The sequence below is a fragment of the Bacillus rossius genome, chromosome 10 (assembly GCF_032445375.1).
Source record: "Bacillus rossius redtenbacheri isolate Brsri chromosome 10, Brsri_v3, whole genome shotgun sequence".
NCBI lineage: Eukaryota > Metazoa > Arthropoda > Insecta > Phasmatodea > Bacillidae > Bacillus > Bacillus rossius.
The window spans coordinates 57,815,686-57,959,864 of NC_086337.1; the positions used below are offsets into that span (position 1 = coordinate 57,815,686).

General features: G+C 41.8%; 1 protein-coding gene across 1 annotated transcript; it reads left to right on the forward strand.

Moving 5' to 3' along the window:
• The first annotated feature begins 21,057 nt into the window (after positions 1-21,057).
• LOC134536261 (zinc finger protein AEBP2) lies at positions 21,058-91,938 on the forward strand. The gene is made up of 8 exons (XM_063375974.1): positions 21,058-21,139; positions 40,919-41,061; positions 64,329-64,433; positions 65,822-66,058; positions 80,831-81,085; positions 84,168-84,335; positions 89,076-89,255; positions 89,774-91,938. Exons 2-8 carry the CDS (start codon positions 40,948-40,950, stop codon positions 89,837-89,839), a joined length of 1,125 nt encoding a protein of 374 aa, XP_063232044.1. The 5' UTR covers positions 21,058-21,139; positions 40,919-40,947; the 3' UTR covers positions 89,840-91,938.
• Positions 91,939-144,179: the final 52,241 nt, after the last annotated feature.

The window sequence follows — 144,179 nt, forward strand, 5'->3', positions numbered from 1 at the left end:
CTGCCGGGGAACCTCCAGGGCACGTGCTAGTGGTCCTGTCAGCGTCGTCCGGCATCTGCGGACACTTGTCGTTCCGTAGCATTGTCCGTGGATGGAGGCGCACACATTTGGACACCATCTAGAATTCAAAATCTTCATAATCTCGCACTGTGTCAATGACTGGACAGCAATTATCTGTACCCGCCCTTCCGCAACCATGAACCAAATATACCCAGCTGGGAGAGAGTAAGCATATCGTAAGTGACGATTAAAGAGATCAAACATCGGAAAGTAAACTATGGTGAAAAATAACATAAAACTTTAAATTTTAGCTCGACGACAAACGTATTTGTATCCCTAACCCATGTATTATAATTAGAGTTCGAAAAATTTTGATATTTTACTAGCGAATATTGTCCAGTGAAATCCCTGAACCGAAGAAGTCTCGAATCACAGAAAAACCAGTTGCGATGACTCACAAGTCCACAGCCAATGAAATGGCGTTATTTGCCTGAGTAAGCACCGGACTGTGTAGTCTATCCTGCAGGTCATCAAACAGTGTTTAAACTTTCCAAACAGGTATCTTATAAATATTATTTGAAAGCAGTGAAAATTCACGTTAATGATCATATATTAAATGAATTGCTTATTCGTTTACATATTTAAAATAACGTTCGATAAGTGTAGGTTTAAATATTTGTGACATTACAACAAATCCAAAGAAAGTTATCAAAATAAATTCCTTGATGGTGATGAAGATGTAGCTCCTCACTCACTGCTTGGTGTCGCGAGCACAGGCAAAGCCACGATGAAGACAGGAACAACGTCCCTGGTCTTACCCAGGTATGATGATCCCGCAATGGTTCGCCCTTGCCTTCGCGGCGTAGAGGTGAAAGGTACATCGCAAACCCCTAGGGGAGGAAGTTTGGAAGATAACCTCCCCGGCCGGGAGTCGAACCTGGCACACGAAGCTCCCCGAGTGTCTCCCAGCCGCCTGAGCCGGGGAGAGCTGCAGCAACCAGCCGCCTGAGCCGGGGAGAGCTGCAGCCACCAGCCGCCTGAGCCGGGGAGAGCTGCAGCAACCAGCCGCCTGAGCCGGGGAGAGCTGCAGCAACCAGCCGCCTGAGCCGGGGAGAGCTGCAGCAACCAGCCGCCTGAGCCGGGGAGAGCTGCAGCAACCAGCCGCCTGAGCCGGGGAGAGCTGCAGCCACCAGCCGCCTGAGCCGGGGAGAGCTGCAGCCACCAGCCGCCTGAGCCGGGGAGAGCGGCAGCCACCAGCCGCCTGAGCCGGGGAGAGCTGCAGCCACCAGCCGCCTGAGCCGGGGAGAGCTGCAGCAACCAGCCGCCTGAGCCGGGGAGAGCTGCAGCAACCAGCCGCCTGAGCCGGGGAGAGCTGCAGCAACCAGCCGCCTGAGCCGGGGAGAGCTGCAGCCACCAGCCGCCTGAGCCGGGGAGAGCTGCAGCAACCAGCCGCCTGAGCCGGGGAGAGCTGCAGCAACCAGCCGCCTGAGCCGGGGAGAGCTGCAGCAACCAGCCGCCTGAGCCGGGGAGAGCTGCAGCAACCAGCCGCCTGAGCCGGGGAGAGCTGCAGCAACCAGCCGCCTGAGCCGGGGAGAGCTGCAGCAACCAGCCGCCTGAGCCGGGGAGAGCTGCAGCAACCAGCCGCCTGAGCCGGGGAGAGCTGCAGCAACCAGCCGCCTGAGCCGGGGAGAGCTGCAGCAACCAGCCGCCTGAGCCGGGGAGAGCTGCAGCAACCAGCCGCCTGAGCCGGGGAGAGCTGCAGCAACCAGCCGCCTGAGCCGGGGAGAGCTGCAGCAACCAGCCGCCTGAGCCGGGGAGAGCTGCAGCAACCAGCCGCCTGAGCCGGGGAGAGCTGCAGCAACCAGCCGCCTGAGCCGGGGAGAGCTGCAGCAACCAGCCGCCTGAGCCGGGGAGAGCTACAGCAACCAGCCGCCTGAGCCGGGGAGAGCTGCAGCAACCAGCCGCCTAAGCCGGGGAGAGCTGCAGCAACCAGCCGCCTGAGCCGGGGAGAGCTGCAGCCACCAGCCGCCTGAGCCGGGGAGAGCTGCAGCCACCAGCCGCCTGAGCCGGGGAGAGCTGCAGCAACCAGCCGCCTAAGCCGGGGAGAGCTGCAGCAACCAGCCGCCTGAGCCGGGGAGAGCTGCAGCCACCAGCCGCCTGAGCCGGGGAGAGCTGCAGCAACCAGCCGCCTAAGCCGGGGAGAGCTGCAGCAACCAGCCGCCTGAGCCGGGGAGAGCTGCAGCAACCAGCCGCCTGAGCCGGGGAGAGCTGCAGCAACCAGCCGCCTGAGCCGGGGAGAGCTGCAGCAACCAGCCGCCTGAGCCGGGGAGAGCTGCAGCAACCAGCCGCCTGAGCCGGGGAGAGCTGCAGCAACCAGCCGCCTGAGCCGGGGAGAGCTGCAGCAACCAGCCGCCAGGGGTGAGGATCGCTGATCCCTCTTGCAGGGCACGTGGCAGTGACGTCACGCCGTGTCAGCGCGTCATGCTTGCTCCGCGGCGGGGGGGGGGGGGGGGGGGGGGGGCCTTCCAAACCAAAAATCCGAACAATCTCTGTGATATTGTTTTATAAGATAGAAGTACACTGACTGTCTCAATGGATCAGGTTCTGGGGCTCATTACTTCAAATATATCAGCCGTCAGTATTTGCTACCACTAATAAATACATTCAACAAAATTATTTGTCACACCTTGTGTGTACATAACGTATCTTGCTAAGTTTGTGAAACTAGTCGTAGGAAATATGACAGTGACTTTATTATATATTAATATTTTTTGACGTGACGACGTCTAATAAATCGATGAACGCCGGCTGCACGCACGAAAATATATGACTCATTGTCCCGTTACGCTCATTCTCCCGTTACGCTCATTGTATGCTTGCGCCGCATCTATCTCTCTTCCACTTGATTGGCCAATGAATATACTATTATATTAAATAGTTTAAGGTGGGCTTTTTCAAAAGTAGCTTTTAAATTTAGTACTTTAACTAAACTATTTTTTTATTAATTAATTTTTTTGGTTATTTCTTTTTTCCATTTTTCCAAAATAAGGAGCAATAAACAAAAAAAAATAAAAGAGAAATTAAATAATATTTAGAAATATCATATCAAATTGAACCGCCTAACCGACGTGCAAAGGAATATACAATTTTATGGAGCCTATTGAACATTCCAATCAAAAAAAAACTCTTTCATTTAAAAGTTATGGTTAAAATAATCTGTTCATTAAAGTAATAAACATATTTGAATTAATGAGTGCAAATAAAAGTAAATTTATCAATTACATTGTAGATTTCATTTCACTCAATCTTTGTATCCATACAATATAGTGATAATTCAATAAAAATTATTCAATTTTATTCATTTAAGTATGCAATCATTTCATCAATGTTTTGTTATGAGGTTGTCACTTTACACTATCGTCTATAAACCGACATTACAGACAACCAATTTTTTTAAAAAAAATATTATTGAAGTTCCTCTGATACATAAAGAGAAAATGTTAAACATGAAGACTTGGAAAACAACAAACATGGCAAGTTATTCATATCAAACAGTAGGGCTGCCATAAGTACAAGGCATTAGGATCAAAATACCATTTAGATGTGTTATAAAAGTATATAACTGAGGGACTGGTAATGAATCTTTGATGAAGAATGAGGAAAGGTGGAACGAAGTGTTTCTACGCTCTTAAGGGGCCCGCCTCGTCAGGGGTGTATGTGTGTTAGTGAGGCGGGATGATAAGCGCGACGCTCGCTGGTGCTTCTAGCGCGGTATAGCCTCTAAGCGCAAGTCTCTAACTGGCGCGCATTCGTCTCGTCGTTACACGATAACTGTGAAATTTGAGCGGTGACCGTAACATTATATGGCGAAGAAATGAAGATAAAGGTGTTATGCAAGCCCCTTAAGTGCTTTCAAGAATCTGTACTGATTGTTTTATGCCTAAAAATTACTCTGAAAACAAGCGTTTTAGGCATTTTAACGCTTCTAAAAATACAGTTTAAAAACTTAATCTGAAATTAAAAGTACTTTTCGGCCCTCAGCGAACTCTTAAATGCTATTCGTATGCAGACCCCACTCGGATATCTTGAGTAGTTTTGAAATCGCGTTGTTTTTCCTGAAACGCTGCACACCGTATGTGTGCCCAGGTAGGCGGGCCCCTTAAAAGTTAAATAAGAAACAAGAGCTCTGTAACTTATTAACTTTTAATGTATGTATTTATACATGCTTGCCTTATTTTATCCCTCTGTACAAAATAATGCAAATAAATGAAATTTGTATTAAATAAATTTTTTTAGAATCTTGAAATAAAAATAAATGCCTCAAAATGCAAATTATTTGAACACTGAATGCCATGTTACAAGTAACCTGAACGTTTATATACATTCTTAAAAATATTACTATGTAGAATTTCCTGAGACATTATTTCATAGTTACTTCTTTAACTCCTTGGCACTAGTGATAAGCGTTTGCACTGAGGAAAGAAGGCGACGTAGATAATGGTTTACTGATTGCTTTTAGCACATTTCCATGTTCGGTTTATCTACAAATATATTATTTCTGTTTTCCACGCTGCATTTTAGGTGGTGGAACTAAAGAAAACGCTTAAATTTCTTAGATAACTGAAAGCATTTGAAAAAATAAATTGTTTTTAGAATTTATCTTTGTTCCACTTACGTAACACTCAAGGACGTAACCGTTGATAGCAAAATCATATATAAGGACAATTTTGACTCACTTCACCAAAAACTCAGGCAAGTTTGAATCTACGTTCTCTCAAGGTAAGGACAACTGAATAATACCTTCTAAATTGTTTATCACAAGAAACGTACTTGCATGGGCATATTATATTCGATACTTTCTGAAACGGTCGTATTGTTTTATACAAATTTCTTGCCGTACAATTCAATTTTAAGAATTTCAGAAATAATTTTCACAAATAAGACCAGGTTTCTGTTATTGCTGACTAATACATAAACTGTCAAACAGCTTTATTGTGGCCTGAATGCATCCTTCACGTACTTCTCTTGCTTGTTACATTTTTAGATCATGGCAATGATATTAGGTAATGCTCGAGTTCCTAAATTAACTTTCCAGTAATTTTACTTAAAGTTTAAAGTTTCAGTATATTTTTTCCCTTTTTAAGGTTGGCAGCCATGAACAATTATCATTATAAAATATTAAAAAATATGCAAACTTTTTTAAAATAAATAAATGATCCAGAGTTAACGTGATATAAAATTGACACAAGTTAAGATTTTTTGACCATATTTTCATTCATTTTGCAAACTTAATAAAACTTAAAAAAATAGAAATAAATCATAGTGAAAAAAATAAAGTTAATTATTTTTTCGACTACTCAGAATTAACATTTCTATCAATATTTAATATCTCTGTTCACGTGTTCGAAATTTAAAGTTAAAAAGTCATCTTTTATTGAAATTGAACCGTCCTATCCAACTGCAAGAACATTTTAATAATAGTTTATCGAGTTATTGAAATATATGCATAAAAATATTACACTATTTTTTTCCTGAAGCATTGAATGTAATTTTCATTTCTGATTGTACAGCCCAGAGAAAAAAGTTTCGTGCAGTCGCAAACATTTTATGAACATTTCAAATGGAAGTTTAGTATATGTGGTTTTAACTTTTAAAAATTTATGACTTTTTTATTGTATGCAAAACTTTCATTACATAATTTTTTTACTGATCATGTAGTTGCTAAAGGAATTATTTAAAAGTTTATGTATGCATTGTTGTTTAAGCTGCAAATATTTAAAGAATGTAGTTATCGACTATATTTCAAAGAAGTAGGCTATCCATTAAAAGCCATTTGTTATCTAGTCAAAGAAAATAATAAATGAATATGGTTTAATTAAGACTCTAAATGCATGGTTTGTCTCGGGCAGGTATATACGTCCCAGGTTTGCTCACAGAGACACTAGGCGATGGGACCTCTGAGGTTACAGTTGGTACCGACTGTATAACCATTAAAAATAATCGCAGCGAGGTACTGGATTCCAACCCAGTACCTCGTTTTAGGAGCGTGAACACGTCCACAGGCAACCCCTTAGTGGAAAAAAAAAAATATGAAGGGCTCAGAAAAATTTTCATTTCAAAATTATAATATTAACTTTCAATCAACTGTCACTGTTTTTGTCCCACATATTTCATGACAGAGCGATGCATTAACTAAACTTAGGAAAAAATGGATATAATACATTATTTGTGATACCGGTTTTAACTTTACTTCTTACCATTTTCTCATCGATTTGTTTATAGACTAAACAATTATTACTTTTTGTGCAAAATATCTTCAAAATTTTATCGCTATAGGTATACAGAGGATAAATCGTTTAATTGGCACGGTTCAACTCGTAATCATTCTGATTACCGCTGATTAAAAGGTGCATACGGATTTTCACAAAAAAAAATTTGTTAAACATTTTGACTTATTGAAATACTGTGGCGAGGATAATTAAGTGAGAGGCAGGATGCGTGCTGTGTGAGCTTCTCTCTCACCTGAAGCACGTCTCGCTAGATGCTCCCATTGCCCATGGACAGCTCCATCTCTCCCAGTGTCCATGCCTTTTGGCACATTACGTCAGATAGCGCCTGCTTGGCATTCTTGGTGATACGAAAACCTTGTTTTGAATTTCTAAATATATTCGAACCTTTCTCGCAATAAAATTATTTCTAACTAGTCATAAACCATCACAATATCATCTTAAACTTGTTTATGTTACGTTGTAGTGCAAAAAAAAACACCTGTATTGGCCTAATACAAAAATATTCGTTCTAGGCTATTCAATGCTAGATTTTTTTAAGTTAAATAACATTTCAAACATTTTTTCTGCATATAAATGAGAAAATGTTTAGTTGATCATTTTGGAATATTGGAGAATACATATGATGTAGTTAACATTATGTACAAAAAAAATTCCTAAAGTTTATAGAAGTTTTTAGAACATTTCAAGGACAAATAGAATCTTCTATGTATACCTACGCCCGTAGACTGTGCCGAAAAGGTTTTATTTTTGACCAGTCTTCTAGCCGCATGTGTGAAGAGCGCGCTGATCCCTATTGCTGGTCACGTGGCAGTGACGTCACGCCGTGTCATGCTGACTCCGGGGCCTTGGAGGTGGTTGGGAAGGGGGGGGGGGGGGGATTTCCAATCCAAAATTCCTTTAAATATCTGTGAAATTTTTTTATAAAACAGAAGATTAGGTAAATTTATATTATTTCTATGGCCTGTAGGATAATTATGCGTTAGAAAAATGTATCTAATTTTCCTTTTGATACAGACTCGTTACAGCAGATCTATTTTTTAAAATCAAATACTCCTAAAAGTTTTTAAAAAAGTGGTCGATGACTGTGTCAACATTGTGGTCCACCAGTAACTACTGTCGCTGGCACTGGTACATGCTCGGCCAGCGCTGCAGCTGACTGTGGTCCGGCGAGACACACTTGGACGTAGCTGCGTTCTCGCTCACGGACTCCTTCAGCCACTCCCCCCCCCCTTTCTTAGACAGTCACTACGGTACCACGATCCTTTTTCGAAAAACTTCAAAACAGCCGTGTGTAGCATTGCAGCTGGCTATACATTTTTATTTTTTATTTCAGGCGCATATCTCTTGTAAGCACACCAATCACAGCCATCAAGTGCGGAAACAATCGCATCCTCAATGGTCCGGCCGAACAGGACCATGGTTTCCCTTGCAGACGGCAGCAAATCGCAACGGAACAATCACAAGCACGAGAATACTTTGTTGCAGTCTAACGAGCGAGCAGATTATTTACTGAAAAATGCAACTCCCCTACTAATGAACCACAACCAGTGGTACGGAAATTTCTTACGGAATCATGTGTACTCAAGCTAGAATGCATATCTTCCCAAACTCACACCGTGTTCCTGATTGGCCCGCAGCTATTGGTTCACACCCCCTCTACGACCGTCAGCCAACGATGCCCCGCTAGGAGAGAAATAAGCGAATCATAAAGTGCCTATTAAAGAGAACCAAATTTTCCTGTCGTATAAATCATCCGAAGGGAAAGAAACCATTTGAAAAGTATAACAAAAAGGCTTTAAATTTTAGTCTGCTGCCCAACGCATAGGAGTAAGTTTCCGTGTCTCAAACCAGCATAGCTAGAGACCTGCAAAATTCGTGGTTTCGATGGCCTTCAGGACAGCCTGCACATACCCCTGTACACTCGGACAAATAACGCAAGTTAATTGGCTGCCGCCTTGTAATCGTCTCAGCTGGTTTGTCTGTGATTCGATCCTTCTTTGGTTGAGAGTGTATAACTGGTTGAGATTCGTCCAGATGAACAGTGAGCCAATAGCAAAATTAGCTAAGAGGTATATGTGTTTGAATTCTAGCCTATCACCGAATGAATCCGCGAATATTTCAGGTCTCTAAGCATAGCGAATAATCTCGCTATAATAACCACTCACAGGTAGTGACTGGAAGAATTTACGTACGCTGTGGCTTCTAGGTTAAACTCCTCGGTTCTCAAACACGCTCTTGCAAATATCTCCTCGATCCCCGGCTGCTCACGAGCAGGTGTTGACACGAAGCCGTCTTTGTATTGGTTGTTACAAGATGTCACCCAAACTACAACTTTAAATTCTTAAACTGTAGAAAAAAAATTTTTTCGTATTCCTTTATTGATAAATCATATGAATCCTAGAAGAGTACGTCTTTCTTAATAATTTCCTTTAAAAGTATTATTTAGTTTGACTGTACAAAAATTTTATGAGAGAAATAATTAAGCATTGCAATTAAAAATATAATTTAGGTTTCTTTACAATATAAGTCCACGTATTTAAAAAATTTCAGAATAATTCCTAACTTTAAAAATACTTGAAGAAGAAACGCAAGACGGAACGCAAGACGTTACAGCTGGTCGTATATGTAAATCTTGTTTCTGAAATGTAGTTCATATTTGCATTGTGTCATAGGCAAGCAATAATGTATATTATAATATAAATGAGTGATAAAAATAGCTAAATAATATAATCACGATCAAAGTAGTAGACTTACATTAAAAGTTTACCTAATCTCATTTATAATACTCCCCTTGGCTGGCGACGAGCACTTATTCCAGTGTTAGTTCCATGATTGAAAGACGTTTTGGAAGGACATTTACCTTCTCTATCGTGGCCCTCTTAGTGTCGGGAATGACGTCAAAACATTTCTTTTTTTGCACGACGACAGTGTTAAGCGATTGTACTGAGGAAAGAAGGCAAAGTAGATAATGATTTACTGATTGCCTTTAGCTCATTTCCATGTTCCGTATATCTACAAATAACATGTTTCTGTTTATCACACTGAATTTTAGGCGGTGGAACAAAGAAAAACGCTAAAATTTCTTAGATAACTAAAAGCATTTGAAAAAAGATCTTTTTAGAATTAATCTTTGTCCCAGTTACGACCCACTCAGGAACGTAACCGTTGATAGCATAATCATATATAAGGACGAGTTTTGGCTCACTTCACCAAAAACTCAGGCAAGTTTGAATCCACGTTCTCTCAAGGTAAGGACAACACAATAACTACATTCTTAATTGTTATTCACAAGAAACTTACTTTCATGGGCATATTATATTCGATACTTTCTAAACAGGTTAAAATGATTTAGACATATTTATTGCCCTGCAATTAAATTTTAAGATACTCAGAAATAATGCGCACAAATATGACAATGTTCCTGTTATTGCTGACTAATATGTAAACTGTCAAACATCTTTAATGTGACCTGAATGCATCCTTCACGTAATGCTCATGCTTGTTTGTATTTTTGGACCATGGCAATACTATTAGATGATGCTCGAGTTCTTAATTAATTTTCCAATAAATTTACTTAGCGTTTAAATTTAAATAATGTTTCCCCTTTAAACGTTGGCATCAATGGACACTTAAAATTATAGAATATTAAAAGTATTCAAACAATTTAAAAAAAATAATGCAGATTTAATGTGAAATAAAATTGACACAAGTTAATATTTTTTGACCATATTTTCATTTATTTTGCAAACTCGATAAAACTTAAAACAATAGAAATAAATGTTAGTAAAAATAATTAAACTTAATTGTTTTTTCGACTACTCTGAATAAAAATTTCTGTCAATATTTAATATCTACGTTCACGTGTTCGAAATTTAAAGTTAAAAAGTAAACTTTTATTGTAATTGAACCATCCTATCCAAAAGCAAGAACAATTTAATAATTGTTTTTCGAGTTATTAAAATATAAAATACATATTTTACACTAATTATTATTATTCTGAAATTTTTGATTGTAATTTTCATTTCTGATTGTCAAGCCTAGAGAAATAAGTTTCGTGCGTTCGTAAACATTTTATGAACATTTCGAATGGAAGTTTACTATATGTGGTTTTAACTGATATAAATGTATGAGGTTTTTTCCTTGTATACAAAACTTTAATTAAATATTTTTTTTTACTGATCATGTAGTTGCTAAAGGAGTTATTTAAAAGTTTATGTACTTATTGTTGTTTTAGCTGCAAATATTTAAAGAAGGTTGTTATCGATTTTACTTTCAAAGGAGTATCCATTAAAAGCCCGCCGTTATCACGTCAACGAAAAAATTAAATGTGTGTCTTAATTAAGACTCGAAATATATGGTTTCTCTCGAGCAGGATACAGATGCACTAAACGATGGGACCTCTGAGGTATCAGAACCAGTTGGTACCTACTGTATAACCATAAATAATAATCGTGGCGAGGTACTGGATTCGAACCAAAAACCTTGTTATAGGAGCGTGAACACGTCCACAGGCAACCATTTAATGGAAAAAAAAAATATGAAGAGCTCAGAATTTTTTTGTTTTTAAAAATTATAATTTTATGGATTTAAACTTGTGCCATAATAGTGAGAGTGCATATCGTGTATGTTCAATGGTTTTGTGATGGCTACAAAACAGTTATAATATAAAGAGACTCGATGAAAATAAGTTGGTGCCAAGTTCTTATTGTTTAGCATCAATTATCTTTGCCTGTGTGTGTCAAACGTACTCGTAACTGGCTGTGAGGGGAAATAATTTTTCTGCGGCAATGATAGGGGCCAATGATATTGCACCTGTTTTATTACACAATTTTGTTACTCACTGAATATAACTACCCCAATCAAAAATTATTTTCCATTAACCCAAAATATAAGAACATGTTTGGTGGTGTCTTTTCCAAACAATGTTCACAAAAAGGTATTGTTGTGATTGAATAAACGTATAAATAGAAGGAAATAACCAAACAAAATATGAAGAAAAGCAATCATCGTTGTGGTATTGTATTCGTACTTGACTATAGTTATTTTGGCTAATTGGCTGCTAGGTACTATGTTCATTTCCTGGTTCTGTGACTTTTTATGTTTAGTTACACGAGTTTTATTAATGTGTTGTTAAAATTTATTGTGTTTAATATGTACTCGTGTTATGCAGTATCGAACATGCACTTGTTTTCATACCTGATCAACTGTTTTTGTTCTCCATTGTGCCGTGCAGATGCAGATGGCAGTGTTTGTTCGATGCCTCCTGGTGGCGGCGCTGATGATGATGATGCTGCTGGGGGCGGCGGAGGCGCAGGGGGCTGATAACTACATCCCAGAAGAATGTTTTCGGCGTTGTCTCGCGACGTTTAGGGTCGCACTTTGCAGCACTGGACCTCCCACCTCGCAGCGACCTATCAGCACTTCCCTGCCCCCCTTGTCAACACTCTACCCCATCGAGACACCTGCGCCGAAAGTCGACACCGACTCACAGCTTTTTGAGATGATAACTGAGGTGTATCAATGAAGGTTGAATAAAACTTAAAGAAAAATCATTTCGATATTAACTATTTTTTCTTAAAACATATTAGTTTTAAGTGTTAATTGAAAACATAATTGCTTATATACCAGGATTTTTTTTCGTTCCAAGAAATCTCGCAAAAAACTAAATTTATATTTTAAAAATCCTTCTTTACCACAAGTATCGATAATTTTTAAATACTTAGTGTTTTGTTAAATATTTATGCTCATCAATTGAGATCAAGGACTTAAATTAACAATTATTATTTTAATTGAGTGTCAGAGAGTTAATGTTTTTGGTTTAGGGACCGGAAAAATTCGCGGATTCAAAGACCTCTAGGAGAGCCTCCATTATCCTCTGCACTTCTCAAGTAAACACGCGTGTTCATTGGTTACTAAATTATGAGTCGTCTCCACTGGGTAGCTTGTGATTCGACGCTTCTTTGGTCGATAGTCTCTCATTGGCCCAGAGATCTACAGTTAAACTGCGATCCAAAGCAGAACTAGCAGAATTATACACATGTTTTAATTTCAGCCTATCACGAAATGAATCCATGAATTTTTTCCGGTCTCTAGTTTGGTTTCTATAGAGCATAAAGGTGAATCAGAGAACCCATTTTTAAATTCCAGAAAACAAAGGATAATTCAGTTAAAGTTGAATAATTATTCTGTAATTACCATAATCGGAGTATATAAATACGACACAGAAGTAAAATAAGAAATAAAGACAAAATAAAGATGTTATGGAGGACGATTGCAAATTATTAATAAATATTCAATGTATATCTTGAAAAGGTTGTGTGCAAAAACAATACTGGTATATTAAAGAATTGAAAGTTTATTTTCAAACTTAGTTATTATGTATTTTATGCTATAAGATTTGCTATATAGAAACAAGAACAAGGAATGGCATGTTAAAGATTGCAATCAATGACGGTAACCATGAAAATGCGAGGAATTATTAATTTACTGTTCGACGAACCTACAATCAACACAAAACGGTTGCAAAAGATTTATAAAAGCAAAAAAAAATAAAACACGCAGAAAATTTCACCAAAAATTTAATTTTTGGAGAAAGCAAAAAATAATAATAAAATACCAAATAAGTTTCGCGATCTCTAAAGTCATTTAATAAAACATATTCAGGCCTTTTTTTATAGGAGAACAATAACTTAATTCATATTAACTTCCAATCAACTGGCACTGTTTTTGTCCCACAACTTTCATGACAGCGTGATGCATTAACTAAATGTAGGAAAATTTGGATATAAAACATTATTTGTGATACTGGTTTTAACTTTACCTCTTACCATTTTCTCACCGATTTGTTTTTAGACTAAACAATTACTTTTTGTGTAAAAAGTCTTAAAAATTATATCGCTATAGGTATATAGAGGATATATCGTTAAATTGCCCCGGCTCAACACATTATCATTCTGATTACCACTCATTAAAATTGCATTCGGGTTTTCACAACAAAAATTTATTAAACACATGATTTATTGAAACACTGTGGCGAGGATGGTTAAGCGAGAGGCAGGCTGCGTGCTATGGGATGCTTCTCTCTCACCTGAAGCACGTCTCGCTAGATGCTCCCATTGCCCATGGACAGCTCCATCTCTCCCAGTGTCCATGCCACTCGGCTCGTGACGTCACATAGCGCCTCCTTGCGGTCTCCAATCAGCGTGAACCTCTCGGCGGTCACGGATGCTGCAGGGGGAAGGGGGTGTTTGAGAGACAGCCTTTCTCCCGTCAGCGCCGTCGGCCGCTCCAAGAGGAACATCTCGACTCCAGCTCTTCGGTTCCGAGAAGGAGAAAAACCAGTGGCAGCACAAAAAAACCGATTTGATTACGTAACCAGTATTCCAGGATACGGCACGTTTCAGTGCAGTACAGAGACACTGGCGTTTCCCCCCCCCCCCCCCCCCCCATTTTCACGGTCTGTAGTAGAGACAGCCGAAGATACCTTGGTCCGTTGACTGGAGAGACTAAATGAGTCGGCATTTGTCAGTTGTTAGTTTTGAGGCAACATGGGAGACCGACCGGGACTTAAACCCGAGTCCTCTTGAATACGAGCACAACAGTTTATCCTTAAGCTACTTTGCTCGGTCAGAACTGACAAATTAATTATTTTTTTTACTAGGAAGACCTGAAACTAATAGACATTATCTTAGTTTCACTATTTTTGTATCATGGCTAATTTTGAAGTTAAACGTCTTTGGAAGTACTTTTATTAATTTTCATTACAAATTAAATAATTTTAGAATTTTTTTTAAATTAAATATTTCATTTTATTTCACTTTATATATTACCATTGTATACTGAGTATTTATTTAAGTTTTTAGATATAATTGGATTCATACATTACAAATTGCATTCATAATATTATTCCAGTCCATTTCATGTTGCATTTATATTATTTATTTGCATACAAAAAAGTTAGTTTTTTATTTCGTACAGTAAGTATAGTTTACTAACGCGCGCACATAAGTACACACACGTATTAATATCTAGTGTATTATTGGCTATTCGGCCTCGTTAAGAACAGATAGTGCATATAATGTTGGAGAGCGTGAATCCAAAAGTAAATGGCTGCTTGTAATTGTTTTCACTGTAAAGTCATTTGCGTTTTCGTATGATATTTATTTTTCTAGAATAACTGGAACTGAAATAAAACTGTCCCTTGCATGGCCTTTGGAAACCTGTTGATGTATGACATATGCCTTAAAGGAGGCCAATTTTAACTTTTTTATCGATAAACTAATGGATTTTATATAAAAGGTACTAAGTGATAATTTTGGAATTTTTGAGTTAACTACACCAAGGGCTATACAAACCTATGAAGTAGAATTATAAAGTACAACCACGCTATTTTTACCCTGTGCTATCATCTGCAATGCACTGAACCAACCACCATGTTTCTAGAATTTATTAGTTAAAAACTCTAACTTCACAACTTGTTTTCTAAGTGCTAGGCGTAGGTTTCGTGGTTTTTAACAAATGTTCAGCAAAGGTAGTAGGCCTGAAAGTCTTTGTGAACCTCGATGGCTTCTTTCTGTTCCTTGAAGCTTGGTTTTTTCTGCGTATCGTGCGTCCGACCGACGCTCTCGATATCCCCCATTAGGGGGGGGGGGGGGACTTTGACTGCTGCGACGGCATCGAAGGTCAACAGTTTTGTTATTGCCGCACGCTTGAGGCACGCCTTTCTCCCGGTGCGCTCGTCCCCTCCCCTCCATCATCCTCACTCCCCCCCCCCCCTAGCAGGCGTCGACACTTCTTTCGCCCGGACCACGCGCCCTCCCTTTCTTTCGTACGTCACTTCTGCACTCTCTCCCGGCCTCGGGTGCAACAAGGGCCCATGGCGCGGCGGTGCAGCTGAACAACTGGACACCTGCGTCCGAGAGCCGAGCTCATTTCACTGCCGAGTGTGTGTGCGCTCATGAATATGAGCGGGTCCATTACGTACCTCCCACCCCGCCCCCTCCTTTACGATGTATATTACTATAATAATAAAATTACTAACTTTAAATTTGCTTGCAAATAATTTAATAGAAATATAATTAATAAAAGAACTGTAGTGATATTATGAATACTGTTGGCAAAGTATAAAATGAATGAAAATATTTTTTTTTAAATAAATACCCAGTATTCAATGTTAGTATAAACACGTGTGTAAAATTAATTTTTTTAATTTAGTAAAATATTTGAGATGAATTTAAATTAATAATGAAAATCAATATATATATATTGGAATTTATAATTTTCTTAAATAATAATGTAATAATTTATAATGAAAATAAAATATATGTACGGGACCATAACCTCACTTATATCAATACACTTGAAAAAAAGTTTAAAACACAATTTATATCACTATTATTCACAATAAATATTTATTTTTAATTATATGGATCAGTATTCAACATCAATCACTAAAGTCTACGATTTAAAAACACATATATAATTTTAAATTATTTTAGCCTTTTTTTTTAATCCTTTCAATTTTCATTGCATTATGCGCGGCCATCGTTAAAATTCACCTTCATCGTAATTTTCATAATGCGCCTTGTTTTACGCAGTGTTAATTGCAGTCAGAAAAAAAAAGGAGGCGAGCCTTCCCGTAATCCTTCTCTTGTATGTGCCTTTGCAGTTTTTATCAGCAGTTGCGTTTTGCCTTTCGTTTGGACTGGAGGCTGCTTCCCAGATTACATTTAGAGGATGGCCGTGATAAGCAGGAGAGAAGCTGAGAAGTAGTTGAGATGTGTTACTCGGACACGGAACAGCCGGGTGAGGAAGAAGTGTAACTGCTGAGGTACCACGATCTCTGGCCAGAGGCAGCACTGCCCATCAACGGGGCGCCCAGATGCAGAGGAGAGGTCATTGAACTTGCCAATTCAATCGATCCCTAAAGACCGGAAAAATTCGCGGATTCATTTCGTGATAGGCTGAAATTCAAACATGTGTACAATAATTGCTGGTTCTGCTATTGGCTCGCGGTTTAACTGGAGCTCTCTGGGCCAATGAGAGACTATCGACCAATGAAGCTTCGAATCACAAGCTACCCAGTGGAGACGCCTCACAATTTAGTACCCAATGAACACGCGTGTTTACTTGAGAAATGAAGAGGATAATGGAGGATATCCTAGAGGTCATTTAATCGGCGAATTTTTCCGGTCCCTTTCAATCCCTGATGAATGCCTCTGAAAATTAAAAAAAAAAAAAATTGAAACCAAATAGACAAGTAGGCCCTATTTTAATTTTTCCTGAGAGAAGTTTGAAACACATGTAACTTACGTTAGAGAAAAGGTGGTTTTGTCGAATTTATGTAAACAGTAGAGCACAGTGATGCCTTGCTGTTAGTCGAAATAAACGCGAAGTGTATGACGTTATCACGAGGACCAGGCCTTTCTTTCGCCGAAAAATTTGAACGCCGATTAGACTGCAATATGTTATGCCCGCGCCTGTGGCTTCTTCCTAGGGACGGAAAAATTCGCGTGTTCAATGACCTGTAGGATTTACTCCATAGTTCTACGTACACTCGGTCAAATGCCACCCACTCATTGGCTGCTGTCTTGTGAGACGTCCCAACGTAGCAGCCTGTGATTTGATAAAGCTTTGTCGGGCGTTTCTCATTGGCCCAGAGTCAACCAGGTGAGTTGTGAGCCAATAGGAGAGGCAGCACTGAGGTATAACTATTTGTATTTTAGCCTATCGCGAAATGAATTCGCGAATTTTTCCTGTCTCTAGTCATGAACATACTAGAGCTATTAAACTAGTTTCAACGTTTATTGAGTGTAAATAAATTTGTGGGGTCAATTATGTCTGGAAAGTGTCATTTTTTCTCTCTTATATATTTATATGTGTGAGTTGGTGTGTATGGGTGGTAATAGATATTAACTGAAAAAAAAATCGCAATTTCAGTTACCTCTAGGATGGACTCCACAATCTTGTATGTACTCGAGCAAATGCCACCTGCTCATTGGCTACTGACTTGTAAGGCCTGTCAACTGGGATGCATGCCATTCGATACTTATTTTGTTGCCGGTTATTCATTGTCTCGTAGTGCGTCAGGTAAACATTTGCCCTATCACTGAGGCAGCGAAAAGCTGAACGTATTTGGATTTTAGCCTATCGCAAAATGAATCCACGAATTTTTTCCGGTCACCATTAATAGTGAGTGGATATTAAATCTCCTTAACAAGAGGAGCTTCAGTGGCTCAGTGGTTAGATTGTTCGTCTCCAACAATATTATCCGAATGTCCTTCCTGATGTGGAATTCCGATCCTTTCCGGGTGGGAAATGTGTAAAGAGAGCGTAACAACACATCATTCGATTTTTCCCAGAGGTAGGTACTTTATTTTCCTCTTCGGAAAGAGTTCCGTCTCTGTTCCACCCGCTCTGTGCATCCCACCAGTTCTGCTGAGTGCCGGGTCAGATAGTCGGCCGACTCTAGTGAGAGCCGACAGCATCCCATCCATGATGATGATGCCTCTTGTACGAGAGGATGCGAGACTTTACTAACTCCAGCGACACTGCATTGCGTCGTTTATCAACTGTAGGCATTACAAGGCCAATAACTAGAGACCGGAAAAATTTGCGATTTCATTTCGCGATAGGCTAAAATACAAATAGTTATACCTCAGTGCTGCCTCTGATATTGGCTCACAACTCACCTGGACGACTCTGGGCCAATGAGAAACACCCAACCGAAGCTTTATCGAATCACAGGCTACTAAGTTGGGACGTTTCACAAGACATCAGCCAATGAGAGGGTGACATTTTACCGAGTGTACGTATAACTATAAAGTTCATCCTAGAGGTCATTGAACCCACGAATTTTTCCGGTCCCTACCAATAACGCCTCATATTTTACACTACATAGAAGAATGAGCAAAACGTAAGTACTAACTAAAAAAACTCAAACAGAGTGACGCTTTAAAAGTTCTTCACCAAGGAAATCTCTCTCACACATCGACTTGAAAGTGCTTTTTAATTAATGATTTCTTAGTTGAGCGGACCCTATTTTGCCGCATTTATTGATCAACACTTACCTGAATAAAATATAAATTTTCTTAAAACACTTCATTTTAAGGTATATTTAATGAAGTATTTTTCAACTGACTGGTTCCAAATACACGTTCTTTTTAATTTTATTTTACATTACGTTTTGTGCTTTGTAGCAGAAGTCCTTGGCGGCATGGCTGTGTCCTTGAATGCGAGCCACGACTTGATGTAAGCTTTTGGACATACGCCATTGCTAAGCACATGTATGTCTGTAGAAGAAAACTACAAAAAACCCAAAAGACAAAAACACAAATCAAGCAACAAATTGCTGTTGTCAACAGGATATAAACACCACATAATATTCCATAACAGGAATATGGTCAACAAACAAAGAAAAACAAAGAAAAATGGAACAACATAACAAAAAAAAACCACAAATGATGACAGAAAAAAAATATTGAACCCAAAAAATTCAGCACAACAGTTGAAACGAGACAAAAACACGCCAAAACGAAAAGACGAAACAAACACAATAGTTTTCCGAAACAGAAACAAGCGACGTTTCGGCCACGTCACGACTCATCTGTGGCTTGGAGCCCTCAGCCACCAGGTGACGTCACCAGCCTTCCACTGCCCAACCCAGACGAGAGAAGTCAAGTCCTGGAAAAAAACAAAACACTCGAAAATAAAGCCGAAAATAATTGGCCGCGGCGGAAATACTACTCACGGTGTGTTAGCCTGAACATAGTCTTAAAGAGACAAGTTAACATAAGCTTACACTAACTAACATAACTATCTGTTGTGTCTGCCTTTTAAGGGTTTCCAGCCGTACTTACAAATGTACCAGATGATACATAATTTTAAAAATTATAAATACTTGATACTCCACAGTTAAAACACAAATAAAATTTCGCTGAAATGAAGTTGGTCGTCTGTCCTGTGGTCCCGCACTGCTTGGTTGTGAAGAACCTCGATGTCTAAGCTTGCCACAATCAGCGTGTTACTGTGTCACCTCGAGGTGCCGTGACGGAGGCCTCAGATTGTGAAGCCCTGGCGGTTAGCACTGCCAAGCGGTGGGCGAAGGAACTGAACTGACCAGGAATGCACACGCCCGTATGGATCACAGGTTAGAGTAGATAAATTCTTCGCCGCTCTCAAAAGACGCCAAGATGTGTTTTTCATCTTGCCGTTGGATTTCCTCAGCGCTCGAAGAAAATCCACGTCCTAGAAGCGATGCAGTCGTGTCTTCATGTCCATAGAGTACTAGATATGAAGAGGTAACCCGTTTATAATCTTTACAGGCTTAGTCCGTTGAAATCATCCCTAAAAACAAATTTCGGTACCAGTTATTGATTGGTGGCAACGAAAGTTGTTCTTAGTGACCGCAAGGTAGTGTCATCATCGATAACAGTCAATATGGCTATGTGTCTTTGCTTCACTCCAGAGTATTTGTTGCAAAGGTAGCAATTATGACTCACTTTCAGGAGAGAGTAGGTCCGAGATCAGCCACTCGTTGTGAAGGATGTTTTCTCCCAAAGAGTTTCCATCTCCACTCCAGGTGAATTTAGGGCATCTCCTTACGACCCATCATCACCCTTCTCAACACACTTCAGTTCTCTATAGTGATTGGCGTCTACCTGCTGTCCAAAAAATTACTTTCTAAAAAAATCATTTTAAGCGTAAATTTATCTTAATAAATAAAATATGATTGGCATGGTGAGGTTTCCATGTTGAGTTTAATTATTCTAATTTATTTATTTAGGGGTAAAGATAGGGAATATTCTCATATATTTTTCTTGTTTTATCGAAAATAATTAATTTTATTAGGTCTTTGTACCCTTTTTCTATTGGCTTACAGTTTATGGGGTAAACTCTCGTCTAATTATAATACGTCAACCAAAGCAGTGTCGAATATCATATTGTAAGTAGAGAATTCTTTGTCAGAACTAGAAGCCAAAAACAGATTACATTTCCCTGAGTGGGATTAGAATAAATAGATGATATTACGTTCATAATTTTATTACTGGCAACCCATACTGGCTGTTAATGTTGGTTTAGTTTTCTGATGGGTTGTTGGTACAACAAAATGGTTTTAACAGCATGTGGAATTGTTACAAGCAATGTAAAACTACTGTATTTATGACAATAAATATCCAATATAAGATTCTCTTTATGTTAAAAATCAATTATTATATATATTTCATGTATAATAGTAATATAGAACATAAGGTAGTTATTAAAACATTTGATCAAAGGAAATATTGCTGTAAAATTTATATTACAGTTTGTATGTTTGGCTAGCTTGGACATCAAGATTTTTTCAGTTAGAACAATTTGGGTTCCAATATATTTTTTTCTTTGTTGGATTAGTAGCTAATTTCGTCATGCAAAATGTTTGCAAAGTCGAAATATCCATCGGTGTAAATACACATGTCAAACAAACATTTTGATTGCAAGACGGAATATTATCAGTATTATTTGGTGTGGAATAGAGATTTTTTTTGGACGTGCTGCATTGAGACGCTGCAAACACAGGAGTGTCCAGGCTGGAGATCAGCTGGGGGGGTCCACCGAGGACCGGTCTCTTGCGCCGCTGTTGCGCGCGGACGGCACAGCCTCCCGCTCAGGGGAGTGGGGGGAGTGACGCCAGGCGCCCGCCCGATGTTTTCAGGACGGCCGCTGCGGCGGGACGTCCCCCCCACCCCCCCTCCCGGTTAAAAACCCGGCGCATGGCGGGAGGCAGCGCTCACTGTTGGTGTGTCCGCGCTACCGCCAGGTCAGGAGTCCGCCGCTCCTCGCACGAACACTCGCAGCGTCAGCAGGACCAGGTGAGTGCCTGGCGCCGCTTCCGCTTCCGGCGCCGCTTCCGCCGGCTTCCGGCAGCCGCCACTGCTGTTCGCGTCGCCGCGTCGCCTGTGGTCTGCTACATACTTGCAAACCGATCTGTGGTCACTGAAATTTTGATTTTCTTGAAAACCTGATAACAAAAATATCTTCGGCTACTACAAAAAAAAATGTTTGTTTTTTTGTACGTGATAACGTCTTATAAGTCGATGAACGCCGGCTGCACGCATTAAAAAAAATCATGACTCATTGTCACGTTCCGCCTGAGCCGAGCGCGGAACAATCGATTGAGAGGCACGATCGGCCTAAGCGTTCGGCTTGTGACGCATCTATCTCTCTTCCACTCACGTTATCACGTAAAGTAATCTTCCCTAAAACCGACTTTACAGACGACCCCCTTTTTTTATAGGTGTTAATAATTTGTAAGCAATTACAGACTAATCAAAAAACAAGAAAATGTATCCAACAGGCGTGGTTGTGTATTACTAGAGACCATTAATGAATTATGATCGCTAGTTATATTGGTTTTTATAGTTGATATATTTTTGGAGAGGTGGGACTGAAAATCGAAATGTCGGAAGTCAATGACTTATAACAAGTATGGACTCTACAGACATCTGCATGCTCGTGCAAAAATCATCTGTGATTTGGTTTCACGAGATTGCGTGTTTCATTTGTCTCAAAAAAAAAACTTTTTTTTTTCCTAAAATGGTCTATACCAGCGTGTGTCAGAGAACCTCTAAATACAGATCTCAAATTTCCTTAAAAAAATTACAATTGTTTATATTGTTGACTCTTATTAAATAAAGTAGATTGCATATTGCCGTTTGAAGTGGTGCACTTTCCCAACGTTACGCTCTGTATTCCAGCAGGCATCTTCAGTACTCGCCAGTGGAATGTAAACATTTAAGCTCGGTAAAGAGCAAACACATGTGTTATTATGTTGTTCATATTGAAAATAAACTTTTTATACGAAACTCGGATACAAATTTATAGTGGAATTATTTTAATTAATGCCGAGCGTGATAAATAAACCCATAAATTAAACAGTAGATTTTCAAACACCAAAATTTTTTGGATGCAAATCACACACACACTCTTTCTGCGCCCACCGCTAGATTTCGCTGCCTAAATCTTAAAAATTGCTTGACGCAGGTAGCAATTAGCAGCATGAAACAACCCGAAATTTTTAACTGTTAGAACCGACGTCGATAAAACCCCGATATTGTACCTGATTTTGGACAAGAAATTTTATTTAAATACGGAATAACTTGTTAAAATTCACTAAATGTGAATATTATAAACTTTCCGTACACGTTTAAAGTTATTCTTACTTACTAAAATATTAACCTGAAACATTAAACAAAGATATATCATAACACTAAGTATATGTTTGAGATGTTTTTCTGCCTAAACCACTGAAATCAGTCTGTTAATACTTACTAAGAACAAACCGTAACCTTATTGAGGTTATTAAACATTATTATAATATAATTTTATTAAAGAGTTAAAAAAAATTGTAGTGACAAAGATTTGAACCTCTCCTCTTGAGGTAAACAAGCGCGCGCTCTATCGTTGAGTTAGTATTATTATAATCACATTTTTCTTAGTTATTTTACTACTTGTGATCCCTTATTACTGTGACTATTTTAGTTTACCAAATATATTCCAGAGTAATGTTTATATCATAAAGTTTCATTGTGAACACGAATACGTTTGGTATGTCCCCTAGTGTTCACGAAAGTGGTTGTGTACGGGTGTTGTTGCTACACGTGGGTCCGCCATGTTTGTGCCACATTTCCGTTTATCAGCTTCCGTTCCATGTTAACAAAATTACTCCTACCATATGCCTTATACAGAGTGCTAAGATGTTTGCACATAAATAAACCCGATCATCTCAACCCTGAAGATGCCTACTGGCAATTCAAGAACGATATACCGATTCGAAGTGGCTCAACCTTAAAAAATTAAGATGGGTTAATTGCTTTAATATTATTTCTCAAATTTTTTGATGACTAGATACCGGAAAAATTTCGTGATAGGCTAACATTCAAATGCATAACCATTAATGATGCTTCTGCTATTGGGTCTGGACGAATGTGGGCCAGTGAGGAACCCTCAGCCAATAGAATATCGAATCACAGGCAAACCATCTCAGACGATAAAAAAGCCAGTAGCCAATGAACTGGTGTTTTTCTTTTTTTGCCCGAGTAAACATAGGACTGTGAAATCTGCCCTGAATGTCATCGAAGCCGAGAAATTTCCCAGTCCTTAGTGATGACATAGATTTAATTACTTTTAACTATTTTCAATCCCTTGGCTGGAATAAATACACATTTAACTATACTAACTTGGTTAATTTTAGTCAAATCACATACTAACACTTACGCTTTAATTACGTTACTATTGGCTCAATAAATTGTGATTAAAGCGAGATTCTTCGTTGGACACAGAGCGTAACAAAAGTAAATCAAAAATCATGAGCGACGTGTAGGGTCTTTAAAAATTCGCAGGTCCAATGACTTCTAGGATAGACTCCACAGTCTAATGGATACTCGAGGAAATATCACCTGTTCATTGGCTGCTGACTTGCATGATAGTTTCAAGCGTGTAGCTTGTGATTAAATACGTCTTTGGTAGAAAATCTCTCATTGGTCTAGAGTCCTCCAGATAAACTGTGGGCCAATAGCAGAAGGATCACTAAGGTTAAAGTATTAAGTTCTCTAACAATGCGTATTAAAGGCCCTTAAACTTTCTCCCTCGATGGATCAGTGTGCCTTTAATTTCGGTTTTGCGAGCAGTGGCACCTTGGAGAAAGGTTATGATGGGAATGGGAAAACTGTTGGTTCAACGGACCTTCAGGATAGACTGCCGAGTACCTTCAAACACTTGGGCAAAGGTCATTGACTGAGACCGGAAAAATTCGCGGGTTCGATGACCTTCCGGATGGACTACAATATCCTATACACACTCGGGCAACTGCCACCTGTACATTGGCTGCTGACTTGTGAGTCGTCTCGACTGGGCAACCTGTGATTCGGCACTTCTATGCGTGAGGGTCTCTAATTAGCCCCCAGTCCTCCAGATTAACAGCGAATCAATGGCAGAAGCAGCACTAAGGTATAATTATTTGAATTTTAGCATAACACGAAATGAATACGCGAATTTTTCAGGTCTCTACTTATGATACGACTCAGGGAGATCACCATGGATTCGTTACTTCTTTCACTGGCTTTTTTGCATTGTCTCAGAGTCCTCCAGGGACACCGTAGGCCAACTGCAGATCTAGCATACAGGTATAGCTGTTTTAATTCTAAGCTATCGCAGAAATTAATCCTTAAAATGTTCTAGTCGCTACTAATGTGTAGGGCGATGTACTTATCGCAAAAAGGTTTCCATACCTGCTACGTGTTAAGACACTGCAGCACCGACTGTGGTTGGCTGGGTGTATTTCAGGTGCATTACTGTAGGCACACCAATCAAAGCAATACAGGGCGGAAAACGCGTCCTGAATGACCCTGCCAAACAGGGCAATCTCTTGCAGACCAATCACAAGGGAAGAATCGATATCGCGGGCATGCCTTGTTGCAGTCTAATAAGCGATCAGATTATTCCGCGAAAAATTCATTTCCCTACTAATTAATCTAGCTGCATTTAAAAAAAATAATCATTTGTTTTACAATATAAGGAATACAGATTTTTCTTCATAAGCAGAGGCTGAAAAACACACGCTCTTCCAGTTAATCGCTGAAGTCAAGTATGACTTGTCGTCGGGATTTGTGTTAAAAAAAATAGTAGTAAATAAATCCGCACAGAGTGCCTACATAATTTTTTTGTTAGCCAAAGGCATAACTTTAACTTATGTGTTCCTCAGGTTTGAATGAACTTGTAAATTGCTTTTTTAATCACTATGTGTTTATTAGAATAGAATACAAATTTATTATATATAGCCTACCTTAACAAATTCATTGATATATTTGTATTTACGAAGCAGCATAATCCATTTTCTAAATTTTTCATCTCGAGTTTTAATTTTCATCTTAAAATGCAATATAAAATGAGAATAATGTGTGTTTTAGATTTGATTCGGAAGAGCTAACATAACCCGACTATGCAATAGATAGAAAGGGATAGATGGGTTTCTATATTTTCTTCAAAATGTAAAAATCCTCTACTTCAACGTTTTCAGAGCAAACATTCATTAAAATGAACTTTAATTATTTAAAGAGTCTTTTAAACTGAACAGAAATAATTGCAATAAACGTGTAATTTAATGCTACGTATTGTGTGATTTTTTCTGCAATTTTTATTTTATTTTAATGTTACTTATTGACAGGCAACAAATATTTGGCGCTAAATATGATATGAAATCTATAAGTGACATCTTATTTTATTCACGTGCTTTTTGTTATAATGACAATATCACACAATTCATCGTGTGTGCATGTGACTTTCTCCAGGCTTCACAAAATTGGATCGTCGTTTTGAAACAATACAAATGGCCTATCCTGGGCATCCGTTCTTCAGGCCATCAAGTTGTGTAACAGCGTGTTAGCAACCTGTAGCTCCAAGTCATTAGAGAGTGGGGAAAGTTTCAGTTCTGCAGTTCCTGGTCTAGAAGTTCAGAGGTAATGCATTCCCGGAAGAGATTATTTTTTCTGCTCTCTCAAACCTCTTGTCAAATATTTAGTTTAGTTAAAAAAAAATTAATATGGTAGCTACACTAGATGGTTACTGTTTTTTACGATATCTTTATATGTGAGGTACGTTATGTTAAATATATCTATATTAAGAGGTGTGATAAAAAAACAGTGAATAATTTTATTACGATCTGTGTAATAAGTTTACATGATATTTGAACAGATCTCCAAAATACTCCCCTTAGGTAGCAATGATTCCATGACTGAAATCTTTTCTGAAAGGCCTTCAGTTGCTTCGTGGTGGTCCTTTAAATGTGAGGAATGTGACAAAAAGGTTTCCTTTCTATTCGCACGGTTTTCACTTTTTCTAAGTCGCATGGCGCTATAACCGGAGGAAATAGCGGATGAGGACAGACAGGGATTTTTATGTTTCCACTCGTCGCCGAAGTCTCTGCACGAGTGACGTATTGTTGTTTCCTCGACCCTGCGAGATGTTGAGTGAACCCTGCGCTGAGTGAATCACTCAACAGGGACGCGACATGGGTCTCTCTGCAGGCCAGCTGGGGTTACGGTGTCGTTGGGGCGAGGGGAGGAGGGGAAAGAGGTAAACGATGCCTGCAACCTTCGCTTGAGGGACAGAGAGGATAGTAATTCACTTAACGGCAGCGTGATGCATTTCGCACCAAGCTCTGTCTCGCGTTGTCGTTGGTCACGATTTCGTGATTTGCCAAAACGTTTATGTGACCCAGTAGGCTATAAAAAATTTTCTATTTTTTATTTATGGTGTGGTTTTCCTTCAAGTCTACCTATTCTGCTATTTGACTGGGCTAAAAAAAATTGTGCGTAGAGCTTCGGGAATAAAAGAAGGTAGTCCTACCGGTTAAAATATTTACTGGTTTCTTTTTAAGTACAATAAATAATTTTCCACGTCCATCTGCAAGTTCATAATATGCGTTTTGAATAGTAATAAAATAAATTTTAGGTACAAAATATCTGTCAGCTCTTAGTCCATTTGAGGTGCATCACCGAATAACTCTCGCAATGTGTAAACTGTTAAAGCGAATGAAAATAAAATAAAATTCACTGGGAAAACTGTTGAAACTGCTCCATTTTGAATCTGTTTGTAGCAGCTTTGTTTTAACATGCAATTCCTCTGATGTGAATTATTTTTTCGACAGTGTGACATTTAGAGCAGAGTGACTTGCAGCCAGTCCAGAGGCGATGAGGTGCTGCGCGTGCCTCCACCTCGGAGGGTTTGAGGCACATCTGCCGGCGGGGTGGCGACCTCAGAAACTTCCCTAACATGTTTGGGAATCCAGTCCATTTTTCTTTTGGTTTTGTAAAGTACACATTAAAACCATCAAAAGTATTTCACAAAACTGTTTTCAAAAGTAGATTTTCGTAAGAATATAAGTTAAGAAAATAAAAGGAGGGGGGTTGTCTGTAAGGTCGGTTTGAGGACGATGATTTTAACGTGATAAGGTCATAAGAAAAATTGCATACTTTTTTAATTTTCAAATATTATTTACAGTTTTTGCAAAATTTAATTTAAATTATTTTGTTTAAATATAAATCACGAACAATTAGTTAAAAAGCCCGCCTTAAACTGTTTGATATTATGGAAGATTTTCCTCGCACGGTGGTTGGCCGGTTCTTTGCACGCTCGGCTCAGGCGCGGAACGTGACAATGAGCCGTGCTTTTTTCGTGCGTGCAGCCGGCGTTCATCGATTTATAAGACGTTATCGCGTCAAAAAAAATGTTCTCGGAAGTGGAAAGGAATACCACGTGAGCAAGGCTCTCCACTACACCGTCCTGCCTGCGGGGCGGGACCTCCCTGGCTCCCTGAACAAGCAGGCAGTTGAAAGCGCGAGGTGTCCGACGAGGAAGGCCACGGATCCCGCCGTGTGACAAGGACTTAAGGCTGGAAGGCTGAGTCGAGACGACAGACCGACAAGTTATTCCCGGGCAAAGCCCGGCCTGGCCTCTACTCCTCCACCTCTTGGGACTTAAACCCGTTCGGGCGAACCAAGAGCACTGCTTTTCTTCTTGTTTCTCCAACCGGGGACCCTCAATGAGGGCACCTGGGTGGTTTGGCCTCAGATGTTACATGTTTTCCCATGAATGGTGTAACATACCATTCATCTTTACCAGAAAATAACCTGTCCATTCTGTTTCACCGCCGTTCCAGCAGCCAGAATAAAGCCTTGTCAGTTGTTAAATGATTCCTTGTCCTTTTTTTTTTTGTGTCCACACATAAAAACACGGCGGGGGATGTTAAAAACATTTCTTCCATTCCTTGGTGAGATCACTCACATGTCACTGTGAGAGGTCGATTGACCAGAACCTGACACAGTACCATGTGAGAGACCGACAGCCAGCCGTTTCATCGACTGAGAAAAGCTAACATAAAAAAAAAGAATCATTTTGCGAAAGGCCAGGCTAAAAGTGCTGTGCATTCGTTCCACTGCCTCGAAGTAACTACACTCTAAAAAAATTTTTGTACTTTTACAAGGGAAATTCTTGGAAACCCCGTTGCCAAGGATATTTCTTGCAAAACTACAAGGCAGAGCCTTGCAAAATCGCACATGGTACAAAGCTCTGCCTTGTAGTTTTACAAGTAATATCCTTGGCAACAGGGTTTCCAAGGATTTTCCTTGTAAAATATACAAAAATTTCTTTCAGTGTACCGTTTAGTTGAAATGCCATGGTGCAGAGACTCTACAATAAGAGAGAAGCAGATTAACGAAAAAACGTCTTGGTAGCTGTTCATTAAACCCGACTGATTAGTATATATAAAATACTATTTTTTCCTACGTTTCACTTAACAGCATATATTTGATTAAATAAATTGTAAGAGTCCTCTATAGAGTGAAATTTCGGCTGAAATGAAAACGTTATTTTTCACCAACCTTAAATACGCACTGTTACGTGCCTAGGAAGGCATTTTAGACCATAAATAGTGTAAATAATTTCAACTTATTTATTCTTGATGAACCGGCAGCCGAAAATTGTTCATCGAATTCTGACCCACACTGTAGAATAGTTAAAAATCCTTATTAATTTCACTAAAACAAAAATAAAAACTTTTAGCAGTGTACCAACACACTCCGTATTGGCAGCGTAAATTCCTCAGTTTGTTTACCAGGAGAGTGATTTGTTTTTTCCATTGGCATGAAATTAATGTCATATCGTATACTCCTGACAATCTGTCTCCTAGATGGCTTCATATTTAAAGAAAAAATTCTGTTGTAAAATAATTGTTTTCAGTTTTGAATAAGCCGTTATGAATAAACGAAAACAGTTATAATTTAGTATTACGTAAATATTTTTAAACTCTAAAAATCTGCAATGTTGATTAACACCGTTTGCTTTAACGAAAGTGAATTTTTTTTAACAAATATTTTGAGTAACCTAAAACAGTTATTCGGAACAATGGTAACTGTTTACCCAGGAATCTTCTTAAATTTACACACATCCTCGTTAAAATGTACGGCGTTGAGTTAATTTACTTTTCACACGAGGAAGACGAAGTCCCGCCTAGTTTCAACACAAGGATCATGCTGGTTCTAGCTTAGAACAACTCCTAGTTCATTTGACGTGCATTTCTCGCTGAAAAGTCAATCAACTAACTTTTTTTTCTTTCCTAACAGTGAAATGCATCTTTCGTTGTCTCTCCCCTACCCTTCTCGAAGTAAATGTTAATTAAATGCATTCCATCTCGCTTCACCCAGTTCCCTCGCTTTGGGCGGTGAGCGGCGATGAAGAACTACTAGTTTTTTTTGCTGCACAGGTTTCCCCCGGGTTTTTATCTCTCTCTTTCCCGCTTGGAGCGAGTTTCACTTTCCTGCTACACCCCTCTCTCCCCGCCCCTGCCGGGACTGGCTGTCTTTTCTCTCCTCGGGAGTCATGCAGGCTCGCCTGTGATTCGGCAAGCCCTTCCCCACCCAGCCATTCCTTTCAAGCAGCAAGCAGTAAAATCACGTAGTGTGTTTATAGAATGACTTCACGTTATTTCAACGGTCTGAGAAAATTGTGTTCAAATGCTCTGTTAGAAAGTTATTGGAGATCCTATAAATGTTTCACGTTGGATTGCCTAGACACTCAAATCAATGGCCCTCTTGGTTTTCGAGCAAACGCCAAATTTATTTATTTTTAATTTGCTGAGAGAGTACCGCAGGATGGTTCTGAAATTACGTCCATGTAGAAAAAAAAAAAGATACTTAAACAATGTGCTTAGACACATGCAAATTTCGCAATTTGAAAAGTTTAGAAAATTATTTAACAATGAAATATTGTAAACATACACGCGAAATTTTTCCTGGAATGATTTTGCAGGCAGTGAAGAACTTAAATCTGAACACGGATAAAAAGTCTAAAAACTATTTTAGTTTTTATAACAGGCTTGGAAACGTACGTATCACTAATCGACTCGAAACAAAGTTCGCAACATTTCATTTGACTATAACTTTGCAATGCGAATGTTTTGCATCTCGCTTAAAAAGTACAGCATTCTGTCTGTGTGAGACCTACACCGCAGCTAAACCCGCGGAATGATTGAGGGTCGTACCAGGGTGCGGGGTGAGGGAGGTATGCACCTTCTCCCTGATGTACTAAAAATTTCGATCATTACCGCCTACAAAATAAAAGAATTTGTAAGAAAAGGCGGGAAAAATATTTGTGTCACCAACCACATTTTCCGATTTAAAAATTCCGCGTCCGCTTACGTGTACGGTTTGCAAAATCTGTAGATACATAAAATATTGTGACGTGGATTCCCCCTGAACAGCCGGTTCGTAACTGACCACGCCTCTGGCCCGCAGAGCGCCGTAGTGCAAGAACCAGGTGCGCTGACCTCAGCACCGCCCGAGAAACCCAAAGCGCGATCCGGAAAGGAATGCCCAGTTAACTCCTGGTTTGCCTTTTTGGGGCCAGCACTCCTTGGACCTGATGATAGCCTGAGTGAACCAGACCTTTGCACGTTGAGAACTGTGGCTGTCAGTGCCGAATCGACCAAGACCCTAAAAAAAAATCTCAGTCTGACATATTTTTATCACTTTTCTATAATTTGGAGCGATGAAAAGGATTAGTTTAGACTTTAAATTTCTTCTGTAGCAGCAGTAAGGTAGATTTAGGGTAAAATAGCCCTAATAAGTTATATTTAAAAAAAAACATTAAATTGATAGATTTTTTCCTGTTTTTCCGTAGTTTGTTTTTCCAGATATTATCTACATATTCCATCTATCAGCCTAAAGCTCGACGTGCAAGCCACTGCCCCGCGGTGTCCGGTGCAAGAGCGCGCTAACCACTGACCTCCGCGCTGGCAGACGCCTGGTCGCGGCGGCGATAAGCCACGAAACGAAAGCGCGCGCTCCGACGGATGTTCGCCGACGCACGCAGAGTTTCACTCTCATGGCCGCCTGACCCGCCGAGGCCACGCGGGGCGCAGAGCTCGCAGACACAGAGGCGCAGAGCTCTTCACCCCTTCGACGCAGACGTGACACACGGCGAGGGGAAATATTTGAATATTTATTACTTATCATTTAAACTCGTTTCTATTGAAGTGCTATACTTATTTCGTTATAAATGCGTTTTTGATGGGTTTTTTTAATTTCATTTTATTTATTAGTTACATTTTGGTACAAATCATTTTATTTCTAATGTATCAAGTGATTTTTTTTTGATGTATTAGGTTTCCGACACATTTCGGTATATGTGGATTTATTTCATTTCCATTTGTATCGTTTAAGATTATTGCGGTTTTTTCGCATAAAATGTAAATTTAGGAAACATAACCACACATTTAAGTCATTTCCTTTGATTTGGTTTCAAAGGTAGAATAATGTGGCTCTCGCCAGAGATGAATAACACCTATTCCATATGTTCTCACATGTGTAAATACACATGAAATACGAAACTCGTACACTAAATATAATTTAGTATTCTTTTAAAATAATACCAAGTGTGATAAATACACGCGAATTGTTTTTTTTTTTTTCAATTAAATTTTTGCGTGCGAATTATTGACGCATCCACCGCTAGAATTCGTTTTCGAAGCAGCTACGTTGATAATTTAGTCATTTCATTAGCAGACTGAAATTTTAAACTGTATAATATAACCGCTCTGAAAAGAGCAAAAAAATATTTAAAAAATTACTTAACCCTGGCTTCGTACCTAATTTTAGACAAGGAATTTGATTAATATATTGCATATCTTGATAACATTTACTGAACAGTGAATACTAAAAAGTTTCCCTTTGGCTTTGTGAATTTTGGTTACCACCATCCGCCACAGATAGCAGCACCGTGGTTACATATTTCCGTTCCATGCGACTTCCGTTACATTCACGAAATTACTCCTACAAAATGCCGTAAACCTATAGATAAGATGTTACACATAAAAAAAGCAAGACTCAAAATATTAAGAAAGAATATCTTACTATAAAACAGTGACCAAAACGTTTTACAAAAAAAAATTGAACCGAAATACCGAATATGGTGACTTAGAAGTGGAGAGTTCAATGCTTATCAAAAAGTAACTCATTTAAAATTTAAAAAAATTGCTTTTTTATGTGATTTTTATTTTAGTAGAGTCTAAAATTCTCATCAACAGCGATGTGATAATAGATTGTTACATTCATAGAAACACTTAGAAGAATTTTGAGGTTAGGAGTGGTCCGTGGCATATAGTGAGGATGTATCTTTCCCTGGAGTGGTTTCTAAAAAAAGGAAATCAGTGACGACCAGACTTTTATTAAAATACAAGCCATCTTGTTGAAATTCCTCATACAGTCAATACTATTAAAGTTTCCCTTTGGCTTTGCGAACTTTGGTTTGCGCCATACGCCACAGATGGCAGCACCGTGTTTGTTACACATTTCCGTCCCAGGGCGACTACCGTTCCGTTCAAGAAATCACTTCTGCCAAAGTCGTACACCGGGAGCTAAGATGTTTACACATTTAGAAACACATTTTAGATATAATAACGTCAAGTATGATTCAAGGAACGTAAGAACAGGAACGCAGGTCACTGGCCGTTGCCGTAGGGAACCGAAGTCACCGAGGAAGTCTACGACTTAAAACCCCCCAGGGTTGAGAGGGGAGTGTGTTACCACCGCGACACTCGCTCTTGCTTGGACGTCGAAAAACCGAGGAGCGGGCAACGCACGCGAGCCGACTGTCCCCATTGGCTGCCGGCTGACGACGTCATACCCCTTCCGATCGCGTCCGCGACCGGCGCGAAATACTCTCCGCGACGCGGCGACACGGCAGCCTTCAGCCGGCGACAGCCGCGGGCGACGCGATAATTACATAAAGTAAAAGTGAACACACTCGGTGAGTGAGGGGGGCTGGGGGGGAAGAATTCCAGGAGGTTACGTAAAGTCGCGCCAGAGGTAGAGCTGGCATGAGGAAAAGATCGCCCCTCGCAGCTGCTCGCGGAGTTGGCGAGCGAAGACCAGTCCGGAAAGACATTATTAAATGCTCAGGAATTTGTGAAAATTACTTTCATGTTCAGTGCACGTCTCTGAAAACGGTCAAAAACTTAAGGAAACTTGGTTTTAAGAAAGACACCTGGAAATGTGAGAAGTGCAAAGCTCTTAAGGTGAGTAATATTGATCCGGTTGTTGATATAAAGCTTTTAATGGAACAAGTGGCTGAAATCCACCGCCAATTACCGGCTCTCCAAAAAGTTGTTCAAAAAATAGAATCCTTGGAAAACAGTGTCAAAATTATATCTGAACAGTTCGAGAAATTTCGTGCTACTACAAAAATAATTCAAGAAAAAAAATGATAGACTAGAGAAAGAAAAAGGGGTTTTAAAAAAATCGGTCAACGAGCTAGAAGAAAGAGTTAACGAACTTGAACAATACAGTAGAATCATGAACATTGAAATTGTTGGAATGACTGAGACGAGAGGCGAAAACTGTATTGTTGCAGTAGGCGAAATAGCTAAGGCTGTTGGCATTGACGTGGGTGATAAAGGATGTCCTAGTTGCTCACAAATTACCCAGCAGCAGAAGAGACCAGCCTAGGCCAATACTTGCTCAATTGCTCTCCCGACAAACAAGAGATCAATGGTTACAGAAATTCAAATAAAACAAGACGCTGGTGGCTTCAGAAGTGAATGCTGGGCCCATGACGGATCACGTGTCCACACGAAAGACACGGGCGCAGAGTGGAGCCGTCACTCTTCCAATATTGTTGTAGTTATACACAAATATTCTCTGGGAAATGCTTGCCAAGCTTTCTTCTTGTATCAACACAATATTTTGGACGTACACCAAATGTTTCTCGTGGAAAAAAATTAAAGAATGCAAAACAGAAAAAAATAAAAATTGAAAGCAAGAAGCCACAGAGAGCAAGCCTAGATCAGCTTCTGCCGAACACGTGGACCCAACGATGAAACTAAACAGGTTGTATGGACGACACAACGGGATGTCTCATGCTGTCTGATATTTAAAGTTTGTATGTGTTTATCGTCGTTTTGTTGTTCATAATACCTGTTCTATGTGGATTTATGTATTTTTTTTTTCTATTGTGCATTCTTGTTATTATTTTCTTGACAGACAGTGAAAATCAGCAATGGCGTATGTCGAAAAATACCTGTGATAAATCAAAATTTCCCTTTGCATGAATCATTTAAAGAATGTATTTTTGTACATGTAAAAGTATACCCATGGAGGTATTAATTAGTCTATGCAGTGGTGTCTGTTTTAAAGTTTAATTCATTCTGGTTAGTAATTGCTTAGCAAAACAAACCATTTATGTACGTAGGCTTACACTATATGTTTGCTTAACAACTAAAAAGGAGATGCATAAGAATAATTTTAACAACCCCACAGCAAGGAACTAGTTTCAGACTTAAGTGTAACTTATCGGCCTAAATTATAACATACCAGTATACTGACTAGACACTAAATAATATTATATCGGTTACTTATTTGCCAAATTTTTGTACAGTAAGCCTTAAATGTACCTAAAATTACTGTGCTGAGTATTTTGGGACGCAATTTTGTGTTTCGACAGAAAATAAACTTCTTTTGTCAGAGTTATTTCAGTCTACGAACCATTGACCTTCGTAAATTTTCAAAGTAGCGAGTTTAACATGGGATTCGGGAGCCCTGGGCGCAATCTTTTAACCATCACGTACGAATTTCTCGAGTTGTAAAACTGAAAATGAGAGTCGTGTAGTAGCCAAGCTGTATTTATTTCTTCGTGCGAGTTGTGAAGGTTAGGGGGGAGGGGGGTGTCTCATTTCCTCGCAAGGGCAAAGCAATTTCTTCGCCGGCTGGGAAGAGCTAACTAATTACCCCATGGCTGGGTCGCGCCTGTTTGATGGTCGCTGCGGGAACAATACAGGTCTGCCAACCGCACGTTTTTTTCCCCCTCAACTGTTGAGAAGCGCGACGGAGTGAGAACGAATACTTACATGCGTCCTCTCTGCACTCGCCACGTTGCAGCCTTGGTGATACGAAATACACTTACCTCTGAGGAAAACAACTTCATGTTCATGGTGAATATTCTTCGCTTTATGAATCGATATTAGATCGTTCGAACCATAATGTCCGAAATGCAATTTTATATACGAAGGTCTGCCATATCCGTTCCCAAAAATTAAAAATAAAATCACTAAAACGTTAAAAATTATCCGGAAAATGTTAATGTAAGTTTCAGAACAACTTGTTAATGTTTCATAAAGCAATTCCTACTACTAGCAAAGAAACGTGATGGTAAATAAAGTTGAAACAAATGGAAACGTGTCGCTGTTCGCCTGCGACCTGGAACAGGGACAGCGATGGCCGCGACTGGAATGGTTCCAAGCAGCTCCTGTGTCGCTGGAGCGAGGTGACGCAGTGGTAACACGCTGAACTCTCATTCCTGAAGCTCATCCCGATGATGATTCTCCAGGGTGCCCCGAAAACACTGCAGGCGAATGCTGGAGTGCTTCCTCAGTGTAAACCGTTGGTCTGTTTCTTCCAGTTCCTGTCTGCATTGGTACCGCTTTCGAAGCTATGTTAAGCCCAAATATAAAAATTACATTTATATGTGTTAAAAAAAAGTTAAAAATTTTTGAGCAATGAAAATTTCCTTTATTCAAAACATTATTTTTTTTCATATGCCATTGCTGTTTTGCACTGTATGTCATAGAGAAACCTCAAGAACGGACAGAAATATGAGTACAAAAACACACACAAAAAAAGCCTAAATCAGCCGCTGTGCATAAACAGCACAATGAATTCCATTTTTTTATTTTTTTTGCAACTGTCTCTTTGTTGCCCGCGGTGTTCGTCTGTGCTGTGATATTTCTCTAACTCATTACACGGAATCCTCTGCGAAATTATTTAACTTTTGATATCGGCTGTTTTTGACTTGTTTTCTGTGTGTTCGTATAGTCATCTATTTGTCCATTCTTGAAGTTTCTCTATCACATACAATTTTTACCAGCAATTAACATATGTCTATACTATGCTATATGTCATAAAAACGTTTTGAATCAAATTTACTAATTGTAAGAATCATTCAAAGAACGATTTTTTTTGGTAATACTGAAGTTACATTAATTCTATAGAAAAGAAGAAAAAGACGCTATTTTGTTCTCAACTGTTGTTACACCAAAACAATCCTCAGTCGTTCGATTTAACATTTCTTGCATCGACGTTTCTTGTTAATGTGATTATTTTAACCGATTAATAGTATAAAATCATGGCTTTTTACTGTAATTTAGCTTTGTATCACATAGGCAGATAAGCCTATAGGAATCTTTGAGGAAAATACCAACCAACGTGACAAACATTTATATCGCTTTTTCCTCACAACACCAAAACGTAAAAAATAAACATTTACTCGGAAGCAAAGCTGCCGGCGTTACTTCACCTGGATGTGAAATCACTTTCTAATATGCTGCGTGAAATTCGCAATGCAGTTTATAATTGCACGTTTCTCGCAATATAATTAGTAATCTACGAAGGAAAATTGCGGAATGAAGATTCATTAGATGGCCAAAGCTAGTCAAACGTAAGATGTTATGAGACCAACTCTGATGTTAAATTTGTCTGAGATGAAAGTTTTCTTTGGTGATTGAAATGCTTATCCAACAGAATCTATACATTATCCATGGATTTCCGTACTGTTACAAAATCAATTTGAGAAAAATATATTAATTATTTATTTAGTTTTACTGAGGTTAGATGTTGCATTTCTGCCGAGTACTGAAAGACCGGCTTACGTATTTTCCTTTTAGGCTAAAGTTTTGTGAACGATCTTTGATTTCCTTGCCATTAGTGTCAATTTTAACTGAACTTCAAGGAAGCTATAACAAGATGGTTATCAGTTTTTATAAGATGTCGATGTACTTGTACACACTTGCTGCTCTTCAAAATGTGATGTTTAACAGACTACACCTTAGTACCATTTAAATACACGGCTCGTTTTTAATACCGTTATAGGACGTCGAGAGACGTGAAATACGGACTGTTTATCGTTATTTGAATTCCTCATATTTCGTAATCAGTTATTTGTAATGCATTCGGCAAATCTTTATTTGCTTGCAGTATACATCAAACGCGTCTGTGACCAATACATGCATAGTCGAAATGTTTGTTATTGATGACACTACGTTGCTATTGCCATAACACTTAAATTGCTGCATACTTCCTCTAGATATATCCTTTCTAAACGGCACCCACATAATTTGGTAATAGTTTGAAGATTTTAATGAGCTGCTTGTCCCAATGAATATTTAGTCAGAGACAATCCACATGCGAACGCCTTCACGTAATCGCTTGTCTGTTAGAAGACTGTCTGTGATTCACTCTCACAAAATACGTTCGTAATTTTATAGTATATTTCAAAATGTGGGTCCATGACTTAATTTTTTTTAATATATAAATATTTATAAAAATTACATTCCCACTTTTATCGTATGCACGTACAAGATTTATGTAACTGAAGATAAAATTTAAAACGTAACATATATTACTTCTCTTTTATTTTAAAAATCAATATGTATTGCCTTTAAAAAATTTCTTGTTCAAAAAAATTACTTACAATACGTTTTTAAACAAAAATATGCATGTATGAATAATGTGTTACTTATATATAGATTCACATTGGAGCGTCCCATTCGAAATTCTTTTCGCAGCACGCAGTCTGGTGTGTCATCATGCCAGCGAAAGTGGTGACGTCTCGTCTCTGCAGCTGTTACGTAACGGGAACAAAAGACACGGTAGTGTACGATAACCACACTTTGCGCACGAGTTCATGCTCCGTGCCCCGCATGAGTGCAGTTATGTAGAGGACCCCAATAGCGTCGTTCCGTTTCTTCAAACACTGATGCTGCCGTCGGGTTGCGGAACACATGTGGATTGGATCGTTTATTTATCGCTACACAACCACGCCAGCAGCAGTTTTATCGTTATGAGCGCTGATTGGTGTAACGTTGTTCCGCATTTGGTAAGGACAATCAGAATGCAGCTGTCGTATTATAAAAGTGGCATTTATTTTATTTATTTTTTCTTCTAAACATAATTTTGTAACGAAGTTACATCGTTTGGCAAACTGTCTTAGTCTGATAATCAGCTTTAAAACACAAAAATTTTAATCAAAATAGGTCTAGTAGTTCATGAGTCAACCTCTAACAAACAAACAAACTACAGTTTTATAAAAGTGAATACCAGCGGTTCGCAATTTTTCTTCGGCAAGGGAATCCTATGATTGACTTTTTTTGGTGAAACCTCAACTCCTTCGAAGTAAATTATTCGACAACAATTGTAAAGATTCAAAACTGATTAATTTTATGTACACCTTATTGTTAGAGACCCCTGATACATAATTGTCTGAATGCTGAAATGTTCGAATCGAAAAGAAACTATAATTTTGAATAAAAGCATTTATTACACTATCTAATGTGACGAATGAAATTTTTTCATTGTATTTATAATAGCCCTAAAGTTATGTCGGCTGCCTGCTCTGTAGGACACACGTCCTGACTCACAGAAGCCCTGAGACCCTGCCACGAAGCACCTTCTAGGAACCGGAGAGCGCATTGCTACCTGCTCGAGGTGAGGGGGGGTGCAGCCGGCAGTTTTCGGGCGTCCACCGGAGATATGCCCCTCCCTCGTCTTCCAGCATTAGCTAACAGCAGCTGCCGCCACAACTGTTGCATTCAGCTTGTGTGTAGAACTTCGAGCTCGTCTTCTTTACAAGCGACGTGTGGATAGAATCAAGGTTTCATGTAAAATCATAAAATCATTAGATTACTCAATGCACTACAACGCGAAAAGAAAATGGGTACAAACAAGACTGAACAAAGATTTTTTTAAAAAATGTGTTTTCAATTTCCAGTTTTTTTTTTTACATCTCGTTCACAGAGCGTTTGTTAAATACAAATCTTATCAACAACACATTTCGGTTAAATCCATAACAGGGAATTATCCATAGTAAAAACTCAATTCTAGAATTGGCAAGAAATTGTTTCTGGTGTAATATGGGATACTCAAATCACAATCAGTACGCGGAGATTTGGACAAGGTTCTTTTTAAAGATAAAATACAGATTAAAATTTTATCACTGTAACAGCTCGCTTTGCTGGAAAGTTTTCGTGATTGGTCTGAAAATATTCCAAGCCAAGCTAAATATATTTGTTATAACTATTGTGGTTTACAGAAAATGTTAAGCTATCCTGTTACATACATCAGTTAGTTGCCTTGTAAGGAGTTAAACTTTATGATCGCTTACTGACCTACATTCCGAACCAGTCCCCCACCTCCCGCGACGGACCGCCTGCTGTGTTCACAACCTGCCAGTGAGGCAGCGCCTTCATAAACCGGAGAGGCCATGGCGTGTGTCAGATGACGAAAGCACTCGGTAACTCAGGGTCCAGTTCGGAGATTTCTCCACGGCCACCAATGAAAAAAACCTCGCCTTCATTCCGCGTAGGTACATATTACCGTCGCGAAACACGTCTCAAGGACGCTCTGCGGTTGGCCAACTGCTGTCATATCTCAACCGTCTCCCGAGAGCGCGTCTCGTAATGACAGGCGGCGGTTTTCATTGCGAGCCCAGCCACTCACCCGTGGATCCGTGAACAGTTCATTTATCTCATTTACCACTCAGAGCGAGGCTTCGTTTCTCTCATTTACCACGCAGATAAAAACTTCATTTCTTTCTTTTACCTCTCAGAGAGATTATTCACCTCTCTCATTTACCACTCAGAGAGAAGCTTCAATTCTCTCATTTACTACGCAGAGCAAGGCTTCATTTCTCTCCTTTACCTCTCAGAGCGATAATTAACTTCTCTCATTTACCACTCAGAGAGAAGATTCAATTCTCTCATGTACCACTCAGAGTAATGCTTCATTTATCTCATTTATATCACTGTAAAAATATACAAAGTTTTATGTTTAGTTCACATAAAAAAGTTTATAATTCATCAATTTAATGCTAAGAAATGTCTCATGCGCTTTTTTCCTTCAAAAATGGATGAGCTTGAAGAAGAGCCTATCAAGAGAGTCCTCGCCTGCCATTGGCTGTGTTAGGGGAGGAGGTAGAACTTCTATAAAACAAACCCTGTTTTCCAGTGTCCGAAATCGGTCTGTTTGAGTCTGATCACGGGAACAGATTCCAGCTCCCGAAACGTCACAGCTGTTTTGTCCATAGTATCTGTTTATCTTCAGCATTGTGTTCGTACATTTCCTGCGTTGTCCAGATTATTTTGTCCGTTTGCATTTACTGTTAATATTGAAACTGTTTCGTCCTTGGTATCCCACTGTGTTCGTCTGCGCTGCTATTATTATTTTTCACGTGACTAAACTCCTTCCATGGAATTCTTTGTGCGGTCTGATATTCAAGTTTTGTATGTGTTGGTCTGTGCTGTCGTCTTTGTGTCGTCCATAACACCTGTTCGGGTACACCGATGAGTTTATTTTTTTTTTTACATCAGCTGATTTATGATTGTTCTATGTGGGTTTATGTTTCCTATGACAAACAGCGCCAAACTGCAATGGCGTGTGTCAAAGAAATTTAGTTAGTGTAAAGTTCCCCATGGCATGAATAATTCAAGGAGGTTGTTGAGACAGCGGTGTGGGGCGGACCCGTGGCTCATGTCAGCTGCCGTGTGCTTCCAGACAGCGGGAAGCAAGCAGGCTCCAGGACCATGAGGTGGCTCGTCAGCGGCGTGTGTGTGGCGGCGGTGCTGTCTGCGCAGCTGTGCTGGGGCGGACCCACGTCCAGGGACGGCGCCCTACTGCAGAGGTCGCTGCCGGAGCAGGTGAGTACAGGAGGCGCTCCGCTGGGAAGGGATCCCTGGGGGGGCGTGGCTAGCTAACCTCCCCCCCCCTCCATCACTCCCTGCCGCGCGGTGACCCGCCCCGCCCCGCCCCCGGCGAGGAGGGGGTAGGGCGTGTCGCGATATCTCGGCCGCACGCGACCAATCAGCGCTTGCACGCCGGTTCGCAACCGGGCGCGTGGGCGGGCTCGCCGCTCTGTGTCCTGTCTCTTCCCATTACGCGTGGCTTGTACATACCTTCCTGTAGCACATCTTTAGCTAAGATGCTTTTCATTGCTAAAAAAAAAAAAAATCCTCAATCGTTGGTTTCTATGTATTTATTTCATTTGCTATAAATATTTTCGATGTAGTACTTTGAAAATAATGTATGAATATGTTACAAAACTGGAACAATATTAAATATCTAATTTTGGGAATTTTTTCTTCCTACATACAATATTTGTGAGAATGATGGTATTTATATGAATTTATTTTCTTCATTATCTCAATGCGTACTGTGACATCATGGTCGTGATGCGTGTTATTTCTAACAGTTACGTGGTAAATGTTTTTTTGAAATTAATTTTGTTTGTTTGAACTAACTTACATTTTCTTTCATTTAAATGATGTATTTAAGTAACGTAATTATTATTGCAAACATTAGTTACGATAAATTAAGTATATGGGTGTAATAAATACAATTAACATACCACGAGATCTCATTGGCCTTAATATGTTCGTCTTTGTCTTTACACTTATGATCACCGAAATTGGAAAAAGACACTAAGAACGGTATTGCAAAACAAGTATGATAGGTTATCTGGATTATGTTCCAAAAAACTACAAGCTGCGAACAATTGAAAAATAAGCACTGTCCCGTGGGTGCGCCGCGCGAACCTCATGAAGCTGCTCACAGCTGCTGCCTCGTTCCCCCGGCCGGGGGGGGGGGTGGAGGGGGGGGGGGAAGGCGTCGCAGGAAGCTGTCACGTGACTCACGCCCAGGATGTCCTTGTCAAGGTCACCCTCGGCAGGGACCTCCCGAGGCCAGGGGTGACCATCCTCCGGGGGCGCTGCGTGCCTCTCTTGAGGGCCGCTTGTGCAGGAGGACTGTGTGGACTAGTAGGAGGACTGTGTGGACTAGTAGGAGGACTGTGTGGACTAGTAGGAGGACTGTGTGGACTAGTAGGAGGACTGTGTGGACTAGTAGGAGGACTGTGTGGACATTCTGGACTGTGTGGACATTCTGGACTGTGCGGACAAGCAGGCTGCTGTCGTAAACAAGCAAACAGACGTTCATTATTTTCACGGCTAACGAGAACTCTTGGCTGTGTTCAGTCTTAACGGTCAGGAGCCTTGATTTTACCGGGAAAACGTTCCAGGGTCATTAAGAGCTAACGATTTTTTTTAAATTTACGGTAGCAGAAATCCTATTGGTACATTCGATTGCGGTAAATACGTTCTTCATAATAATAGCGACAGAAACTTTGCAGACATGAACATTTTGGAATTTATTTATACAAGTGAGGTTATGTTTCCGTGTGTAAAACTGTGTCAGGATGAATGAATATTCCATTGTCGCTGGCAGGGTGTGTCTGTGAAAGTTTTAGTAGTCTCCTGAGGGTTTTTTTGGGATTGTTTGTGAATTTAAGTTTCCTTATATATAGTTTATTCATTATAAAAAATATTATTACATTATCACAAATCAAAATTCGTAAAATAGAAAAAAACATTCAGCATATCCTTTGATTGTTATTATTAATTAAAAATGTAATTTTTTATTTAACAAAATTTAATAATTCTTTTCATACAAGTGTTTGTATTAAAATTAAATACTAAGCACTTTTATTATTTTTTTCCATTAATTATTGCAATGCAAAATTTAAATAAATTTGTTATTACGCTAAGTAAGTATAACTTCTAACGCACGTACATAAATACACGCACTCATTTTTCCCTCTTAAATCATTTCGTTCAGAGTATATATGGCCTTTTAGAATTAATTAAAAATACAAATGTCCTATTATTAGCCGCGGACTAAAAGGATTGCAAAGTCGTTAAGCCACCCAGGGCTGCTATGCACGAGGCACATGCGCAGACAGTCGGCGGCGCGATGGTATCTAGGAGGATTTTTTGACGTGGGTTTCAAAATGACGAGCCCGTCCGGTCATGCAACCCGCCGACCGCGCCGCAGACGCGGGTTGCGCAACTCGCAGGCGTCGCCGTCGCGGATCCCGAACAGGTTTGGTGCCGTCTGGCGAACGAGTGCAGGATCAGGTTCCCCGCTGTTACACACTCGCGCACACACGCGCGTGCGAGAGGCGGTGCCGGTGTCGCAATCGTCCGGGAAGTGTTTCATGCGCGGCATTTGCGTGGTTGTTCCTCCACGCCCCGTTTCTCACAGTGTCTACATACCAGAGGATTCCATGAAGACAAGTTATTTTCCTGTCGTAGTCTTCATACGTAGTGGCTATTGACGACTCTTTCTTTAGTCCTTTTTACGTGACAACGTCTAATAAATCGATGAACGCCGGCTGCAAGCACGAAAAAGGATGACTCATTGTCCCATTACGCACATTGTCCCGTTACGCTCAGTGTACGTCTGCGCCGCATCTATCTCTCTTCCACTCGATTGGAACAACCATCGATTTGACTTTTTCGAGGCACATTAAACTTGAAACACTCCCATTCGTTTCCTACTTTTCCTATCATCGTCCTATCCTTAACAGAATAACACAGATTGGAAGAAGTTAAAAAACAAACATGTATAAAAGTTATAGTTTATATAATCTCTTCGTTAAAGTAATAAACATATTTGAATTAAGTAAATTTATCAATTAAATTGTAGATTTGATTTCACTCCTTCTTTGTATCCATACAAAATAGTGATAATTCAATAAAAATGATTCAATTTTATTCATAAAAGTATGCAATAATTTCATCAATGTTTTGTTATGACGTTGACACGTTAAACTATCGTCCGTAAACCGACATTACAGACAACCAATTTTTTTTTCGAAATATTTTTTATTTTATTTATTAAATTATATGATCTTTATTTGCCGCAGTTCATTCGTGTACGCCTTCTGTTACACTGAACCATGAGACATAAACAACCTATAATAAGTTATATCTAAGAATTAAATTAAAATCTCACAAACTATTACATATTACAGCAGTTACTGATGTTTCATGTATAAATTTAACATTCAAGTTAATTACTAACATAAATAATTTAAAAATATTTTTTAAATATTAAAATATAATTAAATACTAACCTAAAACATATTAAATTAGTATTATGGTTTATAATTAAAAAAATATATAAAAAATAATTTAAATTATTATTATGACATTCTCTCTCTCACACACAAACACACACATATATTCTGTATTCCCTTGGTTACAAGTCTGTGAATTTAGAGAGCCAAATGTTGAACTGATTATCTACTCCTGGTTGTAATACATATTTGAAGAACCTGTTATTAGGAGCGATGCTAGCCCGCGTATCCGACGTGTTTTCGCCTCTAAGCAAGAGGGTCATGACTGACTTGCAATCGTTTCGAAGTGTAGTTCGCTACTTTATGCAATTTTTTTATATAAGTTCGTTTAAAAGTTAATTAGTACTCTAACTTTTCCCTTTTGGTTCCGTGCGAATTGTGTTCCGTTCACGAAATTACTCCAGCCGAATGTCGTCTACGGAGAGTTAAGGTATAAACATTAAAAATAACTTTTTGGGGGTAATCGCAACATAATTTTGATTTTTGAAGTGAAAACTTCTTTAGCCGCGTTGAGCGATTTTTTGGTAGGGGCAAAACTTACAGGATTCGCGTCACCGACATGCCAGTGACGTGTTGCGCCAGACTGGCGAATCGCAGCGGCCTGCGTACATGGGTAAAATCTTGTGAGTGTTCGCGTCACCGACATGCTGTAGCAGCAGTACGTGTAGTTAAATTCACCGCGTTCAGCTATTTTCTTTTTTTAGTTATTTACGCAGTGAAAGTTTATTATTTGTGGATTTAAGTTCATCTTTTTTTGAAGAATGAAACTTAATATATTTAAAAAAAATTGGTTGTCTGTAAAGTTGGTTTGCGGACGATAGTTTAACGTGACAAACTCATAACAAAACATTGATGAAATTATTGCATACTTTATGAATAAAATTGAATCATTTTTATTTTAATAATAAAAGAATAAATACTTGAAATTATACAAGTAATCAGATTTTTTAAATGCAAGAATAATGAACCTTTATTGCCGAAATTATTGTTGTAATAAGCAATGAAAACCACATTAACTTTTCACTTCACTTCATAAACAGTCGACGAAACTATTCACGTGTAGATGACTTGTAATTAATTTTAAAAACTGGCGTTTAGCTATAAAGTTTAAACATAATTATGAACAAGTTTTCATATAAATGAACAGTTAACAAATATCTATCATAAATTATATGAATCGCCATACTTTTTTAGTCAATTGTAACATAACCTATTATTACTGCACTCGCCGACAGCGTAACGGTACACAGCGTAACGGAAAAATGAGCGTAACGGGACGCCGCGTAACGGGACAATGTGTGTAACGGGACACTTTTTGGTGCGTGCAGCCGGCGTTCATCGATTTATTAGCCGTTATCACGTCAATAAAGGTTCGCTAGAGTAATGAGTGTGTGGATCCGGGCGAGGAGGGAAAGTGACGGGCGGCTCTGCATCTCGCCTGCACAGCTCTCCCCTGGCCTATCTGCACTCGCCGGAGAAAGGCGTCTGCAACTGAACACGCTCCGTCATCGCCGCTTTCCCGTCCAGCAGCGGCCTCGTCAGGACCACGTGAGCGCGCGGGGAACAACCTCACGTCCATCTAGCTCACGTCGATGGACCGCCCGCCGCAGCCACTCTCCCGTCAGGAAGAATTCACATCTTTTTTGAAAAACAACAGGAATTTACAGTTGATTAAACAAGCCTAAACACTTTTACTCCTATCTATCTTTAAAAAAAAGGGGGGGTTGTCTGTAACGTCGCGTTACGGACGATAATTTTACGTGTTAACGTCATAAGAAAACATTGATGAAAAATTGCATACTTTTTTAATTTTCAAAATATTATTTACATTTTTTTTGAAAATTTTAATTTAAATATTTTGTTTAAATATAATCACTAACAATTAGTTTAAAAGCCCGCCTTAACCTGTTTGATATCATAGAAGATTTTCTCGCACGTTGGTTGGCCGGTTCTTGAACGGTCGGCTCAGGCGGAACGTGACAATTTTTCGTTCGTGCAGCCGGCGTTCGTCGATTTATAAGATGTTATCACGTCAAAAAAGTTAATTAACATGTTTTGAAATGGTGTAACTGACTTACAAAACTAATCAAGGAAAAGGAATCTGGAATGTTTTTTAATTACCTGGATAGAAAAAACTTTTCGGAGTGGTAACATACTTTGCAGACTTAGAAGAATAATTAAATATGTCTCAATACATTAAATTTATACCAGATGAATAAGGGGAGGGGAACAGTTTTGTGGTAGGTACAAAATTAATAAAAAAATATCAAGAAAACCTTGAATGTTAAATAGATACAGAATTGATAAAAATAACCTAAACAAATACGTCCATAAAATGTAAAATAGTTTGTTGAAATACCTAGAAAGTACTTTAACACAAAAACAAAATGCAAAGTTTTAAAATACGTACAATATAAATGATACATAATATATTACAATTATTTATTGATAGTCTGTGCGCGGTATGCGTTGTTATGCCTCTTTCAATTTTCTGTAATTTGTTTTAATTAGATACACGTATACAAAGCATCTCTTTATCTCTCTATATCTCTCTATATATGTCCCTCTATAAATATCACTATAGTTATATATATAATCTCTCTAAACCCATCTTTCTCCATTTATTTCTCTATCTCTTTACATCTATCCCTATCTCTCGATATCTATCTATATCTCTATGTATTTACTTTCATATATATATATATTAATCTATCTTCCTATCTATATTTTTACATCTCTATTCATCTATATATACATTACTTTATATCTCTATCCCTCCATATATATGTATATCCCCCTCTCTCTATCTCTTAGTGCCTCTCTTGAAACATCTCTATCGCTATCTCTGTATGTATTTATCTTCCTATCTATATCTTTATCTTTACTAAACAGAAGACGATTACAAAACCATTCGTATGAATATTTATGTTTTTTTTTTACCTGTTATAGGAGTGACATGGGTACATAAAAAAACATGCGCGTATTCGAATGCAACGTTGAGTCAAAATTCTAAAGCAATCGGTGAAGTATTTTTGGAGATTTATGATTTTAAACACGGGCAACTTTTCGTTCCTATTTATATGCATATTTGAATAACAAATATTACTTAAATATTGCATAAAAGAACGACATGACTATCGCAAGATCACCTGGCGAGGCCTGGTATGTCAAGAGACGCGGAATGGGAGCCACTACTAGGGTAGGGAAGGGAAGCGAACGGGAGGATGACACGCTCACTTCCGGGCCGTGCGCACCGCGGGGGCGGCCCCGGAAGAGGCGTGGACCGGTCCGGTCGGCGAGAAAGCGGCCAGCGGGGTCGCCCTTCACTCGCGCCATAGAACAAGTGTGTCTGAAGACCGCGCACACAGTAGCGCAGTGGAACTGAGGTGGTCCCAGGATCGGGCGGGCTCTTTGCCAATCGCGGACCCCGCTGAATCGCTGTTGAGGTTAAAAAAAATCTCTTTTTAGCTGTAACGTAATAGTTTCATTAAATAAATGTTTGATATTTCTTAACCTATATTTTTTAAATATGAACCGTAGTAAAAGAATGCTCTTCATCCGAAACGTTTTTACGATAGCGAGTGGCATTGGCTGAGTTCCCGGGCGTACAATTTGAGTGTATAGTTGGAGTTTTTTTCCTACGTAGTAAATTAGGCGCTTTTAACATTGGGTACAGGTTTCTTAAGGACCCTGTTGCGATGTTTGTTGCTCTAGCGAAGTGTTTGTCCCACAGTAATGATCTGTCTAGTGTGAGTCCTAGATATTTTGCCTGTATAACATTAGGGATAGGTTGTTGAAAAATTTCTAGTTTCTTGTCTGGTCTGCCTCTACGTTTTGATATTACATTCGCGTGAATCGTAAATTAATGTTGAAGTCACGCAAAGAAAATAATAATCGATACATTTATAAACGAAAGAAATACCACTCACCAGTTCTCTGTAGCTCTAAGACCCAAAAAAAACTTTAAATTCGGCTAGTGTGTTCTTATTAAGCAGAAGGATCCACTAAGAACGCTGCTACCAAATCCCGTATACGGAGACCTGAGATTACACATCAAAAGGAAATAAAACTCCATCCGTGTGGTGCCTTCTACACCCAATTAACACAAAGAAAGATAACATTGAAAATATGCCCAAAAAAAATTTAAAAAAAAAAAAAAAAATATTTCGACAAGGTCGTTCTCAAGCTCAAGACAAGGTGCTGCTGGTTAGTTCCGTGGGAAGATGTCGACGGTGGTAATGTGAGAGCTGGTTCAAGTGGGCAGCCTTGACCTTCAGCTAACATCCGTGCGTGCGGCCACTCCAGTCGTCTGTCTCCTGCGGCGAGCCGCTGGCCGGGAATCTTCCCCCAGGTGGTCTCTGGGGCCGTCGACACCCGAGGACACCCGAGGACACCCGAGGACACCCGAGGACACATACCTCCGTCGAGACGCTGTGTTCTTGCGCGTCTCTGCCCTGCCGTTACTTTCCAACACATGTCCCAGTCTCGATGGTGTATTGTAACTAGGGACTGGAAGAATCCGCGGGTTCAATGACCTCCAGGATAGACTCCACGATCCTCTGCACACTCGGGCAAACGTCGCCTGTTCATTGGCTGCTGACTGGTGAGGCGTCTCAATTGGGAGACTAGTGATTCGATACTGCTTTGACTGAGGGTCTATGATTGGCCCGCAGTCCTCCAGGTTAACAGTGAACCAATAGCAGATGTTGCGTAAAGGTACAATTATTTTCATTTTAGCATATAGCGAAACGAATCCGCGAATTTTTCCGGTCTCTAATTATAACACCTCAGATTAGACTATTTGCAACCAATCATACTTCTAGTTTTTTTTCTTAAAATAATTGTGCATATTTAGTTGTACAGCGCAACTCCAACCTAAAGTCCAAATCTTCCCACACTTCGGTTAACTCTTCCGGAATAACGGAAGCGATAGCCTCTTCAATTCTGTGTCCCAATACCAACAAATCATTAGACACGATCTTTTATAAAGCCCCAAAAAGGGTGAAACAAGATATGAAGCCCTCACGACGCATAGTTTCATACAAGGCAAGCAACTGTATTACCCTGCATGATCTGAAAGAAAAAATCAAAATCTTTCTAAACATGCTTGTTTATTTTACCATCACGTGGTTTTTTTTATCTCTTCAGCACCTTCAATGACATTTTCACATTCACTACAGGAACTTGGTTACATATTTTTGCACAAAAACGCAATAAGAAAATTACATCTTAAAACAAAAGTCACAGCTCGTGTGCCGCACAATACTTTTATGTAAATTCAATTAACGCCTTTATATAGCCTCGACATGACGTCGGCGCATGCGCAGCGTGGACAGGTCCAACTCAGGAGGGGTAAGGAAGGAAAATCGGACCTAGAGGAGGGGAAATCAGCAGTCCCGCGGCGGGCTCTTCAAAATCCGAGTCATTACGTCGGGCTGCCGGCTCAAGGGAAAAAAAGTCTCATGGCTTTATGTCAGGTGAACGTGGAGGCCAGCGGAAAAGAGCTCTGTCGTCTCGACCATTACGACCAATCCGATGGTAAGGGACTCAGACGTTCAACCACTCTCACACGAAGAGATTCCAATGAAGAGTGTCTCCATCCTATCGCCAAATAAAGTTTACAGGTTCACCCTCTACAAACCGTCATTTTGCTTAGGTGTCGTTGCAAGCGAGAAAACAACAAAACATTACTCGCACTTGCGCTTATCTAAAACTGTTGGAGTTATTCTTTAATTGTAACCTTGAACAAAAACACTACAGCACTTACAATTGGTAAAATTACAATTTATAACTGGAAAATTCTTTCATGGGCATAGAGTATGTCGATGACCTAGGATGCGTGTATCTAGAGGCAGTGGGGAAATAATGACTTCATCATCACCTTTCTCACTTATCTTTAATGAGACAAGGTTATAAAGTCAGTTTTTAAGCATAATATTTTACTAATACATCTTAAAATTAAGTAACACTCTTTTAAAGAGCTAAACAGATATTACGTTAGAATAATTATAATGCTTATAATGACAAAAACAAAAATTGATTACAGTATTTAAGTGCGACAGTAATATTAAAATTTAAGATTATATCTCATTACTTTTACAGTAAAATAGTTTAGTGTGGATATATATGTGTGTGTGTTTGTGGTTGTGGTTGTTTTACGATTCCAATAGTACTTTAAAAACGTTGACCAACATTTTACGATTTTTAAAATTTACCTACTTTATTTCCAAATAAAATCCTGCTATTTGTAGATCTGTTGGTGTGTTGCTCACATTCCAAACAAAAGCTAACAACTAAATAAATCTAACACACTTCAGAGAAACTGTTATGAAAGCTAATTACTGATCCGACACAAAGTTACAATTCACGGTATCTATATATAAAAATGAGCTCAGGACGTTTATCACTCAGGGTTTGCTGCTAAACTACTATTATTTATTTCACAAGAACCAAACTTTTTCAAAGTTTATGGCACATGGGAACATTTGGCATTTCCTTGACCTTTGAAAGACCAGGAAAACTGCTTAACAGTGAGTGGTTTTCAGGCGTGTCTAAAACACGTTTACCAGTTCCCTACATCCTACACATTTCTAAAAAAAAATTCTTACAAGCAGTAAACATAAACGAATGGTGAAAATAAAGGCTATAAACCGGGCAGTAATACAAACAACGTAGGCCTACATCTGTAATTGGCGAGAATGATGCAAAAGATAATCAGTATTTTTATTAAAAAAAAAAACATTTATGCACTAATGGCTAAAACATTTTGTCACTCTCCAATCTGATATAAAGTTCCAAAAAAATTCCAAAAATAAAAACCCTAATCAATTATCTTGAATATTTTTTTTTAAAAAATCCCAGTTATTCATGACCGATATTTATCTTTAAATTGTAACTAACAAACCACCATACAATAATTTGACTTCAATGTAAACTTCAAATTTTTCGCTTCAGAATTAGAATTTTTTGTCGCAAAGGTTTTTGCAAACAAATGGGTCATAATTTATTATTCAGATAATGAAGGGGTTTTGTGACATGAGTGTTCACAGTATTTAGGGCGTGAGTATATGTCTCATTTTCTAGGATGCGAAACTTTGAGCTGAGTAATGAAAATTTTGGATTATTGGGTTACTCTTCCTGTTTGTTCTTCATTACTCTCAATTCCACATAACTAATATTAAACCAGCATTCAAAACAAAATGTGGGTAATTTACGTCTCAAATATCAAACTTAAGGGCTTCTGAAGAGGATCGAATTTTGTATACATGCAGAGAACGGAAAAATTTGCAGTTTCGTTACGTGAAGTAATAAAATTTAAAAAAAATTATCCCTGGGCTGCTTTTGCTGTTGGTTCACAGTTCATGACACCAACTCAAGGCCAATGACAAAACGTCAGCCAAAGAAGATTCTAAACCTGTTATATGCAGCCAAAACGAGAACCCTGAATCAATAGGCTTAAAATAAAAAATAATTAATCCTAGACCATCATTATAGTCATTTATCTTTAAGTCTTAGTTACGAAAATACCCTCTAAACGTGTATGTTTGTCAGTCAGTATTTTTTACTTTAAAGTAAACATTATTTTTTTCCCTTTAGAATTAGAATTTTTTGACGTGATAACGTCTTATAAATAGAGACCGGAAAATTTGCGGGTGCAATGACCTTCAGGATAGACTCCAATAACCTCTACACACTCGGGCAAATGCCACCTGTTCATTGGCTGTTAACTTGTGAGTCGTCTCGACTGGGTGGCCTGTGATTCGACACTTCTATGAGTGAGGGTCTCTAATTGCCCCTCAGTCCTCCAGATTAACAGTGAACCAATGGCAGAAGCAGCAATAAGGTATAATTATTTGAATTTTAGCATAACACGAAATGAATCCGCGAATTTTTCAGGTCTCTACTTATAAATCGATGAACGCCGGCTGCACGCACGAAAAATTGTCACGTTCCGCCTGAGCCGACCACCGTGCGAGATAACCTTCTATAATATCAAACATTTTAAGGCGGGCTTTTTAACTAATTGTTCGTGATTATATTTAAACAAATTATTTAAATTAAATTTTGCAAAAAAACTGTAAATAATATTTGAAAATTAAAAAAAAGTATGCAATTATTCATCAATGTTTTCTTATGACGTTATCACGTAAAATTATCGTCCGTAAACCGACTTTACAGACAAAACCCCCTTTTTTTTCTCGTAAAGGTATTTTTGCAAACAAATGGGGTCACAATGACACGTGTCACAAGACTGCGACCAGTGAGCCGAGAACATTAACTCAAGAGTATGCGGAGGACTGAGGAGTCCATCGCTGTCACTATCTGCAGGCCAGGTCTGGCGCTAGATGCGTCACAGACTGTCCTATCGCTATGGCCATGCAGATTTCGCGAAAAGATTTCGAGACTAGATGAAAGTTAAAACACTGTAGCATCGTCGGTGTTTCGTGATAGGGTGAGTTTCTCTTAGGTACATACCGATTGTAACATCAACCAATCACAGTGATTCAGTGCGGAAGCAAACGCGTCCTGAGTGGCTCGGTCAGATAAGTCAACGACTTTTCTCGCAGACGGCAGCCAATCCCAAGGACGAAACCACAGGTTCGGGTGTACCTTGTTGCAGTCTAATAAGTGTTCAGATCTTTACGCGAAAAATTCCTGGCCCTGCATGTCGCCTCCAGCTTGCATTGCCACTGCGGGTTGCCTGCAGCCGCAGGGGAGGCTGGGAGGTATGCGCTGCGAGAAGAGCCAGGAGGGGAAGGGTGGTGTTGGTTGGGCGAAAGTGGAGTGTCCAATCCGCGGCCACGTGACGTAACTGACCGGCTTGCTCTCTCCGGGAAATGCCAGCACTCCGCTACAAGGAGAATGTGTCCAGGGCTGGTCGCAGCTCGAGTTTCCCAACGCAGCCTGTTTGGTCTGCGCTGAACGAGCTTCACAAATTAATTTTAAAAAAAAATGGGGTTTATTCCGTAAAGTCGGTTAACGGACGAAAATATTACGTGATAACGTCATATCAAAATTGTTTAAATTGCTGCTTTTAAAAAGCCCGCCTTAACCTGTTTGATATTATTGAAGATTTTCTCGCACGGTGGTTTGGTCGGTTCTTTGCACGCTCGGCTCAGGCGGAACGTGACAATGAGTCAATTTTTTTTCGTGCGTGCAGCCGGCGTTCATCGATTTATAAGACGTTATCACGTCAAAAATAATAATAATTTATGAACAGCTACTGTGTTCGAAAATAAGCGGAAATATTGTATTACCGTACAAACTTGTACGTCTGTGAATTTGGTCACCCAAAACAACTCGATAATTACGTAAATTATTCTCAATAATTTTTTTTCAAATCACTACCATAGAGCATACTACAAATTTTATCATGCATATCATTACTAAAATTGAAATCCAGATAGTCAGTGAAATTTCTGACAGTGTTGCAATTTTAATATTGCAAAAATTAAAGGCGATATTACGATACCTGAAATATTGTCGTTGCTACGGCAGTCTTGAGGCAGAACACACTCGTACTCCTCATTATGCATGCGCTTCCTCGTGGCTTTGCAGAAGCCGTTTACATGGAGTTTTTTTTCAACAGCACAACAATCATCACGAATGACTTGATTTACGTTTGCGAGGCATGGTGTCACCGATAACTTTCTGCCCAAGTGGCGTGATTCGAAGTCTCGTACCATTACATAATCGCCGATCATCTGAATTTCGCATAAGCTCCACACCTAACAAACACTGTTTTTAAAAAAATTTAAAAATTTTAAGCAACCCATGCAATGGCCGTTATCATGGAGACGCAGAAGAGATCAAAAAATCAAAAGGCCTATTTTATGGATACAAATAAAGCGTTAAAAATGTAATAAGAAAAAAACCGTTCAGCCATTTTAGCATCTAGATCTATTCCACAGGAACAGAGCATTTTTCCGGGGTTAAAAATTGCCTACGCCACTCTCCGATCGTAAACTAGCTCTTTGCCAAAAAACATGTCGATCCGTTGCTCCATTGCTCCGTGAAAGGAAAAACCAACAAACCAACAAATGAACATTCGCATTTATGTTATTATTAGGGACTGGAAAAATTCGCGGGTTCAATGACCTCCAGGCTAGACTCCACGATCCTGTGTACACTCGGGCAAACGTCGCCTGTTCATTGGCTGCTGACTTGTGAGGCGTCTCAATTGGGAGACTCGTGATTCGATACTGCTTTGACTGAGGGTCTATAATTGGCCCACAGGCCTACAGGTTAACAGCGAACCAATGGAAGAAGTTGCATAAAAATACAATTGTTTTCATTCTAGCATATCCCGATCTGAATCCGCGAATTTTTCCCGTCTCTAGTTATTAGTATAGACCTGCAAAATTCGCGGATTCATTTCGTAATATGCTACGATTCAAATAATTATACCTTAGCGCTGCTTCTACCACTGGTTCACTGTTAATCTGGAGGACTGAGGGCCAATTAGAGACCCTCACTCATAGAAGTGTCGAATCACAGGCACTCAGTCGAGACGACTCACAAGTCAGCAGCCAATGAACAGGTGGCATTTGCCCGAGTGTGTATAGTGTAGTAGAGTCTATCCTGGAGGTCACTGAATCCGCGAATTTTGCAGGTCTCTAGTTATTATTAAGGATGACGCAGAGGTGGGCACAAGCCAGGTAGGTGTTGACGGCGGTCGCTAGCAGTCGCACTCTGCTAGCGCGGGAAGGAGAAGAGCGTGAAGCAGACTCGGCGGAGAGAGAGAGAGCAGAGAGTGAAGGGCGCAGAGTCTTTGGAGCACGAGGTCGCTCTGCTGTGAGTGATGCTCGCGACCACTCAAGAAGACCCGAGTGGTTTACACAGCTGGCGAGCGCGCATGTAGAAAGTGGACCTTGAACAGTCGCCGTCTTGCTCGGACCACAGGTTTGGAAACACTTGGCTTATTTCAGCCCGTCAGCTCATCTACTGCCCCGAGGTGCAATTATTTATATGTAGGGACCGGAAAAATTCGCGGATTCAATGACCTCTAGGATAGCCTCCATTATCCTCTACACTTCTCAAGTAAATACGCGAGTTCATTGGTTACTAAATTGTGAGTCGTCTCCACTGGGTAGCTTGTGATTCGACGCTTCTTTGGTCGATAGTCTCCCATTGGCCCAGAGAGCTCCAGTTAAACCGCGATCCAATAGCAGAGCCAGCAGAATTATACACATGTTTGAATTTCAGCCTATCACGAAATGAATCCGCGAATTTTTCCGGTCTCTATTTATATGTAGAGACCGGAAAAATTCGCGTATTCATTTCACGACAGCCTGAAATTCAAATAGTTAGGTAAACCTCAGTGCTTGCCTCTGCTATTGGCTCACAACTCACCTGAATGACTCTGGGCCAGTGAGAAAACCTCAACCGAAGCTGTGTCGAATCACAGGCCGCTACGTTGGGACACCTTCACAAGACAGCAGCCAATGAGAGGGTGAAATTTGACCGAGTGTACGTAGAACTATAAAGTTCATCCTAGAGGTCATTGAACCCGCGAATTTTTCCGGTCCCTATTTATATGTAGAATCATTGCATAATTAAATAGAGAAACATTTTGCGAACTGATTAAAAGATACGCTTAACTTCAAACGCTTCAATTTTCTTAACGCTAAGTTGAAATTGATCCACAGATTACGAAATATTCCCACGGTGATTTTCATTCAGTGAAATAATAAACATGAAACATTACATATAAGAATCATCAACCATCTTACGTCAGCCAATCGTGTTGATATGTCAAGCTGTCATTATCATTGAAGGTTTTTTTTTGTCATTAATTCAGCTCACCATTCGACAAAGCTTAAACTCTCTCCTATAACATTAATGGCCAAGTCGCTCATTCCTAGAGACCGGAAAAATTCGCGGATTAATTTCACAATTAGATAAAAATTCAAATATTTATACATTTGTGGTCCTTCTGCTATTGGCCTACAGAGTATCTGGAGAGACTCTAGGCATATGAGAGATCTCTTACCAAAGAATTATCGAATCACTGGCTACACAGTTGAGAATATCTCACTAGACAGCAGCCAATGAAAAGGCGACATTTCCTGGAGTATGCATAGGACTGTGGATTCTATCCCAGAGGTCATTGCACCCGTGAAATTTTCCAGTCCCTACTCATCCACTAATGGGTCGTGGATGGTTTGTAGGGCAGAGAACGTGACCAGAAACACAGAAATCAATCAACCTATACAATGCGAAATTTTAGCATATGTTATTCTGTCCCTATCAAAACTCTCCGACTTAATTGGAAAATAGTAATTTCATTATCTGACACTTACTTTAAAATGAATATCTCTTTGTGTAAAAGAGTATTTTGTTATTAATAGGCCAGTAACTGGGTGGAGAACAATGGAGTAGCATTTTTGGTCTTGAAACGTGTGAAAGTTGTGTCTTGCAGTAAATGTAAATTCGAAATCTTCAACTTATCACCGGCGGGAATCTCTTCAAAGCAACCAACCGCATACTCGAAAACACGCCAACCTTGAGTACACGCTTTCCCGCCCAAGCATCCAACACACGCTTCGTGCAAGCGCGGTATTTGGTCCGACTTACGCCCGAAAACACCGCCGGGTCCTGCAAGTCACAGCGTGTTTGTTATGAGCATAGAGTAAGAAGGTATTAGGCCAAACTAAGGAGTCATCCGGACAGGAACATGTAAGATTCGCCTTGTTGCTTTGGGCCAGGTTAGACTTCACAAACGTTTACTTAATAAAAATTGGCGCTAAGTGTTCATTGGCTACTGCCTCATTTCGATTGTCTTCCGGGTTGAAAATGGTTTGTTCAGATTTTTTAGGTGTTTGTTATTGGCTTCCTTTATTTCGCATTGCGTTCAATAATCCTAATGGCTAGGCTTATTCAAGTGTAAAAAAATTTTCAGTCTAGGCTTTTGCCAAAAAATGTGCTAATTGTGGAAGTCTCTAACCATAAATTTACACAGTGTTTAAAAATTGGCTTTTCACTGGTTTCTAATGGGGTTGTACTATATCCGCATCTTGTGCCACTCTATTTACAGCTTTTTTATTTATAAATGTCTGGCTGTCCTGCAAGGCATGTCTTACTAAAATAAATTAACATTTACAGAATTCCCCACAGTATGTTGCCATTAATGCCGTAACCTAAGCTATTATAATAGCATACATTTTTGTATAAGCTGTGATAAATTTCCTTTTCTAACACTGAGAGATATTGAAACTTAATTTTATAGACTTAACTAGTGCCTTTTCCTGGTATTATGTTAACATAATACCAAACGCGTGGCTCAACATTTCTTGGTAAATCACAAACTCATGTGCCCTACTGTAAGGATCACACTGTTACCGCAAATGCTCCCTTGCTAATAGACTATCCATACACAGTAAACATATTTTTTAAATGGAACCCAAATTATCATGTAAAATTAAAATAATTTTTTCGTTTGTACTTTAACATGAATGCAACTGTATTGCTACAAAAAAATAGATATTATAGTAACACTGGTTTTGGATTCTTGCCAGGGATTTTATGCTTTGTGTTGTCCCAAGATATACATTAGTTATAGTTATTTGTAAACCGTTCTCTGAATAGTTTTACAGTTTTAACTGCACACATTAATAAGCGTAATAAATCAAAAAAAATGTTATACTGTTTAATATTGGGTTCATTTTACAATGTATACACGTATAAAAATCAATCGAAATTCCAAATATATGCCAATTTTAATACGCGCTTAAATAAATACTCAGTTTTTTTACAAAAAACATAAAATAACCATTGTGAAATGTACAAATTTACAATATATTCCTTGTAGTATTACAAACTATTTCTTTGCAGCTGGTTTTCAAAGTAATCATTTGTAAAATTCCAAGTTGCAGGAACAGTTGTAAGAGCAAACGCCTATCAGAAAATATCAACAGTCGTATGGTCTATGGTACGCGACCCGGAAAATTTTGCTGTTTTGTTTTACGTCAGGCTAAAATTCATATCCTTATGTTTGCTCTGAACCAAAATTTGCTTTTGCATTAGCTGATTTCTTTGTGTTAACGGTTTTTTTGTCCTTGCGTGATTGGAGGTTACTGATTCGCTTATTATCTTTGAAATATTTGTGCAATGGGAGTGCATGACTTGATGTAGGCTTTTGGACATACGCCATTGCTAAGCAATGGCGTATGTCCAAAAGCCTACATCAAGTCACTGATTCGCTTACTTGTGTCCCAGCTAGGCATCGTTGGCTCGCGGTCGTATAGGGGCGTGGCCAAATACCTGCGGTCCAATCAGGAACACAGAGCGAGTGTGTGAAGGTTTACATTCCAGCTAGCAGCCGAAAAAATCCACGAAATTGTTCGCACCTGTGGTCACAGGCGAAGCAATTTGGTTCATACAAGCTAGGCACAGGGAAAATTTTCGCGTTTTTCAGTTACTGGGATGGGCTTCACAGTCCCACGTACACTAGTACGAAACTCTCGTACCCATTGGTTGCTCGATTGAGAGATTTTTTAACCTGGATTACCTGCGATTTGGTACGTTTCTCGTCTCCGGTGATTTTCTGATGCGAGAACCCGCCAGGATAGGCGGTTGGCTGATACGTCACTTACCGGTGGATTTCCGCAGCGGAATTGATTGGCTGTCTCCGCTGGCAGTATGCTTATTTTAAGACCTTGAAGATGGAGGGTTTTGGGAGGGACAAATCTAAAGCCACGTGACGGTAAGTTCCTTCCCGTTGGCACTAATACATAAATATATAAATAGTTAAATTTTATTATTAAATTTAACGTACGATTGTTAGGGACATGCATATTTCGCGAAAAGATTCCGAGACCAGCTGAAAGTTAAAACACTGTAGCATCGTCTGTGTTTCGTGATTGGCCGAGATTCTTTCAGATGCATGTCTCAGTTACAACACCAATCACATGAAGTCAGTGCGGAAGTGAACGCGTCCTGAGTGGCTCGGTCAAATAAGACAACGACTTCTCTCGCAGACGGCCGCCAATCACAAGGAAGAAACCGCTGGTGCGGGTATAACTATTTGCAGTCTAATAAGTGTTCAGATCTTTTCGCGAAAAATACCTTCCCCTAACGATTGGTTATCAGAATATTTTTTTACATAATTGATTTTTTTTGCAATATGAAAAATACTTATTGAACATACATGATAAGGAGTAGCTTGGCTTCTGGGTTGTAGCCGTGTCCTACTACAGTAGTTAACTGCTCCCTGATGATGGCGACTGCAATGTTGACCCAAAACATCGATGAATTATTCGCCCAAGGACGCGGCTACGACCCAGAAGCCAAGGTACTTCAGACAATGGCCGTGAAAGCCTGCGAACATTGTACATGACGAGGGTTTACAATTGGCTCAGAGTCCCTGCAGGCCTGGAGGCAGCCCAAAGATAAAAAAATTGGTTTTTCTGTAAAGTCGGTTTACGGACGATAGTTTAACGTGACAACGTCATAAAAAAACATTGATGAAATGATTGCATACCTTATGAATATAATTTATTCATTTTTATTTTAATAATAAAAGAATAAATACTTTAAATTAAGCTAGTAATCATATTTTTAAAATGCAAGAATAATTAACATTTATTGCCGAAATTGTTGTAGTAATAAGCAATGAAAACAACATTAACTTTTCACTTCACTTTATAAACAGTCGACGAAACAGTTCACGTGTAGATGACTTGTAATTAATTTTAAAAGCTGGCGTTCAGCTGTAAAGTTTAATATATTTATGAACAATTTTTCATATAAATAAAGTGTAATCAAATCTCTATCATAAATTATATGAATTACCATAATTTTTTAGTCAATTGTAACATAACCTATTATTACTGCACTCGCCGACTGCGTAACGGAACACAGCGTAACGGGACAGTGGGCGTAACGGGACACAGCGTAACGGAACAATGAGCGTAACGGGACACAGCGTAACGGAACAATGTGCGTAACGGGACACTTTTTCGTGCGTGCAGCCGGCGTTCATCGATTTATTAGACGTTGTCACGTCAGAAGCAGCTACATGAGTGACTGTGTGCGGTGACCGGCGCGAGCCAGGCCGAGCTGTCCTCGCCGAGTGGTGTCCGCGCGCGCGTGTCCGGACAGCTGAGCAGCTGCCCGCCGGCCCGGTTGACCAACGGCCGCCCGAAGTGTGTCGAGGCGGCGCATGCGCGGCGCTGGTTGGCCGGCCGCCAGGAGAGACCGCTAGCGCATGCGCGCGCCGGCGTCCCGACGCCGTCTGCTCCTCCAGCGGCCTAGAGGTCGCCGAGACCAAGACCTGCTTCCCTCGAGTAGTTTCAGGCCCGCCCGCCAGATGGTGGCTTTCATTAAACATCACTAACATTGTCAAGGGCGTCGCCAGCCGATTGCCAGCCGATGGCCTAGGGGAGGGGGGGGGGGGCAAGTTGTGGTAAAAGTATTTTTTTTTTCATTTGGCTACATTATTTTATATCTCTAAGGCTCTATCGGGGGGGCAAGGTAACTGCCCCCCCTACCCCCACCCCCTGTTGAAGCCCTTGAACATTGTGAGAAGTAATGTTTGTGCTTGTACCAGGCAAACAAACCAGTGAAAATTAATTCACTTCTTTTTTTGGCAGACACATATTGTTTGGTGTGTCATTTTGCTTTTTCTAATATATAATTTACATAGAAAATCCTTTTCAATTATACCAAACACTATTAACTGTTTTTCACACAGTTTAAATCAGTTTCACTTGAGTCATCAATTAGTTAAATAAACCCGATAAATCTAAAATTTGTATTCAAACCTCTAGTCCGTGTTTTATTTTTTTGTTTGTTTTTCTAGTAGTTACGGGCCCGCCCAACAGATAGTGTGACATCTCGCACGGAATATGGTTGAGTTTCCACTGTAAGAGTGGCGCTTCTATGTCTTCCTCCTTGTTCTGTGAGAATGGAGGCTGGCTCTGTACGAGTCCATCCAGGGACTCCAAGGGAAGAGCTGGTGCAGAACAGGGAACAAGTAGTAAACTGGTAAAGACAGTGGTGTCCGAATAGTAATGCGTTCATAAACAAGGGAGTACTTGGAAAAGAAGCTAACTCGAGTAAGAATATAACGTTGAAAGAAGTTAAGATGCTTGCAGACAAACCGCGTAAAGGCACCAGGAAAGACGATAACCGAAGCAAGAAGATAAGAAAATTAAATAGAAGATAGGTTTAGCAAGTCAGTCAGAGAACAGGATGGTGCGGGATCTGAAAAAGCATAAGTCTAATGTTTCCACGACGTCTGAATAAAAAAAAATGATTTTCAAGAAAAAAATAAGATAGAAAAAATATTTTAAAGAATTAAAGTTAATGTATGATACAAATATTCAAGCCCAAGGATCAAATTTTTATCATAGAACTGAAACACAATATGAACCTCTCTCAGCCACCCGAATGAAAACCAAGTGAATTTAAGTTAAATGATATTCAAAAATTACAGACATGAAAATAAGGAACTGGCAATTTAAAAAATCCGTAATACGCACTCAACAGGAACAAGATCCAAGGGATGACCATTAAATAAATGCAAAGTAGACTGAAAGTAATTTGGAGGAGGAACCGGCCACCGTATCATCCCAGCATCTGTCTGGGTTGGACCGGCATCTTCTGGGGTGGTCCAGCATCTTCTGGGGTGGACCAGGAACGTATGGGTGAGACTATCATCTTCTCGGGTGGACCTGCATCGTTTTGGTGTGTATCAGCATCTTCTGGGGTGGACGAGCGACGTCTGGGCGAGACTATCATCTTCTCGGGTAGACCTGCATCGTTTCGGTGTGGATCAGCATCTTCTGGGATGAACCAGCATCTTCTGGGGTGGACCAGCATCTTCTAGGGTGGCCCGGTGGGCCCTGGTGGGCCCTAGCGGGACCTGGGGGCGGGGACTCGGACGCCTGGCGGGAACTGCAGGCGGCTTTCACCGCGGGAGTAAAAGTGTCGGCCACTGTGGGGAGGGGGAACGCGGCAGGAACACAACCGCAGCGAGAGAAAGAGAAGGTGCGAGAGACCGGGTTTGCTGCTCCCGCCACGGAGCTGCGAATAACGAACCCGTCGATAGAAAGTTGCCCCTCGCGCACGTGTGTGTGTGTGTGTGTGTGTAGGGGCTTTACGAATGAAGCCACTCGCCCGTTTGTTACTGCCGCCGACCAACAGGTTTGGCTCGTTATTTTTTTTTAACCTCAGAAGAGGCAGGGAGGCGTGTACAGGTATAGAATTACGACACCGAATAAAGATTTCCCTTGCGTGACATAACAGCGGACTGCCGGCTTTGCAGGCTCGCTGAAATGTGCGAGCTGTTCCGAAAACATTGGCCGACTAAGTTGGTGACGATGATGAAATGTCTGACGTCGACGCTGTTACGCCAGAACTCTTAGCAGGAACTGTTGATGAAACTATTTCAAACATACTTTTCATTGCCAAGAGGGAATTAAAACATAAGACCAACTACAACACCAGTGAGTCATTTTATTTTAATGGGGGGGGGGATTGATTCATATTTTATTTTTGGACATAAGCTACTGCTGATTACACTTTACGTCAAAGAGAAAACTTTATAATTCTTATGAATTTTTTTTACCATTATTGAGTTTTGCAAATGTCACTAAGTGTGACCGCATGTCCAAAAATAATATTTTAAGTTAAAACCCTCTGATATGTCACCTATAACATAAATCATGTGGATATGCAGAAATCTAACAATAATAATTTGAGGCTTCTATTGGAACACTCCTTATCTTTATTCTACGAGGGTCTTAATCAGATTGCCAAATGAAGAAGTGAGTGTTCTGGACGTTACAATTCCATGGCGCCCATTCTATCGAAGTGCACTTTTTTGACTCTCACTAAGATGTTTCCTTCAGTCAGGAAGTTGTTAAAAAATTTTAAAACACTTGTCATAATAAGTTTTCCGTTGCAAAAAAAGAAATACAATCTAATTATTTCTCAATAAGTACTTTTCTGTTTCTAACTGCACTTAAAATACTTAATTCATTTATGACTATCTTTTATTTTAACTATAATTATACCTTTTGGTTTTAAAATTAAAAATAGTTAGTACTAAAAAACATGGACGTAAGAAGTTAGGAATTGGGTGAGAACATGACGTGCTAGAAATAAATGACGACATGAAGACTATAGGATAACAAAACATTTGTGGTTACAGCCTAATAAATGCGTTTAATACTATTTCCTGGCTTATGAATAGTTATCTAGTTTGTATAAGAAATTCACATTATTAATTTTCGAACATTAGCCTTCACTCTGCTGTTATTTGTTTCGCTAACCAATGGTTAACCAGAGGTACAGCTGTGTAAAAATACATTAGGTGTTATCGATGAAATTATATTTTCGTTTTGTTAGTTTTTTGTCTCGTTTCAACTGTTGTGCTGATTTTTTTTTTGGGTTCAGTTTATCATTTGTGGTTTTTTTTCGTTCTCTTAGTCCATTTTTCTTTGTTTTTCTTTGTTTGTTGACCATATTCCTGTTTTGGAATATTATGTGGTGTATATATCCTGTTGACAACAGCAATTTTTTGCTTAGTTTGTGTTTTTTGTCTTTTGGATTTTTTGTAGTTTTCTTCTACGGACATACGTGTGCTCAGCAATGCCGTATGTCCAAAAGCTTACATCAAGACATTAGGTATTGTCAGGGGCGCAACAACAGGGTGGGGGGCAAGAGTATTTTGCCCCCCCCCCTCTGAAACCTTGAAGTGGGGGCAAACGGGGGCAAATAAAGTGCTGTGTAATCAGTTTTTAGATAATAAAACTGCTTAAATAGCACCATTTTCCACCTTGAAATACAAATTTTCCCGGGGGAGGACCCCAGGACCCCCCGCTTCAATAGAAGAGATCGATGATTCTTTGTAGAAAGGTATTATGCCCCCCCCCCCCCTTTGGAAATTTAGTTGTTGCGCCCCTGGGTGTTGTTGTGATTGTTTGGCGCACACCGCGCACGCGCGTGTGTCCAGCGGCAGCAAGGAGCGTGTGTCGCGTGTTGCAGGACGCGCTGGAAGGACTGCCCCTGGTCGAGACGGAGGACCAGGGGAGCACACGCGACAGGAGGACGCTGAACCTCATCAGGCAGTACTTCCCTGCGCTCGGCAGGGTAGGTGGCCGCCCCTGAGGGTCCTGCGACCCGCAACCCGCGACACAGCTGCGCCGCGCGGCTGCCTAGCCCGCCCCTTGTACCTCGTTCCGCCGAGCTGGCCAAAAAAAACTATCTTTCCCATCGGTCGTTGCATAAACTCACTTCCAATCAGACACGAGACATGAAAAAAATAAAAAAAATTGTGGTTTCTGGATCACTTATTCGACGAAAACTACTTACTTCCATCACTCAGTTACACTCTTACTTAAAAAAAATCTCAAGTATAAACACAAACTTTTTATTTGCCTTCAAATAAGAATCAGTAGTAAATGCTGGGCAAAAGAACGATTTAAAAAAAATACGTTTTTCGAATATTTTTTTATAATAAAAAGACTCACAAAACGCCCAAGTCATCCGACACCTTCCAAAAATATTCAAATAAAGAAAATTCAATTGAAGGAAACATAAGATATAAAAACTTTTTTGGGGTAAGCAAAGTGAAAATCAGATTTATATTAATATTAAATACCTTCTTTTTACAATTATTATAATTTATATAAATAGTTTCCCTTTATATACATTTGAAAAAATTTTGTTTTAAACATAAAGCAAAATACTTTTAATTTATCCATATCTATTTCTATAAATTAAAGAAAGATTTTCATATGGCAAAACTACTTAAAATTATTATATATTTTTTCTTTGCCTTTTTTTTGGTGGCCTTGTTATTTCATCATCCATCACAGTTAAAACATTTCACCAAGGCTATGACACTTCCAACAAATAGTCTTGTTAACTGTATTCAGGCTTTATAATGGTCCCATGGTGCTCAAAGATTCTTTGCTTCACCGACACAGGTGACTGGTTTCAGATAACCTCCCCCCCCCCCCAATTGTTCATATAAAGTTGGCGTATGACGGATTATCATGGTGAAATACGTCAATTATAAAACTCACACTTTCAATACCATCGCCCTCTCATCTGTGAAGAAGCTACAATATCACACACTTTTTCTTCTTCTTCAAAATACATTGTAGGAATGAACAATAGACCAAGTTGATTTAAAAACTGAAAAATCAAAATTAACTGTCGGCGCGATAATTGTTTGTTTTACAGAGGCTGTGAGAACGTGTGACGTGCACTCAGGGCGTGTGCGTCACACGCGATCTTCGGCCGTGTTCCGTTCGGCTCACGAGCGCAACTCAAGTCCCCGTTCAGAACCCGCTTCCGAGTTAAGACGACTATTGCGCGGTGGAGCTCGTAACGGAACACGGCCCCCCCTGCGATGTGATGTGTGCGCCAGCCCGCGAGACAGCGGTGCGCTGCGGGCTGGCCTACTCCGCGCGGCGGCAGGCGCGGGCGGGGAGATTGCAATGCCGTGTGCCCGTTTTTTCCCCCCCTTCTAGATAATCGATAGCAAAATACAAATGATAACGAGGTGGGTGTTCCGAGTGGTCGGCCGCGTGGTGCTGCGCGCCGGGATCTTGGGCGGCGGCGGTGGGGGCGGCGGGGGCGGCGGGGGCAACTCCTCCGGCTCCGGGGGCAGCCGCAGGGTGAGCATCGTGCTGCCCACCTTCCCCCCCTCGGAGGACGAGGACGAGGACGAGCAGGGCACCGAGGTGCCGGCCACTTCCACTGACGCGGTACTCGCCTCGCCTTGTACATACGTCACGCTGTCGCCCCTCCTCGCCCCTAACTCCTCTCCTCTCCTCGCCGAGATGAGTGCAAACACGTGCGTCAAGGCCGCGGCGCCTCTCCTCCGTGTCTGCGACGACCAGATCCAGGGTGCCTCCCATTTCGGGTCAAGATTTTATATTTACACCAATTACAGATAAACTTGTAGACTTTTATCAACTGTCTAACATTCACGAAATGAAAAAATATATATACAGCGCATACTTTTTTTGCATAATTAGCTGCCAAAGTTACCTACATTTTTAACTATTTTTGGGTTGTACAAATAAGGAGAATTTAATTTATTGCATAACTGAAACTTTTTTTAGGTTCGATTGCAATGCCACTGGCTACTTCAAGAAATGGTTTGAATTTCTTTCAGAAAAAAATATTAATTAATTTTACCTTGAATTTCAAAAATTATTAAAATTTGTTACGATTTTGACAGCCAAGAAACGTGAAATGAGTTTTTGTGATAGAAATGCGAACCATGTCATGAAGTAGCCAGTGGCATTGAAGTTAAACCCAAAAAGTTTCAGTTCTGCAATAAATTAAATTCTCCTTATCTGTACAACCCAAAAACGTTAAAAATGTAACTTTGGCAGCTAATTATTCAAAATGTATGCGCTGTATAAAATTTTCATTTCGTGAGAGTTAAACAATTGAAAAGGTCTAAAAGTTGATAAGTGATTAATATAAATGTAAAATCATGATCTGAAATGGGAGTCACACCCTTAAACATCACACTTAGTTTCCACTTCCCAAGTCTTGAAAACTGTGTTTGCTTGACGAGTTATTGAATATTTCGTTAACAATACTGTAATTCAGTAACAGTAAATCAAAGATTATTTTTGTCAGTTTACTAATTCCCCTGTTTTGGTTTCAGTGAGTTTTCTTTGTAAATTTAAAGTAAATATTTTTTTTTAAAAAAAACAGAGTGTGTTAGTGGTAAGATTGAAAGGGTGGCTTACAAAAAACTTTTTTTTACCTTGCATTTAGGAATCTCTACACACATCGGGATCCCAAACTCTGAAAACACTCGAACTAATGTTAGCGCTTCAACCAACTGCGCTGCGTGGGTATGCTTGTAAGGGCTCAAAGCAAGGACCAGGAAGCAGGAATACCTACAAGTACTCGATCTCGCAATACGTCCTTGGTTACAACTGGTATCGATTAACTACATAGCCAATCCAGGGTTAGGTCAAAGATGAGAAATAACTCTAAGAGTGTAATGGACTACAAATCGCTCGATGATCACAAATGGCGTAATTTCCTCGTGTTCCTGCTCTCAAACTGAGAATCCCTAAAATATCCTTTGGGTTTTTTATCACCCAATGGCAGTTCCAACTGCTCACATATAAAATATGTTATTACATGTTTGTCATTCGTGTTTTACAAAAAAAAATTTCTTGCCAGTGATATTCTTCAAAGAAACGCGTTATCTGTAATGAGCCATACTTACACTTTCTGCATAAAATTAAACTACGTTATTAATATCAAATGGCGTATGTATCGAGTACAGCAATGCAATTTATATTTTAAAGTAACAGTTACCATCAACACATATTTTTACAAATTTTGCTGACAGTATTTTTAATAAGTCACGATGAAATTTTAAGTAACCTTTAATTTTCGTATGAAAAAAAAACATTTTTTATAGAACATTAGATTTACCATTCAGAAAAGTGTTTATTCTTCAATGTATAACAAATAACTTTGATAAATGTTTGCACTCATTTTGGCCTTGTCTGTTATGTGTATATATTTCCATCACCTGTTGTATGTAAATAATCAGTAGCTGTTCAAACAATGCATTAGCTTCTCAATTCACAACTATATCCCAACATTAGTGTAACTTACAAAACTTCTTCACAGTCAGCCGAATATAGTTATAATACTGTCTGAATCAATTAACAATGGCTTAAAGAAAACAAGTTTGGATCATTTCCCCAGTGTTTTGTTTGACTAATCCATTACCAAGTTTCTTCGAGAAATAACTTACATCGTAGTCTCCAAGAAATAGTTTACACGTTTCTTGTAATTTCCAATAACGTCACTAAAGAATATCTAGAAAATGGCTTTTACTTTTTGCATGGAAGCATTATTAAGTATACCCATATTTGATTCCAGTTAAAAATAAAAATGGCATGATACTATTATTAAAAGAACTAAGTCTTTCACTCCCATAAAAACAAGTTGAAACCAAGTTGAGTGACATTTATAGTATTTATAGTATATACATGCCAATAAAAGTGAAATCCCTGCGGATGTACGAAGTCTCCCATATGATCAGATGTCACAATAAATTTTACTTTAAAATGTTCACAGAGTCTGTTCTGATTGAAAGATTTGCCGAGAGAAAACTTACAGGCATCACAAAGAGGTAGTAGTAAATTGTATACAAGGTTTCTCTAATCTCAGAGGCAACTTTCTTTCTCGCGTTAACCTTTACTTCTCTTTTTTATCTAAATGGCAACACGTATGAGAAGTTATACTCTTTTGTCATTCAGAAATCATTTTTCATTACTAATATTTCTTATTACCACTAGTAGAAAAATATGACTACTTTTAAAAAAATGCATAAATTAATGAACTAATGACCATTGAAGAACAATCTGTGAATATTTCAACCAAAAAATTTACTTAAGTTTTCTCATATTTAGGTGCTTGTATTATGTTTGTGAAAGTTGTGTGGTGGTGTTTTAATTCTATGCTTGTTATTAATGTAGCTTGGTGGTTTTATCATGTGCTTTTAAGTAAAATACAACTAAAACTTAAACCCACTTATCGTTAATACTGCACATAAACAATTACATTCCAATTAGTAAATTTTTATAGAACTCGTAAATAAAGTTTTCTGAAAATCAAAGACAATTATCGTACCCTTGCATGTGCACATATGGTTTTAAAGAAATTCCGACAAATACGGGGATATAAGATCTGTACATGGTGTATAGTAAATACGCGTAGTAAATACATGCAGAGTATCGCGGACAGTTCTTGTGTTCCCGCAAACATGTATTGCGTATGTCGACGTCAATATTTTATGACGTATTACAAATCAACATAATCTTATTGTAACTGGAGTAATTTTAAGTAAGGAGTTTGACATTTAAATCGTTAAATATTAAGTGAATACTTTTTGTTTCGTTTTTAAATTCTTACTTTCCTTTGATATTTAATATAAAATTACTTTTTAAAAAAAATTGTATCTCAAATACTAAATCAATTTCATCTGATATTCAAAGTTAATACAGTTTGTAGTTTAATACTAACTGTAAATATTTGATTTATTAAATATTTTTTATAATTTATAATTAATTTTAAAAATGTTTTTTTAACTTATTACGTGTTTACTAGAATTTTTTCAGAAAAAAATTAAAAGTCCGATATTTTGGAATGTGCTAACGTAACCTTTAAATTTTCTGATTTTTTAAGTGTTTAAATTGTTTTAAACTCTTCAAAAGTCTTTGAACTAAGATTAATTAACAACATTTAAACAAAAGAAGATAGTTGTTTTTATTAATTTAAGAATTAATAATGGCTTATTAATATATAATTGTTAGATAAAACTTAGTTTGCTCTGTACATATAAACATAAAGACAATCATTTATAATTTAAGTAAAATTCATAACCCTTAATATGCAATTATTTAACTATTGAAAGCAGTGTATAACTATGATTATTAGCTTCTCTTTAGTAAAAGCAGGAAAACAAAAATGGATGTTTTTAGATGGGACCATTAGTTTGTGACCAACATATTGTCACGTGCACCTAGCCGGTGCCACCGCCATTTCTGTCACGATCCACCTTCAGAGGGGGGGCGAGCATCGTAGCTCTTTACATAGAAACAACTCGCTTGGCATCAACTAGTCTTAACTTCATAAAATACTTTACTGTACCTAGGATCATAGGTTCGTCATCCCGTACAGGATGTCTGGTGAGAGCTGAACTAAGGAGATTTTGCAAAATAACATAATACTTAATTAAAATTATTTTATTCTTAAAGTCAAATACTCAACATCATTTTAAAGAACATTTAAATAGCGGGATTACAATTTAAAACAATAATCTCTTTACTTCCTTAACGATTGAACGACCTTACAAGAGAGAGAATGAGAGAACTTCACTAAACACTTCCCTAGTCCTTCCGAATACCTCAAATCATAATTAATACTTAAAATTAAAACAAAGATAAGTCCATACTCACATTTTCCGAAAAGCCTTTCTTGATCGATTACTTTAAAAAAAATAACGTAGGGGCCTCTCCTGCCCTTGAAATCCCGAACGAACATTACATTTTAAAAACTATGACGCGTGACCCCTGACGAGGGCCATAGCCTCCGCCCGAAAGCTTGACGACTACATTATGACCTAACTTAAATTAAACGACTCGTGGCCTCTGGCGTCGACCATAGCTTCCGCCCGAAAGCTTGAATTCCTACATCACGAACGAACTAACAACTCGTGACCACAGGTGAGACGCATAGCCTCCGCCTGAGTGAGCCTGAATTCCTACATCACGAACGAACTAACAACTCGTGACCACAGGTGAGACGCATAGCCTCCGCCTGAGTGAGCCCCGAGTCACCACTCACTTGCGCTTAAATTCGCGCGCCCTGCCGCGCCTACCATAACAAAAGCTCGTTATTGAAGTCAAATTTACTAAACAACTAACTAGAACACCTGGGAAGACTACCCCCCCTCTACCCCAATGTGCAGGCCACACCGCGCGGCTTGTTACGACAGCGCGCCCCAGTAACTGCGGCCCGTGGCTGCGCCAGCGCGCGGCCAAACAAACAAACAAAATTCTGCAAGCCCGCAGCGCGCCGCGCCGGCCCCGTGCCCCAATTACATGGTCACGCCACTTGCGCTGACGAGTGAACAGAGCAGCCAGCCCAGAGTCCCGTCAGTAAAGTCCCTAAATTTGATTTCAACAACCCTGCAAAATTTCAACCCGCGACATAACCCTCCCCTCACAGAGCTCGAGCCCCATCGAGCTACCTCAAAATTACAAATTGTCTTTTTCCATTAAACCATAACTATAAATTCCTCATTTCACAAAAATAATAATTTTCTTAGTTCCTTGCTGTCTGAACATACATCTAGATTCTGCATAAGATTTATTTTAAAACAACAAGTATTCATAAAATTAAATGTAAAACTTTTATCTGGTTTGTTCTCACAGGAACCTTCAGAGGCTCGAGTTCTCAATTCTAAAAAAATTGTTCTGTTAGTGAAGCTCTCTTTACAAATTAAATTACTGTTCTTAGTTTCTCAGTATTCGTTAAACAATGTGCAAATTCTTGATAATTATTATTATTTTTTTTTTTCGGTTTCCGTTTATTACCATACTTCTTTCGTTCTTCAAAAAAAATTAAGTGTCCTTACAGTGTTTCAATTAATTAAACTCTTATCTCGTGAAGGTTGGTGCAACTCCTCGAAGTCAGTGTTGTCGAGAAGAGTAGCTCCCTGGGCTGGCCATCAGCAAACACCACTCAACTCCAACAGCTACTGGACTGGCTTCCAGGGCAGCTCACAACTTCTCCCCACATCTGCTTCGGAGTTGTGCCATCCTCATCACGAACAGATTACAATTCTGAAACATCATCAACAGGCATTACCATCACGCCTGACAAATACAAAACTAACTACTAAACTGCAATCGATGGGCAAGGATGCAAACACACAAAAAAATAAAATTAATTAATTCAACTGCTAACATAAAGTATCCCACCCTTAGCATAATCTAATCAGGCAAATAATTTGATAGGAAAAACTTAAGGAAGGGAAACATGACCTCCAATGATTTTCCCTAACTCTTGAGTCTTGATCTTCTCTATACAGCAAATAGTCCCCACGAAGTAACTGGGTTGAAGGTCAGTTCACATGACCCACCCATAACCTCTTCTACTCTTCTTTTCTTCTGGGGGCAACCACAATGCCCACCAATCTCTCTCCATGGTGCCGAACCAGCTATCCCATGAGAGTAAACAACGTAGTCAATAGAAGCGCAGAGGGGAAACACCAATCTCTGGCTTGTCGAGTCATAAAACTGCTTTATCTTCTTCTTCTTCTGAGTAAAAATATCTGACTAACCTTGCTTCTATTCTTCCAAACAGTAAAAGTTCATCAGGTATCTTCATGAAAGAAACATTCTAACTAATAATTCTTCATTTTTCTTCTTCTTTATTTCTGTTAGTTGTAATAGAAGGCCATGTTAGGGAGGTTATAGGGAAAAAGAGTGGCCAATTCCCACCCCATCACCCACCTAGATCATGACTAATTAACTTTTAAACTTTCTATTTCAAACAAATAAAAAAAAACATTTTTTTTTTATTCAAACTTTTAAACTATAATTACTTTTACTTCATAACCTCAAAAGCTAATCAATAATTCTAAATGAAATTGTGATTTACTGCATCCTTGTTCCATCCGATCTGTTTGTTTATAACCTTTCTTGTAAAGTATAAAATTTTCAAACATTACTAATTCAAAAAAAAATTAAATTCTGGTGTCCTTTGAGTTACAATTAACTTTACTATTTCTTAGCTTGAAATAATTTAAGTTTTCAGAACTATTTCATTGTCTAATTCACAACACTTAAAAATCAACTCAAAACAACAAATCATCAAAATCAATAAGATCATCTGACCTACCTATCAGTACTGTGAACTTGAACTGTTCGTACACATTTATAATAAGCTATTGTATTTAAATTCCAACCTAAATAAGGTTTAAAAAAAACTACTAATCCCTCTGTAAATTAAGAAAATTAACTTTAAAAATTAAACTTAAGGTATTAGTTCTTTTTGACAGCTACCACAACTCACTAGTTCCATTACATTACTATAACCTAAAAAGTTCTGTAAATAATGTTTATAACAAAAAAAAACTCCAGTTACTGTCTTCCATAAAAAAAAATAAAACTTTACATGACCTTATTAATCTCCACTTGTAAGTCCATGGCTGCCAGCTTTCTCTTCTCTTGAATCTTCAGTCTTGGCTCTTGTTTCAGTGATCTTGTATCTTGTCTCTCGAACTCTTGTCATCTTGTAAACTGGACTGCTGCTCAGCTCATCTTAAGGAATCTGTAACAGTTTCAAAAATACATGTTAATTTAAATTACATAATTCCTGTTCTTTGGTCCTAAAAAAAAATTGTATTATTAGTACACATTACCCTGAAACAACATTATTATTCATTGTTTATTACTTAAAAAAAATGCTTTACCATAAAATCCTTTTTTGTTCTTTTCATTAGGCCTATTTATTTTCCTTCTTCTTAATTAAATTCTGCTTCAAATGTTAATCCTAACTTAAGACCTACCATCTATTTATTATTCATTACCTACATTATTTATGTTACCCTAAAATTCCCATAAGTTTCTAATACTTCCTATCAAAGACATTCTCTCTAAAAAAAAATTTACTTGTGACTCTTAACTTAACAAACTTAAAAAAAACTTTTACACTAGACTTAACTTATTATTCATTCTTAGTTACTAAATTTCTATTTGTAAACTTTAGTACTTACAAACAAAAACTGCCTATTTCTCTCTACCTCTTAATCTCTTTCAATTATTACAATAATAATGTTACCTTGCATCTTTAAACTTTCTTCTTTTCAATTAAATTAGACATCTCATAACAATAAAAATTCTGCCTATACTCTTCTTATGGGTGTACAAACCAACAACAAAATTTCAAATTCTCAAGTTTCCTTATATTTAAATTATGCAATACAAATAACCTCTGTGGTGCCTGTACCCTTTTAGGCCTACCACCTTCTCCTCTCACAGCATGACAACTCTTATTCCTCGGGGTCTGTATTCACTGTTACAAATCAAATATCTCAAAAAAATTAAAAACAAATTTATTATTTTAAGAAAACAAAAATTTACATTGACTTTACTATGGAGCCTGGAACTCTTAATGTCTCACAGCAGCTAACATGACTAAATCCCATGGAACCCCAGGTTTACATAACCTGTGCCCAAAAATTTAAGCATACCAGGCTTTCCCTGCACTGGTTTTACAGCATCACACACTATTTAGGGCCCCTGATCTGCCATCAGTCCCAAGGAGTTTTCCCACAACCCCTCTCTACACAAGCGCCTACCGCATTCCTCTCAATTGGCTATCGGTTTTACGGCATTCTTTTGAGATCCGACCATCAAGTTAGGGCTAATCGAACACTAAACCTCCATACTTCCAAACTAATGTAAATCAATTAAATTTTCTCTGTAAATTCTAAAAATCAAAAAAAATTATTCCAACATGCCAAAGAAACTTCCAAAAAAAATTCATAATCTTATCTTCAAACCATTAAAATAAAAATAAATAGATTACTCTGTTTTCTCCTTAATAACTGTAAACTGTCAACAAATATCATGTCGTAAATTTTAACTATGCTTACTGACTCTTAATCAAAAAATCTCATTTGTCCTAATTAATAAACAACCGATTTCCTTAAAATCTCACTGTATCTCTCAAACTCAAACTCCACTGGCTGAATATCTCAATAAATTCAAAAACAATTATCTAAACTCTTAAAGAAATTCCTCCCCAATTATTCAAACTTCTTCACATTATTTTATTTCATTACTTAAAACACCTTACTCAAAAAAAATTAATTAATTCCCTTCCATTATTATTTATTTACCGAACAAAACTTTCTCCTAAATTAATTTAGTAAAATTCAATTTCACATTAGGCAAGTACACTAACTCTCTACAGCAATGTTTCTCATTTCCCTCCTTCCTAACTGAATCCAATCTTACTTAACCTCCAGGGAATTTACCTCACAAAATAACCAAAAATTTCACTGTAGTGCCTATCTGCTATAGGCCCACTACACAGGGGGCTCTAACCCCACCAACAAACTTCATTGAAATGGTACCCTATCCCATACAGGATAGCCACTTCGGTACTACCATGGGGAACTCCTGCCCCAAACTACTCACAACTCTCAGGATTCTCCTAACCCTTAATTCACGTAGCCAGCCCATCTCCTATGGTCTGCGCTACAATTCCCTTTCTTCCCAGGGACACAACGCCTCACCTTAGGGTCCCTCGCCCTAATGAAAACATTAATTTTGTCTCTCTGTTCCCTTGGAGTAAATTCCCTCTACACACAAAAACTATCCTTCCCACTTTTCTCAATGCTTATCGATTTTATAGTGTACCTCCTTAATAATGTTTACAAATCCCAAAAAAATATTTTTAAAACCGAGGTAGAATTTAACTAACAAAAACATAAACAACTTACAACGAAACACTTCTAGCCTATACATCATACACTTCTTAAAATAAATTACTTACATACTGAAAGTTCCTCTTCTCCTAAAACACACTTAAATTTAAATTTATTTAACCAATAGTCTATTTTCTTATCGCTAAGTTACCGTACAGCTGATCAAAACAAGGTCACGGCCTGTCCACGTCTCCGTATGAGCCCGTGACGTCACCGAATTCCATCAGGTGCGCCAACCCTCGCTTGCGGTTCCTCCGTTCTCGGCTAGGTCTCAGCACCTCCCCGTCACGTGTTCACTCTGCCACGTCCACTGACGTGTCGTTCTGAAACAACTCTCAACATTTTTCTAATTAAAACAAAACATCACTATAAATTCTATAACTCTCTTTTACATAAACTCTCGTTTTCTCTTTAATTCCTTTCTAACGTTTATCCTTCCCTCGACTGATTTAATTCGTACGTCTCGTCTCCTACGCGCACGAAAACAAAACAAACTTCTCTTGAAAATAATTCCTATTTACGACAAAAAACTTTATTTTAAATTATAATTCTCTTAACCTACAATCTTAAAATGAACTTCAATTAAATTAAACCACTTGCATTATCTCTAATAAGCATTTAACTTATAACGTATTCTCCTCACGTAATAATCCCCGATATAAATCTACAATAAATTCAACGACTTAAAACAACTTATCACTATAAACTTTATCCTTACAAGTATCCTCAAATAAACATCTGTTACGTCAAAAAAAAAATCTCAAAGACTTCCTCCACTATAGACTAAAATTCCGTAATCCTCTCCTCAAGTAAACTCTTAATAACCTGCTATCAGAAGCTGAAACTAACTTAATAATAAACATAAAAATCTACCTCTCTCTCTCTCCAGAAATAGAACCTACCCGGCGCCTCCACCATTTCTGTCACGTGCACCTAGCCGGTGCCACCGCCATTTCTGTCACGATCCACCTTCAGAGGGGGGGCGAGCATCGTAGCTCTTTACATAGAAACAACTCGCTTGGCATCAACTAGTCTTAACTTCATAAAATACTTTACTGTACCTAGGATCATAGGTTCGTCATCCCGTACAGGATGTCTGGTGAGAGCTGAACTAAGGAGATTTTGCAAAATAACATAATACTTAATTAAAATTATTTTATTCTTAAAGTCAAATACTCAACATCATTTTAAAGAACATTTAAATAGCGGGATTACAATTTAAAACAATAATCTCTTTACTTCCTTAACGATTGAACGACCTTACAAGAGAGAGAATGAGAGAACTTCACTAAACACTTCCCTAGTCCTTCCGAATACCTCAAATCATAATTAATACTTAAAATTAAAACAAAGATAAGTCCATACTCACATTTTCCGAAAAGCCTTTCTTGATCGATTACTTTAAAAAAAATAACGTAGGGGCCTCTCCTGCCCTTGAAATCCCGAACGAACATTACATTTTAAAAACTATGACGCGTGACCCCTGACGAGGGCCATAGCCTCCGCCCGAAAGCTTGACGACTACATTATGACCTAACTTAAATTAAACGACTCGTGGCCTCTGGCGTCGACCATAGCTTCCGCCCGAAAGCTTGAATTCCTACATCACGAACGAACTAACAACTCGTGACCACAGGTGAGACGCATAGCCTCCGCCTGAGTGAGCCTGAATTCCTACATCACGAACGAACTAACAACTCGTGACCACAGGTGAGACGCATAGCCTCCGCCTGAGTGAGCCCCGAGTCACCACTCACTTGCGCTTAAATTCGCGCGCCCTGCCGCGCCTACCATAACAAAAGCTCGTTATTGAAGTCAAATTTACTAAACAACTAACTAGAACACCTGGGAAGACTACCCCCCCTCTACCCCAATGTGCAGGCCACACCGCGCGGCTTGTTACGACAGCGCGCCCCAGTAACTGCGGCCCGTGGCTGCGCCAGCGCGCGGCCAAACAAACAAACAAAATTCTGCAAGCCCGCAGCGCGCCGCGCCGGCCCCGTGCCCCAATTACATGGTCACGCCACTTGCGCTGACGAGTGAACAGAGCAGCCAGCCCAGAGTCCCGTCAGTAAAGTCCCTAAATTTGATTTCAACAACCCTGCAAAATTTCAACCCGCGACAATATACTTAGCTATAGTAGGAGCTTCTCAGAGGTGATGCTTAGTGCAAATATAAATACCGCGACAATAGACAGTGATGTTAGAAAAAAGATTCTGTATTTTAAAAATAGTTTTTTATGAAAGTTTTTCTGCTTCCTTCAGGCTATTATTCATTGTCCATTGTATATTTAAACCACTTTTGTTTGTTCTTTGACTGCTGGTATTCTGAATTTAAAAAATTTTGACATGTGTTTCTTGTTATTCAGCCTTTGTATAATTTTGGTCTCAAAATAATGCACAGAGTTTCTTAACATAAATGTATAGATCTTGTTATATTTTTCTTACCTAAAATTAATGAGAATATTTCCAAGGTATCCATTCATGAAACATAAAAAATATGTCTATTAATGTTACGCCATCCGACCCAAAAACAAAATCAGCTTCTTATGGTCAAGCGGAAAACGTGAACCAGTTATGAAAAAACACAGCAGCCAAAGAACAATTCAATATTTCTCCAGGCATGAAACGGCCTTTGAAGTTTAGCATAACCAGATACAGTAATTTTTTGGTGAACAGTTATGGTGACCGGCTGGATTTCAAACACTTGTGCACCTTCTTTTGCAATTAATTTGTGTATATTTTTTGTAACACACTTTGGGGGGGCTTGTAGTTAAAAAAAAAACTTTTTGCAAACACATGAGTGCAGAATCACTAGTAATCATGTTTGTAATTCTTAGTCCAAAATAGTGCTTGTATAAGCTTATTTTTATCTTTTTTTCTTTTGTCCATCATTGGACTAGGTTTTCTAAAATAACAGTGAGAATGATGTAATGGAAAAAAATGACACATTTGTTTCTTAGCATTTTTTTTTGTACCAATAGAACCGCGAGTTGTGTGTGTTATCGATTCTTATTTTGTGGGTGAGACAAGGGAATATTTAATTTACTTATCACGAAACACCACAAACATCGTGCCAGTGAGGTAGCTCCTCAGTGCTGGGGCTGCATGAGGAAGTGAGAGATCTTTGTGAGATCTTGGTGAGATCTTGGCGCCCACAATGCGGTCACGAGGGGAAACCACATTCGAAATACTCCGTGCGACTGACTCTTTACTGACTTAAAGAGTTTCCAAAGGAACTGCATGCTGCTCGAATGCCAAGTGAGCCGACACTGTCGGTGGCTACAGCTTAACAGGCCTCGAGACCCAGCGCCGAAATTCCTCGAATGCCGCGCCCCAGAAGGGGAACAGCACAAGCGCCGTAAACCTGAAGGGTGGGGGATCGTTTACCAGTTGGAAGGAGAAGGAATCGTGACGTATCTAAAGGGGAAAGGAGGGGAATGGGTAGGAGGGGTGACGACCGCGCCGCGCCAAATTCAAAGTACATGACGTTGTCATTACAGGATCAAATAATTTACTGCCGGGGATATTTTTTTTTATGCGTAGGTAGGAGGCAGTTACGGAACATATGCGATGTCGCATCCGCTAGGTACTTGGGTACGAGTACCGGTCTCGTGTTTTTTTTTTTTTTTTGTTTTTCCCATCGCCCTAAAATGATCCCGGGAAATTATAACGTATCTCTTTACCATAGGCCAGGAATTTTTTTTTTTTTAATATTTCCCTGACTTGTCTCGTAGTCATTAGTATATACTAACTGCCACAAATTTCATTGAAATATCAGGGGCTAGTAAAGGGTTATGGTAGATTTTTATTTTGACGTGATAACGTCTTATAAATCGATGAACGCCGGCTGCACGCGCGGAAAAAAGCAAGACTCATTGTCACGTTCCGCCTGAGCCCGAGCGCGAAAGAACCGGCCAATCACCGTGCGAGAAAATATTCTATAATATAAAAACAGGTTGAGGCGGGCTTTTTAAAAGCAGCAATTTAAAAAATTTTGATTTATTTGTCCAATATCGCCATTTCAACATTAACAAAATTATTGACATTGATTTTGATTTCAGTTTATTTCTATAGCTAAATTGTTAGTGATTATATTTAGACAAATTATTTAAATTAAAATTTTGCAAAAAAAACTGTAAATATTAATTTGAAAATTAAAAAAGTATGAAATTTTTCATCGATGTTTTTCTTATGACGTTATCACGTAAAATTATCGTCCGTATACCGACTTAGACACCCCCCTTTTTTCTTGTGGTTGAGGTGGAGGTTGTAGTTGAGGTGGAGGTTGTGGTGGTTGAGGTGGAGGTAGTGGTTGAGGGGTAGGTGGTGGCTGTGTCGAGGTACAGGTGGTGGCCCGACACTAACCCAGTAACACGGCTGGCCGCGGAGGCTGGCCGGTCACCAAGTGCCCTGCCCGTCCCATACGAGCTGACGGCTATGGGACGTCTTCTCTGTGGAGGGGTCGAGGGACTGCCCGCGGGGGACCGACATAGGTACCTTTCATTCCATATGATTGACAGATATGGAACACACGTCGCCTCCGCTCTTACTGGCTGCTGGTGGAGGAGGCGTCCTCATTAACCACGCCCACCGGCGTTCCTTTTTGTTTTGTTGTTTCTTGTCGCTGTGTTGTTGATGTTGTTGTTGTTGTTGTTCGTGAGCATGAGCAATGTGTCGTCTTTCGTTGTTTGTTGGACGAGTGTAAGAGGGTTGTCCTGCGACGAAACTGCTCGGAAAATAACGTCAGCAGCAAAGTGAATTTCTGTAATATCCCGAGTGTAGCTAATAGTGGCGATTACGCCCACAAGCTCTCGTGAGAATTGTGTGTGATTATTAAAGAATTTTTTTTTTTTTTTAGTATACGAGTAAGCAAGTTAAATTTTTCTGAAAATGTTTACTTAAAATGTTTGAAAATTAAATTTGTTTTTGAGAACTTTAACACATACTTTTGTTGAGTTAAAACAATGCATTTCGTTGTGGGACAATGTGAACACCATGTAAGTGTATATGTGTTTCAAAGGTATTGTTTTTTGCATGATTAATTTTGTTTTCAAAAATTTTATGTTCTTTATTTTAATACAAATGCTTTCCTTTTGTTCTATGTTCGTTTTTAAGTGCTTAAAATTTCGATAAAAAAAACTATAGAAATGAAACTCGGTGAGTGAGAATGTTTTAGTCTGATGATCATGAGCTGGCTTCGCTCAGCAGATAGCTGCAGGGTTTGAAGGGCACACGAGGTGGAGAGAGGAGTTGTTACCGGTTCCGGTAACTTTCTTCATTGTTTAGTTAGCTGTTGCCTACGTGAGTTCATTTTCTTTGAAGAAGCATTTATTTTTGTTTATTAATTAGAATAAATATATTCATTTTTTTATTGTGAGTGCGAGGGTGGATTGTCGACCGCGGTGTTGCTTGGGGTGAAGCGACAGGGCGGTTGCAGGGTGAGGAGGGGTGTTGACGTGGGTCTTGTGGGGGCGCCCTGGCAGGACCCGGGTGAGAACCAGCTCTCGGGGGCAGAGTCCCGGGTGTGGGAGGCGCGCGTGCCTCCCCCCGCCGGCTTCACGGACCTGCAGCCCGCAGCCAGCGGCGACGAGGCGCGCGCGGCGGCGCCGGACGACAACTTCGCCGAGGGCTCGGAGGACGCGGACGAAGCGCGCAACAAGCGCCTCACGAGCTTCGGCGGCGGCGCCGGCGGCGGCAGCGGCGGCGGCTCGGGCAACTTCATCTTCGACATCATCCGGGTAAGCTCCCCCCCCCCCACCCCCGCCGCCACCTACACACATACACAATTCGGGGTTATCAATAAACAAAAATACCAAAATTAAACATACTGCAGCGGCTGCTGCTACCGTTAAAAAAAAAAAAAAAGCGGCTACCCTTGCGCTACCTAGACCATACTAACACCGCAGCCGTTGCAAAACCATGGCGGTTGGTGATCTCGTGCGATTAGTTACCGGCAAAACTATCACATCGCAGACAAAGTATTCAGCAGGAGCTGAAGCACAAAACCCTAATTCTGCGACGGACTGAGGACGAAGAAGACTCCCCCGTCCGACGGCGGATCAACACTATAAAGCCTCCTGCCTACGCCACTGCGCAAGAGCCCCGGTGAGGTAGGGGGAGTAAAGGCACATAACAAGAAGGAGGGGAGGAAATGGGAAGGGGACCTATGACTGACGGGAGGTCGGAAAACGCGCGCATATTTGAAACGGTAACAGCAGCCGCTGCAATACGTTGAAAAATTTCCATTTTACAAACAAAGTTTTCCGTGAGGAAATCAACAGAATTATCAGGTATGAAACGTGAATGCCTGGCCAATGAGCTAGGATGTCACAAATGTAGCGTGTCTCTCCGTGGAGGCTGGGCTGGACCACACAGCAGGTCTGGAGGCGAGGCTGGGTCACGCGCAGTGCCGTGATGCCCTCGCAGCTGGGTCCTGCCATCCCCGGCTAGAGATGGACTTAGAAGAGACCAAGTTTTCTTGTTGTGTTTAAAATATATATAATCAATCACTTTCAACATAAACAAACTATTCTAAATGCAGGTATATAACTGAGAATGTAAACACAATATTCTTAATAAAATTCTATAAATTATGTTTGGTAATTTGGGTCTATACACCTACTAGTTTCAAATATTTTCTGGCCATGGCACTTTAACGAACTTAATTTGTTTTCGTGTAAAAAAAATCAATTCCCAAAGATAGTTAACAATCTTATTAGCTATATGAATTTCTTTTTTTCTAAAAAACTCAAGTTCAGAATCAAAACGTACACTATAACTCAGCACAATAATAACTTACAAGAAGTTTTCTTACCGTTATACATATTTTAAGTTGGTTACACTCGCAGAATGTAACCCTTGCTGAAATTTTCAGTTTTATTTTGGTTTTAATCACAAACATATATTTGCAGTCATTTTACAAACCAGAGGACATGAATATGTCAGTAGCGTATGTTTGTCGCAGAAACAACAGAAGTACGACAGGGACGGCCTTCATGTGGAAATGGTTTCAAACGAAAGGAATTCGGGTGTTTGAGTTGATGTTTGGATGGTGTGAGTAGCAGGTGTGTTTGGAATGGCATTGTCGGAAAGAAGAGACAGGTAAAGGTGGTCTCCTCGAGGAGATCTGGCACCTGCAAGACATCCGAGGCCCGAGCGCAGGTTTGGGCCAGGGTCCGAGAGAGTGGAGTGTGGAGTGTGAGTATGCAGAGTGGAGTGTGGAGTGTGAGTATGCAGAGTGGAGTGTGGAGTGTGGAGTTGGCAGAGGGCAGATAGGGACGCCGTGTGCTGGGCGCAGAGCACGGCGGACCGCGCGGCCCTAGCGCTGGCTCGGGCCAGGGACTGGGAGAGTGGAGTGTGGATTGCGGAGAGTGGAGAGTGGAGTGTGGAGTGTGATTATGGACAGTGTAGTGTGTGGAGTGTGGAGTGTGGAGAGGGCAGAGGGCAGAGAGGGACGCCGTGTGCTGGGCGCAGAGCACGGCGGACCGCGCGGCCCTAGCGCTGGCTCGGGCCAGGGACCGGGAGAGTGGAGTGTGGATTGCGGAGAGTGGAGAGTGGAGTGTGGAGTGTGAGTATGGACAGTGTAGTGTGTGGAGTGTGGAGTGTGGAGTTGGCAGAGGGCAGATAGGGACGCCGTGTGCTGGGCGCAGAGCACGGCGGACAGCGCAGCCCTGCGCTGGCTCGGGCCAGGGACCGGGAGAGTGGAGTGTGGATTGCGGAGAGTGGAGAGTGGAGTGTGGAGTGTGAGTATGGACAGTGTAGTGTGTGGAGTGTGGAGTGTGGAGAGGGCAGAGGGCAGAGAGGGACGTCGTGTGCTGGGCGCAGAGCACGGCGGACCGCGCAGCCCTAGCGCTGGCTCGGGCCAGGGACCGGGAGAGTGGAGTGTGGATTGCGGAGAGTGGAGAGTGGAGTGTGGAGTGTGAGTATGGACAGTGTAGTGTGTGGAGTGTGGAGTGTGGAGTTGGCAGAGGGCAGAGAGGGGCGCCGTGTGCTGGGCGCAGAGCACGGCGGACCGCGCGGCCCTAGCGCTGGCTCGGGCCAGGGACCGGGAGAGTGGAGTGTGGATTGCGGAGAGTGGAGAGTGGAGTGTGGAGTGTGAGTATGGACAGTGTAGTGTGTGGAGTGTGGAGTGTGGAGAGGGCAGAGGGCAGAGAGGGACGCCGTGTGCTGGGCGCAGAGCACGGCGGACCGCGCGGCCCTAGCGCTGGCTCGGGCCAGGGACCGGGAGAGTGGAGTGTGGAGTGTGGATTGTGGAGAGTGGAGAGTGGAGTGTGAGTATGGAGAGTGGAGTGTGTGGAGTGTGGAGTGTGGAGCGGGCAGAGGGCGGAGATGGACGCCGTGTGCTGGGCGCAGAGCACGGCGGACCGCGCGGCCCTAGCGCTGGCTCGGGCCAGGGTCCGGGAGAGTGGAGTGTGGAGTGCGGAGAGTGGAGTGTGGAGAGTGGAGTGTGTGGAGTGTGGAGTGTGGAGCGGGCAGAGGGCGGAGATGGACGCCGTGTGCTGGGCGCAGAGCACGGCGGACCGCGCGGCCCTAGCGCTGGCTCGGGCCAGGGTCCGGGAGAGTGGAGTGTGGAGTGCGGAGAGTGGAGTATGGAGAATGGAGTGTGTGGAGTGTGGAGTGTGGAGCAGGCAGAGGGAGGAGAGGGACGTCGTGTGCTGGGCGCAGAGCACGGCGGACCGCGCGGCCCTAGCGCTGGCTCCGGCCAGGGTCCGGGAGAGTGGAGTGTGGAGTGCGGAGAGTGGAGTGTGGAGAGTGGAGTATGTGGAGTGTGGAGTGTGGAGCGGGAAGAGGGTGGAGATGGACGCCGAGTGCTGGGCGCAGAGCACGGCGGACCGCGCGGCCAGAGCGGCCGGCACCGTGTACCGGCTGGTGGCGGGCACCGAGTCCCTGGGCCTAGGCCTGGGGACCTCCTCCTCCTCTGCCGTCACCCGCTCGCGGGCCAATCAGACCACTACCGTCCGGACCAACAACACCACCACATCCCGGGCGGTATGACTGCGGAGACCGTTCTTTCCGACTGCTATCACCCCTGCACCAAGCTGTCCTCTCTCAGGCACCTCCTTTTACAACTCACTGCATGCTCGTCCGCTTGATCAGGGGCAGACTCCGTTCAGCCGAGATTCACTGCTGGCTCCGACACCACTTCACCGATACGACTCCTCTGAAATCCATTGATTTTATCAGACTAAACTGAATCGAATAGTCATATTCTAGATGAATTACCTGGGTCAAAATCTACAGAACGTAATGGACACATCCTAAATTCTTTACCCAAGACTAACTCTAGTAAACCAGATGGACAAAACCTGAACTCTTTAACTCGGTCAATATCGAGTGGACATCTGAGATTTTTTTTATCTGGGTCAAACTCAACCGAATGGACACGTCCTATATTCTTTAATAAATTATTTAAATAGAGCCAAGTCAATGGGAATAAATAGACACGTTCTAACTTTCAACTGCACGAAATTCTGCTGAACCGAATGGACACACATAAGTTCTTTAAGTGGGTTTCCACTGAACCGAATAGATACATCCTAAATTGGTGTCAAATTTTAATGTAACGAATGGAAACATCAGTTCTTCAACTGGGTCAAACTATAGTGAACCATGTTGAAACATTCTAAATCAGTAAATCGAGCTAAAATATACTGAACCAAATGGTCACCTCCTTAATTAAAAAATATATATATATTTGATTCAGCTAACTCAGAACATCAACGACATAAAATAATTTTATGTCTTCGGGTAGTAGTTCACAGATAAACTTTGAATTCGATTATGTCATTTAGTGACCATTGTTGTTAGTTGAATTTTTTGTTTGCGGGCCCTAAACTACAAATTGTTAATTTATTTAACATTCCAGTGTACTTTACAGTATGCATGTTCAGGATTTTTGTACTTAAATAAAAGTTAGCATTGGGAGATTGGCGGTTCTAAACTTCTGACTGAAACCAATCATAGGATTCACTCTCCAACATAAAAGCTAAGACTCCATATGTTAGTTTATTGTACCTACATATAACATTTAATTCATATTAATATTACAATCTGAGGAAAGTTCTTAACACTGGTATCTAACTGTGAAGTTAGTCGACAATAATGATCAAAAACATGTGAGAAATAAGTTATATTCCGTTAAACAGTTCAATTTGGGAGTGTTGGAGTCTTGAAATCCTGTGATAACGGACTTCGTGTCTTTAACAGAAGGTTTTCCTCGAGTGTTTGCCGATCGCTGAGAGGCTGACTTGCAGCGCGGATTAGTTAATACAATTAATATATATCATGTCTTCTTCGACTGTAACATAAAGACACCAGCTCCAGTAGCAAGCCTCAGCAGTGAGTGGACAGATCAAACAGGAGGTTTTCTGTCAAAGCCAGTACTAACGCTTCATAGCTCTCTCATTTCCGTTCATTTCATTTTACCTCTGTCTTTGCACTGCTCGTGTATCTTGTATTGCACTGTACCTTCGCCTTCAATTTCACACCTAACCAGCATGTCATCTTTGGTTGTGTTTCACTGCCTGTGGCTTTCCACCATCACCTAGATAACCTATGCATGTAAATACATCTTCATACAGTCTACAATTTCACCATTTTTGTGACATGAGCTAATATTGATTAAGAGCAACGTAATAACATGTAAAATTTGTATTTGTTCATACATATGAACTGCCGCAAGTAGGTTCACCTATACTGCCATGACAGTTTCATGTTTCATCTAAATGGTGATGAGATTTCAGAATTCTATCTCCCCGTGGTTAAAACTTTATGGAGTCCAAGTCGATGTTTGTTATTATTTAGCCGTTGTGATAACGCCTGACATTATTATTCCCCTGCTTGAATCTAAAGCTTATATTTATATTTAAAATATCATTTTTAATTGATTTAAAATGTCACTTGTTGCCCAGTAATTTGATTTCGTAGGATTTTTAAGAGTTATTTTAGTATAATACCATGTGAATGGTTACGTTAAATACATGAAATACAGCTGATGTCACATCAATGTGTATTTTTCGTTCTCATTGCTATTCTTTTTCTCTTCTTGTATCATCAAACTAAACTCATCTTTTTCTTTCAGGAAATACTACCCTTTCTTTGACCCAAACACTTATTTTAGGTCTAACTACTCGTTCATTAATTAAAACACTAATTACCACTCCATTTCCCTCGGAACACTTGACTTCATGACATCTTGTTTATCGACCTCTTTACCAAATGTTCTTTGTGAACCCACAGACGTTCAATTATTGTTATTGAACCTAATGTTAAAATGAGTACTTATTATGTGATTAATGATTCACAAAATGTGTTTAAAAGTTGATAATTCGCCAGTTGTGGAGTTAAATTATATGAGATAACTTTTTTAAACTATATATTCAATTGAACATAGTTTATAACGTTACATAAAATTTTGAAACATGATTTACAACATAATTTTTATTTTCAAGAGAAACTTTAAAGAGGTGATCTAGAGTCTAATTCTAGCTTTCTGGCTTCTGGCAACTCTCTCTCTCATCTAGCAGAATCTTTTTACCTTGTTTACTTTCACTTTTCATTAGTGATATTATTTATTTCTTCTTTTAGCACGATCCTTTCATGCACACGTGAACACAATCCCACCGAAGACGTCGGACAAGCACGTGGACTCACTCAAGACGCGAGACGCTTCTTTCACAGACGGAAAAAAAAGACCATGAAAGGACAATAAATAGCCTGACTTCTTTGACGAGATGCAACCAAAAATATGTAGACTTTAAGTGCAAATATGGACAGGTGTTTTGTAATGTAAGAATTATCAGTATTACAACTGAATTTGTTTGTTTTTTTTAATTTTAATTCAAAGACTCACAAACTTAGTTTAGATTGATTTATATAAAATGATGTATTTTAATCCCGTGTAAGTAAATCATTGTTTGAAATTCAAAAATTTATACGAAAAAAATTTTATAATGATATTATGATTTCATATTTAGAAATGCCATATAAGGATACGTTATTGTTTTTATATTAAACTTAACTGTAAAAATATGAAAATAAAATATTTAATGTGGCTTCTGATAATTATTGTAAATCTTATGTTAGCATTATTTGCTACCTTGAGTAAAGGTTTGTGGATCTGAATAAATGAAACATGTAATGTTGACTTAATTTGGTAACAATCATAAAATTAACACCTAAAAACCAAATGTGTTTGTAATTTAAACTTTTACAGTATATGGTCAGTTCATTAAAGCAATATAAATATATTCAATTTGTGTATGTGATAAATTATTTACATAATTACTCTCATAAAGAAAATTTTAAAAAGTTGTACATTAAATCAAAGATTGTTTTTATAAATTAGCATAGTGGACATCAGTACACATCATTGTACATCAATTGATTCAGCTAAGTAAAAACATAATAATGCCCTTTAAATTTTTGTTGAAACAAATTTACTTACTAAAATATATCTTAAATTTGAAACAGTAAGTATAATATCAATTTTATAATACGTATTTGTATGCATGGACTTGCAAAAACTAACACATATGAAATTTTTCACTCAACTATGCAATGTTTCTGTTTTATTTTTTAAATGAATATTCAGAATATTTGTTACTTTTTTAATAGCTCTAAGAATTGAATAAACATATTGTATAACGAAAATGTTAAGTGTTATGTATTTTAAAGGAGTATATGTCACCCCATTTGTAACTTCCATGTTACAGGGAATAAAACATATTTTTGTACTATTTTTTAAGATATCTGTCTGTAGCCAGGTGTAAATATTAAGGCACTTGTAGTCAACCAGCTTTTATTCTTTATCTTGTTTAAAGTTAGAAACTGAATTGTAGAAACATGATTAGATAATTGAAATTCAATGTAGTAAGTAGATCCAAAATGGTGAAAATATGTTTATATTAATTTTTTAAACATTATTGTCAAAACTGTAATTGTTTAGTTTTATGTTATCTTATTTGTAATATAAAATTAACTCTTTCAGAACCATTTACTCGTCTCAACGTAAGTAAACTACTTCAAGTCTCATTGTACGAGGACTGCATGTATGAGGCAGATGCCTTGTCATTTAGAAGAAAGTCTTGAAGATAACTTTTGCAGTTTCTTAATATTTTCTCATAGGGGACGATTAACATGGTTGAACATGGGACTAGAAGAAGTGAATTTAAATTGTCTTGTGGCTGTAGATGCCATATATAATCCTGCCAAAAGATTCATAACTGTTCCTTCTAGCAGTACGAGGTTTGTTCAGAAAGTTCGTATAAACGACTGAGGGCGTTGTGGAGGGGCACCAGATCAGTCTCTACACTCAAGGCCAGCTCTACCACACTGAGTCTGAGCCCGACCGCTCTATTAGTCACTTGGGTTGTCGCGCGCTTGTTCAAACTCGAATAAATTTACACACGTTTCCATGAAACCCAAAAGCTATATTTTAATAGATCTGTAGCTCGATTGTAAGCTCGCAGCACCAGAGGACCTACCGACCCATACCTCCTGGCTTGGGTCCCGATGGTTTGCTGAAGTCCCTCGACCCAAGTGCTTGGGGAGAACATGGGCTGGTACTTCTCCGATCCATCCCGGACTTGCTGCGCGTGTTTCTCCCCTGTTCATCTCGGTTCTGGTGAAACGCACCAAGTACTTCCAGACCGGCGCGGCGCGGGTGGCGCGGCGGGGACCCACGTGGTGACGCAGGGTGTCACGGAGCTGGTGGCGTGTGTCCCTCAGCTGGTGACGGGCAGCAGCAACACGGAGAACACGGACGAGGCGGGCGCCCAGGTGTCCGCGGGCGGCGAGGCGACCGTGGAGAAGGACGACGGCTACCAGGCGGGCGTGCCCGGCCCCGTCACCAGGCTCTTCATCATCGCCAACCGGGGCATCGCCAACCTCGTGCAGGACCTCATCCTGGTAACTAGAACTGACGTCCATTTTTCCATACCACTCAGATGGTGCGAAAAGGTTTGACTGGCCTACAGTAAGGAAACATTCCAGCATTTCCCTGGAGTTATTTCGAGAAAATGTGAAAAAACAAGGCAGTATGCCTACACCAGTATTCTTTGGACTATGAGTCCGGTATCTTACCACTGTACCATTTTGCTCCAGTAGAACTTAGCTGATTAAGAAGTTTGTGGGATTGATTTAAACTCTTTTTCATTAGACTTGAAAGTCCAGCGAATTTTACAGATCATTTTCGTTTAAATTTGCATTATCTAATTATTATCATGCATTGACAAAACGAGATATGAGTTGTTGAATTATTAAAAAAACTAGATTTAACTTTTATTTAATGTGTGTAGCAAAACGTTCAAAAAACTTGCATGGGCCAACATCGGACAATATTTTTTTTTCAGCTGTTATTTTACGAATTGATTCCCGAAAATTCCAAGCCAGGGCATATGCAGTATGTCACACCCATCTTGTTGCAGCGTCTGGCCCAGACGAGCGAGAGGATAGTGAACTTCAAGGCACGCCTGCTCACCGCCATCATCTAGGCCGAGCTGCCGTTACCATGGCGACCAAGGCCAGCCTCGTCCTAACCATCACCTCGCCTGCAGTCCTCGACTCCCAGCGCCAACACCGCGCTCCAGCCTTGAGCGACCTGCGGTTGTCGTGGTGACCGCCGCTGGCAAGCCGTCACCCGTCACACCATCACCACAACGACCACACACCCTGATGACAGACGACAGCTGTCATTCAGAGCGACCTGCGGTTGTCGTGGCGACCACCGCTGGCAAGCCATCAACCGTCACCCATCACCGTCAACTTGAAGACAATCATCCACCACATCGACCACACACCCTGATGACAGACGACAGCTGTCATTCAAGAGAGACCTGACGTCGCCATGACTACCACTGCTACCACTGCTGACAAGTCATGCCAAGAGCAGTCACCTCGCCATCTGTCAGCCAGCCTCACCACTGACACGCCAAGACGCTCTGCTGTCACGTGATGTCCGCATCGCCCACGTGACTGCAGTTTCGCTTCCACTGCGAGTGTAGTCTCTTCACGCCAATTGTGCGTCAACTTGTAAAAGACTTCGGACATTTTAAAATATTAGTTTTCCAACAGGTCACATTGTGCAAATTAAGTGTAAGACGTGAAGTGATAACACCATCTTACACAGTCATCTTCAGGAAATGACTTCTGGCTGTTTTTTTTTAGAACAGTCTGCAGCATTCTAAAATCAGGTAATAAATTATCACATAGCTAAGGTGTTAAAGTTTCTTTGAAATGTATCATCTCATAGTGTGAGTAATAATTTTAGAATGTTTCAAATCTGTAAAACTTAAATAATGGTTCACATAAAGAAGTTGAAATTGCATTAAGATACGAGATTCTCTCAGTCATCAAAATTATGAGAAAAAAATGTTGTGTTTTAGATATTAATTAAGTGTGCTCACATTTGCCATAAGAAAAAGTAAACTATCATTATATAAACATGCATATAGTTTACGCAATAAGATTGCCTGTCTCGATGATGTGTGATGGCTCGAAATCATTTGATACTCATTTTTTTACATTAAATCAATCATTGTATTAACTATGTTACAGTTTTGTAATATTTATATAAAATAAATATTAAAATCATATATCTTTTCATCGTAAGCTTTTACTTGTTTGAAGGGAAAAAAACTTTAATTTTTATTTATTTGTGAGAAATTGTTAAGTGTTTGCAACGTAAGTTGTAAATATGAATAGAGCCCTTGCTTAAAACAATTAGTTTGGATTTTTTATAAAAATGTGTTATATTACGGTTTCACGTAATGTGATACGATGCACAGGTTTGTAATATTTGTAAATGCATAACTTCACTATTGAGGGTTACGAAACTAGTGTTGATAAACACTGTAGTGTCGTCACAATCTTCAATTTTAGACATTTTTCTGATGACTTTGTAAATATGTTCATGACTATATAAATCAACTGTAAATATTGTAAGAATATATAAAAAGTTAAAATTTCCTTATAGTTTTAAGCATTTTTCTTTCCTTCGTGGTCTGTTGTGTCTTAATAATAAGACTGTACACTTATAATAATTAATTCAGATACTTATATAGTAATATATAAATAATTTTCAAATATAAAGTAAGTTTCATGTTACGAAATAACGTGAAGAATCCCTTCTTTATAATAATAACAATTCAGAAAATATTTATTTCAGTTTTATGAGTATATTTCTACGAACAATAAGTAATCATGGATATTTTGGTAATGAGATACACGGTAGAAAATAGTGATGACAATAAACAATTCGAGAGCTAAGCACAAACAATGGTTATAAACAAAGGGGTTCAGAGAATAATATTAAACTTATAAAACTCTTACCATGGTGATATTTTTGTGTAATATTATTTATTCAAAACCAAGCCTAATAAGCAGTGTGTAACAAAGTTTGAAACTAGTTGTAACAAATTTTTGCAGAATGAACAATGTAATGTAAAAATGTTTTACATACATACTGCGTTTTGTGAATATGTAATTTTTTCTCTTTTATTTTTTATAAAACGTATTCATGTACAAAACATTGTTTCCTGTAAAAACCTGTAATTTTTATGCGCTTTGTTTACAATAAAATAGTATACGAAAATGAGTTATTTAATTGTTCTTAAAATGCTAGGTATTTATCAATGCAGTTACAAGAAATAAGCTAAACATGTTTCTATATTGTTCATAATTTTTTTCCGTACACATTTTGTTTCAAGAAAATATTTTATTCTCATATTCATAGTTTGTACATTTCCTCATAGACATTTTCATTTCACTTGTTTCAGATTAGTATTAAATCTATTGTAGGTTCACTGAAAATACGTTAAAACATACAACAGTTTGTTTTATTTTCCATTAAATGATTTTAAACTAAATAAAATTATTAAAATTTAAAAGTATAGGTGCCCATTATAACTCAATAAATTATTTATCTTATATAAATCACTACCTTACTAATTGACTTTCAGAATTTTGGGATAAACTCCAGTTATAAATTATTTATTTCGTACTTGGCTCCATGGAATTCTTTGGTTAGTTTTGGTTATTTTCGTTACCAACACTCAAAGGCCCTGGGACGATAAGAATACCGAATCGGCCCCAGAAAGGAATCGGGCTAATAATTTCAGGAAATATTTGTACCCATAAAATACTTCGATGCTGCAAGTTTCAGATATTTATCTATTACCGCGTCTGAATAAATCTAAAAATACTGAAAATTAGTAAAAATTGTTATTCTCAGCGTCTTGACGATCGATTGATCTAGCGACCGGATATGTTTTGGGGCCTGATGGTAGCTTTTAGTGGGGGGGGGGGGGGAATAAGAGCTATATCTGTCAATAATAACCTAAAGAAAAATGAGGTTTTATTCTTAATTTTAATTTTTAACCATGTTACGATACCCGTAAAAATAAGAAACATTTTTTTTTTAATTCCTCATTCAATTTTCGATGAAATTATGAGCTTGGGATTTTTTTTAAACAGGCCCCAAAACATATCCGGTCGCTAGATCAGTCGATCCACAAGAAGCCGAGAATAACAATTTGTACTGATTTTCAGTATTTTTTGATTTATTCAGACGCGGTAATAGATAAAGATATGAAACTTGCAGCATCGAAGTATTTTATGGGTACAAATATTTCCTGAAATTATGAGCCCGATTCCTTTCTGGGGCCTATTCGGTATTCTTATCGTCCCAGGGCCTTTGTACTTATAAGATGGAGACGTGACTGTAAAATAATACATTTATTTTAATGTCATTTAAATAACTGAGGCAATGTTTTTTTTCAACAAGTCTTAGTATCTCTGTATACAAACTTTATTAAAACATAAATATCCTTAGGCTTTTATGTGTTGATAACTCTTTTTTCTCGAAAAATCTTTCTTAGCTCAGTATCCCGAACTTATTATACCTTTACTTGCGTTACAAAAATAAACACACTATTAGTAGGATAAGTGAGTATAATCATGTCGTATGAGGAAAATATAACAAACTAATATTTACAAAAATTCACAATTATTTACATTTTATGTACAGAGTGTTGTGGTTATTATGAAAAAATTTGTTTCTTCATCACACGGAGAACTCAAAATAGATGATTGCAGATCATGTCATTCCGTTCTTCACGGCTTTGCGATGTTGCAGAGGCCTGAAACACGTGAAAAAGGTTTTTTATTATATTTTTAACAATTTAAAATATTTTTTAATTTTATATGTATTAATTTAAAACACATCAAAACGTGATTCTTGATTATGAATGTTGATGAAAATCAGAACTCGATAAATAATAAACGCAATATGTTTCCTCAAAATTCTGACGCACAATTTTTTTTGTATTGTTTCAATACCTATCTGCGTTCATATGAAAGCTGAATGAATAACTACTACAGTTTAAGTTAATAATTCTAAATTGTTATAAAATCAATTTACTTTTTATACTGGAAATTGTCAAACAGATCAGAATTGTAACATCCCTGGCCGTTACTGCACTGAGAATTTTTGCTTTAATATACGACAACTTAACAATTATCTTAACTGTAAACAATTACCTGTAGCTTGACCTCCCTCATTTCTCACGAAAGCTAAACATTGGGGTTTATGAATATTTGTTGTTGACTCTGGACTTTTGTTACAAATCCACAGTATAAAAAGCTAATTGAGATTCTGGCCTCAACAATGGATGGAAATTTTCCAAAAATTAAATACGAAGTTTAAAGTTGTAGTGTCGTTAACAAATAATCATATATGAAGTTGATCCTGTTTTAAGATTTTTTTTTCGTTGCATTCACTTGCGTTGCCGAGAAAGTATCGGTCTTGCTACTTTTGAGAAATAAAGTTAACTGTCCTCGCTGTCTTGGTGATTATTCGCGCATAACAAGAACTGTGTGGCGGAGGTGCTGGGATGAATCTCTCGCTTTAGGTCCTGCCCAGAATATCCCCGAGTTGCGTTTGAAGCTGAGCATCCACTTCCCTGTGGTCACAGGGAACTCGTGCCGTTACGGTGGACGCTCAGACCTTAGGGGAGCACGTGCTCCATCGGAGTGTGCACTTTAAACAACTGGTGCAGGTTGTAACTTCGTGCACACTTCCAGAGTCCCCGTCTGCTCGGAGTGGCGTAACTAGGACGCCACCGTTCTGGGAGTTTCGAGCGTTGAGTTGGGGATTCGGATGACGCGGCTAACTGGGGGGGGGGGGCTGCGAGACCTTTCCCGGGGCGGAACTCGGGCAGGTGGTTGAGACTGGGGCCTGCCTGCGGAGGGGTGTGCGAGTGACAGAGGCTGGTGGGGATACCGGCGGATACTCGGAGCGACAACAAAGTGAAAAAAGGGTGAGTGACCCGTTTGTGAGCGAAAGTGAATGACGAGCAATGGCCGAAGCATCCGGGAGAGTGTTGCGTGTATGACGTGTATGAGTGAGCTACACGAGGCACAGTGTGTTGAGACAGAGACGAGCTACTGTGGAGCCGAGATCCAGTGTGGAGAGTAAATTGTGGCATTTAACGAATGAATAATATGTGGCCAGACATTTAAAATATGATTGACTTAATACTGTGAATATTAACTAAGAAATAAAAAAACTATTGTTAATCAATTGGTTCTATCCTATGCAAACCTGTTATCCTACAAGTCAAAATACAATTTGTAAGAAAAAACAAATAAAATTAAAATACTGTAAGGCCTGTTATTATTATATTTTTTTCAGTGAACCAGTTTACTCCATTATGATCAGCGTAATGTAGTTTTAACTTTCATATTAAATGTGTATGTTTTTATACTTCTGCTCGTATTAGTTGCAATTACTGCTAGCACATATAATTTTCATTCTATAACTAAGTATTCTATAAGAAGCAAGTCTATCATTAGCTACCTACATATGCTTTATTTCTTTCTACCTGAAGAATTTGGTTCCTGGTACGACTTGTATTCAAGCAGTCTGCGTTCGGACGAAGGTATTAGCCTTGTAATTCAAGCTCCAACTTAAACTGAAACAAATGCATAGAAAATATCCCTTTTACAGTTTTACAACACATTTATTCAGAAATAAAACTATTTATAAGGAAGTCTGATATCAAATAAATATTCTATAAATTTGAACTGGCTTTAGATTATTACATCATTACAATTAGAATGAAAATTATTAAATAGCTATAAGTCAAACAAAAGAATAAAATAACATATTGACACTGCCTTGTTTTCTTACCGAGTTTTAACTGTGGTAAAAACAAGATGTGAGGCAACCAGTTTGTCTAAAATTCTTAAAAGAAAAAAACTTAGTTGTCTAATTTAGCAACGTCCTCTTTACTATGTGAATTAAGGGGGGAGTGTAATTGGTCTTCGTGCCAAAGTGTGCCAAGTATCTTTAGAGAAACCAAATTTTGGACTTTCAAACAGTCATTTGTTTCTTTTTATTTTTAAAAAATTTTTTTAAGCCTGTGTAAGTTTAATGGATTTCAGACTGAGACCAAGCCTAATATACTTTAAAGATCCAAATTTTCTATCTGCAGGTAATAGTCTTACAGGTACCTGTAATTAAATTCAAGTAATCACAAATAACTGTATTAAGAGGTCACTGTAACTGTTTGAAAATTCCTGGCAGTCAGTGTATATTAGCTGTTATTATTACATTATTACATTAGGATTAAACCAGTGTTCACTTGGCAACACTTTAGCTAAAAATTTTGTCCAGCAGCCTAAAGTAGGTTGTCCAGGCATTGCTAACTTTGCTCCAGAAAAATGCTGGAATTATTCTCTACCATCGACTATGGTCGGTTTGCATCACAATTTACTTAAATTGTGTAACCTCGCCGTCAAATGGACAAACATCTTTTAAGGGTGAAGCTTCGTATCACATGCAATTTTCAATCAACTTGTTTATTCGAAGATGGAAGTTCGCCGCATGTCAGCTCACCGCACACGACGTAATAAGGCACATTTTCCAGCAGCGAGGTCGCCCCAGATGCTACTCGAGGTGGGAGAAGGATGTCTGCTGACATTTGCGCTGTTTCCTGAGCGCCTGGTCCCTCGGGATGACACCTCGAGCATACTTCCTCGCTGGAACATAGCGTAACCAACACCTCGAGCATACTTCCTCGCTGGAACATAGCGTAACCAACACCTCGAGCATACTTCCTCGCTGGAACATAGCGTAACCAACACCTCGAGCATACTTCCTCGCTGGAACATAGCGTAACCAACACCTCGAGCATACTTCCTCGCTGGAACATAGCGTAACCAACCCCTCGAGCATACTTCCTCGCTGGAACATAGCGTAACCAACACCTCGAGCATACTTCCTCGCTGGAACATAGCGTAACCAACACCTCGAGCATACTTCCTCGCTGGAACATAGCGTAACCAACACCTCGAGCATACTTCCTCGCTGGAACATAGCGTAACCAACACCTCGAGCATACTTCCTCGCTGGAACATAGCGTAACCAAGCTTGTGATGGACTCGACTATGCTCCGCCATTGTACAACCCATGACATGCTTCCTCGCTGTAATATCGGAGCAACAAGGCTTGTGATGACCTCACACGACTGGAACAGGGTCGTTACCACAACGCCGAAATACCAAATTGCCGAATGTCAAAATTGACCACAACGCCGACAGCTAGAAAACTGCGGTGTACCACAACGCCGAATTAACAACTGAATGAATTTGTGTGTGTTTCTTAAATGTACCTTAACGCCGAAATACCACAATCAAACCTAACCTTACCTAACCTAACCTAGCGTAATATAACCTAACCTAACTTAACCCAGCCTATCCTAGCCTAGTCTAACCTAACCTAGCCTAACCTAACCTTGTCTAACCTAACCTAGTCTAACCTAACCTAGTCTAACCTAACCTCGTCTAACCTAACCTAGTCTAACCTAACCTAACCTTTGTGGCAGTCCTGCAATGACATTTTTCGGCGTTAGTGTATTTCGGCGTTGTGTTAATTCGGCGTTGTGGTGCACAGCAGTTTTCTAGCTGTCGGCGTTGTGGTCAGTTTGGCATTTCGGCGTTGTGGTATTTCGGCGTTGTGGTGCGTCTCCACTGGAACATCGCGTAACAAAGCTTGTGATGGACCCTAACTATGGCTTGCATTCATCTAATTCATGGGCATACTTACTCGCTGGAACATTGAGCAACAAGTCTTGTGATGGACCACAACTACTATGGCTTACCAATCATACTATGGATGGGGCATAAACAGATAATATGGACAACACAATGAAGGCGACACCAACGAACAACAGTAGTTTTCCTGTGACAAAACAGTTGCAATTGTTTATCTTCATCGTTGTGTTCATATATTTGCTGAGTTGTCCATGTTTTGTTGTCTGCATGTATTCACTGTTTTTGTTGAAACTGTCTCGTCATTATCAGCCCGCTGTGTTCGCCTGTGCTGTTATTATATTTTTTATGAACAAATTCCTTCCGCGGAATTCTTATGCTGTCAGATATTTAAGTTCTGTACGTGTTCATCTGTGCCGTCATCATTGTGTTGTCCATGATACCTGTTTAGTTTCATCAATGGATTTATGTTTGACATCAGCTGATTTAGGTTTTTAATTATTAATTTGTAGTTTTGAATTTTTTCCATAAGAAATAATGCAAAATTCTGCGTTTCATGAACCATTTAAAGAAAATGTTAGTTCATGGAGTAACAAAGTCCAAATAAATTAATGGTTCTTGTAAAGCCTTCTTCCATGGAGACGGTGTGGACCAAGGGGCAGAAGAAATGTAGGAAGGATAACTGTGGAAGAGAGTCACAGTGATGCCATAATGCAAATCAAACTCTCGTAAGTTGTGCTCTTAACCCCATGCCTCTAGTCTGTAGACCCCGCGTGAGGGGACACACCCACCTTGAGGGCGAGCATGCTGCTCTCTGCTGGACTTGTGGTCGTCGGCGCTGGTGTCGGAGTCGCTCATGTCGCAGTGGTGGGGGTAGACGCCTGGTGACGTGTGACGCGACACGCCCCCCTCCTTCTGGCCCGCCGTCAGAGGACTGGAGATGCACGATATCTCTGCAGTCAGACCAGTGTGCCCGCCCACTGTCAGCCTGCCTTTGTCTCTGATCCCCCAACTGCGAAGACCGCAGACCCCAAGCACTTTGACTGAACACTCTGCTCCCAGAGACTTTGAAGGCAGGGGCTTTTGTCTCTGATCCCCCAACTGTGAAGACAGCAGACCCCAAGCACTTTGACTGAACACTCTGCTCCCAGAGACTTTGAAGGCAGGGGCTTTTGTCTCTGATCCCCCAACTGCGAAGACCGCAGACCCCAAGCACTTTGACTGAACACTCTGCTCCCAGAGACTTTGAAGGCAGGGGCTTTTGTCTCTGATCCCCCAAATGTGAAGACCACAGACCGCAAGCACTTGGACTGACCAGAGACTTTGAAGGCAGGGCCACTCTTAAATCGGTCTACTCTTATTCTGTAGTGAAAAATAAGGGACATCTGAACATCAACTCAGGCTCATTACTCTACATATTAATTCACAACCCTTTAATCGTTGTACTTTCCAATTGATTAAATCCACGAGAGCTGTATGATTGCTCAGCGTGAAGTTGTGCTTTGGTTCTTTCTCGGTGCTGGTCTGTTAGCAAGCCACGAAATATCTCATTGCATCAGAATATCACTTCCCGGTTTAAACTGAAACATAGATTGTGCCAATCAAGTTATTTTTCTCTTCCTAAGGGTTTAAGGTCAACAAACTGGTGTCTTAAGATGGTCGGCGTTCAATGGTTTTTGCCCGGAAGCCACATAGACTCCATGTAAAGACAGGAGGGTTCGAAGGAACCTCAGTAAGTAATTTCCGACCTGAAGTTAATGCCTGAAATATGACCGAAACATCGGTCACACTGAAAGACTTGAATTGACAATTTCTTGGGGCCTTGGCTCTGACTTTTGTGTGGCTGGGAACCTGGAATCAAAGAAAACTTGTGCAGGGGCAGTCTTTACTTTCGTGTTAGCCACGCCGAATTGTCCCCTTGATAATGACGACTGCAAAGTGCGGCTAATCATAGGTTTAACTGCCAAGACCACGACGCCACTTCGACCCGAAAGCCAATGGATGGAGACAGCTGCGCAGTGGTGAGATGTTGGACTATCATTTCCGAGGATACGAGTCTACTAGGTTTATATTTTTAACAGTTTCCCGCCTAAACTCCAGAAATATTATGGGATGATACCATGCAACTGTGCCGTTCCCGATAGCATATCCGATAATCCCAATATAAATCGAGTATGGTTACGTTCCCGTATGTATAAAACTTATTTGCATTATACATTATTTAATAAATATTTAAAATTAATAAAGTAGAATAAACATTCGAAATATTTATTGATTTTCATTATCAATTAAAATGGATATTTATAGTTTTACTAAAATGAATATTTATTGAAGTAGCTTGGCTTCTGGGTTGTAGCCGTGTCCTTGGCAAATAGTTCACTGGCGTTACGGTCGACATTGCAGTCGCCTTCATCAGGGAGCAGTTACCTAGTAGGTTACCAGTAGGTAACTGCTCCCTGATGATGGTGACAGCAATGTCGAACAGAAACGTCGGTGAACTATTCGCCAAGGACACGGCTACAACCTAGAAGCCAATCTACTTCAGACAATGGCCATGAAAGCCTGCGAACATTATGAATATTTAATTTTTACACGTGTTTATATTAATTTTGCATACTAGTATTTATTTGATAGAGTTATACAGTCATGTCTTGTTAAAATTCCATGTGCTCTTCCTAAAATATGCACTGACAACCATTTGGGGTTATGTTAAGGATCGAGTGTACCATACAAAAGTTTCCCAACATCGATTAGCTGAAGCGGAGGATCGTGCAAGCTGTAGCCTCCATTGATGCAGGACTTCTTGAGCGAACGTGGAAGGAAATCGAGCATAGGCTTGATGTGCTGCGCGCAACTAATGGCGCACATATTGAGATTTATTGACTGAGAAACTAGACTAAATTCACACAAAAACTTGGCACACAAACCCCATTCAGATACCTTGTCACATTTTTTTTTTAGGTTTGAAGTTGTAAAGGTTTTTTGTGGACACACCCTGTACTTTTCCAACGGTATGTATTTCTACTAGTGATTATCACGCAGAGATGAAAGTAAGTTGTTCCGTCACGCCGGAGGATGAGGAGGAGGGAGGGTGGTAGCTACCCAGTCGCTCCGGGGTGCGCAGGGGCATCACAGCTCGCCCCTGGGTGCCTGCCCCCTGCCCGGCGTAGCACTCCTGCTGGCTGAAGGTCTGGAACTGCAGGCAGTAGTCCATGGCGGCGCTGGAGGGGCGCTCGCCGTCCTTGCAGGGCAGCGAGAAGGTGGCGTAGGCGTCCACCTCGTACTCGTGACCTGCGGCACGCGGACCGACATGACCTCCCGGTGGTCACCGGTCCCTGCCTCTCCGGGCGTGACCTGACCTGACCTTCCAGATCACTCTTCAGCTCTTTGACCGCGAGCCACAGGAAGAATTCGCGGGTTCAATGACCGCCAAGATAGACCCCACGATCCTATGTACACTCGGGCAAACGTCGCGCCTGTTCACTGGCTGCTGACTTGCGAGGCGTCTCAATTGGGAGACTCGTGATTCGATACTGCTTTGACTGAGGGTCTACGATTGGCCCACAGTCCTCCAGGTTAACAGTGAACCAATGGCAGATGTTGCGTAAAGGTACAATTATTTGCATATTAGCATATAGCGAAACGAATCCGCGAATTTTTCCGGGCTCTACCAACTCTATATGGAATATGCATTGACAACATGAAATTCGTTTGTTTCTAAGGATACTGAATTTCGCCACTCTTTTCTGAACGCGCAGCATATTCAGGAGTTTGAACTGCGTAGAATCTACTAAACCCCCAAATTTGGTCCATATTGTTTCTTGCTGGTTAGGATGGCAATAAATATTTTTGAAGGGAAAAAAACGTTCAATGCGTTAATGTTGAACGTTCTTTATAGTGTTTTGGCTTTTATAACAAGATATTTAAACTTAAAGCTAGCAAATATTTATATAACAGGCACACATATTTAACTCTATAGATGATTTTTTTTGACAGAAGTCTAAAATACAGTAGGTTACTAAATAACATTAACAAGCTGTAGAAATATTGTTTTAAATAATTGAGAAAGAAATTGACTTATTTATCGCTGGATATATAAACTATGTAAACTAAACATTATTGAAGGTTTGTTTCATTAAACTCATAGAGGTTATAAATTAAAGTGTCATGGTAAAGATTTAAAAAAAAAACTAAAAAAATTGTAGTATAAGTCTTCATCCCTATCTGGCGATGGAAGGAGGTCAAAAAGCAGAGCCAATTGGCTGATGAATGGGACAAAAGAGCTGGTGCAGTTGGTATGCAAGACAGTGAGTGAGCAGAGTTTGGGACACTCAGATAAGCCACGGTATTGAAGTGCAAGGTGGCTGAGGTACGTGACACGGTGTTCCACTTGTAACGTGCTGGTTGGTTGGGGACTCTCAGAGAAGCTGATGGTCAAGGCGGCTGGTGTGCCTGACATAGTACTGCACTTGTGGCGAGGTTTTTTGGTTGGGGCATCTCGCAGGATCTGAGGGCCTGGGTATTGGAGGTGCACAGTGGCTGGGGGGGTACCTGACACCAAGTTGACCTTGCAATGAGGCAGCTTGTTTGGGGCCTCTCAGAGGAGCCGAACTTCGGGACATGGGGGAGCACAGTGGTTTGGGCACCTGACACAAAGCTACCTTTGTGTTGAGGCTGCTGGGTTGTGGACTCCAGGAGGAGTATGGAGGAGCACAGAGGCTGCGGTACCTGACACGAAGTTGACCTTGCAATGAGGCAGCTTGTTTGGGGCTTCTCAGAGGAGCCGAAGTTCGGGATATGGGGGAGCACGTTGGTTTGGGCACCTGAGGCTGCCGGGTTGTGGACTCTAGGAGGAGTATGGAGGAGCACAGTGGCTGGGGTACCTGACACGACGTTGACCTTGCAATGAGGCAGCTTGTTTGGGGGCTCTCAGAGGAGCCGAAGTTCGGGATATGGGGGAGCACAGTGGTTTGGCACCTGACACAAAGCTACCCTTGTGTTGAGGCTGCCGGGTTTTGGACTCTAGGAGAATGTGTGGAGATGCACAGTGGCCGGGGTACCTGACACCAAGATGACCTTGCAATGAGGCAGCTTGTTTGGGGCTTCTCAGAGGAGCCGAAGTTCTGAATATGGGGGAGCACAGTGGTTTGGGTACCTGACACAAAGCTACCCTTGTGTTGAGGCTGCTGGGTTGTGGACTCTAGGAGGTGTGTGAAGGAGCACAGAGGCCGGGGTACCTGACACGAAGTTGACCTTGCAATGAGGCAGCTTGTTTGGGGGCTCTCAGAGGAGCCGAAGTTCGGGATATGGGGGAGCACAGTGGTTTGGCACCTGACACAAAGCTACCCTTGTGTTGAGGCTGCCGGGTTTTGGACTCTAGGAGAATGTGTGGAGATGCACAGTGGCCGGGGTACCTGACACCAAGATGACCTTGCAATGAGGCAGCTTGTTTGGGGCTTCTCAGAGGAGCCGAAGTTCTGAATATGGGGGAGCACAGTGGTTTGGGTACCTGACACAAAGCTACCCTTGTGTTGAGGCTGCTGGGTTGTGGACTCTAGGAGGTGTGTGAAGGAGCACAGAGGCCGGGGTACCTGACACGAAGTTGACCTTGCAATGAGGCAGCTTGTTTGGGGGCTCTCAGAGGAGCCGAAGTTCGGGATATGGGGGAGCACAGTGGTTTGGCACCTGACACAAAGCTACCCTTGTGTTGAGGCTGCCGGGTTTTGGACTCTAGGAGAATGTGTGGAGATGCACAGTGGCCGGGGTACCTGACACCAAGATGACCTTGCAATGAGACAGCTTGTTTGGGGCTTCTCAGAGGAGCCGAAGTTCTGAATATGGGGGAGCACAGTGGTTTGGGTACCTGACACAAAGCTACCCTTGTGTTGAGGCTGCTGGGTTGTGGACTCTAGGAGGTGTGTGAAGGAGCACAGAGGCCGGGGTACCTGACACGAAGTTGACCTTGCAATGAGGCAGCTTGTTTGGGGGCTCTCAGAGGAGGCGAAGTTCGGGATATGGGGGAGCACAGTGGTTTGGCACCTGACACAAAGCTACCCTTGTGTTGAGGCTGCCGGGTTTTGGACTCTAGGAGAATGTGTGGAGATGCACAGTGGCCGGGGTACCTGACACCAAGTTGACCTTGCAATGAGGCAGCTTGTTTGGGGCCTCTCAGAGGAGCCGAACTTCGGGACATGGGGGAGCACAGTGGTTTGGGCACCTGACACAAAGCTACCTTTGTGTTGAGGCTGCTGGGTTGTGGACTCCAGGAGGAGTATGGAGGAGCACAGAGGCTGCGGTACCTGACACGAAGTTGACCTTGCAATGAGGCAGCTTGTTTGGGGCTTCTCAGAGGAGCCGAAGTTCGGGATATGGGGGAGCACGTTGGTTTGGGCACCTGAGGCTGCCGGGTTGTGGACTCTAGGAGGAGTATGGAGGAGCACAGTGGCTGGGGTACCTGACACGACGTTGACCTTGCAATGAGGCAGCTTGTTTGGGGGCTCTCAGAGGAGCCGAAGTTCGGGATATGGGGGAGCACAGTGGTTTGGCACCTGACACAAAGCTACCCTTGTGTTGAGGCTGCCGGGTTTTGGACTCTAGGAGAATGTGTGGAGATGCACAGTGGCCGGGGTACCTGACACCAAGATGACCTTGCAATGAGGCAGCTTGTTTGGGGCTTCTCAGAGGAGCCGAAGTTCTGAATATGGGGGAGCACAGTGGTTTGGGTACCTGACACAAAGCTACCCTTGTGTTGAGGCTGCTGGGTTGTGGACTCTAGGAGGTGTGTGAAGGAGCACAGAGGCCGGGGTACCTGACACGAAGTTGACCTTGCAATGAGGCAGCTTGTTTGGGGGCTCTCAGAGGAGCCGAAGTTCGGGATATGGGGGAGCACACTGGTTTGGCACCTGACACAAAGCTACCCTTGTGTTGAGGCTGCCGGGTTTTGGACTCTAGGAGAATGTGTGGAGATGCACAGTGGCCGGGGTACCTGACACCAAGATGACCTTGCAATGAGACAGCTTGTTTGGGGCTTCTCAGAGGAGCCGAAGTTCTGAATATGGGGGAGCACAGTGGTTTGGGTACCTGACACAAAGCTACCCTTGTGTTGAGGCTGCTGGGTTGTGGACTCTAGGAGGTGTGTGAAGGAGCACAGAGGCCGGGGTACCTGACACGAAGTTGACCTTGCAATGAGGCAGCTTGTTTGGGGCCTCTCAGAGGAGCCGAAGTTCGGGATATGGGGGAGCACAGTGGTTTGGGCACCTGACACAAAGCTACCCTTGTGTTGAGGCTGCTGGGTTGTGGACTCTAGGAGGAGTATGGAGTAGCACAGAGGCTGGGGTACCTGACACCAAGTTGACCTTGCCATGAGGCAGATTGTTTGGGGCCTCTCAGAGGAGCCGAAATTCGGGATATGGGGGAGCACAATGGTTTGGGCACCTGATACAAAGCTACCCTTGTGTTGAGGCTGCTGGGTTGTGGACTCTAGGAGGAGTATGGAAGAGCACAGAGGCCGGGGTACCTGACACCAAGTTGACCTTGCCATGAGGCAGCTTGTTTGGGGCCTCTCAGAGGAGCCAAAGTTCGGGATATGGGGGAGCACAGTGGTTTGGGCTGCTGGCTTGTGGACTCTAGGAGGAGTATGGAGGTGCACAGAGGCCGGGGTACCTGACACGGTGCTGCCCTTGCGGCGAGGCTGCTTGGCGGGCGACGCCAGGTAGATGAGCCCCGACCGGCTGCACTCCCGGCCTTGCTGCTTCAGGTTGCGCTGGTTGTCCATCTCGGCCAGACCCTGGGGGTCGCTTCCAGGGGGCCTCGCCCCCGCGCGCGAGGTCACCCTGCACACAGCCGCGCCCCATTCGACCTCGTGCATCGAGCATGTCCATGCTTATAGACTGAACCTCTTTAACCATGACACGTGTCGGTCGCTGTACTAGCCAACTACCATTTACCTGAAAGACTGTATATTTAACATTATTTTTTATTCTGTATCCACCACACTGGCATCTATGAATCTACAAATGAAGTTACGTTATCGAAAGTGCGTGACGATAGAATGCACTAAAAAAAATCGATTCTCGACTGTTATTTTAGCTCGAATGGAGACACTTCCTAACTATCAGTCTCGCTCAATAGAGTTTATTGCCAGGATGCTCGTTACAATTTCAGAACATAACATTTTCCACATATTGTACCTGCTAATTTCATTTTCTTCTGTTATTATGGAAGCGATCGGGTGGTAACGCATTACTTAAAGAAACCGTATTTTTGAGAAAAAAATTAATATATTTCTTTTATGTATACTACTACTTATTATTTAATTCACAAACTAATTCTGTCATGTATAATTTAAATTAATGTTTAATTATAAGTATAAATGCAGTCTATGAATTTACAAAAGAACTAGCTAGCTATAGTGGCACTATCTATCGTGCTGATTGGAAACACTATGTGAGCGTATGTCGGGTTGTTTGAGTTTCTCCAGGCTGGTCCTGGTCACGTGAGTGTGTCTTGGCAGGCCTGGGCAATTAGCAGCAGAGCTGTTGTGTCACCAGTAAGAGCAAGCGGTGGAGCAGTGTAGAGCAGTGTAGAGTAGTGTAAAACCGTGTAGAGCACTGTATAGCAGTGTAGAGCATAACATAGAGCAGTGTATAGCAGTGTATAGCAGTGTAGAGTAGTGTATAGCCGTGTAGAGCATAGTGTAGAGCAGTGTTGAGCAGTTTAGAGTAGTGTAGAGCCGTGTATAGCCGTGTATAGCATAACATAGAGCAGTGTATAGCAGTGTAGAGTAGTGTATAGGAGTGTAGAGCATATTGTAGGACAATGTAGAGCAGTGTAGAGCAAAGTGTAGAACAGTGTATGGTAGTGTAGAGCATAGTGTAGTGCAGTGTAGAGCAGTTTAGAGTAGTGTATAGCAAAGTAGAGTAGTGTAGAGTAGTGTAGAGCAGTGTATAGTTGTGTAGAGCATAGTGTAGAGCAGTGTAGATCATAGTGTATAGCAGTGTAGAGCAGTGTAGAGCAGTGTAGAGCAGTGTGGAGCAGTGTAGAGCAGAGGCCTCACCTCCTGTGCAGCATCATGCAGGCGCAGAAGGAGGCGGCCACGGTGCAGATCGCCCCGGACACCACAGGCACGATGATGTTCATCTGCAGGCCCGAGTCTGCGCGCGGCTCGCGCAGCACAGGCACCACGTACGGCTGCACCATCTCTGTGCCGACAAACACACGCCCTGTGTCTTGTTTCATCTGTGGAATATGTTCATTTAGCTTTATTTATTTTAAATCGTTTGAACGTAATGATTGTTTTAGTCTTGATCAAATATCACATGAAGTACAACGGACCTTCGCAAACCACCAGATGTCGACAGTTGTTCGCATAACCGTCACATGAAACGAGCAAGGGTTGGCTCAGTGGTAACAACACAAAAATTTTTTTTAAAAACTTATATTTATGCTTTATCGCGATGACACTTTGTGTGAAATAGATTTCTTATACAAGTGCATGTGGTTCTAGACTTTGCGAGGGAAAAAAAATCTTGAGTTTTCCAACTTAACGCCTTTTTTTAATGTAGCTGTTCGAGACTGAAGGGGTATCGGTATTCTGTACAGTCATGGAGCAGATAATTTTTAAAGCCTGTTTTACGGGTTAATTTTTAACGTTGTTCTTAACACGGGAATGTTTTTACTCGTGGGTGAAACTAACTCATCGCACTAAAAAATAAATATGTAAGATCCAAAGCGATTTTTTTTTGTATTTTATTGTGTGAATGACTGGATAAATTTATTGGTTATTTATTCTATTTATTTTTTAATTGTAATATACAGGGAGGTGTTGAATGGAATGACATGTATCCTTCTCTGCATATAGAGAAAGCGTTCGACCCCAGGGTCTTCCTGTAGAGTTGGTAGACCTTCCCGCGTGCCAGGTTCCTTACATAAGTTTACAATAAATGATCCCAGGATCATGGAATGAAATGCAGGCAGTTGTTTTCTCTGACTATTCTATCGTGCATCAAGTGCGGACCAGAAATATCTCCGTCTAGGTCACGCAGTTCTATGAACATGAGTTTTGTTCGGTGCAAGTAGTCACAAACTAAAATAATGTGCATAAGCAATATATATATATATATATATATATATATATATATATATATATATATATATATCACATCCAATGTTCTGAAAAACATTTACAAACATATTGATGCTGCAGCGTGAATTTGTTAAAAAAAAACACAAAAAACATTTTTCTTGTCAATGAGTTTCAGAGTAACAGGCGTTTTGCCTAAAGGCGGTTTGCCAAGACATTAATTCGTTACGGCGATTTGCCTAATATCATTTCAGCTAAATGCGTTTTGCCTAACGTCGAATTGCCTAACGGCGATTTGCCTAACGGCATTTTCCCTAACGGAGTTCTGCCTGACGGCGATTTGCCTAACGGCATTTTGCCTAACGGCGATTTTCCAAACGGAGTTTTGCCTAATGGCGATTTGCCTAACGGCATTTTGTCTAAAATGTTACTATGATGACAAAACCTCGTTTTGCCTAACGGCGTTTTGCCTAAAGGCGTTTTGCCTAACTCCTATTTGGCCAACGGCGTTTTGCCTAACGGCGATTTTCCTAACGGCGTTTTGCCTAAACGGTGTTTTGCCTAAAATTAGGCAAAACGCCTTTAGGCAAAAGACACATGCCCGAGTTTCGAGTTCAACCATCAAAAATGTAGGCTTCATTCATTGCGTGAGACTCGAGTGACCAAGCCATGGGTCACCATGAGCAGGGCTCACCGCCGGTCCACGTCTTGGTGGCGAACACCAGCTCGAGGCTGCGCGCGCCGGCGTCGCTGTGCGCGGTGACCTTGAGGCAGAACCACGTGGCGGGGCTGAGGTCGGACACTGCGACCTCCTCCTGGCGGCCGTCGGCGCGCAGGCTGAACCAGCGGCGCTGCTCCCAGGGGCGGTACTCCAGCACCAGGTGGTGCAGCGGGCAGCCCCCGTCGGGCCACTCCTGGGGGTACAGCGTGGCCGAGGTGGAGTTCACCACCAGCAGGTCGTCCTCGGAGGGCAAGCCAGGGGCTGCGGGCAGTCCCCGTCGACACTCTGCAGACTCTCGCTCGGCTTCTGGCGAAGACATCGCCGAAGTTTCCGTCGAGACGTTGCAGTCGCCATCGTCAGGGAGCAGTCACCTGCCCGAGATGGCTCCCTGGACGATGGCGACTGCAACGTCTCGACCGAAACTTTCGGTGTTATCATCGCCTTAGACAACCCAAAAGACCAAGAAACTCCAGACTTTGCTATAATGTTTTTTTTGAAATTAAAACATAATGTTTTTTTTTTAATTAAAACATTCCAAATAACTAATTTTAAAATACTACATACGACTGTGGAAAAAGGCGGCATGGCCACTTGATTTTAGATTTATTTTAATTAATTTTGAATCATGGCTGTTACGTAATTTTAGTTTTAATATTTGCCCCTTTCTTTTTTTTTTTAAAAGTATTGGTTTGTTATAAGTTTTGTAAATCTTATTTTTAAATATGTTTTTATATTATGTTATTTTTTACGTTAATGGTTTAGTTTCTTAATATTTAATAATAACGCTTTGGACTTTCAATAAAAATACTGTGTGCGACGCTCCCCCGCTGTGAGCATGCAAATGGACTGTTCCAAGGCTATAAGGTGGTGGGGGAAATACGTCAAGAAAAAAAAGAAAAAGACAGAATGAGCTGTAGGCGGAGTGTCGTCAGCTGATCGCCGTGTGGCGTGTGTGCGCTTCGAGCGTAACGGGCGCGATGGCTCGTGGTATTGGGCCTGGGCAAGCTCGCGAATACTTTTTCAAAAAAATCAGCTGACGTGTATTGAGCATTGGGGAATACTTACGTCGTCACGGGTGCCGCCAAGAAGAAGCAGAGTTCACGCTACATTTTCCGTTGATTGCAGAGTTAATATGAAGCATTTTAGCACCTCTGCTAAATTACAGCCCGCTAAACTCCGGGCCAGGAGGTCCGGGGTGTGATTCCACGTACATCGTTCTTCCAAGTAAGTGATTCCGGCCCTGAACTTTTGCCCCTGTAATCCCGGGGCGTTGATTTGGACTTTGCCAAAATAAGAGTGAATAATTCAAAAATAACTTCTGCAAAAAGACCCTGCCCACAACTTCGAGTGTATGTTCCATCGTGGTACCAATTTTAACGAACCTTGTATCATGCTTGCCGCGAAGCGTCGAAAATTAAAAATCACCCGGGTGTAATTAAGACATTTTAGAGTGACATTTATTTTTATTAACTTTTATTTAATAAGAATTGTAATTCATTATATATATATATATATATATATTTGGAGCAGCTTTTCATCAATGTCTGATTTTATTTATGGGTTTATTACAGTATTTATTTATTGGTATATACTAAAACGTGGCTCTGTTAAAAGCCTCTGTAGCTCTATAGGGCAAAAGGTTATAGGTATTATTGTAATCTTTTTGAGATTTTGTTTTCAATTAAATTGCCTGCCATGTTCATGCGCAAGTAGTCCTATTAAAGTTTTTGGCATTTCAAGTAATTACGTGTTTTTTCGTTTTAAATGCTATTACTCTGTTCTCTTCCTTTTCCAAAAGGTCTTTGAATAATTTACTTAAGAATTTTGGGGCACCCGTTTATTGGAGCAGCCCGCAAAATAATAATTTGAAAAAGATTAGGAATTTACGTGGAGTGTTTAAGGCTGTTCCCAGATGGGTGTCTGACTTGTGGTGGTGTGACACAGGGGGTGCCAACCACGGCACGACACAGAAATTCGTTACGTCACGCAATATTAGCAACAAGTTAGTTTTAAATGCGCCTAAGGCGCCAGTTGAAAAATGATGAATATAACAAACACTTTAATTTAATATTCACGAAATATTTATATATATGAAATGATAAAATAATTTGAAAATAAATATTGTTTTTAATGAAGAAACTTGTGAAAATCTACATTTTGTGTTGTCTCTGGTCATTCAATAACCTTTGTTGCTGTGGATTCAACTCAATATACACCAAGATGGCGACCATATTGGCATAGCGTTTCGTATGAAGGTGCTCATTGAATAGAGTTCGCCACGACATTAGCATGCTACAGTTCAAATGTGTCTCAACATCTATTCACGATCAATTATTACAAATGTGTCACGATCAATTATTATTCGATATCATCAGCGCTGGGAAATTGACATATTTGTTGGTTAGATTCGTGTTTGCAAGTGGAGGCCCTAAATACTTGAATTAATATTGAACAGATATGCGTGGCCGAAACGTGGGAAATCTAAGCTATGGCTCGCTTAAAAAATGATGAAAAATATTAGCCTCATCAAAATATATATTTATGCCTCCTTGCACATTATCTTTGCGCCACGGATTCAGCAGGGTGCTAGAAGGAGTAGGTCATCAAAGAGCAAATGAAATTGTTGCACTGAAACTTCTGAAAGGTGCTACTAAATAGGTAGGGACCGGAAAAATATTCGCGGGTTCAATGAACTCAAGGATGAACTTTATAGTTCTACGTACACTAGGTCAAAAGGTACCCTCTCATTGGCTGCTGTCTTGTGATTCGTAGGAACCGGAAAAATTCGCGGGTTCAATGACCTCTAGGATGAACTTTATAGTTCTACGTACACTCGGTTCAAATGTCACCCTCTCATTGGCTGCTGTCTTGCGAAGGTGTCCCAACGTAGCGGGCTGTGATTCGACACAGCTTCGGTTGAGAGTTTCTCACTGGCCCGGAGTCGTCCAGGTGAGTTGTGAGCCAATAGCAGAGGCAGCACCGAGGTGTAACTATATGAATTTTAGGCTGTCGTGAAATGAATCCGCGAATTTTTTCCTGTCTCTGTAAATAGGTTGTAGGATTGTATTTCCCTACGGAGCGACATCTGAGAGCGAGACGCTGGTTGTGTTTACCGTCGCCCTTGGTCGCCACGCTAACGGTAGGGCTTGGCTTGCCCGGGCCCACCACGTTGACAGCTGTCATCGAGAACAGATACTTGGAGCCGCACTTGAGGCCCTTCACTAGGTACGAGCTGAGGTCAGCGTCCATCGACATGGTCCTCCAAGCCTCGTCCGCGCGCTTGTACTTCAGCACGTATCCTGCAATCAAACATCACACATATTACGAACAATTAAAAAAAAAGGGAGGGTTGTCCGTAAAGTCGGTTTACGGACGATAATTTTTACGTGATAACGTGATAAGAAAAACATTGATGAAAAAATTGCATACTTTTTTTTAATTTTCGAATATTATTATACAGTTTTTGCAAAAATTTAATTTAAATAATTTGTTTAAATATAATCACGAACAATTATAGAAATAAACTGAAATCAAATCAATGTCAATAAATTGTTAATTTTAAATGACGAAATTAGACACATAAATCAAAAAAAAAATTTATTGCTGCTTTTAAAAAGCCCGCCTTAACCTGTTTGATATTATGGGAAGATTTTCTCGCACGGTGGTTGGCCGGTTCTTGCGCGCTCGGCTCAGGCGGAACGTGACAGTGAGTCATGCGTTTTCATGCGTGCAGTCGGCTTTCATCGATTTATAAGACGTTATCACGTCAAAAAAAAAGGATAAAGATACAAGTTTTCTTTTCAAGTCATTTGGTTTGTAAGATCGATGAACTTAAGTAAAATAACATGTTCTTTAAAATATTGAATCAAATATTACATTAAGAATATTACACAGTTTTATATTATATTCAGTAAAACTTATAAAACTATTATATTCCAAATTCTTTTCGTTCCATCAACTCTGACAGAGTGATTGATATCAACAATTAGTATTCACCTCAGTATTATCCTTAAAAATGTAAACATTTGTATTGAATTTGAGGCTTGTTTCGCTGATCAATCATTGAAAAAAAATTATATTAAAAAATTTAAAAACATGCTTTTTTTGTATGTACTAAAAATAAAAAAAATAATTTTTAAATTTAAGTACTTCGTTCAAAAGCTGTAGAATAAACTGGTGATACTCTGCAAAACGTAATTTTTTTTTATAAGCGTAAAATAAGAATCAAGAAATGAACAAAATAATTGTAATGAACAAACGCGTGGTGTGCTCTCCTCTTTCACAAAACAATAAAAGCGTCATTTTTTTCAATCAATAATTTATTACTTTTTAGTTCATATTGAAATAGCTTTTTTTTTACAAATTCTTCAAATTGCATCTTAAAATCAATTTTCAAAGCCCGATAATTTCGGGGGCAATTGACCCCCTCCACCTTTTGCCCCCGATGGTGCCCGAAGGCCTCATAAACACGTCAACATCAACGTAATTTTTATTTTCCCGACTTTCGGGGATAAACTACTACCATTCGTTGAGAATTTGGGGGGGGGGAGATAAAGTTGAATCACGGGCACTCCCCAGGGGGTTGACGCACCTGTGACGGGCACTCCACCAGGGCTGACGCATCTGTGAAGGGCACTTCCCCGGAACTGACGCACCTGTGACGAGCATTCCACCAGGGCTGACGCATCTGTGAAGGGCACTTCCCCGGAACTGACGCACCTGTGACGGGCATTCCACCAGGGCTGACGCACCTGTGACGGGCACTCCCCCGGGGCTGACACACCTGTAACGGGCACTCCCCCGGGGCTGACGCACCTGTGACGGGCACTCCCACGGGGCTGACGCACCTGTAACGGGCATTCCACCGGGGCTGACGCACCTGTGACGGGCACTCCCCCGGGGCTGACGCACCTGTGACGGGCACTCCCACGGGGCTGACGCACCTGTAACGGGCACTCCCCGGGGGCTGACGCACCTGTGACGGGCACTCCCCCGGGGCTGACGCACCTGTAACGGGCACTCCCCCGGGGCTGACACACCTGTAACGGGCACTCCCCCGGGGCTGACGCACCTGTGACGGGCACTCCCCCGGGGCTGACACACCTGTAACGGGCACTCCACCAGGGCTGACGCACCTGTGACGGGCATTCCACCAGGGCTGACGCACCTGTGACGGGCACTCCCCCGGGGCTGACACACCTGTAACGGGCACTCCCCCGGGGCTGACGCACCTGTGACGGGCACTCCCACGGGGCTGACGCACCTGTAACGGGCATTCCACCGGGGCTGACGCACCTGTGACGGGCACTCCCCCGGGGCTGACGCACCTGTGACGGGCACTCCCACGGGGCTGACGCACCTGTAACGGGCACTCCCCGGGGGCTGACGCACCTGTGACGGGCACTCCCCCGGGGCTGACGCACCTGTAACGGGCACTCCCCCGGGGCTGACACACCTGTAACGGGCACTCCCCCGGGGCTGACGCACCTGTGACGGGCACTCCCCCGGGGCTGACACACCTGTAACGGGCACTCCACCAGGGCTGACGCACCTGTGACGGGCACTCCCCCGGGGCTGACGCACCTGTGACGGGCACTCCCCCGGGGCTGACACACCTGTAACGGGCACTCCCCCGGGGCTGACGCACCTGTGACGGGCATTCCACCAGGGCTGACGCACCTGTGACGGGCATTCCACCAGGGCTGACGCACCTGTAACGGGCACTCCCCCGGGGCTGACGCACCTGTGACGGGCACTCCCCCGGGGCTGACACACCTGTAACGGGCACTCCCCCGGGGCTGACGCACCTGTGACGGGCATTCCACCAGGGCTGACGCACCTGTGACGGGCACTCCCCCGGGGCTGACGCACCTGTAACGGGCACTCCCCCGGGGCTGACGCACCTGTGACGGGCATTCCACCAGGGCTGACGCACCTGTGACGGGCATTCCACCAGGGCTGACGCACCTGTGACGGGCACTCCATCAGGGCTGACGCACCTGTGACGGGCATTCCACCAGGGCTGACGCACCTGTGACGGGCATTCCACCAGGGCTGACGCACCTGTGACGGGCATTCCACCAGGGCTGGCGCACCTGTGACGGGCACTCCATCAGGGCTGACGCACCTGTGACGGGCATTCCACCAGGGCTGACGCACCTGTGACGGGCATTCCACCAGGGCTGACGCACCTGTGATGGGAATTCCACCAGGGCTGACGCACCTGTGACGGGCATTCCACCAGGGCTGGCGCACCTGTGACGGGCACTCCACCAGGGCTGGCGCACCTGTGACGGGCATTCCACCAGGGCTGGCGCACCTGTGACGGGCACTCCATCAGGGCTGACGCACCTGTGACGGGCATTCCACCAGGGCTGACGCACCTGTGACGGGCACTCCATCAGGGCTGACGCACCTGTGACGGGCATTCCATCAGGGCTGACGCACCTGTGACGGGCATTCCACCAGGGCTGGCGCACCTGTGACGGGCACTCCATCAGGGCTGACGCACCTGTGACGGGCATTCCACCAGGGCTGACGCACCTGTGACGGGCATTCCACCAGGGCTGACGCAATTGTGACGGGCACTCCATCAGGGCTGACGCACCTGTGACGGGCGTTCCATCAGGGCTGACGCACCTGTGACGGTCATTCCACCGGGGCTGACGCACCTGTGACGGGCACTCCCCCGGGGCTGACGCACCTGTGACGGCCACTCCCCGGGGCTGACGCACCTGTGACGGCCACTCCCCGGGGCTGACGCACCTGTGACGGGCACTCCCCCGGGGCTGACGCACCTGTGACGGGCACTCCCCCGGGGCTGACGCACCTGTGACGGCCACTCCCCGGGGCTGACGCACCTGTGACGGGCACTCCTCCGGGGCTGACGCACCTGTGACGGGCAGTCCCCCGGGGCTGACGCACCTGTGACGGCCACTCCCCGGGGCTGACGCACCTGTAACGGGCACTCCCCCGGGGCTGACGCACCTGTGACGGGCATTCCACCAGGGCTGACGCACCTGTGACGGGCATTCCACCAGGGCTGACGCACCTGTGACGGGCACTCCATCAGGGCTGACGCACCTGTGACGGGCATTCCATCAGGGCTGACGCACCTGTGACGGTCATTCCACCGGGGCTGACGCACCTGTGACGGGCACTCCCCCGGGGCTGACGCACCTGTGACGGCCACTCCCCGGGGCTGACGCACCTGTGACGGGCACTCCCCCGGGGCTGACGCACCTGTGACGGCCACTCCCCGGGGCTGACGCACCTGTGACGGGCACTCCTCCGGGGCTGACGCACCTGTGACGGGCAGTCCCCCGGGGCTGGCCCTCCACACCAGGGTGACGCTGCCCCAGGTGCTGGCAGCCACGCTGAGCACAGTGGCTCCCGGGACCCCGGCCACTGCCACCTCGTGGGTCACCTCGTCGCGGCCGAACATGTTCTGCGCGCGGCACGTGTAGTTGCCGGCGTGTGCGGGGCGCAGGTCGAGCAGCACCAGCTCGTGGGCCGGGGTCACGTGGTGGGGGGCGGAGACCTCGCCGCCCCCCGGCCCCCGCCAGGCGCGCTGCGGCGCCGGCAGCCCCACGGCGCGACAGGCCAGCACCGCGCGCGCGCCCGGCGCCGCCACCAGAGCCCGCGGGAAGGACGCTATCCGCGCCGGCACTGCAAGCCGCACCACCCCGTGTTCCAGAGTCCACCAACACCTTCGGCACGATTCAGGGAAGTCCGATGAAAAATCGGCAACGGCACATGTTTAAGTTTTGTGTCGGTGTTTGTCCGACCGGTAATTATGTGGGGCGGCACATTCCGTGAACCGGCAAATATCGAGACTAATATTGTAAAGCTACATTAGTTTGTATCTACGTTGCATAGAATTAAATTGTAAATACCAAGTACCAGTGCGTTTTTTTTACAAAATGGCGTAAAACCAAGCAAAAAAACTCACCCACTACAGTTCAGCTCTGGCATTCTGCTTAAAAGGTCTTCTTGGCTGATATTAGGCTTTTTACTCAATGCCAAAGAGGCACTTATACTCATACTAGCTCAAGCTCTGTATAGCTCTTTAATTCATTTATAACTCGTGATGAATTTTTGGTGATTTCGGCCGCCAAATTGAAGATGTTTAAAAATTAATTCAAATTATATATTGGGGAGGGTGAGGACATTGAAAATTGCTTCTGCAGTTTAGTTGGTGATTATAGATTTCTTTTAGAATTTCTGCTGGATACATTCCCCTAATCCCCCTTTCTGAGTACGTCTCTGGTTAACACAAACATGCTGTGGGGTTGCACCCTAGATTAAAGGTTTGCAGCAAACCTACAGTCGTCTGAAGTTTTTCTAAGATTCTTACAACAAGGTACAACAGATAGACAAGATAGACTGATGTACTTGAGGAAAAGTTTATTAGGAACTTCACCTGTACAATGATGCAGGGCTCTTAAAAAAATTAACATTCAATTAATTTCGGTGTCAAATATCTAACACGGTACAGTTTTGTATCAGAGTTTACAGTTATAAAATTTTTGACGTGATAACGTCTTATAAATCGATGAACGCCGGCTGCACGCACGAAAAATGTGTCTCGTATCGCCTGAGCCGAGCGTGCAAGAACCTACCAACCACCGTGCGAGAAAATCTTCTGTAATAAAACAAACAGGTTAAGGACGGGCTTTTTTAACTAATTGTTCGTGATTATATTTAAACATAATCATTTAAAATTAAATTCCCAAAAAAATATAAATAATATTTGAAAATTAAAAAAATATGCAATTTTTCATCAATGTTTTCCTTATGACGTTATCACGTAAAATTATAGTCCGTAAACCGACTTTACAGAACAGATAACCACTTTTTTTTGCAGTACCATAGAACAGTGGAGACTGTTAAATTACCCAGGAACCATGATGTTGTAGGTGCTGTTAACCATGGCTGGTTCATGCCTATTAGGTTGAAGGAAACCTTCTTTCCACAGACGAGAGAGCCAAACGTCCGATCGTGCATCTTGGGGTTTTTTTTTTTTTTTTTTTTGTTCATTGTAAAAGGTTAGGTTAGCTACATTATAAATACTTTAAAACATTGTGACGGTTGATATGGCTAGGATAGCTACGTTAAAGATGCTGTGAAATCATGCAAACGGTTTCACTAGCCCTGGATAGCTACATATTAAAAAAATTATTTGCTAAGCAACCATAAAATGATTTTACAGTAATTTTTAATGTAGCTATACATTACCTAACATAACCAACCATCCAAAAAGTTTTAAAGGATTTATAATGTAGCCAACCTATCCTAACCGACCGCAAAATTTAATGCCACACACCGGTTTATACAATGAGATAGAACGGGGAAAATGAAAAGCGAGCATGAACTTGGGGTAACTTCGGGTTGTGGCTCTCTCGTCTGTGAAAAGAAGGCTTCCCTGGCCGGACACCAGGAGGGGTGGGAGGGGGTGGAGGGCCTCACCTCTGGACGTGGGCGACTGCGCCACCCGGCTGCTGCCAGGACCCTCGCCCACCGAGGTGACCGCCGTCACCCAGAACTCGTACCGCTCGTGCTCCCTGAGCTGGCGGGCCTCGAACACGAGTCCTCCTTGCTCGGGCACCTGCTGCTTCAGCACCTCCTGGCGGTCACACGACACACTTGTCCGGGTGCGAGCCGCTCCCCGCCGGGAAGCCGACACGCGTGGAGATCCCAGCTGCTCGGAAGGTTGAACGGCACGGGGCCTTGGAATACGGGAAGCCTTCATTCCACAGACGAAAGAGCCAAAACCCGAAGTTACCCGAAGTTGACACGATTTCACAGTATCTTTACAGTAGCTTTCCTAACCAAAACAACCTTCCACAATGTTTTCAAATCATTTATAATGTTGCTAACCTAAACCTAATTGACCATTAGTATCCTTTTATCAACACCGCCATATTTATTTACAATGAACCAAAAAAAAAAAAACGAAGATGCACGATTGGACGTTTGGCTCTCTCGTCCGTGAAAAGGAGGATTCCCTTAGAATACGTATTCTGAGGGAATATACCTGCTGGTCTTTTTGACAGAGTCTCACACAACATTCCTCACGAGCGGATAATCTTGGTAATGAGCCCCTTGGATTAAGAAACGTAATCCACTATGTTTTTGTGTTGTATATGACAATTTCTCATTGGGGTTCCTGCATGTTCTTCAGAACATGTCATGCACTGTAGGTCCAAATATTAAAAAAAAAAAGTATATTCTGTTAATTTTTTCATTTATCACGTGTCTTATTTCAAACATGGAGTGAAATACAGGAACTCACCTCCTCGTCTTACAATTAACCAAGCTAACTTAAATTATAATACTTTTACAAATAAAAACACATACCTACTTAAAATTATAATTAGTAGAAACTGAGAAAATCAGTAAATAAATTCAGACAGCTTACATTAAAGTAACTATTTTTATTAAAGCACTTGAACTATAATTTAATTATTTTATAAATAGTTTTATTGTAAATAGTGTTTTTGAAACTACATGGAATACCTGACTGCCACTGCTTTGCGAATGACTGTAGATGTTAAACTGGATTATCCTTCCGTTGGGTTCAACAGGCATGGTCCAGCACAACAGGATACTTTCTGACGTCATGCTCAGTGCGCGGATGGACTCTGGGGTTCCAGGAACTGTAAATAAAATGCAACCAGATATATCATGCTAAAATTCATTTCATTCAAAATAAAAAAACAGTTAAAAACATAAAAATTACCATTGTTATTGTTTGTAGGTTAGCCACCTCAATGTCAGCATAATAAATCCGAAGATATATTATTATGTATACTGTCATACTCATGAAGCATGTGTCAAAAAATCTGTGGTGCCGGTATTATACATTATTTTAAGTAAAGAGACCAGTTCTAGCCTGAAAACTAAATGTGCCAACAAACTTTCCCATTATTGAAACATTATTTTTTTTCTAATGCAAAACAAAATAAAATAAATCAAATCCTAATTTTTTAGAGAATATCTTTTATCTTACATATCGTTGCCCATAAACACTTGTCCGAGCAGTTTCTGAATTTTTTTAAATTATGTAAGGATATTTAGCAAATGGTAGGTAATACTTGTATTTATGTTCCTTAATGTGCTGTTTTTTTTTTCATGAAAAATGCTTAGAAGGACTAATTTAGTTTACGAAAATGTTTACTTTCGAATTTTCTGTAAGCATTCATGCAAACAATGAAAGTTGCTATCAAGTTAAATTCTCATGTCAGTAGTGGGAGCGGGTCAGTTCTGCCGCAGTCGAGGTCACCAGTGATTCCTTCAGCTGGACGCAAGCAATGGCCGATTCACCGAGGTTATGTGGTTGGTCACACTGCGGAGCCTTGGATAAAGTCCCGATCCAGCTGTGGCGCGGCAGTTTAACTGCTTTAGTACTTGTCTGTGTCGCACATCTGGAGTACTGCCGACCCGGAGTGACCGATTTTTATTCATTATAGATGCTACGTATGTTTTGTCTACATATGTCTGTGCTAACATGTAGAACTGAAGTAGTTATGAAATAAGTCATTATTACTCTGTTATATATATATATATGTATTTATTTATATATTATGGCTACTGTAGGGCCTATATGAAGGAATGATGTTTTAAATCTCACCTTAAATTTTTAATTTATGTAACATTTACAAACAGTGTGCATTGTGATAAAATTATTTAAAGAATTATTCATACTTCATAATAGTCATGACATATGAGGTTTTTCCAAATCTTATTAATTAAAATGTGTGGGTTTTATAAGATTTCTTTTGAAAAACTTTGGTTTATAATATATATCCGTGCAGGAACTACATAAATGTAATGTACTTTTTATACTTTTAAATTCACTAACAATGCAATACCTATAAAATTTGTATAGAAAATCAGGCATACAAAGTGCCATGAGATTTCGTTACCTCGTGCAATTCCCACCCGCATCCGCCATTACTCGCGATTTTGATGGATGCATTGGCCAAAATTTCAATAAATTTAATTTTTTGTGGCTACAAATAATGTAGTAGTGTTCTGCAAACTTGCACACACTCCACGTGTGATTCATAAAGGGCCAGTTGGCATGGTGGGTAGCATTCCAAAATGATGCATGTTCTGGCTGTACTTATTACGGGTTTCAACGGTTTCGGAAAGATCACTCCAGGCAAATGTGATGGGATGGCCGGATGGCCTCTCTAGTTTCGTGGACGGATGATGTCGTGTGTGTGTGTGTGGGGGGGGGGGGGGTCGCCGCTGATGTACCGTCCTCGTGGGTGACGCAGTGGGCAGGTGGTGATGCCGGGCCTTCACCGGCGCTGGTGATCGCCGCCACCCGCACCGTGTAGTTGGTGAACTTGGCGAGACCTCTCAGCGTCACCTCCAGACCAGAGGCCCTCTTGGCCCTGCTCGCTGGCAGACCGCCTGCACACCGACACAGCTGGCATTTCACTCCGAGGAGGACGTCCTGACACGGTTCACAATTACCTACTACCATCTCCTTGGCTTCTGGGTGCAGGCCGCGTCGGGTGATTGTCCTGTGATGTTTCGGCAGCCATTGCAGCTGGCATCATCGGGTAGGCTAAGTCTGACAGTCTACCTGATGGCCGTGTCAGGAAATTGTCTTGCGACGTTTCGGCAGCCATTGCAACTGCCATCATCGGGTAGACTAATTAAATAGTAATATGCCGTGTCCGTAAAGTATATTTCGTAACTAAACACGATCTCAGACCTATAATACAATGTTGACAATGTTTCGTCGGAGCGTTCATTTTCTTTCCTGCATTATTTTGTTGCAGCTGCCATCATCAGGAAGACTAAGTCTGACTTAGTCTACATCATCAGGTAGACTAAGTCTGACTTGGTCTACCTGATGATGGCAGCTGAATGAAATGCCGAAACGATGCAAAGACACTTACCTGATACAGCCTGCGCCCAGAATCCAAGAAAATGCACACAATGGCCGTGAAATCCGTCGATTTTTATTACTTATTACGACTTTTAACAGTTTTTTAAACCAAATTTAGATTTTTTAATTAGCATCCTAAAACTTACTATTTCTTGTGTAATGTTGAAACATACTGAAACCATTATTTGAAGTGTGACTACATCAGTAAATACTACCTCTTTTCGAAGCAAGGAGTACCAAGGTAAACCACTGTCTCAACTACAGAAGTTTTTTGAAATACAGGAACCTCGTCGATTATTTGCCTTCTCCTAGATTTGTTTAGTTGCAGGGAAGACTTTACCCAACTACTTGTCATAATATGATGGACAATATTTTTAAGTCATATTCAAGCTAATTTTAAACAAAATTATGAGCAGTGTTTGACAGGAAAGTCTGGTCCAAAGTTAATTCCACGAGGTTTTGATTAGGAGGAATTCTTGGCACTCACTGTATCACGAGCAGGGGCATTCAATATTGGATAACCTAATGACAAATTAAAAAAATATAATAATTTAACATCAGAGTGAAGAAATTATGTAATGATATTTGAATGGGCAAATTAATGTATATGTACAGGAAGGAAATCATGAGCAGTCATGATAATGAAACCAGAGTCTGATGATTTGAACAAAGACGAATTTCATTAAATTTTGGTTACTGCAGTATTACACCCTCTTTACGACCTTGACTCAATAATAAGTTTGAAATAGAATAAATGCAAACTTGCAAGAGAAAATTATGTTTGTGCCAACAAAACCACCTTAGAGGCATAAAATAAACTCGAACAAAAAAGATAACACAGTGAACCCAGTGGACTTAAAGACTTTGCTAATCTTTGAAGAGTTATACATATTTTTGAATTCCTTGTTCAAGATTTATTTTTCTTTTACATGCCCTAGAATACTCTGCATCAAACGTTAATGCATACATTGTAAAGACCAAATACCCTAAATATTTAACTGACAAGCAACAAGCAATTCATATGACAGATACTAACCACTGTAATTTTTTGTCACACAAAATCTGCATGAATGTTGTAGCTTAAAACAACATCGGCAAATCAAAGCCATGAGGAAATAAAGCTATTTTATGGTATATCACGAATCTATCCCAAGTGGCACAAAGATAGTCCTTAGATACAAGACTTTCAGAGTCTCTAGGAGCATGTCGAGGGTTTTATCACTGGAAATCACAAAACATGCTTTGAAATTTTCCAGTGGTCACTTACTCAACTTGCAAAAAGTTTTAGTTTAAAATCTATTTTAAAATTTATTTTAATTAATGACAACTGAAATTTTTAAAGACAAAGATTTCTTAATGTGCAAAAATATGTTAGTGACAGGATTGAAAGCAAGCCAAGTGTGTTTCAATGCTGATATTAAAGCCTCCTGAGCGATAGCTGCCCAAGCGAGTCTAATTAAACATGCTGCATTTCTACATAAGTGTTGTAACATTGTTAATATACGACAGCAATTGCAAAGTAGCTATGCCCCAAAAGCCCAGAGTATTGAAATAAATCACTGAGAGAAAAGTATATTTCCCTTTAAATACATAGCGAAGAAATATATATAATTTATGCAAACCAATTTTAGTAGTAACATTTTCGTGGACTCATCAAAGTGGTTTTGACAACTCCACTGCGCGTCATGATGAGGCCAGCAGAATGTTTTTGTTGCAGCAATTTGTTTCACCGCACACAAACAAAATATCTGCCCGTGTCCGGTAGACCTTTCTCTCAGTGAAGGAGAGAGGGTGTTTTGTCGGAAGCCTCGCGAGCACATCTAGGACAGCAAGCGTGTGACGCCTCAGTAGTTCGCATTAACCTTTGCTATTGGCATGACTGTATAGCACCTTGTAACCCTCTACTGCCCCGTGGCGGTGTTCAGGGAGCGGGGGCTCCCACCGCACTCGCAGGCTCTGAGGGCTGAGCGCGGTGCAGCGCACGTCCTCTGGGGGCTCGTCTGGAACTACACACACCCGCTGTCAATATCCTTCCACCACGCGCCGCAACAGCAGAGTTGCTTGTGCAGCATGCGCCAGAGGTCTTGCGGGTATGTGGAACATGAGAGGTACGCAGGGTGGTAGCAGGTGTAGAAATGGGAGGTTTAATATTATATCGTCAAGTGCGACATGCAATACCAGTTACAAATATGTTGACCGCATAGATAAATGCAGCGGCACCACTACGGTGATTCTGGTTTTTTTTGGCACGGTTGATGTGTAACATTGTGACATTGTGGCTGAGAGTCTCTCTCGTATGCAGTATGTTTTCTGTGTTCATACAACACTGGGAAAGGTGGAAGCTCGTAAGGGGAGATGAGAAGAGTTCGTGTGATGGAGAATGCTGATGGAACTGCAGGAAGATGCAGATAAAGGAGGGTCCCAAATTCCTGTGACATTGTGACTGAGAGCCTGTCTCGTAGGTAGTGTGTATTCTGTGCTCGTATAACACTGGGAAAGGTGAAAGCCCATAAGGGGAGATGAGAAGAGTTCATGTGATGGAGAATGCTGATGTAACTGGAGGAAGATGTAGGTGAAGGAGGGCCCCAGATACCTGTGACATTGTGACTGAGAGCCTGTCTCGTAGATAGTATGTATTCTGTACTCTTATAACACTGGTAAAGGTGGAAGCTAATAAGGGGAGATGAGAACAGTTCATGTGATGGAGAATGCTGATGGAACTGCAGGAAGATGTAGGTGAAGGAGGGCCCCAGATTCCTGTGACATTGTGGCTGAGAGTCTGTCTCGTAGGTAGTGTGTATGCCAAGAGAGTGGTATCGTGCACCGGATAGCTTCTACCGAACCATGGAGGTCGACAAGGAAGGCCCAGGTGACCGGGACAGGTGCCGCGCCGGCGGCGGATGGACCCACCCGCCTCCAGGGTGAGCACGGCGGCGGGCAGAGAGGCGGGCCCGGCGCCCACGGCGTTGTACGAGCTGACGGCGACCTCGTAGCGGGTGTGGGGTCTCAGGTGGTTCAGCGCCGCCTCCAGGCGGTCGGCGCGCCTCACGAGCCTCGAGTGCTGGCCGCCGCCCCCAGCCGCTTCCCGGCACGTGACCCGGTACCCCAGCACGTCCCCCGGGGGCCGGCCAGAGCGCGCCGGCTGCGTCGGAGGCGACACACACCAGGCAGTCAGGAACTAGTGTTGCAAACGACCGTAACATAGCCTCGTTGCGTAACCGAAATGTGCATGTTGCAGCGTTGCATGTCGAAAATTTGACACAAAGATACGAGACAATTTCTTAGCTCAGAAGTCTAAAGCATACCATCTGGAATTTATCTCGACATATCAAGCTCTTTTTTATTACAGCTATATACCGTGAATTGTGCCTTCTTAAAAAAATTATAAAAGACCTTATATTTATTGAATTATTTGTTTTATCTTGAACCATTTTCTCTCCTGATGAGCATGATGCTTCAGCTTCTATTGTGAACTTACTTCAAATAAACATAGTCTCTGTAGTTTTAGACTACTGGAATTTTCTAGAAACTTAAATCCATACAAGCTGTGTTGTAAACAAAAAATATATATATACATGGAGTGGGAAAAAATGTGTTGGAATTGGACTATGGGTGTTCTCTTAATACACCAAGATTTGTTTTGTAAATTTTCGTCAAATTAAGTATGATCTTGCCCCATAGAACTGTGAGGACCCCTAGATAGTGGTCATCCGAACTGTACTGTGAATATCGGTTAACAGTGGGGTAGTAAAATTGCGTGGTGTCGGGAGGGGCCAGAGGGTGTCTCTGGGACAGAATGGCCTCACCTTCCACCGCACCAGCACGGACTGCGGGCTCACAGCCTTCGCCGTGACGTCACCTGGGGCCTCGTGTGGCGCTAAAACAAGCGAAACCATACACCTGGCTAGCATCGCCACTTCCACTAGCATACAGTATTCTGATAGTTGAGTACACGAGCTTCTAATTTAATTTGAATCATATGAACATTCATTAATACAATATTCGAAAGGCGGCAGAAACAAATTTGCAAGTCTGTATGAGTGTAGGTAATGTGGGGAAATTTTACTGATTCCAAATAAAACTTCAAAAGTTTTGTTTAACTTTCTTTTATTTCAAATATTAAAAGGAGAGATAGTATAAAATAAATTGTTTCAGCACCTTATAATCAGATATAACATAATTTTATAAAATAATTGATCATAATATAAATTTTACTTTATACTTCATTTTCCTGCATTTTGCAAGTGGTGAAGATATGTGACAGCAAGCTTTGTTTGTTTTTATAAAATACTATGATGCATTATAGGAGAGGATATTATTCCTAGAGATGAGATGCTGATGGGAATAATTCTTGTATTTCTGTGGTTTGGTGGGTGAGAGCATATATTGTAGGTAGTGTGTATTCTGTGTTCATTTAACACTTGGAAAGGTGAAAGCCCATAAGAGGAGATAAGAAGAGGTTATTTGATGAGAATGCTGATGGAACTGGAAGAATATGTAGATGAAGGAAGGCCCCAGATTCCTGTGACATTGTGGCTGAGAGTAAGTATGGTAGGCAGTGTATATTCTGTGCTCATATAACATATGGAAAGTTGAAAGCCCATAAGGGGAGATAAGAATTCATGTCATGGAGAATGCTGATGAAACTGCAGGAAGATGCAAATGAAGAAGGACCCCAATTCCTGTAACATTGTGACTGAGAGCCTGTCTCGTAGGCAGTGTGTATTATATGCTCATATAACATATGGAAAGGTGGAAGCCCCTAAGGGTAGATTTTATGGAGAATGCTGATGGAACTGGAGGAAGATGTAGATGAGGAAGGGCCCCAGATTCCTGTCACATTGTGGCTGACAGCGTGTCTCATAGGCAGTGTGTATTCTGTGTTCGTATGACATATGGAAAGGTGGAAGCCCATAAGGGTAGATTTGATGGAGAATGCTGATGGAACTGCAGGAAGATACAGATGAAGGAGGGCCCCAGATTCCTGTGACATTGTGGCTGAGAGCAGGTATCGTAGGCAGTGTGTATTCTGTGCTCATATAACATATGGAAAGGTGGAAGCCCATAAGGGTAGATTTGATGGAGAATGCTGATGGAACTGGAGGAAGATGTAGATGAGGAAGGGCCCCAGATTCCTGTCACATTGTGGCTGACAGCGTGTCTCGTAGGCAGTGTGTATTCTATGCTCATATAACATATGGAAAGGTGGAAGTCCATAAGGGTAGATTTGATGGAGATTGCTGATGGAACTGGAGGAAAATGCAGATGAGGAAGGGCCCCATATTCCTGTCACATTGTGGCTGACAGCGTGTCTCATAGGCAGTGTGTATTCTGTGTTCGTATGACATATGGAAAGGTGGAAGCCCATAAGGGTAGATTTGATGGAGAATGCTGATGGAACTGCAGGAAGATACAGATGAAGGAGGGCCCCAGATTCCTGTGACATTGTGGCTGAGAGCAGGTATCGTAGGCAGTGTGTATTCTGTGCTCATATAACATATGGAAAGGTGGAAGCCCATAAGGGTAGATTTGATGGAGAATGCTGATGGAACTGGAGGAAGATGTAGATGAGGAAGGGCCCCAGATTCCTGTCACATTGTGGCTGACAGCGTGTCTCGTAGGCAGTGTGTATTCTATGCTCATATAACATATGGAAAGGTGGAAGTCCATAAGGGTAGATTTGATGGAGATTGCTGATGGAACTGGAGGAAAATGCAGATGAGGAAGGGCCCCAGATTCCTGTCACATTGTGGCTGACAGTGTGTGTCTCGTAGGCAGGTGGTAAGGAAAGGTGGTAAACTGTAAGGGGAGGCCTACCTTCCTGCAGGGTGGTGACGGAGAGCGTGTCGCTGGCCCCGCCGGCCCCCGCGCCGTTGACGGCGAGCAGGCGCACGCTGTAGGCGGTGGCCGGCAGCAGCCCGGACAGCCGGAGGACGCGCGCCGACGGCTCGGCGGTGGAGTTGCTCCAGGCGCCCTGCCCCTCGGGCCGGTGCTGCAGCACGTAGTGCAGCACTGGGGGGTCCCCGGGACCCGGGGCGCCCCACGCCACGTCCACCCAGCGGCTGCCCGCGTCCTGCACGTGCACGTTGGCCGGCACGTCGGGCGGCTCTGGGGGCAGCACCCGTGGTGGGGGGTTCATCTCGCTGCCAGACGTCTGAACGAACAAACAAAGTAGTGCTCCTGGTACACCCTCACGGGTTCAGTCCCAGGAGGAGGAGGAGGTGAGGTGAGGCCGGGCTTCGGCCCGAAACAACTTGCCAGACGTCACGGCTCGGTCTTTCAATCGTCCACGGCATGGGGACATTCCTTTCAATACAATCTCTTGGACTTACGCCATTGCAGTTTTGCATTGTTTGTCAGGGGCGAAATTTCCAGAACTAAAATAAATAAATAAAAATTTTAAGCTAAGATCAGCTGTGTCAAACAGATAAACCCGACGACGAACCTAATTATGGAACACACAACGATTAAAAATGCACAAATGTTATAGTACACACACTTTTTTTTACAGAGATACCATGTATATATACATTTTTTTTTCCTAAGAAAGTTATTTGATGTAATAAGGTTCTATCAAATTTAATTAAACCATTGTAAAGCTTCGTTAAAATGAATATGTCGATATATTTAAAAAATTCATGATTTTTTTTATAAAATGTTTTTTTTTATTACTAACCACATTTTAAATCCGAACTTCACGAGACTAAAAGCTATGGTTGTTGTGACAGAGTTTCAGGTCCAACTCGAGGATGGACTGCAGTTTGTCAGGACTGCGTGATGTTACCTCCAAAGGCAGTCAGGCCACCGCGTGGACAAGGGTCGATCAGCATGCGAGGGGTCCCCGGCGGTCGCGATCACACGTGCGCCCCGATGGATCGGTGGTGATTATCATACTTGCGCCCCGACGGCCAGATGCGTGCGGGGAATAACCCGATTACAGCGCGGCTCGCATCGACCGGCGAGGGACCAATCAGCGCGCGCGGGCCCTCCGGCGCGGAGCTGAATACACTATCAGGTCAGCGGCGCGCGGAGACTCAGTCCTCGATGGACCCGAGGAAGCTACAAGTCAGCTCGCAGTAGGAGGGCTTTATGGGGTCTCGTCCGGGTGCTGCTGGGGTCTAACCCCGTGCCAAGCGCCAGGGATGACTACCACTGAGAACCTTGCAGCCTGTGAGGTAGGCAGAAGAGATGGCACCGTCACCAACGTGACCAGTTCAGAGCGAATAAAGTCGACAATCAAACGCCTGTGAGACTATCTGTACTGACTCTCCTTTGTGTACTTGATTCGCCTGATGAATGTCGCAAGCTTTCGCGGCCATTGTCTGTAGTTGCTCGGCTTCTGGTTTGTAACCGCGTCGACGACGAAGAAATTCCACCGATTTTCAGATCGACGTTGCATTCGCCATAAACAAGGCAAACAGTTGCCTAACTGAGGTTCTTGGTCGGATCCTCCTCGTACCGCCTGAGATGGGAGCGTTTCCTGATTGGCTGCCGCTGTGGGCCAATGATGACATGCATTCTGGGGCAATTTTGTATGCCCGAAGGTGATTGTTATGGTACGAGTGCTATATACCAATGAGCAGGTATTAATTTTTTTTTTTTTTAAAAATCAGCTGGAGACACTACCTACGACAGAGACATGGACAGTGCAATGATCTTTCAAATGTAGCATGCATATATTTGTGGAGCGAACACGATAGTTAACAGCATGTGTCATGCCTTTTTTGAATAATCGTCTGGAGAGGATACCCCTTACGAAAAAGTAGGTGGTGCGATGATATCTCGAATTTAACATGTACGATAGTAATCATGAGCACTTAACATATTTTTCGAGAGACCAGCTGGAGAGGATACCTCTGATGAGAAGGTATACATTGAAATGATATCTCAAAAATAGCATTACACATAGAGAAAGGTTTGTTTGCCTCAACAAAAAAATTTGTTCGTATATGACGAAATAAATATATTTTGTTAGTTCAAACAAAAATTTTGTAGTAGGAAAGATTTTGTTGACCCGACCAAAATGATTTTGTCAACTCAACTGTATATTTGATTAGGTGTAACAAATCAATGTTGTTACTTACCAAGTTCGGTTGAACTAACAAAATATTTTGTTACAGCAAGTAAAATTTTGTTTCGCCACATACAAACAAATATTTGTTTGATTCAAACAAACCTTTTTCTCTGTGTAGAACAATAATGGATTTGCACTAAATTAACCAGCATGGAACGCAGTTTTAGAAGGACCTTCTGGAGAGGATACTTCTGATAAAGAGAGGTATACATTGAAATAATATCTCAAAAATAGCATTAGTACAGTATTGGATATGCACTAAATTCACCAGCATGTGCCACATGTATAGAAGGAGCTTCTGGAGAGGACACCTCTGATGGAGAAGTATCCATTCAAATGATATCTCAAAAATAACATTAGCACAGTATTGGATAGGCACTTAATTCACCAGCATACACCACAGGTCTAGAAGGAGCTTCTGGAGATGGATACCTCTGATGGAGAGGTATACATTGTGCAGTATTGGATAGGCACTAAATTCACCAGCATGCAGCACAGGTCTAGAAGGAGCTTCTGGAGATGGACACCTCTGATGGAGAGGTATACATTGTGCAGTATTGGATAGGCACTAAATTCACCAGCATGCACCACAGGTTTAGAAGGAGCTTCTGGAGAGGATACCCTTGATGGAGAGGTATACATTGTGCAGTATGGGATAGGCACTACATTCACCAGCATGCACCACAGGTGTAGAAGGAGCTTCTGGAGATGGATACCTCTGACGGAGAGGTATACATTGTGCAGTATTGGATAGGCACTAAATTCACCAGCATACACCACAGGTCTAGAAGGAGCTTCTGGAGATGTACACCTCTGATGGAGAGGTATACATTGTGCAGTATTGGATAGGCACTAAATTCACCAGCATGCAGCACAGGTCTAGAAGGAGCTTCTGGAGATGGACACCTCTGATGGAGAGGTATACATTGTGCAGTATTGGATAGGCACTAAATTCACCAGCATGCAGCACAGGTCTAGAAGGAGCTTCTGGAGATGGATACCTCTGACGGAGAGGTATACATTGTGCAGTATTGGATAGGCACTAAATTCACCAGCATACACCACAGGTCTAGAAGGAGCTTCTGGAGATGTACACCTCTGATGGAGAGGTATACATTGTGCAGTATTGGATAGGCACTAAATTCACCAGCATGCAGCACAGGTCTAGAAGGAGCTTCTGGAGATGGACACCTCTGATGGTGAGGTAGACGGTGGCGCGGTCGCGGCCGAAGTTGTTGGCGGCGTCGCAGTGGTAGGGGCCGGCGTCGGCGCGGGACAGCGCCTCCAGACGCAGCTCGGAGGAGACGCCCTGCTGCGAGTGCCGCTCGCTGGAGGGCGCCAGGGCTCGGTGCGGCGCGGACCAGGACACGCTGAGGGGCAGGTCGCCCTCAGCCTCGCAGACCAGCACCGCCGCCTGCCCCGCCACGCCGCTCTGGTTGGTGGCCCTCGTGCGGAACCGCGCCGGCACTGCGCACCAGGGGGGAGCCTTCATGTCACACCCGAAGTTCCCCGAAGTAATGCTCGCTTTATTTCCCCTCGTTCTATCTCATTGTATAAACCGGTGTGGCATTAAATATTGCGGTCGATTAGGATATTTTAGCTACATTATAAATACTTTAAAACATTGCGGATGGTTGGTTATATTAGGTAGCTACATTAAAAAATACTGTAAAACCATTTTATGGTTGCTTAGCAAATAACTTTTTAATATGTAGCTATCCAGGGCTAGGAAACCGTTTACATGATTTCACAGTATCTTTAATGTAGCCATCCTAACCAAATCAACCGTCCACAATGTTTTAAAGTGTTTATAATGTAGCTAACCTAACCTAATTGACCATTAGTTATCATGAGTTACAATGAACCAAAATAAAAACCGAAGATGCACGATCGGACGTTTGGCTCTCTCGTCTGTGAAAAAAAAGGCTTCCCGCGCACCAGGTGACACTCTACTGCACTCTTGATGAGAGTGTACTATACGCACTACTGCCTGGACACTGCAGTGCACTCGCTGTACTTTCTCCCGTGTCCCCGTCATCGCAAACAACTCGGCAACATGACGTCTCCCGCTGTCTGATGAGGATACAGGAAACCCCAGGCATACTTCTGTTGCCTTTCTGCTTCCCGTGGGAGATGGGGTAACCCTGCTTCATTGCATAGTATTTTGGAATCAACAATAATGTTATTGAATTTACTAAGATGCCATAATATATACAGCTAAAAAATCTTTCTGCTATCGATGTTCGATAATCGCACAGAATTCCGCTTAAATGTAGCCTGTGCTACACAGTTTTCCATTTGATAACATGAAATTTATGACCATCGACTTGACCACGTTCAGTTACGGTAATTATTCCTGGATTGCACGCATCCTTGCGCGCTGACCCCAGATAATGTCTCGGTGTGGAAGCCAACAACCAGAGTTCTCATGGCATGGTATTTCTACAGTGGTTTGCTGATGTTTTCTGCAGTGTGGAGGAAAAGGGCCAACGAAATACTCAGTTTCGAACCCAGGAAGTAAATTTTCCACAAGTGAAAAATCCCCACCAGAATGGGAATCGAAAAGCCAAGCATATTTCCATATCGGACATATGTTACAATTCTGTCAATAAGTGGATATCTCATAGTGTTTCTTTCAGATACTGTTTTAGAAGCTGGGGCTATCGTACACATTAAGAGGAATATATATATGGAACCTAAAATCGCCATCTTTTATTTTAATAAGTTTTTATTGCCATGGCAATTTTTCAAAATTTTACTTCTTAAATTTCCTTTTTTCAAACAGAGTTCACACATAACAAGACTTTCAAACACCATAATGTAGTGACTGTCGGCAGTATAACTACAGATCTTATCTATCAAAATACCAAACACCAACGACTAAACAAAAAATACCATTTGTAACAGCCATATACTATTGTTTCAGTCAATCCACAAAACAATAAACTATGCCACAGCAAAGCCAATTACAAGAAGTGAACCAACAGAAAGTTGTAATTGTTTTGAAACTTTTTGAAACCCAGATGGTGGTTTTTGGATCCTACATCTCGCCACACCAAAGACGGGGCGGGGCACTCACCATTCACCCTGAGGAACACTCCCTTGCTGATGGGACTGCCTATGCCGTTGCTGGCCTCGCAGACGTAGTGACCCTCGTAGGATGGATCCACCTCGCGGATCAGCACGGAGGAGTTCTCAAACAGGACCACATTGGGACCGGGCAGCAGGGGCGCGTGATCACTCTGGGAGTCACCTGCGGGCACAGTAAGTACACTGCCACTACCAGGCGTGCAGCCAGGGAGGAGGTCAGAGTCTTCCTAGAGATCCCGTGGATCAGCACGGAGGAGTTCTCGAACAGGACCACATTGGGACCGGGCAGCAGGGGCGCGTGATCACTCTGGGAGTCTCCTGCGGGCACAGTAAGTACACTGCCACTACCAGGCGTGCAGCCAGGGAGGAGGTCAGAGTCTTCCTAGAGATCCCGTGGATCAGCACGGAGGAGTTCTCGAACAGGACCACATTGGGACCGGGCAGCAGGGGCGCGTGATCACTCTGGGAGTCTCCTGCGGGCACAGTAAGTACACTGCCACTACCAGGCGTGCAGCCAGGGAGGAGGTCAGAGTCTTCCTAGAGATCCCGTGGATCAGCACGGAGGAGTTCTCGAACAGGACCACATTGGGACCGGGCAGCAGGGGCGCGTGATCACTCTGGGAGTCTCCTGCGGGCACAGTAAGTACACTGCCACTACCAGGCGTGCAGCCAGGGAGGAGGTCAGAGTCTTCCTAGAGATCCCGTGGATCAGCACGGAGGAGTTCTCGAACAGGACCACATTGGGACCGGGCAGCAGGGGCGCGTGATCACTCTGGGAGTCTCCTGCGGGCACAGTAAGTACACTGCCACTACCAGGCGTGCAGCCAGGGAGGAGGTCAGAGTCTTCCTAGAGATCCCGTGGATCAGCACGGAGGAGTTCTCGAACTCGACCACATTGGGGCCGGGCAGCAGGGGCAAGTACACTGCACTATCGGGGCTAACTGGAAGAACACACTGCCTCCAAGATGAACTTGTTCGTTGGCAGTGACATGTCCCTGAAAGCTCTGCCTTGCCACAGACGGCACGCCAGGGTGTACGTACCTGCGCCCCTGAGCCAGGTGACGGAGGGGCGGGGGTAGCCACTGGCCTGGCAGTGCAGCGTCACTGGCTGGGTGGCCAGCGCAGATACGTCCTCCGGCTCCCTCGCCCAGAAGGGAGGCACTGCAACAGACAAGCTCGAGTCTGGAGTCGTGCTCCAGGAGTAGACTCAAAGGAGTCGACTCATTTCAAAACTGTAAGTGATTCAGACTGACACACATTGTCATGATAGTTTGGCACTTACAATTATTTTTTTTCCATGACCAATGACCAATAAGCCAAACTTTTATCAAAATTTGTAAAGTAAAAAATGATAAACTTTTACCTTTAATTTTTTTTTTTTTTTACATATATTATGGGTGCTAAAATAAGTTGGATCTTGAATGCGATCGGCCAATCAAAATATTGCCTGTGGTTGGTTTCCGTCTCAACGGTTCTTAAAAAATGGCGTAGAGCACAGGACCGATTAAAGAGGTTAAAAAAGGTAGTAAAGTTAAATAAGTAAATTAATGCTGATATGAATGTCGTATGCGGAATCATTTTATGCGTAAATATTTATTTCAGTATGTAAGGAATGTTATTGTCATCAATTTATTCACGTGCAAAAAAAAATTTTAAATGCACAAACATAATACGTAACAAAAAAATTTAAAATTCCGTCCGGCACTGCGACGCATTATTTATTTACAAAATTAAAAAAAAATACTGCAAAGTTTTAAAAAGCTCAGACCGATAATGAACTTTGATGGTGTGACATAATTCAATACGTATTTGAGGTTATGTGTCCATCAATCGGAAGCCATTTTTCCGTCCAATTCTGTTCTGTCGTCAGATATGTTGGAAAGAGTGATATGTGTGACGGTGTGACGGGGCTTTCAGCAGTAGCTACGAGGGAGAGGGGGGGCGGAGGCTCTGACGGCAGGGGGTCGTTACCACAACGCCGAACGTACAATAACGCCGAATACTATAACGCCGAATGCCAAATTGACCACAACGCCGACAGCTAGAAAACTGCTGTGTACCACAACGCCAAAATAACAACTGAATGAATTTGTGTGTGTTTCTTAAATGTACCTTAACGCCGAAATACCACAATCAAACCTAACTTTACTTAACCTAGCCTATCCTAGCCTAACCTAGCCTAACCTAGTCTAACCTAACCTAGTCTAACCTAACCTAACCTTACCTAACCTAACCTTTGTGGCAGTCCTGCAATGACATTTTTCGGCGTTAATGTATTTCGGCGTTGTGGTACACAGCAGTTTTCTAGCTGTCGGCGTGGTAGTCAATTTGGTATTCGGCGTTGTGGTATTTCGGCGTTATTGTACGTTCGGCGTTATTGTACGTTCGGCGTTGTGGTATTTCGGCGTTATTGTACGTTCGGCGTTATTGTACGTTCGGCGTTATTGTACGTTCGGCGTTGTGGTATTTCGGCGTTGTGGTGCGTCCCCGACGGCAGGCACCGACCTCTGACGGAGAGACTGGCCGTGTACTCGGCCGAGGCGGCCGCGTTGCTGGCGGTGCAGGTGTAGTTGCCAGAGTGCTCCGCCCCCAGCCGCCGGAACACCAGCGAGCTGGCGAACTCCTCTCGCTTCTCCTGCACGTCCAGGTCCTGCAGGACACACTCTCACTCTCACTCTCACTCTCACTCTCACTGAAACCTCCTTCCTCTGTCCCAACAAGCACGCGGGCCGAGTCAACAGCCAGGAGCCGAGAAGTCCCATTTCTATCTTCTTTAGGAACTCCACGTGCGCAGCGCCTGATCAAGAGTTCTGACCGCCCTGGAATAATTACGAGGACCTGCCCCCCACCAGTTGACAAGTCAGTGTTTTGTTTAACGCGCGCTTTTTTAAAATATTTCAAAAGTTTATTTTGTTGAAATCAGGGAGTCCCAAGGCTTTTTCAGTACACGGCGCATTTAGTTTTTTTTTTTTTTTTTTTTTTTTTGGTGTTTTGTCTCGGTCTAGTTGAAATATGTAGGGTAGATGCAATGATGCTAGATTAATAGTGCATGCGAAGACACGATTTCAGCGCGCTTCCCCCCCCCCTTCTATCCTCGCGCCCTAGGCTGCAGCCTAATTAGCCTAATGGTTAATCAGGCCCTGCATGTGCACGCACCAAGCAGGATGAAAAAAAATGCTACATAAAAATAAAAATTATACTTGTGCTTTTAACTCTTATACTTTAATTATCTATATCGTTAAAAAAATTTTATTCGTTGTATTTATTAGTGGTAGAAACCATATTTATTTGTTAATTTTTTTTTCCAGTGTTTTAATATAAGTGAGGTTATGTTCCCGTATGTATAATTTATTTGAATTATAAATAATAAATTATTAATATTTTAATTGAAAATTTACTCTTATTAATATATTAGAATAAACATTCAGCATGTTTATTTATTTTCGTTATTAAGTCACAATTATTTTATTAAATTTTAAAATATATATATTTTATACACGTGTTTACATTAATATTGAATACTAAGTATTAATTAATTTTTTTATTTTGATTAAACTTATACTTTGTTAACCAATTTATAATATCACTCCATTCCTGTTTTATTTTTTATTTCTATAAATATTTGCATGTAAAATTAGTTAGTTTTTAACAAGCCAAGTAAAAATAACTTCTATTGCGCGTACATAAGTACATGCGCCCTTTTTTTTTTGTTGAACTTAACAACGGAAAATGCTGCACTACGCATTGAACTTATTAAATATTATCAATTTATTTATAAAAAATTGTGTTTGTTTGTTTTTTCAATTTAAAAGAGAAATCGATTTGGTTCTTCAGCTCCACTTGAAAAATATCCAACAATGCTAAATATTAGTAATGTTACAATTTAAAATGTAAATAACAATATACACTTTTCTCAATTATTTGCACAATCAGTTGTATTTATGACATAGGGTCCAAGAAATTATTTTTTTCACTGCTAAAATTTCCTTAGATGTCTAACATCAGAAACTTCACACAAAAATTGATTTTTTCTAGATGAATTATTTTTTCGGTAAAATTATTAGTACTCTTAAAGAAAGAAAGATAATAATTATCATTAAGATACATAAACAGTGTATTTTTTCCCTGTAAATATTGTAATTTTAGGTACATGACGGACATTAACGTTAGCTTGTGAATATGTGAGACGATCTCTGTCGTCTCGATCAGAACCTTATAATTAGAGACGGAAAAAAATTCGCAGTTTCATTTAGCGATAGTCTGAAATTCATACACGTATACCTTTAAGCTGCTCTCGCCATTGGCTCGCTGTTCGTCTGAGCGACTCTGGGCCAATGAGAAACCCTCAACCAAAGAAGTAACGAATCTCGGGCAAACACCAGTTGAGACGACTCACAAGTCAGCAGCCAGCGAACTGGCGTTATTTGCCCGAGTGTACAGAGGACTGTGTAGACTATCCTGAAGGTCATCGAAAACCGCGAATTTTTCAGGTCCCTGCTTATAATATGGGGAAGCCTTCTTTTCACAGACGAGAGACCCAAACACCCGATAGTGCATCTTTGGTTTTTTTTTTTTTTTGTTCATTGTAAAAGGTTAGGTTAGCTACATTATAAATACTTTAAAACATTGTGCACGGTTGATTTGGTTAGGATAGCTACATTAAAGATACTGTGAAATCATTTAAACTGTTTCCTAGCCCTGGATATCTACATATTAAAAAGTTATTTGCTAAGCAACCACAAAATGATTTTACAGAATGTTTAATGTAGCTATACTTACCTAATATACACAAACATCCACAATGTTTTAAAGTATTTATAATGTAGCTAACCTATTCTAATCGACCGCAAAATTTAATGCCACGCCTGTTTATACAATGAGATAGAACGGGGGGGAAAAAAGCGAGCGTGAACTTCGGGGAACTTCGGGTGTGGCTCTCTCGTCTGTGAAAAGAAGGCATCCCTTATAATTAGAGACCCGGAAATTTCGCGGGTTCGATGACCTCCCGGATGGACTCCAATATCCTCTACACACTCGAGCAAATGCAGACTGTGCATTGGCTGCTGACTTGTGAGTCGTCTCGACTGGTTGGCCTGTGATTCGACACTTGTGCCGGAAATTAGGCATTTCGTCACCTTTTTTAATTTTTTCTATAATTTTAAAATTTTTTGGGGTTTCTTATTTTTTTAATTTATCTGGTTGTTAATGGGGGTGATTTACTTTTTGTTAGGCCGGTGTACGCCACGGATTTAAACTTTGTGCCAGTGGACCGAAGCCCCTTCCCAGGGGGCCAATCTGATATTTTGCTGTCTAATGTGGACATGGTCAGCCCGGTTGAAATTTCTCTCGCCTGCAGTCACGTTCCGAGTTTGTAATTTTAATTCCCTGCATGACCAAAACTGCATAGAGCAGCTCCTGGGCTGCAAGCTGCTACCTTGTAGAGACCTGCTGAGAATAGCATGTCTCGTCACGAAGCAGTCTCCAGTGGAGCTGCGTTCCCACCGGAGTGGCGTTTTCTGTGCCCCCCTTCCTCTCTCTCCACCTCACTTTAGTTCTGAGAAATCAAGCTAGGAGCAGTGACCGGACGGGACAATGGTCTAATTCAAAAAAACCTTCTCCCTGGTCCGACAGACACATCCCCGACATCTAGCGGAGGAAAAAGTAACCGCGGGCCTGGTCGCCAGCGTGCAGAGCTCACCCTCATGACACCTGGTGGCAAGTCAGCTCACCGCCTCAAGTAGTTCCCCCTTACGCCGCTAGAAAGCAGCGTCGCGGTGCCATAAGGCACTATGCTTTCTTCTCGCAGCCTGTAGAAGTCGATTGTTCGTTGCCTTCGTTTCTGTCCGGTAGAGAGCGCGCATGTCGTGTTCTTGTCACGCCCGCCTCGGACTCCTTCGGAAATTTTCGGCTTAGAACCGAACCCCCCCCCCCTCCTCCCTAGGACTTTAGCGCATGTTTTAATTAGAAGCCTTGTCCGCCATCGTGGCACTTAGTTCTCTGAGCTGGGCTGCTGACCACGTGTTCTCGGCGTCCTCTGCGCTAAGAGGCTTTTCGCGGGAACGGCGATTTTCGGTTGCACAAAAGATGTAGTCAGTTGCTTAAGGGATGTGATCCCATTTGTACAGTAGCCATGCAGAGGTAGTTTTTAGAAAAGTCATGCGTAGTTAAATTTTTTTATTTATATTTAATTCTAAAAATTCTGGTTTCCTTCGCGCATCCGCGAATTCTCGGTGCGCGTCATCCTGATGTCGGCGCGAGACACCTCGCGAGCCCTGTTTCCACACCCTGTTTGGTGAGTAATCCGTTTTTTTTTCTCTCCCCAAATTCCCGTGGTTGGCTTTCGCGCGAACTGTGTATGACTGACTGTCTGGACGCAGGTCTAATTCGTTTTGAATTTGGGCTGTGTTTCAGACAGGGTCGAAGTTACGGAGGAGAGAAATTGCTCCCCGCATGATCTTCGGGACCTCCAGCTGATCCCCCCCTTTTAGAAGAGTTTTCCTCGCAGTCCGATGTCATCCTGGAAAGACCCGGGTGATATGAGATATATATTTTTTTTTCACTTGCATAGAAGGAACTAAATTCATAAAACAAAGATACCAGCGAGCAGTGCCTTAAGGACGTCATCCTCAAGAATCTGTAAAATCAAAGAAACTCATATATATATATATATATATATAAAATTGTTGGGACATTCAAATTTGGTGCAATTTTTAAATTTTTGATTATGTAATAATTTTTTGTTAAGGTGTAATATGTATTGTTTTAAATAATCCTGGGGCGCCCCCTTTAACTTTGTTAATTACTAAGATTTTTACTGTCAGGTTTTAATAATGCAAACACAAAATTCCTTAATAATAAACTAGGAAAACCTATAGACCAAGCTACCGATGTTGTGTTTTTATTTATCAAATACCTTCTTCATTGTAACGATCCACGAACTCCCAAGTTACTAGTGTGCAGGGAGTGTAAATTTTGTCTTGTTCACCGTCTCGTGCCCCTTCTGGTAATTAACTTTAAATTACACCTTAATATTTTGCCTAGCAGTTTCCAAGGACTTTTTGATTAATTTAAAATAATATAAAAATTGGGCACGAGGGGCGTTTCACACTTCTATGAGTGAGGGTCTCTAATTGGCCCCTCAGTCCTCCAGATTAACAGTGAACCAATAACAGAAGCAGCACTAAGGTATAATTATTTGAATTTTAGCATAACACGAAATGAACCCGCGAATTTTTCTGGTCTCTACTTATAATATAGACGTCGGTAAGGTGCCACAGAACACGGCTCCAAGCAGACGGGACCACCGCACTGGCCTGCGAGAGGGGCTCCCCGTCCTTCCTCCAGGAGATGGCTATGGGGAAGTCCCCGGACACGATGCTACAGGGCAGCAGGGTCCTCATGCCCGCGTCCAGGTTGGGCGAGAAGTGGAAGGCTCCTATCCGCGGTGGCTCTGCGGGCAACCATCACCCGAGGTGCTGGCACCGAGACCATTGCAACCACTCAACTCACACACAAATAAGAACATGATATTTGGAGGATGTTTGTTTAAAACACCGCAGCATCGTGCGTGCAGCCGGTAGTTCGTCGACTTACAAGACGTTATCAAGTCAAAAAAAAAATTGTTTGAATAGCGTCAAGTAACTACATGATCGACTTTAAATATCTGATGAGTAGGGGCATGCAGATTTCGCGAAAAGATTTCGAGACTAGATGAAAGTTAAAACACTGTAGTATCGTCTGTGAGTTTCTCTTAGGTACATACGGATTGTAACAACACCAATCACAGTGATTCAGTGCGGAAGCAAACGCGTCCTGGTATGGCTCGGTCAGATAAGTCAACGACTTCTCTCGCCAGACGGCCGCCAATCACAAGGACGAAACCACAGGTTCGGGTGTACCTTGTTGCAGTCTAATAAGTAGGGACACCTGTATTTCGCGAATACATTTCGTGTCAAGGTATTTCACAAAATACTGTAGCTTTTCTCATCTGGTTATTGGCTGAGGTCGGTGAGAGGTGTCGTCCAGCTCTTGACGGGGGCCAATGAGAATGTGGTCACCGTACTGCTGCACCCTCACAATTTGCCATGACTCTTAGAAAAAGCTACAGTGTTTTGTGAAATACTTTGACATGAAATAAAATCGCGAAATGCAGGTGTCCCTAGTAATAAGTGTTGAGATCTTTTCGCGAAAGATGCCTGCCCCTGCGTGATGAGCGACCAAAGTGGCTTGGTTGCATCAACTGTGTGGGGGAACTGCAATGGGGCAGAGAGGGGGCGGGCGCTCACCCATGACGTGCAGGCGCACCAGGCCGGAGGCGGACCGCCCCCGGGGGCCGAAGGCGACGCAGCGGTACTCGTCCTGGTCGGCGGGGCGCACCGGGGACAGCAGCAGGTCCTGCCTGGGTCCGGAGGACAGCGGGGCGCGCCCCCTGCTCCAGGACACTCCCGTCAGCGGGTAGCCCGCCACCGGGCAGCGCAGCGTGGCGTCCGCCCCCGCCGCCGCCGTCACGTTCACTGGGGGTCTCGCCGTGGGCGGGCCTGCACCGGGTCACAGTCCCCCTGGTCTCGCCACGCAGTCACAGTCCCCCTGGTCTCGCCACGCAGTCACAGTCCCCCTGGTCTCACCACGCAGTCACAGTCCCCCTGGTCTCGCCCCGCAGTCACAGTCCCCCTGGTCTCGCCACGCAGTCACAGTCCCCCTGGTCTCGCCCCGCAGTCACAGTCCCCCTGGTCTCGCCACGCAGTCACAGTCCCCCTGGTCTCGCCCCGCAGTCACAGTCCCCCTGATCTCGCCACGCAGTCACAGTCCCCCTGGTCTCGCCCCGCAGTCACAGTCCCCCTGGTCTCGCCCCGCAGTCACAGTCCCCCTGGTCTCGCCACGCAGTCACAGTCCCCCTGGTCTCGCCCCGCAGTCACAGTCCCCCTGGTCTCGCCACGCAGTCACAGTCCCCCTGGTCTCGCCACGCAGTCACAGTCCCCCTGGTCTCGCCCCGCAGTCACAGTCCCCCTGGTCTCGCCACGCAGTCACAGTCCCCCTGGTCTCGCCCCGCAGTCACAGTCCCCCTGGTCTCGCCACGCAGTCACAGTCCCCCTGGTCTCGCCCCGCAGTCACAGTCCCCCTGGTCTCGCCCCGCAGTCACAGTCCCCCTGGTCTCGCCCCGCAGTCACAGTCCCCCTGGTCTCGCCACGCAGTCACAGTCCCCCTGGTCTCGCCCCGCAGTCACAGTCCCCCTGGTCTCGCCACGCAGTCACAGTCCCCCTGGTCTCGCCCCGCAGTCACAGTCCCCCTGGTCTCGCCACGCAGTCACAGTCCCCCTGGTCTCGCCACGCAGTCACAGTCCCCCTGGTCTCGCCACGCAGTCACAGTCCCCCTGGTCTCGCCCCGCAGTCACAGTCCCCCTGGTCTCGCCCCGCAGTCACAGTCCCCCTGGTCTCGCCACGCAGTCACAGTCCCCCTGGTCTCGCCCCGCAGTCACAGTCCCCCTGGTCTCGCCACGCAGTCACAGTCCCCCTGGTCTCACCCCGCAGTCACAGTCCCCCTGGTCTCGCCCCGCAGTCACAGTCCCCCTGGTCTGGTGGTGACACACGTCACAACATCATGTTCTACCTTCGTGTGGACACACACACACACACTCCGACACTACTTGATGTAAGCTTTTTGACATACGCCATTGCTAAGCGCCTTTTCTGTAGAAGAAAACTAAAAAAAAATACCCAAAAGACAAAAACACAAATTAAGCAAAAAAAATTGCTGCTATCAGAGACTGACCGTAGACGTTGAGCGCGGCGGAGTGGCGCGCCTGGCCCAGGGGGTTGCGCGCCAGGCAGGTGTACACCCCGCCGTGCTGGACCCGGGCCGAGGTCAGGTTGAGGTGCCCCACCACGTCCCCCGAGGAGCGCACGAAGCTGCCCGCCACGTGGCCCAGAGGGGGCAGCTCGGCGCCGTCCAGCAGCCAGGACAGCTGCGGGGGCGGGTCCCCGGAGGCGGCGCAGCCCAGGGACACCGCCGCCCCCGGCTGCAAGGTCTGGTCGCCGAACGTCGACAGCAGCTCCGGCGCCATGGCTGCACCGGGAACACCTCCGTCGCCAGTTCCTTCGGCCGGAGTTCGTGCGGAAACACTTTGCACTTTTCCACGTGATAACGTCTCATGAATAGGGACACCTGTATTTCGCGATTTCATTTCATGTCAAGGTATTTCACAAAACACTGTAGATTTTTCTAAGAGTCGTGGCAAATTGTGAGGGTGCAGCAGTACGGTGACCACATTCTCATTGGCCCCGTCAAGAGCGGTACGACACCTCTCACCGACCTCAGCTAATAACCACAGGAGAAAAGCTACAGTATTTTGTGAATTACCTTGACCCGAAATGTATTCGAGAATTACAGGTGTCCCTACTTATGAATCGATGAACTACCGGCTGCACGCAAAATTGTTACGTTCCGCCTGAGCCGATAGTGCGAGAACCGGCCAACCACCGTGCGAGAAATATCTTCTATAATATCAAACAGGTTAAGGCGGGCTTTTTAACTAACTGTTCGTGATTGTATTTAAACAAGTTATTTAAATTAAATTTGCAAAAGCTGTAAATAATATTTTAAAATTAAAAGTATGAATTTTTTTATCAATGTTATCCTTATGACGTTATCACGTAAAATGGTCGTCCGAAAACCTAATTTACAGACAACCCCTTTTTTTTAGATTGTTTGAATTTCCTTATTTGCAGAATCAGTCTGGTGTTGAGATTGTACTGTCTACCTTATGAAGAAGGTAGAAATTAAATTTTTAGTAGGTGAAATGTTTTGATCTTTATAATTATTGAAGAAATATAAATGAAAATATTTATCACGTACACATAGGTGTAGACTTTATATTAAATAACCATTATCCCTGCTCAAGCGATGAATGTTTTTTAATTGCATACTAATTCTTTTGTAAGAATGTCAGCGTTGCTGTGCAAACGAACTGACCCGATTCGTTCCTTCGATTGGAAGTTTACCCATAAATATCATGACTATGATTTAAGATATGTGAGTCCGGAAAATTATTTTTTTGACCGTGTTATCAGGCTGAAACTATACGTAGCCTCAATTTTAATGAAGTTTCACAAATAAAATATCTGACTTCAAGATATGGATGTATTGTTACCATGTTGGTAACTGCCTCGACCATGTGTGATTACTTGCTGGTCATTATATTAAATTGTTTTATATTTATTCAATTTATTGTTATATTTAATTAATTTTATTTATTTTTTGGTATTTAATTGGTAAATTTAATTCCTTGAACTATTCTAAAATTGCACTGTCGAGCTAGCGAGAGTTAAGTTGGTACACTATAATGCACACTTTCGGTAATGTTCGGGCCGAGCCGAAGATGTCCGAGTGGGATACTCCGTGTGAAGACCGCGAGGAAGCGGGACTGCTCGATGTGTCGCCGGAGTGGACGGACCGCAAGGGACGAGTGCCTACGCTGAACGAGCGTGGAGGTTTCGACGGCCGGGCCGCGGTGGAGAGACGCGAGGCGATGGACATCGCTGGTGCCCCGGGGTGGTCAAGTGCCGCGGCAGCGGCGGACTCGCTGCGACTCTGAAAGTAAGACTAGAGACCCTGATTTATTTTCTGGTGATGGTTCACCTGCACGGATGGTGGAAAAATAAAATTGCAATTTGACTTGACTGAAACGATCGTGAGTGCGTTTAACGCCTGGCGCTAATGTGATTAATACCCTCAAGAACTTAAAACTACTTCTGAAGCGTGCTCGATATAGCTCGATACTTTGGTGCAAAAACGATGTGGAAAATACCGTTCGGTGAAAATGGCCATACAGACTTTTTGAACTTTTATAATAATATATCATAATAATATTCCTTTTTTTGGTAAATCCATGCGCATGGTGTTATTGCGATTAT

Excerpts from the sequence above, each read along its gene's own strand:
- LOC134536261 (XM_063375974.1), top strand. The coding sequence starts at position 40,948 with ATGAGGTGGCTCGTCAGCGGCGTGTGTGTGGCGGCGGTGCTGTCTGCG. Across the intron at positions 66,059-80,830 it reads CGGCCACTTCCACTGACGCG|GACCCGGGTGAGAACCAGCT; the intron begins GTACTCGCCTCG and ends GCGCCCTGGCAG. Across the intron at positions 89,256-89,773 it reads TCGTGCAGGACCTCATCCTG|CGTCTGGCCCAGACGAGCGA; the intron begins GTAACTAGAACT and ends ATCTTGTTGCAG.